This window comes from Ascidiella aspersa, chromosome 2 (assembly GCF_963924565.1).
Source record: "Ascidiella aspersa chromosome 2, kaAscAspe10.2, whole genome shotgun sequence".
In the NCBI taxonomy this organism is placed as follows: domain Eukaryota; kingdom Metazoa; phylum Chordata; class Ascidiacea; order Phlebobranchia; family Ascidiidae; genus Ascidiella; species Ascidiella aspersa.
The window spans coordinates 26,306,800-26,425,374 of NC_139448.1; the positions used below are offsets into that span (position 1 = coordinate 26,306,800).

Below are 118,575 nucleotides of genomic sequence, written 5' to 3' on the forward strand. Positions count from 1 at the left end.
CAATAACTTATGAGGTGGGTTCGGCTTCAATACAGCTTTCTGTCTAACTTCGAAACAAGTAAGGTAGATTTGTCTTGTTAAAATCTTAACGAAATTGCAGTACAGGCTTTTCTGGATTTCATGGCTGACCTTTGCTACACTACACGAAAGTTTTTCTTAAAATATCAAATACCGCCGCAGCCGAAATACAGCTATTTCTTGTTATTCCGTCTCAGCTGTGCTGCTAACCTACCATACGTTACAACCTGTGACATATAATATGACGGGCGGAAAGAGTTTTCAAAATGACGCATCGAATAATATTTCCCGATGCTAGCAATGATAACACTCGAGGCAATGTAAGTTAAAACCGTCTTGTATGTGTTCTGATTGTAGTAATAAGCTGTATTTGTGCCAAAAGAAAGCGATACACGATTGGGCCCCGTTGTGGCTTTTGTAGCAATAAACACAACTTAAATCACCCTTCACATTTAATCGTGATCTATCGCCAACTTAGCTTTACTTTACGGTACTGTTTTTTGGGGTAATTACAAGATTGCGATCAGAATACATCCTGTGCTAAACTAAGATTTAGTTTAATAAGCAATAAAACCTGAGAGAGGCTCTTTGCAAAAATGTTTTACAGGTTTTCTTATTCAAACAACATATTGCATGAAAAACTCAGGTTTGGAAAACTATTGCTAGTTTCAGTATAGGAAAGGTGCTCTAAACAAGCGACCTGCAGTCTTTTGACTTATCAAAAAACGGCAACAACAGCAACATCGGGATCAAGACTTTTACGAAAAAAGCGTTGTTTTGCCCCAAGGGCAGACTTAGTTAGGAAATCACCCATGGGTGAGCAACGAGGGTGACCCGAGCAGAATTTTCCACGAACAAAACGTAAAAAAAACGTCTCAAATCGTCTGGCTTTGATGCGCATCGCCGGCCATGCGTCACTGTGGCTTGTTTGCCACTTTTTTTCTATCCAGTGTAAAAAACAAATATTGTATTTCTACCGAAATAACAGACACAGGAATCCTTCGCCATAAAGTATAATCCGACCAATACATTTGTGTTTATACCAGTTGCGCTGCGCTAGCACATGTGTAGTATTTTTCTTTATTACTATTTACAATTTAAAGGTACAGTTATGAGTTTTTCACAACGTAATATTCATCTGTTTTATTTGCTTGTTGTTTTATTTTCTACATGCTTTAAATTTTGCTAAATTCTTTGTATGAGCATGATGTGTGTTACATTTCTAAGGTTCAATGTACCATCTAAAATTACTATCCAATTGGTACAAATTTAGCGTATGTTACTAATAATAATTAGTTCCTCTGGTAATTGTTAACATACGGTGTCATGTTCGGTGTCACTCGACCTGAAGAAGGCGATTTGAATAGGTTGCCGAAACGTTGGTTAACAATTACAATTACCAGATGAGCTGTTTTTAATTATAATTATTATAATTGTTATTCCTCGTAGCAACAGTTTTTATATTGCATTTGAATAAGGTTGTCACTCTTAATTTAGACCGAATAAACAAATGAAATAAACTTCGCGGTTGCTAGAATATTTATGGAAGGCATAACGCTGTTTCCTATCAGGAAATATTTGACTTTTCGCTAAAAAAATCGTTTTCAATTAAATAGCGCTTTTCGAAATGCCCAATTTTAGGGTTTTATACCTAATTTACCCTCGACAAAAACTGGTAACCTCTTTGCCAACGTCTCGATTTATTCCAGGCAAGTTTACTTCCGCTTACTGTCAGCCTCGCTCAATATCGATGTTATTACGTTTGACCTTACGTTCACATATCTGTTCGAAGATTGCAATCTATAAAATTCACACCAAGCGCAATAGAAATCAATAGGCTGCCCTTCTATTCGCTTTATAACAAGTTAAACAGGTGCCGTCCGCAAAAATGCTCGGACACTAAGACCTGACGAATTCCTTGCACCCTAGAAACGGCTCGCAATTTCATGTCTTTTGAAGTGCGGCCGAGCAGAGCCCTTAACACCAGCAGTCAAGCGCCGCAACAAACAAGGAAAAGCGCTCTACATGGAATTGCCAGTTTTTTGACATTTATATACGTGGGCTGCTATAATGTGGTGCTGTAAGGCTGAAAGCGGCTTCCATTTTCCTCGGTGGAGCTAGAAACGCTTTATCTCCTACAAAATTTAATAATTTTAGTAAAACTATTTCTGAATCGTTTTCTTGGTATTTGCTTAGCTTTTCCAGAAACCGCAAAATATACAGCACTTTTATATAAAAACGTGTTCCGTTTGACATAAATGTTATACAAAATTACAAACAAAATTACAAAATAAGCTTTTTACAAACCAATGATCAAAGCCATGACAACAATAAAACAAGCCAAATATTACAATGGCCGTTATAATATTTTAGTATTGGGTGCCGAAAAGCGGGATAAAAAAATCCGGAAAATCGTGTTAAGCGACGCTTCGCTGATTTGGGTTAAAGCTGTTGCATAACAAACACACCGGATGTTTTACCTAACAATGGTGCTCATAGTTAACTTCGCTAGCAAACAATTTTGCCACAGGCTATAAACTGGAAAGTGAAGTTTGTGTGTAGTTGATCAGTATACGTAAAGCAACCTTAAACACTTACGCAAAGGGCAAACCTGGTTGCTACAAGGACTTAAGGATAATATCAATATAAATATCCTATTAATCTTTAAAAGAGAAAAAACGTGCCATATCCAGAAGTAAAGCAATCAGCTTCGAAATTAGTTTTCTGAAACAAGGATATTTCTGGCGCATAAAGTAAACAGAGTTTTCCTCTTCGGCATTATAATTATGTGGCCCGAAAAAAAAAATTTTTTTTTGGACACATGTTGTTTTTGTCCGAATTATTATGTGGCCCGAAAAAAAAAATTTTTTTTTGGACACATGTTGTTTTTGTCCGAATTATTATGTGGCCCGAAAAAAAAAATTTTTTTTTGGACACATGTTGTTTTTGTCCGAATTATTATGTGGCCCGAAAAAAAAATTTTTTTTTGGACACATGTTGTTTTTGTCCGAATTATTATGTGGCCCGAAAAAAAAAATTTTTTTTTGGACACATGTTGTTTTTGTCCGAATTATTATGTGGCCCGAAAAAAAAAATTTTTTTTTGGACACATGTTGTTTTTGTCCGAATTATTATTTTTTTTTTTTTTTTTTTTTTTTTTTTTTTCAGTCAATTTTTATGGCTCACTTTTGACAAGGAAAAAAACACAGTTGGAACATGAAATTTTCACAACTGTCAAATACCCTCCCAAAGTTGTTTCTAATATAAAAAAAAAATTGCCTAGGTTCTAAGGGGTGGTTTTTAGGGGGGTAAAACTGTCATTTTTTGTTAATTTTGGTTTTCGGCACTATGGCTCACTTTTGACAAGGAAAAAAACATAGTTGGAACATGAAATTTTCACAACTGTTAAATACCCTCCCAAAGTTGTTTCTAATATAAAAAAAAATTGCCTAGGTTCTAAGGGGTGGTTTTTAGGGGGGCAAAACTGTCATTTTTTGTTAATTTTGGTTTTCGGCACTTTTCAGAGATAAAAAAATGTAAAAAAAATCTGATATATTTATGGATGATGGATACATGACATATACAATGCTAAGTAACAAAATTTTAAACATTAGCCCTGAACTGTTTATCCGGGGGGGTCAAAATGCACAACACTTTAGGAAATTTCAATGATATATTTACACTAGAAGGAAATGACATAAAAATCTTAAAATTTCACAAATGTTAGAGAACCATTTAAAGCTGATGTTAAAATAAACATTTTACCTCTTGAAAATAGGGGAGTATTTTAGGGGGGCAAAATTAAAATTCGGCCATTTTTGTGTTTAGAGGTGTCTAAAAAACTAAAGAAAACATTGTTAAATAGTTTTCAATTATAAAGACAAATTATAGGTTGCTTCACAGCAAAATTTTGACCTTCAACTCAAAATAATTAACCCATGGGGGAAAATAATTAACCAAAAATATAGAAATTAAAGTGATTTTTTGATGGAAAAAAAATTGCAAACAAAGTGGTGTACACTGCCTGGCAGATTTTTTATTTAAACTTGCGGCGGTAAAATATGTTGTTTTGTAAGAGCAATAAGTTAACTAGACGGGGGTGCGGTTGTTGTATATTTTGTCAGGGGATATATTTTCAGGGCTTAGTGTTTATTTTCAATTTTTACTTTATTTTAATTTTTTTTTTTTTAATTTTTTTTTTAATATTTTGTATTGTGTACTTTATATTATATATTTTGTTTTTCATTTTCCTTAACTTGTTTCTGCAAGCAAAAACACATATGGGCCGAAAACTTCCCCACTTAAAATATGCCTTTGATGCGAAAGGGGTTCAAATATGGCGTAGAATTTGGGGAATGATCGAAACATATATTTGATAAATAGAATTTACTTAGATAATGCATATGGCTATTTTATTAAATTTTGACCAGCTTACGTGTTTGAAAATCAAATATTATCATTCTCTTAAAGACTAAAAGTGGTTTAACGCCTATGGTTTGCTATACTTTTGCAAACTTTCACTAGGTAATTTTTTACCATAGTTTGGTCCGAGCAATCACTGTTAAAACAGGCTTTAAATCTGTCGTTTCAAACAATATGAAAAACACTATTACGTGCCTAATACGCAAACTATTAAATCGAAAGTTTTGCTAGATAAGTTTAGGCCTGATGTTGGTATGCTGGTTGGAGCAAGATGCACAACAAGTGCTAACAGAGAGGCGTAGACTGCCTTAAGGTTTCGCATTTAAACTTGCGGCGGTAAATACACCCTATTGACACTTAATTATTAGGCGAAGCTTATCGCGAAGTAATTGGTCGCCCCAAAAAATGCTGACGCCGCATTTAAAGCAAGCATTATAAATGTGTCGCCGATATTCTGCCTTGAACATCCCTACTCGAAATGCTTCCCTCCGTTAATTGTACGGTGGTTGAAACTTTATTCACGGCCTTACCTCTTTGTGTATTACCGCGACAATACGATGAAATACGATTTGGAGAATATTGGAAACATCGTATTTGGAGAATATTTGCTATTTGCACCTGTTCTGTATGTTACTCCAATTCAACATATCTACACACAATTATAAGTTGTGTATAATAATATAATAACTTATGGCTTTGAAGCGAAGGGGGTTCAAATATGGCGTAGATTTTGGCAAATGATCGAAACATACATTTGATCAATAAAAATTTACGTAGATAATGCTTACGGCCATGTTATTACATTGTGGTCAGCTAGCATGTTTAAAAAGTCAATATTTTCATTCTCTCTAAATGATTTAACGTCTATGGTTTGCTATACTTTTTCCAACTTTTACTGTGTAAATTTTTACCATGCCTTGGTCTGAGCAATCACTGTTGAAACAGAGTTTAAATCTGTAGTTTTGAGCAATATGCAAACACGTTTATGTGCCTAATAAGCCACGTTTTATATTGAAAGTTTTGCCAATTTAAATCCAATAAACGCAAGATTTATTTATTTATGACGCCATGTTATGACGTAGCTTTGTAACGTCGTCGTTAAGAATGCGTTAAACTTAAGCTTTTTGTTGTTGCGGCCCTTGTATAATTATATTTGCTTAGACCTGGTGTTGATATGTTTGAATGGTGCAACAATTACAACATGTGCTAACAGAGATGTGTACACTGCCTGTAGGATTCGCATTTAAATTTGCGGTGGTAAAATATTTTGTGTTGTAAGAGCAATAGGTTTTTTTACTTAGAGAGGCCTCTTTATGAAAGGCAAGTCGCGTGTGCATAGTTTTACTAGGCAAGCCACTTCCAACACAAATGTTGCACGCGCGGGACAATAGGGCGCAGCAGGGATGCCAGCAGCCGCCTCGTCGCGACGCGAGCTGGACAAAGCAAGCGAATATGAACGAATTCTGTATGAAAGTTTTTCTGCTGCTAGATGGCTGTCGTTAGCTAAAAAGTGCTAAAACGCAATATTTCAGGTTTTTACCCCCCAAGCAAAGGCCCCTGGGAGTGCAGCCTCATAAACTTTTACAAAGCACCTACATACCACTCTACGCCATGTCTGAAAATTTGAAGGTTCTACGATGTCTACTTTTTCTATAAAGCTTCGGACAAAACTCGGTCTGAAACAAACCATAGGAAACCATAGGAAACCATAGGAAACCAAAAAAGAACTAGACGGGGGTGCGGTTGTTGTATATTTTGTCAGGGGGTGTATTGTCAGGGCTTAGTGTTTATTTTTATTTAGTTTTAATTTTTTTTTGAAATTGATTTTATTTATTTATTTATTTTTTTTCAATTTTATTTTTCATATTCATTTTTTAATTTTTATTTTTTATTTTTTTTGTGTGTTTTTTATTTTTATTTTTTTATTTTTTTTTTTTATTTAATATTTTTTTTATTTTACACTTTATTTTTTAATATTTTGTATTTTGTATTGTGTATTTTATATTATATATATCATATTTTGTTTTTCATTTTCCTTAACTTGTTTCTGCAAGCAAAAACAGATATGGGCCGAAAACTTCCCCACTTTGATGCGAAAGGGGTTCAAATATGGCGTAGTATTTGGGGAATGATCGAAACATATATTTGATAAATAGAATTTGCGTAGATAATGTACATGGCCATTTTATTACATTTTGGCCAGAGCTTACGTGTTTGAAAACCAAATATTATCATTCTCCTCAAGACTTAAAATGGTTTAACGCCTATGGTTTGCAATACTTTTGCAAACTTTTACTCGGTAAATTTTTACCATGGCTTGGTCCGAGCAATCACTGTGAAAACAGACTTTAAATCTGTAGTTTTAAACAATATGAAACACACTATTATGTGCCTAATACGCAAACTATTAAATCGAAAGTTTTGCTAGTTGTTTAGGCCTGATATTGGTATGTTGGTTGGAGCAACATGCACAACAGGTGCTAACAGAGAGGCGTACACTGCCTTAAGATTTCGCATTTAAATTTGCGGCGGTAAATACACCCTATTGACACTTGATTATTAGGCGAAGCTTATCGCAAAGTAATTGGTCGCCCCAAAAAATGCTGACGCCGCATTTAAAGCAAGCATTATAAATGAGTCGCCGATATTCTGCTTTGAACATCTCTACTCGCAATGCTACCCTCCGTTAATTGTACGGTGGGTGAAACTTTATTCACGGCCTTACCTCTTTGTTTATTACCGCAACAATACGATAAAATACGATTTGGAGAATATTGGAAAAATCGTATTTGGAGAATATTTGCTATTTGCACCTGTTCTGTATGTTACTCCAATCCAACATATCTACACACAATTATAAGTTGTGTATAATAATATAATAACTTATGGCTTTGAAGCGAAGGGGGTTCAAATATGGCGTAGATTTTGGCAAATGATCGAAACATACATTTGATCAATAAAAATTTACGTAGATAATGCTTACGGCCATGTTATTACATTTTGGTCAGCTAGCATGTTTAAAAAGTCAATATTTTCATTCTCTCTAAATGATTTAACGTCTATGGTTTGCTATACTTTTTCCAACTTTTACTGTGTAAATTTTTACCATGCCTTGGTCTGAGCAATCACTGTTGAAACAGAGTTTAAATCTGTAGTTTTGAGCAATATGCAAACACGTTTATGTGCCTAATAAGCCACGTTTTATATTGAAAGTTTTGCCAATTTAAATCCAATAAACGCAAGATTTATTTATTTATGACGCCATGTTATGACGTAGCTTTGTAACGTCGTCGTTAAGAATGCGTTAAACTTAAGCTTTTTGTTGTTGCGGCCCTTGTATAATTATATTTGCTTAGACCTGGTGTTGATATGTTTGAATGGTGCAACAATTACAACATGTGCTAACAGAGATGTGTACACTGCCTGTAGGATTCGCATTTAAATTTGCGGTGGTAAAATATTTTGTGTTGTAAGAGCAATAGGTTTTTTTACTTAGAGAGGCCTCTTTATGAAAGGCAAGTCGCATGTGCATAGTTTTACTAGGCAAGCCACTTCCAACACAAATGTTGCACGCGCGGGACAATAGGGCGCAGCAGGGATGCCAGCAGCCGCCTCGTCGCGACGCGAGCTGGACAAAGCAAGCGAATATGAACGAATTCTGTATGAAAGTTTTTCTGCTGCTAGATGGCTGTCGTTAGCTACAAAGTGCTAAAACGCAATATTTCAGGTTTTTACCCCCCAAGCAAAGGCCCCTGGGAGTGCAGCCTCATAAACTTTTACAAAGCACCTACATACCACTCTACGCCATGTCTGAAAATTTGAAGGTTCTACGATGTCGACTTTTTCTATAAAGCTTCGGACAAAAGTCGGTCTGAAACAAACCATAGGAAACCATAGGAAACCATAGGAAACCATAGGAAACCATAGGAAACCAAAAAAGAACTAGACGGGGGTGCGGTTGTTGTATATTTTGTCAGGGGGTATATTGTCAGGGCTTAGTGTTTATTTTTATTTAATTTTAATTTTTTTTTTTTAAATTGATTTTATTTATTTATTGGTTTTTTTTCAATTTTATTTTTCATATTCATTTTTTAATTTTTATTTTTTATTTTTTTTGTGTTTTTTATTTTTATTTTTTTATTTTTTTTTTTATATAATATTTTTTTTATTTTACACTTTTTATTTTTTAATATTTTGTATTTTGTATTGTGTATTTTATATTATATATTTCATATTTTGTTTTTCATTTTCCTTAACTTGTTTCTGCAAGCAAAAACAGATATGGGCCGAAAACTTCCCCACTATGATGCGAAAGGGGTTCAAATATGGCGTAGTATTTGGGGAATGATCGAAACATATATTTGATAAATAGAATTTGCGTAGATAATGTACATGGCCATTTTATTACATTTTGGCCAGAGCTTACGTGTTTGAAAACCAAATATTATCATTCTCCTCAAGACTTAAAATGGTTTAACGCCTATGGTTTGCAATACTTTTGCAAACTTTTACTCGGTAAATTTTTACCATGGCTTGGTCCGAGCAATCACTGTTAAAACAGACTTTAAATCTGTAGTTTTAAACAATATGAAACACACTATTATGTGCCTAATACGCAAACTATTAAATCGAAAGTTTTGCTAGTTGTTTAGGCCTGATATTGGTATGTTGGTTGGAGCAACATGCACAACAGGTGCTAACAGAGAGGCGTACACTGCCTTAAGATTTCGCATTTAAATTTGCGGCGGTAAATACACCCTATTGACACTTAATTATTAGGCGAAGCTTATCGCGAAGTAATTGGTCGCCCCAAAAAATGCTGACGCCGCATTTAAAGCAAGCATTATAAATGTGTCGCCGATATTCTGCCTTGAACATCCCTACTCGCAATGCTTCCCTCCGTTAATTGTACGGTGGGTGAAACTTTATTCACGGCCTTACCTCTTTGTGTATTACCGCGACAATACGATGAAATACGATTTGGAGAATATTGGAAACATCGTATTTGGAGAATATTTGCTATTTGCACCTGTTCTGTATGTTACTCCAATCCAACATATCTACACACAATTATAAGTTGTGTATAATAATATAATAACTTATGGCTTTGAAGCGAAGGGGGTTCAAATATGACGTAGAGTTTGGCAAATGATCGAAACATACATTTGATCAATAAAAATTTACGTAGATAATGCTTACGGCCATGTTATCACATTTTGGTCAGCTAGCATGTTTAAAAAGTCAATATTTTCATTCTCTCTAAATGATTTAACGTCTATGGTTTGCTATACTTTTTCCAACTTTTACTGTGTAAATTTTTACCATGCCTTGGTCTGAGCAATCACTGTTGAAACAGAGTTTAAATCTGTAGTTTTGAGCAATGCAAACACGTTTATGTGCCTAATAAGCCACGTTTTATATTGAAAGTTTGCCAATTTAAATCCAATAAACGCAAGATTTATTTATTTATGACGCCATGTTATGACGTAGCTTTGTAACGTCGTCGTTAAGAATGCGTTAAACTTAAGCTTTTTGTTGTTGCGGCCCTTGTATAATTATATTTGCTTAGACCTGGTGTTGATATGTTTGAATGGTGCAACAATTACAACATGTGCTAACAGAGATGTGTACACTGCCTGTAGGATTCGCATTTAAATTTGTGGTGGTAAAATATTTTGTGTTGTAAGAGCAATAGGTTTTTTTACTTAGAGAGGCCTCTTTATGAAAGGCAAGTCGCATGTGCATAGTTTTACTAGGCAAGCCACTTCCAACACAAATGTTGCACGCGCGGGACAATAGGGCGCAGCAGGGATGCCAGCAGCCGCCTCGTCGCGACGCGAGCTGGACAAAGCAAGCGAATATGAACGAATTCTGTATGAAAGTTTTTCTGCTGCTAGATGGCTGTCGTTAGCTACAAAGGGCTAAAACGCAATATTTCAGGTTTTTACCCCCCAAGCAAAGGCCCCTGGGAGTGCAGCCTCATTAACTTTTACAAAGCACCTACATACCACTCTACGCCATGTCTGAAAATTTGAAGGTTCTACGATGTCTACTTTTTCTATAAAGCTTCGGACAAAAGTCGGTCTGAAACAAACCATAGGAAACCATAGGAAACCATAGGAAACCATAGGAAACCATAGGAAACCAAAAAAGAATAACGGCAAAAACAAGATATGTCCCGAAAATAAATTTTCGGCCCATATAATTAAAAAGTCAATATTTTCATTCTCTCTAAATGATTTAACGTCTATGGTTTGCTATACTTTTTCCAACTTTTACTGTGTAAATTTTTACCATGTCTTGGTCTGAGCAATCACTGTTGAAACAGAGTTTAAATCTGTAGTTTTAGCAATATGCAAACACGTTTATGTGCCTAATAAGCCACGTTTTATATTGAAAGTTTTGCCAATTTAAATCCAATAAACGCAAGATTTATTTATTTATGACGCCATGTTATGACGTAGCTTTGTAACGTCGTCGTTAAGAATGCGTTAAACTTTAGCTTTTTGTTGTTGCGGCCCTTGTATAATTATATTTGCTTAGACCTGGTGTTGATATGTTTGAATGGTGCAACAATTACAACATGTGCTAACAGAGATGTGTACACTGCCTGTAGGATTCGCATTTAAATTTGCGGTGGTAAAATATTTTGTGTTGTAAGAGCAATAGGTTTTTTTACTTAGAGAGGCCTCTTTATGAAAGGCAAGTCGCATGTGCATAGTTTTACTAGGCAAGCCACTTCCAACACAAATGTTGCACGCGCGGGACAATAGGGCGCAGCAGGGATGCCAGCAGCCGCCTCGTCGCGACGCGAGCTGGACAAAGCAAGCGAATATGAACGAATTCTGTATGAAAGTTTTTCTGCTGCTAGATGGCTGTCGTTAGCTACAAAGTGCTAAAATGCAATATTTCGGGTTTTTACCCCCCAAGCAAAGGCCCCTGGGAGTGCAGCCACATAAACTTTTACAAAGCACCTACATACCACTCTACGCCATGTCTGAAAATTTGAAGGTTCTACGATGTCTACTTTTTCTATAAAGCTTCGGACAAAACTCGGTCTGAAACAAACCATAGGAAACCATAGGAAACCATAGGAAACCAAAAAAGAACTAGACGGGGGTGCGGTTGTTGTATATTTTGTCAGGGGATATATTTTCAGGGCTTAGTGTTTATTTTCAATTTTTACTTTATTTTAATTTTTTTTTTTTTTTAATTTTTTTTTTAATATTATTTTTATTTTTTAATATTTTTATTTTTATTTTTTATTTTTTTTATTTAGTTTTTTTTTTTATTTTTGTTTTGATTTTTAATTTTTTTAGTTTTAATTTTTCATTTTTTATGTTTTATTTTTATTTTTATTTTCATTTTTTTTTTTTTTATTTAATACTTTTTATTTTTTAATATTTTGTTATGTGTATTTTATATTATATATTTTGTTTTTCGTTTTCCTTTACTTGTTTCTGCAAGCAAAAACAGATATGGGCCGAAAAATTCCCCACTTAACTTATGCCTTTGATGCGAAAGGGATTCAAATATGGCGTAGATTTTGGGAAATGATCGAAACATATATTTGATAAATAGAATTTACTTAGATAATGCATATGGCTATTTTATTGAATTTTGACCAGCTTACGTGTTTAAAAATCAAATATTATCATTCTCTTAAAGACTAAAAATGGTTTAACGCCTATGGTTTGCTATACTTTTGCAAACTTTCACTAGGTAATTTTTTACCATAGCTTGGTCCGAGCAATCACTGTTAAAACAGGCTTTAAATCTGTCGTTTCAAACAATATGAAAAACACTATTACGTGCCTAATACGCAAACTATTAAATCGAAAGTTTTGCTAGATAAGTTTAGGCCTGATGTTGGTATGCTGGTTGGAGCAAGATGCACAACATGTGCTAACAGAGAGGCGTAGACTGCCTTAAGATTTCGCATTTAAACTTGCAGCGGTAAATACACCCTATTGACACTTAATTATTAGGCGAAGCTTATCGCGAAGTAATTGGTCGCCCCAAAAAATGCTGACGCCGCATTTAAAGCAAGCATTATAAATGTGTCGCCGATATTCTGCCTTGAACATCCCTACTCGAAATGCTTCCCTCCGTTAATTGTACGGTGGGTGAAACTTTATTCACGGCCTTACCTCTTTGTGTATTACCGCGACAATACGATGAAATACGATTTGGAGAATATTGGAAACATCGTATTTGGAGAATATTTGCTATTTGCACCTGTTCTGTATGTTACTCCAATCCAACATATCTACACACAATTATAAGTTGTGTATAATAATATAATAACTTATGGCTTTGAAGCGAAGGGGGTTCAAATATGGCGTAGATTTTGGCAAATGATCGAAACATACATTTGATCAATAAAAATTTACGTAGATAATGCTTACGGCCATGTTATTACATTTTGGTCAGCTAGCATGTTTAAAAAGTCAATATTTTCATTCTTTCTAAATGATTTAACGTCTATGGTTTGCTATACTTTTTCCAACTTTTACTGTGTACATTTTTACCATGCCTTGGTCTGAGCAATCACTGTTGAAACAGAGTTTAAATCTGTAGTTTTGAGCAATATGCAAACACGTTTATGTGCCTAATAAGCCACGTTTTATATTGAAAGTTTTGCCAATTTAAATCCAATAAACGCAAGATTTATTTATTTATGACGCCATGTTATGACGTAGCTTTGTAACGTCGTCGTTAAGAATGCGTTAAACTTAAGCTTTTTGTTGTTGCGGCCCTTGTATAATTATATTTGCTTAGACCTGGTGTTGATATGTTTGAATGGTGCAACAATTACAACATGTGCTAACAGAGATGTGTACACTGCCTGTAGGATTCGCATTTAAATTTGCGGTGGTAAAATATTTTGTGTTGTAAGAGCAATAGGTTTTTTTACTTAGAGAGGCCTCTTTATGAAAGGCAAGTCGCATGTGCGTAGTTTTACTAGGCAAGCCACTTCCAACACAAATGTTGCACGCGCGGGACAATAGGGCGCAGCAGGGATGCCAGCAGCCGCCTCGTCGCGACGCGAGCTGGACAAAGCAAGCGAATATGAACGAATTCTGTATGAAAGTTTTTCTGCTGCTAGATGGCTGTCGTTAGCTACAAAGTGCTAAAACGCAATATTTCAGGTTTTTACCCCCCAAGCAAAGGCCCCTGGGAGTGCAGCCTCATAAACTTTTACAAAGCACCTACATACCACTCTACGCCATTTCTGAAAATTTGAAGGTTCTACGATGTCTACTTTTTCTATAAAGCTTCGGACAAAACTCGGTCTGAAACAAACCATAGGAAACCATAGGAAACCATAGGAAACCATAGGAAACCATAGGAAACCAAAAAAGAACTAGACGGGGGTGCGGTTGTTGTATATTTTGTCAGGGGATATATTTTCAGGGCTTAGTGTTTATTTTCAATTTTTACTTTATTTTAATTTTTTTTTTTATTAATTTTTTTTTTAATATTTTGTATTGTGTACTTTATATTATATATTTTGTTTTTCATTTTCCTTAACTTGTTTCTGCAAGCAAAAACAGATATGGGCCGAAAACTTCCCCACTTAAAATATGCCTTTGATGCGAAAGTGGTTCAAATATGGCGTAGAATTTGGGGAATGATCGAAACATATATTTGATAAATAGAATTTACTTAGATAATGCATATGGCTATTTTATTAAATTTTGACCAGCTTACGTGTTTGAAAATCAAATATTATCATTCTCTTAAAGACTAAAAATGGTTTAACGCCTATGGTTTGCCATACTTTTGCCAACTTTCACTAGGTAATTTTTTACCATAGCTTGGTCCGAGCAATCACTGTTAAAACAGGCTTTAAATCTGTCGTTTCAAACAATATGAAAAACACTATTATGTGCCTAATACGCAAACTATTAAATCGAAAGTTTTGCTAGATAAGTTTAGGCCTGATGTTGGTATGCTGGTTGGAGCAAGATGCACAACAGGTGCTAACAGAGAGGCGTAGACTGCCTTAAGATTTCGCATTTAAACTTGCGGCGGTAAATACACCCTATTGACACTTAATTATTAGGCGAAGCTTATCGCGAAGTAATTGGTCGCCCCAAAAAATGCTGACGCCGCATTTAAAGCAAGCATTATAAATGTGTCGCCGATATTCTGCCTTGAACATCCCTACTCGAAATGCTTCCCTCTGTTAATTGTACGGTGGGTGAAACTTTATTCACGGCCTTACCTCTTTGTGTATTACCGCGACAATACGATGAAATACGATTTGGAGAATATTGGAAACATCGTATTTGGAGAATATTTGCTATTTGCACCTTGTTCTGTATGTTACTCCAATCCAACATATCTACACACAATTATAAGTTGTGTATAATAATATAATAACTTATGGCTTTGAAGCGAAGGGGGTTCAAATATGGCGTAGATTTTGGCAAATGATCGAAACATACATTTGATCAATAAAAATTTACGTAGATAATGCTTACGGCCATGTTATCACATTTTGGTCAGCTAGCATGTTTAAAAAGTCAATATTTTCATTCTCTCTAAATGATTTAACGTCTATGGTTTGCTATACTTTTTCCAACTTTTACTGTGTAAATTTTTACCATGCCTTGGTCTGAGCAATCACTGTTGAAACAGAGTTTAAATCTGTAGTTTTGAGCAATATGCAAACACGTTTATGTGCCTAATAAGCCACGTTTTATATTGAAAGTTTTGCCAATTTAAATCCAATAAACGCAAGATTTATTTATTTATGACGCCATGTTATGACGTAGCTTTGTAACGTCGTCGTTAAGAATGCGTTAAACTTAAGCTTTTTGTTGTTGCGGCCCTTGTATAATTATATTTGCTTAGACCTGGTGTTGATATGTTTGAATGGTGCAACAATTACAACATGTGCTAACAGAGATGTGTACACTGCCTGTAGGATTCGCATTTAAATTTGCGGTGGTAAAATATTTTGTGTTGTAAGAGCAATAGGTTTTTTTGCTTAGAGAGGCCTCTTTATGAAAGGCAAGTCGCATGTGCATAGTTTTACTAGGCAAGCCACTTCCAACACAAATGTTGCACGCGCGGGACAATAGGGCGCAGCAGGGATGCCAGCAGCCGCCTCGTCGCGACGCGAGCTGGACAAAGCAAGCGAATATGAACGAATTCTGTATGAAAGTTTTTCTGCTGCTAGATGGCTGTCGTTAGCTACAAAGTGCTAAAACGCACTATTTCAGGTTTTTACCCCCCAAGCAAAGGCCCCTGGGAGTGCAGCCTCATAAACTTTTACAAAGCACCTACATACCACTCTACGCCATGTCTGAAAATTTGAAGGTTCTACGATGTCTACTTTTCCTATAAAGCTTCGGACAAAAGTCGGTCTGAAACAAACCATAGGAAACCATAGGAAACCATAGGAAACCAAAAAAGAACTAGACGGGGGTGCGGTTGTTGTATATTTTGTCAGGGGATATATTTTCAGGGCTTAGTGTTTATTTTTAATTTTTACTTTATTTTAATTTTTTTTTTTTTTAATTTTTTTTTTAATATTTTGTATTGTGTACTTTATATTATATATTTTGTTTTTCATTTTCCTTAACTTGTTTCTGCAAGCAAAAACAGATATGGGCCGAAAACTTCCCCACTTAAAATATGCCTTTGATGCGAAAGTGGTTCAAATATGGCGTAGAATTTGGGGAATGATCGAAACATATATTTGATAAATAGAATTTACTTAGATAATGCATATGGCTATTTTATTAAATTTTGACCAGCTTACGTGTTTGAAAATCAAATATTATCATTCTCTTAAAGACTAAAAATGGTTTAACGCCTATGGTTTGCTATACTTTTGCAAACTTTTACTAGGTAATTTTTTACCATAGCTTGGTCCGAGCAATCACTGTTAAAACAGGCTTTAAATCTGTCGTTTCAAACAATATGAAAAACACTATTACGTCCCTAATACGCAAACTATTAAATCGAAAGTTTTGCTAGATAAGTTTAGGCCTGATGTTGGTATGCTGGTTGGAGCAAGATGCACAACAGGTGCTAACAGAGAGGTGTAGACTGCCTTAAGATTTCGCATTTAAACTTGCGGCGGTAAATACACCCTATTGACACTTAATTATTAGGCGAAGCTTATCGCGAAGTAATTGGTCGCCCCAAAAAATGCTGACGCCGCATTTAAAGCAAGCATTATAAATGTGTCGCCGATATTCTGCCTTGAACATCCCTACTCGAAATGCTTCCCTCCGTTAATTGTACGGTGGGTGAAACTTTATTCACGGCCTTACCTCTTTGTGTATTACCGCGACAATACGATGAAATACGATTTGGAGAATATTGGAAACATCGTATTTGGAGAATATTTGCTATTTGCACCTGTTCTGTATGTTACTCCAATCCAACATATCTACACACAATTATAAGTTGTGTATAATAATATAATAACTTATGGCTTTGAAGCGAAGGGGGTTCAAATATGGCGTAGATTTTGGCAAATGATCGAAACATACATTTGATCAATAAAAATTTACGTAGATAATGCTTACGGCCATGTTATTACATTTTGGTCAGCTAGCATGTTTAAAAAGTCAATATTTCATTCTCTCTAAATGATTTAACGTCTATGGTTTGCTATACTTTTTCCAACTTTTACTGTGTAAATTTTTACCATGCCTTGGTCTGAGCAATCACTGTTGAAACAGAGTTTAAATCTGTAGTTTTGAGCAATATGCAAACACGTTTATGTGCCTAATAAGCCACGTTTTATATTGAAAGTTTTGCCAATTTAAATCCAACAAACGCAAGATTTATTTATTTATGACGCCATGTTATGACGTAGCTTTGTAACGTCGTCGTTAAGAATGCGTTAAACTTAAGCTTTTTGTTGTTGCGGCCCTTGTATAATTATATTTGCTTAGACCTGGTGTTGATATGTTTGAATGGTGCAACAATTACAACATGTGCTAACAGAGATGTGTACACTGCCTGTAGGATTCGCATTTAAATTTGCGGTGGTAAAATATTTTGTGTTGTAAGAGCAATAGGTTTTTTTACTTAGAGAGGCCTCTTTATGAAAGGCAAGTCGCATGTGCATAGTTTTACTAGGCAAGCCACTTCCAACACAAATGTTGCACGCGCGGGACAATAGGGCGCAGCAGGGATGCCAGCAGCCGCCTCGTCGCGACGCGAGCTGGACAAAGCAAGCGAATATGAACGAATTCTGTATGAAAGTTTTTCTGCTGCTAGATGGCTGTCGTTAGCTACAAAGTGCTAAAACGCAATATTCCAGGTTTTTACCCCCCAAGCAAAGGCCCCTGGGAGTGCAGCCTCATAAACTTTTACAAAGCACCTACATACCACTCTACGCCATGTCTGAAAATTTGAAGGTTCTACGATGTCTACTTTTTCTATAAAGCTTCGGACAAAACTCGGTCTGAAACAAACCATAGGAAACCATAGGAAACCATAGGAAACCATAGGAAACCATAGGAAACCAAAAAAGAATAACGGCAAAAACAAGATATGTCCCGAAAATAAATTTTCGGCCCATATAATAACGGCAAAAACAAGATATGTCCCGAAAATAAATTTTCGGCCCATATAATAACGGCAAAAACAAGATATGTCCCGAAAATAAATTTTCGGCCCATATAATAACGGCAAAAACAAGATATGTCCCGAAAATAAATTTTCGGCCCATATAATTACTAAGACGAGACACTTTGCACAATGGATGTTGCACGCGCTGGACAAAAAAAGCACAGCAGGGAGCCAGCCGCTTCGCGGCCAGAATAAGGCAAGCGATATGAACAAATTCTGTATTGAAGGTTTTATGCCGCTAGATTAGAGTAGATAGCTGTAAAGAACTAAACCGAACACATCACACTATTGATTTTTGTCCCCAATTAGAGGCGTATAGGGGTGCAAGAAAAAATTGTCAAATATTTTTCAATTATAAAGACAAGTTATAGGTTTGCTTCGCAGCCAAATTTATATTAAGACCACTGGCAATCAATCTTGTAAAAGTGCACCATGTCCAACCTATAACACGCAACTTCGGGCCACATCCGCTTTTGCCTGCTAAAGCACCGAAACTGGAAGCACAACATTGGGAGTATATGGACACTGACAAATAAGATCCGTTGAAAGAATATAGAATAACCAAGGAATAACACCCTGGTAAAGTATAGTGGAACTGCGCTATACCCTCCCTGGTATAATATAGTAGAACCGCGCTATAACCCCCTAGCAAAATATACAAAAACCGCACACCCTGTCTAGTTTTTTTTTTTTTTTTTTTTTTTTTTCAGTCAATTTTTATGGCTCACTTTTGACAAGGAAAAAAACATAGTTGGAACATGAAATTTTCACAACTGTTAAATACCCTCCCAAAGTTGTTTCTAATATAAAAAAAAAATTGCCTAGGTTCTAAGGGGTGGTTTTTAGGGGGGCAAAACTGTCATTTTTTGTTAATTTTGGTTTTAAGCACTTTTCAGAGATAAAAAAATGTAAAAAAAATCTGATATATTTATGGATGATGGATACATGACATATACAATGCTAAGTAACAAAATTTTAAACCTTACCCCTGAACTTTTCATCCGGGGGGTCAAAATGCACAACACTTTAGGAAATTTTAATGATATATTTACACTAGAAGGAAATGACATAAACATCTGAAAATTTTACAAATGTTAGAGAAACATTTAAAGCTGATGTTAAAATAAACAATTTACCTCTTGAAAAAAAGGGGAGTAATTTAGGGGGGTAAAATTAAAATTCGGCCGTTTTTGTGTTTAGAGGTGTCTAAAAAACTAAAGAAAACATTGTTAAATAGTTTTCAATTATAAAGACAAATTATAGATTGCTCCTCAGGCCAATTTTGAACTTCAATTTAAAATAATTAACCTATGGGGGAAAACAACTAAACAAAAATATAGAAATTAAAGTGATTTCATTCATAGAATAAAAACTGGAAACAGAGTGGTGTACACTGCCTCCACAATTTTTCATTTCAATCTGCGGCGGTAAAATATGTTGTTTTGTAAAAGCAATAAGTTAATTTACCAAGAGAAGCCTCTTTTTAAAAGGCAAGTCGCACGCGCTTAGTTTCCCTGAGACAAGCCACTTCGCACAATGAATGTTGCACGCGCTGGACAAAAAAAGCACAGTAGGCAGCCAGACGCTTCGCGGCCAGAATAAAGCAAGCGATATGAACAAATTCAGCATTAAAGGTTTTCTGCCGCTAGGTTAGAGTATATAGCTGTAAAGAACTAAATCGATTACGTCACACTATTGACTTTTGTCCCCAATGAGAGGCGTACAGGGGTGCAAGAAAAAATTGTCAAATATTTTTTAATTATAAAGACAAGTTATAGGTTTGCTTCGCAGCCAAATTTATATTAAGACCACTGACAATCATTCTTGTAAAAGTGCACCATATCCAACCTATACCACGCAACTTCGGGCCACATCCGCTTTTGCCTGCTAAAGCACCGAAACTGGAAGCACAACATTGGGAGTATATGGACACTGACAAATAAGACCCGTTGAAAGAATATAGAATAACTAAGGAATGACACCCTGGTAAAGTGTAGTAGAACTGCGCTGTACCCCCCTGGTATAATATAGTAGAACCGCACCATACCCCCTGATATAATATAGTAGAACCGCGCTATGCCCCCTGGAAAAATATACAAAAACCGCACACCCTGTCTAGTTTTTTTTTTTTTTTTTTTTTTCAGTCAATTTTTATGGCTCACTTTTAACAAGGAAAAAAACATAGTTGGAACATGAAAATTTCACAACTGTTAAATACCCTCCCAAAGTTGTTTCTAATATAAAAAAAATTGCCTAGGTTCTAAGGGGTGGTTTTTAGGGGGGTAAAACTGTCATTTTTTGTTAATTTTGGTTTTCGGCACTTTTCAGAGATGAAAAAATGTAAAAAAAATCGGATATATTTATGGATGATGGATACATGACATATACAATGCTAAGTAACAAAATTTTAAACATTAGCCCTGAACTGTTTATCCGAGGGGTCAAAATGCACAACACTTTAGGAAATTTCAATGATAAATTTACACTAGAAGGAAATGACATAAAAATCTGAAAATTTCACAAATGTTAGAGAACCATTTAAAGCTGATGTTAAAACAAACATTTTACCTCTTGAAAATAGGGGAGTATTTTAAGGGGGCAAAATTAAAATTCGGCCATTTTTGTGTTTAGAGGTGTCTAAAAAACTAAAGAAAACATTGTTAAATAGTTTTCAATTATAAAGACAAATTATAGGTTGCTTCACAGCAAAATTTTGACCTTCAACTCAAAATAATTAACCCATGGGGGAAAATAATTAACCAAAAATATAGAAATTAAAGTGATTTTTTGATGGAAAAAAAATTGCAAACAAAGTGGTGTACACTGCCTGGCAGATTTTTTATTTAAACTTGCGGGGGTAAAATATGTTGTTTTGTAAGAGCAATAAGTTAATTTACTAAGAGAAGCCTCTTTCTAAAAGGCAAGTCGCACGCGCTTAGTTTCACTAAGACGAGACACTTTGCACAATGGATGTTGCACGCGCTGGACAAAAAAAGCACAGCAGGGAGCCAGCCGCTTCGCGGCCAGAATAAGGCAAGCGATATGAACAAATTCTGTATTGAAGGTTTTCTGCCGCTAGATTAGAGTAGAGAGCTGTAAAGAACTAAATCGAACACATCACACTATTGATTTTTGTCCCCAATTAGAGGCGTATAGGGGTGCAAGAAAAAATTGTCAAATATTTTTCAATTGTAAAGACAAGTTATAGGTTTGCTTCGCAGCCAAATTTATATTAAGACCACTGGCAATCAATCTTGAAAAAGTGCACCATGTCCAACCTATAACACGCAACTTCGGGCCACATCCGCTTTTGCCTGCTAAAGCACCGACACTGGAAGCACAACATTGGGAGTATATGGACACTGACAAATAAGACCCGTTGAAAGAATATAGAATAACCAAGGAATAACACCCTGGTAAAGTATAGTGGAACTGCGCTCGCTATACCCCCCTGGTATAATATAGTAGAACCGCGCTATACACCCTTAGCAAAATATACAAAAACCGCACACCCTGTCTAGTTTTTTTTTTTTTTTTTTTTTTTTTTTTTTTTTTTTTTCAGTCAAATTTTTATGGCTCACTTTTGACAAGGAAAAAAACATAGTTGGAACATGAAATTTTCACAACTGTTAAATACCCTCCCAAGGTTGTTTCTAATATAAAAAAAAATTGCCTAGGTTTTAAGGGGGGTAAAAGTGTCATTTTTTGTTAATTTTGGTTTTCGGCACTTTTCAGAGAAGAAAAAATGTAAAAAAAAATCTGATATATTTATGGATGATGGATACATGACATATACAATGCTAAGTAACAAAATTTTAAACATTAGCCCTGAACTGTTTATCCGGGGGGTCAAAGTGCACAACACTTTAGGAAATTTCAATGATATATTTACACTAGAAGGAAATGACATAAAAATCTGAAAATTTCACAAATGTTAGAGAACCATTTAAAGCTGATGTTAAAACAAACATTTTACCTCTTGAAAATAGGGGAGTATTTTAGGGGGGCAAAATTAAAATTCGGCCATTTTTGTGTTTATAGGTGTCTAGAAAACTAAAGAAAACATTGTTAAATAATTTTCAATTATAAAGACAAATTATAGGTTGCTTCACAGCAAAATTTTGACCTTCAACTCAAAATAATTAACCCATGGGGGAAAATAATTAACCAAAAATATAGAAATTAAAGTGATTTTTTGATGGAAAAAAAATTGCAAACAAAGTGGTGTACACTGCCTGGCAGATTTTTTATTTAGACTTGCGGCGGTAAAATATGTTGTTTTGTAAGAGCAATAAGTTAATTCACTAAGACGAGACACTTTGCACAATGGATGTTGCACGCGCTGGACAAAAAAAGCACAGCAGGGAGCCAGCCGCTTCGCGGCCAGAATAAGGCAAGCGATATGAACAAATTCTGTATTGAAGGTTTTCTGCCGCTAGATTAGAGTAGATAGCTGTAAAGAACTAAATCGAACACATCACACTATTGATTTTTGTCCCCAATTAGAGGCGTATAGGGGTGCAAGAAAAAATTGTCAAATATTTTTCAATTATAAAGACAAGGTATAGGTTTGCTTCGCAGCCAAATTTATATTAAGACCACTGGCAATCAATCTTGTAAAAGGGCACCGTCCAACCTATAACACGCAACTTCGGGCCACATCCGCTTTTGCCTGCTAAAGCACCGAAACTGGAAGCACAACATTGGGAGTATATGGACACTGACAAATAAGACCCGTTGAAAGAATATAGAATAACCAAGGAATAACACCCTGGTAAAGTATAGTGGAACTGCGCTATACCGCCCCTGGTATAATATAGTAGAACCGCGCTATAACCCCCTAGCAAAATATACAAAAACCGCACACCCTGTCTAGTTTATTATTATTTTTTATTGTTCATGGTTGTTCTTATTTTTGTTCATGGTTTAAAGAATAATAAAGAAAAATGAAAGCATCTGCTGAGAACCACCTGCATATGGCATAGACCGCAGTGGTTCTTAACCTTTTTTCAGCCGCGCCCCTTTGGTAATTTTCCTATGCTTTGCACCCACCCTACGAAAGGCAATTCGGAATTTTCAATTAAATGTTGTCGGTCGCGCGAAGCGCGGGAAAAATTGAGTTTAATTGGGTGAATTGGCGCTAAACTGTAAATTCAGGAGGCTTTTCGTATTGCGCACACAACAAATTGCTCGTGCTCGACACGAGCTGATTTTGACAAACGTGTCGTGAGGGCATTTACTCCACAATTGTGATGTCGAGCGCAAATAAAAATGTCAAGCGCAAAAATTAAATATTGCGTTATCATGTTTCAAAAGATGTGACGACAATGCAACGGCAATATGCTAAATCATTATAGATTCTCGCAAAAAAGTTTGAGTCCCCTTGTTGCTAACCTGTTATCATATATAAAATATGGATAAAATATATAGTTCGAGCGGTGGATAACTTTTATCGTTTATCTATAAGTTAGCAAAATTGGAATTAAATAAGTCCGTTATACCTTCGATGATATGAAAACATACAATGGCACTCAAAGAGACTTTGAGCTAAAGAAGTAAAAAACACAAGACTCGCGTGGGGCGCGAAATTTTTTGCAGTTTAAATGTTAAAATTGGCAAAAACAGAGTTTGCACAGCGCTGTAGAAATGGTGTACAACCTAAACGAAACCATTAGAATCATTGCAAAAAAAAATTTCTCGGCGTCCTCCCGGTTAAGAACCGCTGTTATAGACTAACTAGACAAGCTTCTGTTAGATATAAGAACATAGCCTACCATACAGTAACACCGGTAGTAGGCTAGGCTTACAAAACTCATACTTTCGATTTTTTAATGGGCCTTTTTAGATATGAGGTTCTGTTGCCTTTTTTCTGGAATAGCAATAAAGAAGATAAGGGTAGTAAGGCAATTTTTTGGAAAACCTGTTTTAAACCAGCATTCAGCATGTTTCATGGCTACAGTATTTTTTTGGAAATAAATACAACGTCTCGCCTAAAGGCCTTGTTAAAAGTATGAGAAACTAACTCGAAATGCGAAAAAAGAGGACATTTGGACATTTTTGAGCGTCCTCGGAGGACCATTCAGTTTTCTTGAGAAAAGAGGACAAATCCTCTTAAAAGAGGACATACGGTCGACCTAGTATATCGACTTTCTGTTATTCGGGTATCATCGCATTTATTTATTTTTTATGCTTTTCTGAACGCAACGTATTGTTTAATAGAACCATTAAATAGTAGTTACCCTGAAAATTTTTTTTAATTGTTTGTCGATTTTTGTTAACCCATAAACGCTCCTGTCGATTTCTATGTTTTAACGCGCTAAAGACATTTTGTATCTTTACTACCACCATGCGGAATGTAAAAAAAAATCTTTTCTGCGTTTTCGACGAAGAAAATATAACTCGCCGAAATCTCTGAACAACCAATTGGCTATTCCAAAAATGAATAGACAAACATCGATGAAAACTATACACAGTATCTTTTTTAATATATGAACCATTTCTTCCCGATAGACGTTTCGATGGATTTTCTTGCGACACATCTATAAACATAATGTTTTACACGTTTTGGGCAGTTACATGTAAATTCTCTAGCGTGTTAGGATGCGAAACGAACGTGATGTTAAACAAATGAACGACAACTAATTATTGTAATTTACCAAGAGCCTGTCACTGTTTCAAGTCTTTCCGATTGCCTGGAAAAAAAATTAGTGGTTATACAAAAAAACAACAGATTGGGTTCAAAAATTCAAATGACAAATGCAAACAGTGGACATATCATTTTAAAGAAATTCAATCAAAAAAGGATTTTTAGTATTTCTTTTATACCTGAAACTGAAATAAAAAATACCAAAAATTTCGAAACCGATTCTGGATGCTGTCTGGTAGGCTAATACTAGAACTAAACTGGGGCATTTTCTAATAAAGAAATAAATTGGTTTACTTCTAACTTCTAAACGGGCAATTTTCACGGGTTGAGTCAAAAAAGGAATTTGATAAATTGAGAACCGGAAGTCTGGAGTGTATGTTGAATGCGAAAAGCCGTCATGCATCGGCGCACACAAGTTTCGCGCTTATGAGACCACGTGCTTGCTTCCAAAAAAAAAATTTGCGCGGCAAAAGTTAAAAGTTCGACTTGCGCCTTCTTTGGTCGGTAAAAGAACCCGAAAAGGCTAATGGCACACCGGTGTGTTTGCGCATCACAAACTTTTACGAGTGCGGGTGGAATGTTCCGTGTTTGATATGGGCGGAGTCATTTTGCGTCGCGAACGAGTTCTGGGATCGTAAACCGGCAAACCAAAAACGCTCGTTACATTAAATTGCTAAATATTAAGGTTTGTCAGGGTTCCGTTTCGTACCGTAAGGTAAGCCTTTTTTGCAAAGTCACCAGACAATAAGATTGCTGCTTTCTTGTGGCGAGGCCTAACGTTTGCATGGAACACAATTTATTAGCAGGTTTTATTTTTTTTAAATTTGGAAATAAATTAAACAAAAAGTGAAAGACACAGTATTGCACCAAGGTAACAGTACAACGGCAAGTTGAAACAGACAAGCCAAAAATTGACACAAGTTATACAATATTGACAGATCAACTCTTACTAGAATAGTTGAGTAAAACGACTGTGTGGCGCAACAAAGAGTTCAATAACTGTTCAAAATCTAAATTTAAAATTTAAATCGTACAGTTATTTTTGACGCGATTATATCAATATTGCTTGCAATCATCTAATTCTAATCTAATGTATAAATAAAAAGTGAAAGGCGATTTGGTTGTAACTGAACAAAACCGGACAACGGGGGTTGATAAACGCAGTCAACATTCACAACGTCGCTTTGCCAATCAGTTCAAACATCCTAAACGGAACGACCTTTGTTCCAAAAGTGTCATCGACCTCGTCGTGACGTCACGGCACGTCACGCTGGTCGCAACCTTTCACCTAGTTGTGGATTTTTAATCTTCAATCGTTCTAATCGCTGTCGCTCCAATCGTCGTTCCACAAGGCGGCTATCGCGTCGCTGGGTGCGCCATTCGTGGTTGCCCTGACGTCATCAGTGACTTGACTAACGGCGTCCGGGTCGTTGCTCTTTGGCGCCCACACCAGGACGTCGGAGTTTTGCGCCGCGCTGTACAGTTCCTGTCCGATACAAATAAAACGAGGTTTTTTAAGCTTTTTTTTTTTATGCAACAAGTGTGGGTAATATATAACGTTATATATCGATAAATTCAAAATAGCTGCTGTTTTTATAACAAAAATTCGGATTCTTCTGAAAGGGCAAAAAATTAAATAAATTATATATCAGTGCCGCTATATGGCCATATTCCTAAACTCGTGATTCAGTAGAAATGTTCAATTCGCAAATGGCATTTTCTTAACAAGGGACTCATAACTTGTTTTTATCAAATCGCGGTAAAACCAGTTTTAATAAGAAACATATCGCCCCTAAATATATATTTTGATGAAGCATATTGTGTAAAAATCGCGAGGCTACTTCTGCGCTACCATTTTAAACGATTTGGACCAACACTTTGGCTACACCAAACCATATTATTGGCAGTGTATTTTTAAACGAGCAACAAACCGGACAGAATTGGACGAAAAACAAGGCGGCTAAAATCCGCAAGCAATGAATAAAATTAGGAAGCGAGGCTTTGCGAAAACGAAATAAGTTAAAAACTTCGCATCCGAAGCAGCTATACCTGTGTGTGCGGGTTGAGCTGACAGCAACGCACCGGGGTCAGGTGCTCGGTCAGACGCCGAATGAAATGGCCGCTGTAAAGGTCAAAGAGCACGATCTGGCGTCCGGCCGGCACGAAGGCCACCGACGAAAGCGGGCCGCCGTCGTAAAGTGCCATGTGCACTGGAAGCTGCTGCAGGTCGTTGTCGATGCGGCCGTAGTTGACCAACGTGTTCTCACCTAGCGGACGCAAGCGCGGCCAAGTTACGCTAACTAAACAAACTACAGCTCAAATTTTTGACGGTGTATAAAGGTTCAGCTTTGTGACGTCACAATTGTGGGGTTTGAACGTCGCACAATCCGCTTTTTTTGCGAAAGTTGTGCGACAGAGTTGTCAGTTGTCGGAATCGAGGAGAACACATTCAGATTGTTGGATATGGAATCTCTGCGGAGAAGCCGCGTAAAAAAAAAGAGAGATATACAATAAGACCTGGTGAATAACGCAGCACAGCAGTCGTGTTAACAATGTAGCAGTGGGTAAAAAAGCGCACTTTCGTGTCATTCAAGAGAGGTTGATATACCTAATCAGAGATTCAACTCTACTCATGGTTGGCGAAGCACGAAAGATCATGAAAAGATCTCTAGAAATACTTGTATGGTAGCGAAGATTTTATGTGTTGCCATTATATCTTTCAAGTGCCGTTTTTATTGGGTTGATGACCGTTAACTAATGTATTGCCCGTTTGTTTAGTGTCAGCTAATTAGGGTTTAAAGTTGAACTATTTTATTTGGTACTTAATGGGAAGAAGGTTGAGAACCCCTGCTTTACGCGGTACCAGTTGAGTAAAATGAGGTAGTGTCTGTGAAGCGATGGCGGCGCGTGAATTCAAGGAATAGTGCGGTTTGTTCTGTTACGTGATAAAAGTGTACAATCAGGCGGTTTAAATCAATGTTTATACGACATAGAACTCATGGCGGGGCAGCTTACATGAAGTTCTGCCGACGCACTTTCTATTTCGACGAAACGCCAAGTGGATTTGCGTACCAAGAAAAAGTTTGTGGATTTATTCATTTTTTTTAAAGAAATGCTGTTATTAACCAAAAATAACCAAAATTAACCAAAAAAGGGTATTAACCAAAAGAATGTGTTCGATTTCGTTTTTTTCAAACGTATGTCGAGCAATTTTTACTTTTTACCATCCCTTATAAAGGAATCAGGCATTTTTGGAACAGTTAACTGTAACATTCGACGGGTTTCCTGATTATTTGACACCCATCCTGATTTTAAACCATTTTTTGTAACCGGAGAGATAGATTGACCGTATAGTTCGGAATCGCATTGATCCGTAAAACGGGAGCAAATCGCTAATTCGAGTGGTTAAGCTAAACGCTAAACAACTGTAAAACTATACTAGAAATAACAGGACAAGCATTTTATGATACAATACACTATGCCCTATTGTCGGTTAAACTGAAACGGTTTGGTTTTATTAAAAATATGTGTACAGTGGTTAGTTGTTTTACGGTGGTCACAACCTTGAAAATTAATTATCTTTATGTTAGTTTTGCTGTGCAATATAGAAGTAGCGCATCTTAGATAGCGCTTTATGTTAAGTTAAAGGTTACCTGTATCGCAATTCCACAGCCTCATTCGATCGTCGGTCGCATAAGAGAGAAGATACCTTCCGTCGCACGTGAATCTGACACAGTTGACGCTTCCGCTGTGCGCCGTGCCTTCTGTAGGTGCAAAGATATATATTTGTCAGTTTACATGGCAGCTCGTTGCAAAAGCGACAGACTTGCGTTAAGCGTTAAAAAAGCACATGAGTTTTCTTTTCAAATACCCAAATTATTAGGTAGTCGGAATGACAAGCACGGGGTTAAAACCAGTAAAAACATGAGGGTAAATGGGCGTCGACATCTGTTACTTGTGCAAAAAGGTAAAATAACAAATGAGGATGTCTATAGAATAATATGTTACTAACTTCGATACCTAAAATTTATCCTCAAAAGACCTATAATAAACTCGCAAACTATAGTTTAGGAGGAAAGGGAATAACATCGAGCAACCCTTGGAAGGAAAATGACTTAAAGGAGAGCAATTTATATAGTAGTAATTGTTCCCTGTGCGCCCATATAACGCAAAAACAAACTAAAACGGTTCAAAGCGCAATTATGGTGTCATTAGGCGTGTATGTACTAGTTCAGACATCAAAATTTGCATAACAGTTCGCCGGTTTGACAGCTGAAAGGTGACCATATAACAAGCAACCAGGTATTATACAATCCACATTATAATCTGTAGTTTAGTGCTTAACGTGGGGAAATTGCGCATTCAACTGGTGTGTATACTTTATAGCCTTATTAGGAAAAAAATGCATGTGCCCACTTGCATACCGGGTCCAATAAATAACATGCACGAAATGTTTCAAAATTAGTGTTAAACAGGGCTGAGAAAATGCGTATAAAGAAAGCCGTCTGAAAGGGTGTTTTTTGAATATCCAGGGAGATTTATTTTTCTAAACGGTGCACTTATCTCCTGGTGATCTCGAAATACATAGGAAACGTGAAAAAAAAAGACTTTGCAGCTCCAGCGCTATATAGGTGAAAGCACTGGACTTCGCACACTTACGCTTGGTGATAGAGAAAGATTAATGGATCGCAGTCGGCTGCGCCAACGCGGAAGTGTGCAAGCGGGAATGAATGCGACCAACAGCTACAACACTTTCCTTCTACAGGGCGTTGCGCACTTGGCTCAAACAGGCTTATAATGCTGGAAATATAGGCGAAATAACGTGCGTACAACTGAACTGGTGAAAGATGCGTTTCTATGTATATATTCGAAGTTCCCTTTTTTAACGTTTGGCCGCAACAACACAGGGAGTGCGTTCTCGTATTTAAAACAGCACATGAATAGGCCAAGAAAATGATCATATTAACATTGGAATAAATAGGTTAGTCCGAGAGGTTATAGGATGGAAAAAATTGACAACAATTATAATTAGTCTAACAAGTTGAACATGGATTTTAACACAACATAAATATGGAAAAAAATACGCTATTTTTCGCTCCAGTGAGAATGCAGTAATAATTAATTTAATAAAACATTATAAATCAAGAAACAAACGCTTTAAAAACTGTTACATTAATTGAGAACATGAGCTGATAATTGCAGCAATCCTCGCTTTTATATATTTCGCGATAAATTTAAATACTTCCTCAACAGCGCGACTGTTAACTGAACTGCTTTTCACCAATGCCAACAGGGCGCCAGCAAAATCCACCAACAGCTATCGCGTGTTAACATTATGGCGATGCGGTGGAATCAAAATGTGCACACATCACAAAACAAGACTTACTACATGACTTGGTTAACGCTAAACGGGACAAGTTTAAACCGAACGTTTGCTCCGGGTTGTTCTCTCAATAGTTTTTTTTTGACGATGACTGTTTGACCTTGGGTCGAGAATTATAAAACGAAAAAAATGAAGGATGGCTTAATTTCGGACGTTCGAACATGCAGGCGAAATATGCAAATTAGTAGTTCGGATGCAAATTTAAATTTACCTGTAGCGGGTTTGACTCCGGTCTCGGTGTTGTGCTGATCGAGAGTACGCAGCACCGACTTGGCTTGGCGCACATCCCACAGAAGAACTTTGTTGTCCACGCTGAAAAAAAAATTCCAAAATGGATAGCCAAAGCTGCAAACGGTAATTATGGATATATCAACTCGGAAAAAAAATCTACGTTTTCCCGTTTGGCGCTCTGTCGGCCGCAAAGTCTACAGACGTAAGTGTGGCGCGGTGGTTGCCTGATTCCAGTCAACCTTTAGGCAAAGCTTACAGCTTGTGGCGGCTACGGCTTGCCACCGGGTGGCGTACGGCGACAAGCTGAAAGATTTACCTGTGGGATGAAAAGAGAAGGGTTTGTGCGAAAGTTTAGGCGTGCGAGTAATCGCCAATAGCTTGCAACTGGTAAAAAGCTAAGGCATCATTACAATAAGGGGAAGATGTTAATTGGCCGTGCGCAAGCATCGGCATTTCGGAACGCAACGTTGTCAAGACATCCTATGCTTTTGTACGTCGTGATTGATATCCATCGGGCTTTTTCCCTGTGGATTTAGCCCGCGTGGTGTTTTTGCGGGCAACGCACCACGATCCTATTGCTTGTTCCAATCGCCCTGTTGGAGATGACGCGTCGCGGTTATTGGGTAAATGATTAAGCTGCAGTCCGTCGTCCCGTGACTCCCGATGACTGGCCACGCTGGCCTTATCACCTTTTGAACACACAGCGCTGACCCACATGGACGAATCTCGATTTAAAACGTTTTGTGAGCCTACTATTGGCCGACTGCTTGAACGTTCGTTATACAATCGACCAAAAATAACGACATATATATAGAAATAAATGTAACGATCGCGAACCAATTGACACTAAAGCCACCCTGTCAGCCTTCATTAGACAGATTTTATTAGACGCCATTCTAAAGATTTTAAGGCGCTTGCATTGCTTCTTGATTAGTGTAGGGTGCGACGAACACCGTTTATAGGCAAAAAATCCCGGCTGTTTAGCATTTGAACAACAGCCTGAAATTTGATTTACCTAGAATCGGCACGCCGAACAAGTCTATATCTCAATAAAAAAAGGATGTTATTAAGATCTTCTCTCTTGTAAAAATTGCAAACTGACTAAGATTGGAATAAGAATGAAACCAGCCGCAAGTCGACAAAAGTCTGCACGAAATCAAACTACAACAGCGAGGTTAGTGGGTAAGCTGCACTCGTAAACCGCACACTCGGCTACTGGATACTGCGCAAGTGCTACATTCCGCATATCTCTCACCAACGGGAGAAAAGGGCAAGTTGCCGACGCTTGTTTTAGCGCGCGGTCGACGTTCAACACGACACGCAGCAGCACAAAGAATGAAACAGCAGCCTACAGTCAGCAACAGCGTCACTGCGTTAAACAAACCTAAACGCTGACAAGACCACGCAGCTATCAGCAAAAATAGATCTGCTGTTTCTACCCGCGCAGCCCTAACCACCACTACTACTACACTAGAACACCGCGCAGTCGCCTCTGCAGTTTCAGCATGACACGGCCATCCAACACATGCACCTATACAGGACAGCGTCGAGTGCGCTAGCGAACAGGAAGTAAAGCAGCTATGCCACCTCTACGGACTCTCACTGGCTGCTGCTGTCGCTGCGGCGGCGCACTGGCAACAGTTCCCTTCTACAGCGGGTGGTATTCAGCTCACCGACAGGGAAGTAATTCGAATAAGGGACTCGCTCTCTCAGGCCGTTGCCTCCCGCTCTACTCGACTGGTCTCCATTTGTTTTGCGCTTCTTGCCCAACCCACACTGCTCGTTCGAACATAGCGACACAGTTACGTTGGCTATTCATCATCGACAAAGCGTTTTGACGCATACCTTTGCACAGAGCCCTGTAATATCTGCACGGCGTAGTTGCGGTATACGAGGCGCCCCATTCACGACGCGGTCTTGGGCGGTTACAGGGAAGACCGCGTTCGTTCGACACCGTTGGCAAACAGGGTCCAGCGCCAGAGTTCCAAGCGCATATATCGGCTCGGCCGGGGTTAAACATTAAGCCAATTTACCACAAAGGTATGAGAGCGTCGCACTGCAGAACAAAGCGCGGGCCAGCGACGGACCGACTGTCATAGTTACACGCCCTGCTCTGTACACAAACAAGCTAAGACAACGCGCGACTCTTTCTCGTACCGATAACGATAAGAAACTGTCCCGGCGAAAAGTGCGCCCAAGATGATGAGATGTGCAGCGAGAATGTGTGGGCTAACTGGTAACTGAAAAAAAAAAACAGCCCGGAAGTTAGCTTTACCGGTTTCTTTTTCGGGGCGATAGATATAAACGATATTACATTCATTTTAGCTCCAAACTCAACCATGTGCACCTCAAATAACCATCTTGTTTGTCAATAAAACAAAAAACGAAAATTAAGACAAGAAACTTGTCGAAGCGGCGCGATTTTCACCCGACCTTTCAATCTACCCGAACAGCAATAGAAGCAGCAAACGAAAGCGCGTACGCCGGCGACAGGCCAATCCAACTGACTGGGCCAATCGAATACCTCGAAGGCTGCGTGTGGCTCTGCTGTGAAATGTAAATGCGTGCTGCTGGTTACGCTAGAGCCAAACAGGGAGGAAGGTGAGTACTAGCACGTCTGTGGCCGGCTTGCCGTCCCATCAATGGCGTGCGCGGCTGACTGATCGAGCGCTGCCATTGAGTGGGTTGCCGTCATCCAGCGGACACAATAGGGCTGCTCATGCCACGACCCGCGATGCAAATTGTTGTGTGTGCGTTTTTTTGCTTTCGTTGCGTCACGAGATTGTCCCTTGCCGCTATTTAAAGTTATATCGCTTCGCTAGCTTGGTTGGCTGGCTGGGCGCACACAGGGCGGGGAAAAAACAAAGCCGCAAATAGTTTCACAACCGGCGGTTTAGCGAACCATTATAAACTACGTCCTCTCGTCCGCTACTGAGACATGTTTTTATTTTGCCGAGTGCAACTCCGAAAGAAATCATACAACCAACGCTTCAAGTTGCTGCGTTTGCCATAAAATAGCTTTAGCGCTTTTCAACGTGGACCAAAAATGCCACAACATACCTCCAGCAAAGGGGTTCTTAATATGTATATCCAATTGTACCAATTCGAACATATTTGTACTTTTTCTTTGTACTTTTTAATCATTTGTGTATTCCCTATTTGACAAAAACAGCCAAAACAAGTTATAAGTGGCTGAGAAATGCGGCGTAATTCGGCAAATAAGGTTAGGCCATCACGCAACAGCAACGAGTAGCAATACAGAGAAAGAGAAAGGGAGAGAAACTGAGAAGGGGTCACATGTTGGCGGGAAAATCCTTATAGGCGGCGGTGGTGGTCGAAAGGGCAGGCAATCTTTCTCTCTCCTTATCTCGGGAAAGTATGCGCAATAAGAAGCGATGCAAAGTTGCTTCCGTTCTTTAAGCGAACAATGGCCAAACTAAGGCGTTATTGAAACAGTTTCACAATAGGGATCGGTTTATGTGAGCAAGGCGAAAGCGAACAGGAACCGTTTTGTACAGTTTCAATTTTGCGAACCAGCTCGGCTAGTTTGCAATGTTACACGACAGGCCAATTTACCCAGCCTGCCCCAACCCCCTGCTACAGGAGCAGTGAAGCTTTTGCAGTACAAGCGGCCGAGATGCTGACCGACGGCTGACAGCTTATGAAGAAGCTGCAATAGCGTGGGTTACAGTCGCATTTTTTTTATATTACACACTCACAAGAAGTTTGTTTATTTTAGACCGCATTTAGATAACCCGGCGTCGGACGTTAAAAAAAAGGACAGTCGCTCTGGCAAAAGTTCAAACAATGACTAGCTGTTTGTGATAGTTGAATAATGTCGTTAGGTTTATCAAATGTATGTTTTCGGATAAGCACATTAAGTGACACAGTTTGATCGTTTTGCCGTAATAGTGCAATGCACCGTTTATTTTTTTGAAGTAACGTTATCTCCGACAAACAGCTCAGTAGTAACATGTTTTATGAAACTTTTATGGCGTCAAACCGTCCACAAGCAGCCAGCGTCGCTCTGTCAAAGTTTAGTTTCGCAATCGTAAGAGTACACATTATTTTACTTTGCTGGTATTCTGAAAGAACCTAAGCGATTTATAGCGACCAGCCCATCATTCGTAGTACGTACACATCAACTTCTTCCGTAATAAGTTAATATATGTTAACAATGTCAACTTTTATGGTTCCTTTTTAGGCAGCAATGGAATTCATACCTATAATTTAATTTTAAATGATACTCTGAAAAATATTAAATACATTTACCTTCCGCTCGCCAAAACGAACTCGTTCCTGGGCGACCATCGTACGCACAAGACATTTCCCACGTGACCTGTAGGGTTACAATTCATCATTTAGGTTTACGTAGTCGTTTTTTAGCTCTACGTTCAACCTGTTGAAGTGGGTATGCGAAAGCCAATATCTCTTCAACGACTTTAACAGTTTGTAAATGATAATATAATAGAATCTATTTTTTTTCTGTTTTAAGGTTCTATATTCTAATTAACATATTAGTTTTTCAGGGAAATGTATGTCGTTGTACAACAAATAGAAATGTTTTAAAGTGAGAACAGGTTGGACAGCCTAAATTAACAGTAAAATTGCTTTTCATAATCGAATTAATGTACTTTTTCCTAATGCAATTCCAAGGATTTTTACAGTGAAGCCAAATAGCTTAACAATCTGCCGCACTTTACAGGTTCAAAAAAGTCCCCAGGAAAACGGTTTAATCAAAATGCTTTGCCAAGGAGATAACAGTTTTTTTGAAATAACGGATTCCATTAAAACCAACGAACAATGCGGCAGTCGAAAACGAAGAAGCTCTGTTGTTTGTCGGCGAAGTTTTTCTTCTTTTGCGAGAACGATGACGCGGTGCAAACAGACAGAAAAGCAACCGCACCCATGTGTGCACGGCAAGCATCAAATATCACTGTACATTTTGAGGGGGGCAATAAACCGGCCGTTTGGGGACGAGGGTTTGGTAAATTGGTCCGCATTTTTTAGGGCGAAAAAAACGGCAGCCTCGATACGTGGTTGACTGTTTTACACGTGTTCAGCACAGGTAAATTAATTTCGAAGGTCGACAGGCCATTAGTTTGATTCCCTTGGGCATTTGGAGGTATAGGTAAGGAAACTAGGGCAAGATGGATAGATAGAGAGAGTGAGAGAGGGTGTGTGTAAGCCGGGTAAACAATGCGACGCTGGGTGATTTGCGACACGACCGAGGCATTTCTAGCTTTCTTTTTCGACTCGCGACGCCCATAAAGCGGCCGATAGCAGAGGCAAAGCTAAACACCAACGTGTGCTTCCCCGCGCCGTCGAGCGCTTGGCTTGGCTTGGCTGAGGGCCACATGTGCAGCAGGCGGGGTATTAATGTTTGACAGAGCGCGGGATGCGCAAACATGGGACGAGCGGGCGCGCCTTCCCAAGTCCCGAACCCGGGGCCTGTTAATCATTTGCGAGCGGGCGGCAAAATATCAGGGGGTTGGTTGGGGAGGGGAGCAGCGGACGAGCCGCGCGCAAACAGAGCCGGGTTGTCGGACGACCGGCAACTTTGTAACGATTCCTGGTCAGCAAGATAATTTACGAGGCAAACGGGTGACGCGGCCTGTTCAGGCACGCTAAAAGCTCGCTCCAGGTAACGTTCGAAAGTTGCCAGCACCAACGCTTTTTTTCTGTCGCGGCATTTTGATTGCGGCTATTTAGGCATTTGGAATTTATTGTTTTATTTAAATTTGAGGCTAAGGCTGTTTGTTTCAATGAGAACGTTATTTTTTACGGCGCTTTAACTCAAGATGAGTGAAAAAAAAAGTTCGATTTTGAACACTGCGAATGTCAACAATTAGAAATGGCTCTTTACTGCCAGACGTGGATGACATATTCGTCTTAACGTGTGTAGAAACGAAGGCAAGAAATTCTAAAAACGGCCACAGTTTACACAAACGCAAAAATGCGATTGTTCACCTGTCATTGTGTGAGAAATTGAACCAGAGCGGATGTCAGCTAGTCGAATCACTGAGGTAGTTGCCGCTAAAGAAGATTAAAAACATTTGTTAATCTCAAAAATTAAAATATTGCCTCTATTACTAATACTGTAGGTATGTTGCGTAAAATTTAACACAAAATGGCAAACTTTGAACCAATCCTTTTTCGCACTAAAATTAATTTAGCTATATTTAGCAGAGAAAAAAATACTTTTGTGGCTTTATGAAAGACAAATTATGAAAATATTTATTAAGGAAATAGAGATTAAAATAAGTGTACAGCAGCCAGCAATAAATTACTATGAACAATAATTAATCAGAACTTCTTGAAAAAGTTATTGTAATAGTTGGTTTTTATTGTTATACTACATAAACCTAAATATAGTGTTTGGAATAAAAGTGATATACCGTTATGCCAAAACATAATACAATAATGAAACACTTAAAATCTGATGAGATGTGCTGCATTCAAGCATTAAGACTTTATTGACCCTATAAATCATTTACCTGCTATTAAAAGGTGTGAGGTGGCAAGAGTGGATATATGGTGGTTGTAGATAGGATGATTGATATACATCGTTTCTGCTGGCTGCATATGACAATTAAAAAGGGCTTTAAAAGTTAATTTATAAAGGGAACAAAAAAGAAGTGTGCTGCACAATTGTTGCAATGAAGTATTGTGTTTTTGTGTTACCTAAATAAATCACATTTATTAAATCATTGTTTTTTTACATCACCAAGTTCTGTTTCTAAATCATAAACCTTTTTTATTCTTCAAAATGGCTAAAAGGAATAAAACCAACAGGCATGTCACTCAAATCACCTGGTATAAACTGTGAGAACAGTTGAGTTCCATATGATAATTCTTCTAACAGCTAATATTGACTACATGTTTATCCTTAAATTAAATCTCTGATTTTACCTTTAGTTTGTTTGTGTCCCAAATCTTGATGGTTCCATCCAATGAGCTTGTAACAAACATTCCAGTATCATGGGGATACCATTGGATGAAGTTTACTGTACTTGTGTGCATATATTTCTTGTGCTTTTCTTTACTAAAAATATAACTTTAAAGCCTTACAGGACTAAATATTTCTAGAAATTTAGCAAACCTGCCATCAAAATGCAGACAAATCAGATAATTAAATTTATCGAGATAAATCTTTAAATGAGTATACACACTTATGAAACTTGGTACAAATAAATAATTTCAACATTGGTACCATTATCAATATGATTGCTAAATTAAAAACAAACCTGCCTACACAAGCAACTTGAGTAAAGTGACTTCTCTTAGTTTCATTTGGTAAATTCCAAGTATCGTATATCACAATTTTTCTGTTTGACCCAGTGGTTAGGTAACTGAAAATGCAAAACACACCATCAATAAGTATTTCTTTTCAAATTAGCACAAGGTAAACAGAGTAATAACATACTAACGAAATTCATTGGTTTCAAGTTCCATTGAAGTAACTGTGTGATTGTCTCCCGTTTTGATAACATTCCTTGTAACAGCAAGTCTTAAAAATGTAAAAAGGTTGTTTTATAAGGTGTACATATTGCCTGTCACAAAAAAGGTAATATGTAATGAAAGAAACCAAGAAAAATTACAATTTTTAAGATTTAAGTTTGTAAGTCTTGAGAAATTTTAGCATTTTCTATTGAAAAATCTTCATAATATAAATGTTATTCTTTTTAACACATGCACTATTTAAATATGTTGACTTCTTAATTGTGAAACAAATTAATAAATAATAGTATTTTTTTTTTATTTCAATCTATTTGAACAAACAATTTTATTCCGAAAAAAATGTGTAAATATCAAAACTAGTGGCTTTAATAAAGAACAGGACTTTATATAGACCAGCAAGTCAGTCTTTAATTGTAGTTTATAATGAGATGTCAAGCCATCTAGCATTATGTGGCAGGTGCAGGATTCCAAAAACTCAGTTGTGCAAAAAACATTATTGCACACTTGTAAACCCAAAATTGTGCGCTGTATACACTTAATCCCTGCACAAAACTCTCATGGAAATTAGACTTGTTGCAAAGTATGTATGAGCCTAAATTTCAGAATATATTCCACGATGGAAAGTATGGCACCTGCGAGTATTTTTCAAACACACAACCGGAGCCCAAAGAAATTAGATATGCATCCTGATTTCTTGTATGTTACACAAGCGGGTGCACCTTTGACATTTGGTGCACCACTGCACCACGTCACCCCTCTTTTTAGCCAGTACACCTGCGACTAGCAAGATCTGCCATACATTCCAGACGGAGTCATTTGCACACCAGTCGTTTGGAATCCTACCACAAGGCAACCTTTTTTTAAAAAAACAGATGTGCAAACTGTTTTTATTGCTTTTGTTACATGCGTAAACACATATATAAACTTATGGAGCTGGTCTAGAATTGAATCTAAACCAGGAGACAGCTGACTCGATGAACCTTACGGTCTTTCGCTGTCTCCTGGGAATGTCAAATATTGCTAAACGTTTTGATTTCGACCATTTTTTTGTTTTTTGATGTTCCAAATAAAATCATATCTATCTATAATCTTACCACATTTTTGACTGGGGGTATACTTCTAACATGTTTTGGTTTAGGGTGCAAGTTTAGTTTTGGGTTGTACTATTATTTTATTAATTCTTCCATATTTATTTATTTATTGCAATTTTAATTTTGACATTTTGCTTAGTAATTACAAAAGAAAATGTGGTAAGATTCTAGACCAGCGCAAAACCTTTAATAAACTATATATATTGACCTAATAAAATATCGATTTGTATTATGGATATCAATATATTGACCAAGCACCTGGATATTTTGTTGTAAATTACAATCCTGCGAAACAGGGCAGGATTGCAGTTTCCGATTTCTTGTCCATACAGCAAGGCTTGGTGTTTGGCACACATACCGTTGCCTGCGAAACGATTTGGAAAATAATTTGTGGAACTTCTAAGATCTTATCATAACCTCATGTTGTGCCTCGTTAGTAGTTCTTGTTTATTAATATGAAGATTTCGCGCGAAACCAAAGTTGCTTACATTAGTATTCTATGTTACGACCTATATTTATAGTTAATTAGTTATTTTTTTTCTCGTTTAAAATCTAACTTATTTTTTTTTACTTTTTTTCTTACTCTTTAAAGAGTAATTATCTCCCCGATTCCTAATAACTAAGGAGCAATAGTTACTAAGGCGTTGTTGTAAAATTGCGCACCGGTATAACCAAAACCCTTTAAAAACAAGCTGTTTTGTTTTTTTAGGTAATGTTCACAATAATATAGGCCTAGTAGTTTTTTCCACATTGATGCAGGTGTTTCTGTTTTTTTACAAAGCGTAGCTTCCTTTAGCACAGTGCTCCGCAACCGGTGTGCCGCGGCAAACTGGTGAACCGCGACGTTCCCGGAGGTGTGTTACTTGCGTTTTTAAGGGTAGGCCTACTTATTAATAATCAGTTGAATTACCGCAAAAACTGGATATCACATCGTGGCAATTATTTTGATCTTATGCCATAATGCAGGTCTAATATTATGGATTTTTCATCCTGAATTTTCAACTTAAGTGCCCCCCTTGTCATCCCCCCCCCTGCGGGCGCCCATGACCAGGACTACAGACTTACGACAAATATTTTCAAAGTTTACGCGAAAGTGAAAAGGGAGATTAACCATACACTCGAAACCTATGAAACATCATTGTAAATACATTATTGGCATTATGTGACTGTATAATTATGTGGCCCGAAAAAAAAAATTTTTTTTTGGACACATGTTTTTTAATTAGTTTTGGCAGCTGTTTCGAAAAACAAATTAAGCAAAAAATACAAATCACCAAGGTCAGGTTTCATTTTTCGAATGATATTATGTGTGTTGCAAGGGGGTACAATTTTCAGAACTTTGACCGGCTTTGGAATTTTTTGTCTTCAAAAACAAGTCTTCAAAAATCGAAATCAAAGGAATATAATACATAAAATTTTCGGAGCGTTCGGCGCGTTTCCAGATAAAGTCGTGCTTTGCCATTTGTCGATCGACATACATTTCCAAATTGTTTTAGATCTGTTGGTGTGCCACAAGTGGAAAAAGGTTGCGAAGCACTGCTGTAGCGCACGTTACTCGTTTTACAAGTTGTTTGTTTGGCAACTAAACGCCCTTTAAGGAAATCCTTGTATCTGGCATTACACGTTAGTTGCTCGCCAAACAACATTTGACGAATATATAATGATAAGGCGAAGGTTAGCGCCCAGTAACGATGGCAGCTCATAAAAACGCTAATGCCTCATATGGTTACATTTGAAGCAGCACAGTAATTGTTTCACCATAGCGAAAACAAGGCGGCATTTCCGCGATAAAACGAATAAATTATATTGGTTCCAATCACCCGACGTAAACCTAGCTAGAGATTTATGCCCGTGGCCCCAATCACTGCTCCGTGGCCCCCTAGGGGGACCGAGGGTCACGGTTGAGAAACCCTGCTCTAGATTCTAAGTAAGAGCGGATTCTTAGTTTTTGGTTTCAGCACTTTCCGGCATTTCTCTGAATGCAGGATTTGCTTTTTAGTCTTTTTTCGACAATTTGAACAACAAGTGGATTCAGAGTAGGTGACTTTTATTGCGGCTGTCTTCATGCAAATAGGCTACTGGCAGACAGTAATCACCACCTTTTTGCAGGGAAGTTATTTCGCCTTATGGATGTCTAATCGGTACTGGTGTGTTAATTGCACTAACAAGTATCATTTGCTGCATCGACAAACGGCACGAAAGCAAACACATTGGAAGAGTATTTAGTTCAGTTTTGCCGCAAAGCACGGAATTCGGCATGGCAAAATTGTTTATCTATATTTTACATATCTGTGTAATACGCGGATTGAATACTTTCCACAGGACAGAACATTGATGATTAATGCAGAAAACAAGCCTGTTTATTGTTTCTAATGTGTATTTTAGCAGGTAGTTTTAAGCTTTTTGTGGCTTTTTTACAGAATAACTGGAACAGTATACCTATGTTATATAGAAAATCGTCGTTTTGAAGCTTATAGGCCGAATGCTTTCAACTTTTGAGAACCGTTGTTAATATTACTGTTAGCTACCGTAATACTTCGATGTAAAAGGATTTTGTTTATCTATGTCAGCTCCATACACTGTCGTTGTAATGTGAACGAACCATAGGGATGGTGGACAAAAAAATATATCTAATTGGCCATAAAAAAAGTGTTTATTTTTAATTTTACTAACTCTACTCTATTTACTGTATTATGTTTATTGTCTAATTAAAATAAAACAAGGTTTAGGTATTTGGCAAAGTCGAATTGTTAAGAGATAGGCAACAAAAGTAAATGGAATATTTTTGCCTTGTAAAACATCATGCGCTTGGCATCGACATGCACTAAATTAGGTGTCTAATGGAAACATATTTAAACTTGATTTGTTCTATTCAAGTTAAATATCATACATATTTTTTTCAACTTGACAGGTGTGAATAATTCAACCAGTCTTGTCTGATTAGGAAATTTTCCTTAGTGCCTAACCCTAGAACATTCTGAAATTTGTTAAGCAACAAAATATAAGTTTTGAGGATCTTTTTTATAGCTTAATTTACAGATGCGACAAAAATAAATATTGTTTATATATTAAGGGTTTTCAATTATTTGAATACGTAAAATTGTAAAAATATGAAAAAAGAAAAATATTATCACGAGCAAGTTTAATTAATAAATTCAAGAAATGGTTTATAATGTGACCAACTAATTTAAATTTAAATTGAATTTTTCTTTGCAAATATTCCCATAAAGTATCGTAGAATACCAGCACATAAAGATGCATTAACAACTGTTGGCCGACCCTAGCTCGGCGAAGTCAAAAAAGCATCGATCCGATGACCAGCGCGTCACACGACATAACATCGCCTTGTATCAGAGTTTGATTGTTATTTCTTAACTTTTTTCGCCGCGGTGCTTTCTTGATTTATCGTCGAAGCACCAGACTTGGCATCCGAGGGGTTGGATGCCGACTTTCCGTCCGAAACGGGATTTTTGCGCGGCGTGAGGGGCTGCTTCGCTTTGCTGTCAGTTTGTGAATCGGCGGCGGTTGTCTTTTCGTTAGTTCCAGCCGCCGATGTGGAAACGTTGGAGCGGGGGGTGCCGGCTTCCGATTTTGAACCACTCGAGGCCGAAGGTTTAGTTTTAACGGCCGATTTTTTGTTCGTGTCTAATTGCGTGTCCTTGCTTTGTTTTTGGTTGCTCTCAGCATTGCTTGCTGCCCCGGTAGTGGCTTGCGCGTTAGACTTCCTCGGGGTACCGGGTCCCTTTTCGGCAGACTCGGATTGCTTGTTTCTCCCGCCATTTTGAGGCGTTGGCTTCGACGAGGTCGTTCTCGGAGTCCTCGAACCGGGCGACTTTAGCGCCCCGTTGTGACCACTTTCGCTGCTGTTTTCCGCACACGTGGCGGCGCTCACGCCAACCGGCACCGACTTGATCATGACGTGCCGACCGCTCGCGCATCGCTGCACTTTTACCTCCTTTTTCTCCTGTGGTGGACGCTTGTTGCCCTTTGTCCTGTGATAAATGCATGCATTGGTAAGCAGTGTACGACTGTACGCCGCAGATGCAAATGATCATGGGCGTTTAAGCGGTTATAGGTTTTGTATATATATACATATATATATAAGCTATATAGACCCACCAGCGGACCAGTTGCCTTGTTGTCCAGAGTTATACGTATGAGATGAGTTCTAATTCGCGCTTAATTGTAAATAAATGTTGATATCGAAATATACCACAATCTAAAATAACCACTGACCAGTATGAAAGCCACTGATTTTCTGTAACGAAAGCTAATCCAGCCAGTTGTCTCAAAAGGTTCTTGTTTATGTTCTACTTCTGACCAAAACCTAAGTTAGTTTGTGAATCGTTACACGCGGAAATTGGGTCACAATAAAAGTAGCGATCAACGTGTTACCTGGAATACAACTTACTTCATTTCCATCATGGTTTTGTAGTATTCCATTTGCTCCGAAACCTTGCGTAGTTTCGTTTCCATGGCATCACGCTCGCGCGACACCAGGCGGATGTTCTCCTCGTCCTTCTTGCCTTTGCGTTCACGCTTGTTAATTTCTCGACCTTTTAGGTTTACTTGCTTTTTTAGGTCGTCAATCTAGTATCAAAATGCCTTATTTAAAAAACTCGCGCCAAAATAATTTGGGAATAACGTTACATAGGTCTTGCTTTAGTTTAAATGTTCGAAACGCGTTTCATTGCCGTTTACCTCTTGAAGTGCATTTTTTAGCTTTCCCTGCACCGATGATAACTCCGCCTGGTTTACGCTCAGGGATTCCTCCGCCATTCTAAGTGCGTCGTGAACGTTCTGTATCAAAATAAGACATTAAATAATAATTATATCTAAAAAGGTGTGCATCAAGACCAACTAAAACAGTTTCTACGAAAGTATTAAGTTTTTAAAGTAAAATGTTCTTACAACGTGTAGCAAGGTAAGTTAAGGTCACTGTCTTAGCACACTATTTTGGCCCTTGATAGTTTAAAACAAATAAATTGTTCAAATATAAGTTTAAAATGACAGTAAAACTGGGAAAAAAATATTGTTTTATATAGACAAGTAAAGCATAAACTATTTACATTGTATCGGTTTTAACGTGCATAACTTTATGTCTTCCAAACAATATAAACTTTGAATTCATTTGATATTTTAGTGAATTAAAGCAGTACTTTAGATGCTACTAGTATCGTAAAATAACCTTGTCTAGCTGATCGTCTGTCTGTGTTCCTCTTCTTACGGTAACCTTGTCCATCGATTTGATTTTCGATTCCAGCTTTGCGATTTTCTTTTTCATGTCTTGGTGCAGTTTGCTTGCTTTCTTCGTATTTTGTTGAATCTGATAGAAAAATAAGTTGTCACCTTTTGGCGCAACTTATAGTCATTAATCAAGGTTTGTATGTATATCTGCACCTGGTGATTTCCCTGTTTAAGAGCCTCATGGTCTTCCCGCAAAGCTCTGTGTTTCTGGGTAAGATCCTGCAGCTTTTGCTGGAGTTCAAACTCTTTAAAAACATACCTAAATAGAAAATAAATGTTTGTAAAGCACTAAAAGAGAAGACCCCAAATCCCGGGAGTCACAGTCACGTGATGTAAAACGAGTCTATTTAAACACGGCTGCAATTCGTTTTAAAAGCTAAATCGCATTTTGTTTATATGTAACAAACACTAAAGCTTAAAAGGTGCAAAAGGTATTGTTCTTCCTCATAAATATTTTAACACAAAAAAACGAGACCTGTCTTTTTCTTTTTGGATGATGTCCTTTTCGTCATGAACACTCTTCAGGTCCTCTTTCAGTTGCTTGGCGACCTTGGCCTGATTCTGCATTCCAACATAAACTTCCTCCCTCTCTTTCCGCAACATCCTCCATTCATCCACAATGTCTGCCAGCAGTAGGCCTCGAACCTCGTTAAGGTCTATCTCCGTGTCTAATAGCTAACAACAAAATATTTTTAATAGATAAATATGTGGTTCATACAACGAAATCATTTTTTTTCGGGCATTTTTATTAGCGATACGAGTTTATGGTATCATAACCAGTTCCTTAATTGCTGTGTATGATTTTGCTAAAGTAAATAAATTCCAACCCAAGTCTTGATTGGAATAACGACAAAATGTTGAAATCGCATAGCAATTAAACTTGTACAACAACGATCTTGGAAACAAAAAACTTTTATTTAAATTATATTTAACAAAACCACTAAATTTCAAATATTTTTAACTCAAGACATTTTTTAATGTGACCGAAGTCTTGTTTTTAAAACTAATAAGGCGGGTAAAATTATTTCCCATAAAGAGTCGATCCAAATAAATTAAAACCAATTTCAAGCATACTTATATAGGACGAAATTTATGCTAGTTCAAGAGATGTCAAGCTGTATAGCTTAAATAGACCAATGGCTTGATGTACGAAGGCTATTTATGAAAAACACCTAAACATAACATAGAGGTTGCGCCAAGCAAATAGGCTTTAGTAGGTTTAACGTTAGCAAAGATATAAAATGAACTTACTGGACCGAGTGTGCTCATTAATTTGTTCTGCGGCGAAAACTTGGAGTTGGCCTGCAACAAACAAGAATAACATAACGTTAAAAAAAGATATGTTTTATCCGAATTCTTTAATGACCTTTGCAGGGCGAAAGATGTTCCAACACCTATTTACTTTAAAATCAATTCAAGTGTAGCCTAGTATTTGAAAATGGCAACTGAAATAAAAAAAAATCACAAACCTCATCTTGCGATTCCCCTTTGGTCTGGGTTTTCGGTTTCGATTTGCCATCATTAGCATTCGCAGCGTCCGCCTTTGTCTCCGTCGTGTCGCCGTCGTCTTTTCCTTTCCCGATGTCCGACAGGTTTTCTCCCTCTGGTGGAAGCCTCTCGATCTCGGGCTCATCCGACTCCTCCTCATCCGGTTCGGCGTCCTCCTGTTCATCCAACGTCTTGGCCCAGTGTCCGTCCTCCTTCTCCGACGCTTCTCCCTGGTCCGAGTCGCTCTTGTGACGCTTAAAGTCGTTGAGCGCCTTCGGAGTTTCAACCGGGTCGTTTTTGAAATTGACGTGCTTCTCTGCAACCTTTGCGCCCGAGCTTGTCACGTTATCGCTCAGTTTTCGCGTTCGCTTCGGCGCCGTCGCTTCTTTTTCTTCGTGCTGCTTTGCTTGACCGTCTGTGAGAACATGCGCGTACGTTAAGCCGGTTGTAATTACGAAGAGGCCCCGTAAAGGGTGTCAGGTGAAAGCCTGAAGTTTATTCGGCTCGCAGTCATGGTGACGCTTAGCAGTTTATCTGATAGGAAATGTTGTTTGTCGAAGATAACACACTTTACTTTAAAAAAATTACTTCTAACAATTTTTAGAAAACACATAACACGAGTCGGTTTATAATGTTTAAAATAAAAAAGTCGCGAATAAATAAAAGCTAAAACACGTTTGTAATCACATTATTTTCTGCACTATAACTTCAAGTCTTCTTCATTGTACCTAACTTTTTTATGATTTTTTGTATTTTTTCACCTTTTCTTTAACACACTTGATTACTAAATAATTTTCACACAAATTGCACCTTTTCTCACCACAGGTCGTGATGGCGCATTTCCGTGAGAAGAGTCACTCAGGTTTGATTAAGGCAGGGATCACTGTCAAACTATAACGCTTACCTAAGCTTTTAGTCGAAGGTGCTGTTGTTGTTTTCAACCGTTTACTGCTTTGTCTATATTCGCCTAACAAAATTTCTAAGAAGCTGTGCAGCACAAAGGTAACCGACAGCCTGTTCAGCAGGACACAATATTTTGGCGTAACATGCGTTTTGCAAGTGATGTAAGTATTGCAATCCAATCAAATGCTAATCATAGTGTGATGATTATGAGATTTACTTAGGTCTCTCTTTATATTTAGAAGGTGGAACGTTTTACAATGGGGTAATTGGAAGAACTAGCCTACCCAGGAGAACAATGTTGCCGTAACCGACACTATGGTTTGCTTTGTATCACACCAACCATAACGATAGTAAAATCATGTTTTAGGAAAATCGCAGAAAAAACATTATCGCAACAGCAATAAAAACAACAAAAACTTATCGAACAAATGTTTCTAATATTTGCAATTTAGCATATAACAGATTTTCACCTGTCTTTGTTGCTTTAATTGGTTTTGTTGTCGCTTCCGCTGCGCCATCAGCATTTTCTGCCATGGCCACAGGTGTCGGGGTGCGTCTCGGACTATTGCCAGATCATGTAGGAAAGAAACTTATGTTAAAATATGGTCAATGTCACGCAAAAACAAACTTACATTTTATTGATATAAGATTAAACAAAATTCCCATTAAAACAATTTTACGTGAAATGGCGGCAACTCGATACAAATAAACTTAGACAATGCTGATGTTTTGCAATAAATGCAAAACACTGTTAGGAAGTTATATGCGTACCTTCTGCCTGAGTTTGATGCTGGTTTCTCAAGGCCCTCACTTGCGGCGAGTTGATTCCTGTACGCATCTATCCGCTTTTTTTCCTTCTCGAGTCTCACCGCTTCCTCCAGGGTGCGAGCTGCCTCCTGAAGAAGAGGATCATCTTTATCTTCCGGCTTTTTCTTGCTCTTCGTACTTTTTCTGAAAAAGCGTGCAACAGTATAAGTACCAGAAAAGTCTTGACTTACCTATGAGCCAAATAAACCAGTGGAGTGTTAAGGAATGGTTTATATAGTAATCGTAGTACAAAATATCTCTTTAATATAATCAAGTATCGAATTAATCAATAAGTGTTTAGTGGCGTTTTAAAAACCATAGTTTACGAGGACTTTAATTTGGTACGTTTAAATATGAATAGACGGAAACTGAAGCCGAACACAAATTTAGAACTACTTTCCTTTCAAACAAAATCGTAATAAAATCGTAAGTAATAATTCGAGTTAAAAGCTGAGCACCCGCTGCTGTTGCTGGTCTGGGACTCCTGAGGAGGATTAGCGCTCGCGTTTGAGGTTCGTTTCTTGAGTAGTTGCGCCCTGAGCTTGTTCTTCATACTCGCGCCTGCGTTGGTTCGGTCGGTCGACGACTTACTGCCGTGGGATTGCGAGCCGTGGCCACCGGCGGCAGGACGCTTTACTTCTACTGGGGGAGGCTGCTGGGCCAGTTGCTCCTGCGTGTGAAATTGGCAAGGGCCGTTTAAGAACACATTGTGAATTAATTGGAATGTGATTTCCAATTTTGACCGGCCATTGGGGTATACATAATCCTGTACTTAATGGCAATTAAGGTATGCATAGTACACAGTCATGTAAAATAAAACAATGCAAAACTGTTTGTTCTTCACGCGTAAAAATGATTTATAACCACCAGATTAAATATCATTATATATATTTCTGGAGTATCAAGCGTTTATGCTTACATGTAATCGATTGAATTTAGGTACATTAATTGCTCTTTCGAAGGCCCCTAAAAGCCGAGTATGGCGTTACATCAAAAGCAAACAGGTTCTCACACGACTCTCACACGAAAAAAATCACAAAAGTTGTATTTACCTGTCTCAACTTCTCCTGTTCTTCTTGCAGCTTGACTTGCTCCTGATGGACCTTTGCTAACTCGAAAAGCGCCCCGAACGCTCGTTTACCTTCCGGCGACACCAGGAACCCCAGCAGGGCAACTCTCTTCTCGTAGTCCGTCTCCCATTCCTGTAGTTCAAAACGCATGTTTTAATTGAACGTGAGATTAAAGAAGAAATCTAAAAGCCTTCTATAATGCTTAACTAAAAGCGTCGAAACTCGATCAATGGTTCAGCACTTGTCTTAAAGTTCATAAAACGCCCCCTTGGTATTATTGGATTAAGTGCGATTTAGCATTACATTTGATGTTTTAACTGTTTAGGAAAAACAGTTTTCTTTAAAACACATTTGGTTTCATTTTTTCTTTAATATAAAGGCGACATGTTTTATGAAATATATAGCTTGTGCGACTTGCAAATTGTCAGTTTTGAAAGTGACTTTACTATTTTCTTAAGCGTTCGCTTTACCTTCATGTCATCCAGAACTTCCTTGCTCATCATTTTCGTTTGTCGCAGTCTTCCCAAGACCCGATCAATCCCGAGCTGCTCAACTAAACTCATTATCGCCTCCAGCTTTTCCTGCTTCTGCTTGGACATGCGGACCATCTTGATTCCTTGGGTCGATAATCCGCTGACAAAACTCGTTTAGTTTTCGACAAATCGTTAAAACGCTAGGTGAAATTGCCTAAAACTCGATAAAATGAGGTCCGTGATACTTGTTGACGGCTTTTTAGTGTACAAATAGTTTCCTCGCCTTCGCCGCGCTCGGTCGTCCGAAACAATGTAACAAAAATTAAACCCGAGGCAAAATATTTACGCCTCGCCGTATTCCTTCAGTTCGATTGTAACGCGACACACCGAGTCTGGATGGCTTTCCAACCAGCGCGCATGTTCCGTCACTGGGCCTTTAAAGAAAACGCGCAGCCCGTTAGTTTCGCTTACCTCATCGCGCCCTTTGTCGCGGTGCGCGCGCGGCACGAGAACAACGTAGCCAAGTCTCGGGTTTCGGTTTTTAATACGCGGCATCGGAAGGTGTCGCAATGCGGACTGACTGGCTTGGTGTTTGCGTTTTTTGTGTCGGTCCGACTGAATACTGCCATATTTTTTTGTTTAGTTTTTTTTATGATGCGTTAATTAGACAATTTGGGTTTTTGTCTTACAAATGATTAGAGTATGATTGGCAATTGGCAAATCAATCCATTTTAGGTAATAAATGTTTATAAATACAGACAAGACCCTCTTAAATGGACTGTTTCTCCTGGGGCGGAATAGATAAGATGCATGGCTAATTCGAAACTGAAAAACGCACATTTCCTTCTAATTTGTTAACGATACGTATGTAAAATTGCTTAGGAACCGTATCTATCAAGCAATATTTTTCACTCGTGCTGGATTACATCGGTAAAACTGTTAGATATAAATACAAACACACTTAGTGCAATTATACACAAAAGTATTACGTAACATTAAACAACAAAGCTACATCACATCAAAACCGGTACTATATTTTGCGTTTTAATTCGACAGGTTTGAAATCCAGCATTTACGATCTTTGAAAGTAAAGATAACATAAATGAGGGTGTCCGTGGGTCCTTCCGATGTAGTCGGTGTAAACACGAGTGTGAAAGTTCTCCTCGTGGTCGTCGCACTTCTTATTTGACGCAATGCACTGCCTTGTTTACATCGCGCTCTGGGCCACGTGAAATATGTCGAATATGACGGACCACCTATATTCGGCCAATATAAACAGGCATCACAGACATCGCTTTAAATATTTCAAATTTTTGCGCAATTAGACGAGTGATTGTACGACACCAATTTTGTAATGTACACGGCTTTGACAGGCAAGGCATATGACGCGGCGTAATGTTACGCCGTTATCAAGCTCAGCTTCCTCAATACATTTTTAACATACATTTAATATCTAATTGCTTTGTAGTGCCTAGAAAATATAAAAAAAATGATGTACAGTTTTAGAGTGATAGTATGCTATATGAAGACAGTTTTGACATGCTATACTAAAAATGCACAAAGCCTAATAACGTTTGAATCCTTTGTCCAATTAAAGCGGTTGTGTGGCTTTAACACAGAGACTGTGCAAAAATAATTATCACTACGTTTTTCTAATTAGTAAAAAGCTTGGGCCTGATATTGGCTGACCCGGGCAATCTCACTGCTGAAAAGGGAATGTAATAGGCGTTTTACCTTGCAAAAATGTTCTATTTTAAAGCAGTTGGAGCTTTGGCTTACAACTTATTACTGTGTGCAATATATACAACCACTGCACAGTAATAGGTATAAGTGCATTTTCTAGTTACAGTATTTTAATTTTGTAGGAAAGTACCCGTGTACAGGGAATAAATGGTAAAAAGTATAAAGTCTCCTATTACATGTTTGGTTGTTTTTTAGAAATTGAAACTATTATAAATATGTATAGGTACAAACAATTTAATCTGATATAAGAATCACTGTTCAACTAAAGTTGGTTTTCAAAACAAACATAGGTCCAAGAGCAAAAAATAAAGTGATTTTTATTTTTCTAAAATGTTCTTCCTAACCCACTCAGCATCAGGACCATTAAAGCAATTGTGGCTTCAAAGGGGACGATTTCGTTTGTCAAGCGCTTAGTGAAGCAAACTGGCCTTTTCTAAACTGACCATCATAGTTCGTTGCACACCGCAAAGTGAGCAAACACTATTTATAAAAAAACATTTCGATGTTGTGCAGTAATAGAATGAGCTTAGGTCGCCTACTGACAAGAGACAGGGACAACTGATTTATTTTGAAATGTGGAAATGAGGTTAGGAAGGTACAAAATGAATAACGGAAAACCTGTTGTAGATTGTTGCGTTTTTTCATACGTGGACCTGATTAGCCGAACTCTAGTTGTATTTATAGCATTTGACAGGTTTTGCCACTGCGAAACGTTGCGCGTTCTATGTGTGAAATACATGTGGTTTTGTGTTTTACTGAAACGAACTCATACTTGTCTCTGTAAACAGCTTTGATAAAAAAGACATTGTGCATTCGCGCATTGACGACTCGTGTGTCGCTGGTTTTTATTTCGATCACAATAAATGGACGTTTGGCTGCTGCTTGAAATATATAAAACCTAAACGTGTGTGACGTCCATCTGTTTATCTTATGGGTGACAGGTTGATATGAAAAAATCGTTTGTGCATATGAAATTAATCACGCTTAACATTCGGTCGGTAATTCGATTTTGTTAGCCTAAACGTCACTGTAGTTTCCGTAATGCAATAATATGCTAGGTTGTAAAGTTTCTTGAGCTAATAATGTTCCGAGTGAAAACGGTTATTTCGAAGTGTTGTTATAACTAAAACTTTAATGTGCACCTTTGTCACATCAAGTACAAATATATCCACTTTGGTAAACTATCCGCGATTGACGATGAGTCACATGTCTGCGGAAATTGCGCAAAGCATTTATTTACGCTGCCATATTTTCATTTTTGCTTTGTTTTGTTTTTCAGTTCTGCTAAGTTTTGTATGGACATTAGACGAAAATAATGATACTGTTCTGGTATTTGACTTCGATTTGCCTTGCTGTTTATTGCGAGACAGATGCGCAGTGTCACCACGATCATTTTGAATGCGAATACTTTGATTGCATCGAAGAGTCAAAGGTGTGTGATGCGACAGCAGATTGCTGGTATATGGAAGACGAATTGAACTGTACAGAATGTCAACCCGAAGCGAAGAAGTGCGAAAGCTCGCAGCAGTGTGTCAACGCAAGTCAGTGGTGCGACGGTTGGCCCAATTGCTACGACCTAAGTGACGAAACTGATTGTTCTGACTGTACGTTGGGAAAGAGGTGCAACAACACGTTGCAGTGTGTCCGATATAGGGATTTGTGCGACGGGAAACGCGATTGCCCTGATGGAAGCGATGAGCAGGATTGCGGCAGGTGCCCAGACGGGCGTGTTCATTGCAGCACAGGATACCAATGTGTGCCCGAATGTGCGATCTGCGATGGGTTGCGTGATTGCTTGGACGGCAGCGACGAAATGTTTTGCAGAGCTTGTCGCCAACAATGGGACAACGGCACAATTCAGTGCGTCGGACGTAAAGAGCCCTGCAACGATTACACGACAGGCGTTACGGTTGGCGGGGAGTACTTTAACTCTACTGCAACGCATTGCAAAAGCAAAGAAACCAAGTCCGAGTTTTGGGGTATTTACAATGATAAGACTTGTGAGGCACTTTTGGGTCCCTGTGACAAACAGATTGACAAGGCCTGTAAAACTGGCGATTGGCTCTGCGAGGATCCGCAGATGGAAACAGATGAAGGTTTGTTACAATGTGGAAATGGCAATTTCATTCCATCGGATGCGTTTTGTAACGGCAACGTGGACTGCAATGATGACGAAGTTACGGACGAACCGGGTTTTAAATGCTGGGGACCTAAGTGCAAGACCGTCGACGGCAAACGGGTTAAGTGCTGCGTCCTTCCGCAGATTAACATTTATGACAACGAACCGCAATGCAAGGACAAATCAGACGTTTGTTTCCTTAATGGTCTTTTCACCTGTTTCTTGTGTGACGACAACATGCTGGTGGTTTCGCAACAGCAGGTGTGCGATGGGATAGAGGACTGCTACGGCGGGTCCGATGAACGTTGGTGTGGCGGCATTAAGCACATTGAGAAGGTTTTTAAGCCTACAGCGAACACAGTGAGGTGTTCTGTGAAAAAAACTGCCAGCGGTTGCAACCAGAGCACTGTCGACGTGATTGCGGTGAAATGCAACGGAGTGCCAGAATGTGGCAATATGATAGACGAATGCGCAAACTGCGAATACCGGCCCCGCTTTTGTGATGTCCCGTGCATAAGGAACCTGTCTCGCTTCGGCCTGGCTTGTGTTGGGTTAGATGACCCGACCTGCAGCGAAAGGGGTTTATGTCCAGAACGCTTCGATTGTGCGAACGGAAAATTGACCAGCGTCGAGTCCTGGAAAAAATGCGACGGTATAATCGACTGCGATGACCAGTCTGACGAAGATAAGGGGCTTTGCAACGAAACAAGGTTCTACTGCCTTAATAAAATCCCGCTGTCTGTGGACATACGACTTGTTGAAGATGGAATTCGCCAATGTTCAGATGGAAGTGACGAGTGCTTGCCCAAGACAAACAACGCTAGGTTCGCCGACGCGCGGGAAATGATTGCCAACACCGCGTTTAGAGCTTGTTTCTGGATTATTGGATTTGCTGCTTCCATCGGCAATATCGTTGTGTTTTTCACCAGTTTAAAGGACCTCATCAGAAACAAGGAAGTCGATAACATCACAAAGAGTACTTATATTGTCTTACTTAGTCTGTCACCGGCTGATTTTTTGATGGGAGTGTATCTTATTGCAATAAGCATAACTAGCGTTACGTTCTCCGGGAAATACTGCATGTTTGATTTAGTTTGGCGTAGCAGCACGGGCTGCTCAATTCTTGGCATGATTAGCATTTTGGCAACTATGGCCTCTTCAGGTACCATGGCTGTAATGACAGCTTTCAGACTGCTAACCATTTTAAAACCATTTATAATACTTAAGCTGAAATACGTTTACATATCATGTATTTGTGCCTGGCTATTGGCGATTTTCTTAGCGGTTGTTCCTTTATTTAACTATGCATCAGGATACTTTGTTTATGAGGCATGGTTCGAAAGTAGGTTTTTTAGTTCTAGCGAGGTTACAAAACAGCAATTGATTAATTTAGCAACTCAATTGCGGCCTTTTAACAGCAGTTCACACTCTTGGCATGAGACAATCAGAATTATAAATGCTTCGTTTCCGAATCAACTGAAAGGCGTATTCGGCTACTATGGAGAAACGAGTGTGTGCATGCCAAGGTTGTATGCGTCGATGGACGACGCCGCATGGCAGTATTCCGTGTTTCTTTTAACATTGAACTTTGTGTTCTTCATTTTCATGCTGGTGGCCTACGCCATTATTTACGCCGAAAGTAACAAAATGGCTGGTGGCAGAAACGAGCAGCCAAGCAACAAGATGCAAAGACGCATTTTTCGCTTACTGCTCAGTGATTTTTGTTGCTGGATTCCAATTTGTGTGCTTGGCTATTTGGCAGTGGCTGGTGTAGATCTTCCGAGTGATGTGTATATTGTAAGTGCCGGTTTCCTACTTCCCATTAACAGTGCACTAAATCCCATGCTTTACTCGTCAGCCTTAGAAAGATTTTGTGGCCGATTTAAGAAGTATCTTTGCTCGCTGTGCAATTAAAAGAACTGAACGTACAACCCACTGATAATAACGCAAGTTTTTTTTAGATTTTTTTTTCTTTGTTTTTGTACATATCAGCATGAATACTTATCCAATTTAGTTTATTCCAATGATAAATCCGTTTTATTTTCTTTCTGTTTATCAATCAGTATATTTATATGTGACAAAAACACATTTCTTGTAAAAAAGTAAATAAAATAATATCAATAAATAAAGTTGGTCTTAGGCAAAGCCTGCCTTCCCTGAGTTTGTATTACAACTGACTATTGTTTTAAAACCACCTAAAATTATTTTGTTTAAACCATTTAATATGGATTAGAAATAAGCCAAGGTAATTAAGAAAACATATGCGACGAAATAAAAGGCCCAGAAATGCTTGTGAGGAAAAAGCGATAAACATATTATTGTAATTAGACTAGGCCACAGTATATGACAATAATCACTTAAATCTGTTTAACGTTTATAAGTTTACCTTGAAATAAGACCAAAAGTCAAGTTGTATACGGTTATGCCGTTTAAAAAAATTATGTTATTTCATTCAAGCAATGGTCTATCTAACGAGTTATTTGCGATTCAAACACTAGGTTTTGCCTTAATCCAGGGATTCCCAGCCTGTGGACCATGGCCCCCTAGGGGGGCACGAGCCTATTTCAAGGGGGGCCATGAGTCTTTTTCAAGGCGGTATTGAAAAAAATTGAAAAAAATTATATTTTTTGGTTCATTCTCTACTCCACTATAACCAAATTAAATAAATTAAAATTTCATGAACTCTTAAAGCTACAAGAAGAGACGGCAACCCGATAGAACTTTAAGAAAAATGGAGTTTGACCACAATTTGGGCAGCAATTCATACCGTAAGCTTAATGAAAAGGTTTACCATCAACACATTGTTGTGAATGCGGGTTTTCAACAATGTTACTTGTGAAGGCAAAGCAGCGCAGTGCCTTGGATATTCAAAATGACATGTGGCTGCCTCTTTTCACCACCATACCAGCAATTAAGACTCCGTCAGAGTAAAAAGAAGTTTAACCATAACATTAGGGGGGCATTGATTTCGGCATTGATTTCTCAAAATTTTTAAAGGGGGCCACGGTGTACAAAGGGACATTTGAGTAAGCAATGTTACAAAGTATTACAATGGAATAAACAAAGTAAAAATAAGTGCCGCCTTCCAACTGCCAAATATTTGGAGTATTATAAGTACCATCGCGACTTGCTATTACTACAAAAGAGGCCAGGACGAATCAAGGCAAAAGATTGGGAGCGAAGAAGGCGATTACAGCCATATTAAACACAAAACCTATACTTTAATCTGGCATGAAGTTTTGTGTTAGTACTTGAAAACAAGGGGCCCGTTGGTAAACCTAATTCCATATTCTGAAATTGTTGTGTTTGGGGCAAAAATGATGAAGATACACATCATCTTTTGAGGCCTACTATACGAGCCACATTTCTTACGATTAATTAAAAAGAACTACACCTTATACATGGGCAGAAATGAATATCACCCATATTATTCCTCACTTGCACACGTACCTTTGCTCAGCTAGATTAATTATTGGTAACTAACAATATTGCGTAGGCTACTTAGCAAATTTTTATTCACACTGCAAAACTTTAATAAATAAAAAAGGATCACGATGAACCGTGACGCCATAAAATTATTTAAAAAGAGTGAAATTTCTGTCGGAACGGCGTTCCACTTCCAGAAATTTGGCAATATGCCGTACCGGTAATTAGTTGATCCACGATGTCATATCGCCAACCCCTTGTCTATATTTACGTATGACATTAAACGATAACCTCAGGTTTACTCAGTTACTTGTTTTTCCGTAAGGACGTACCGTAACGTTGTAAAGTAATCTCTAAAAATTATCTGCGTTTTTCAGGTTAATATTATTGTACCTTTACCTTGATTAAAAGCTAATGGCTTGTGGATTCGACAATACGGTGTTTAATGCACCGATGACAGATATTCTTATGTTTTTTGTCTAATCAAGAAAAAGCTAAATTGTTGAAGTACACTTTATTAAACAAATGAGAACATTATTGCTTCTAACCGTGAAGAAGAGTGCCGGGGTAATGGTCCATTGCTTTTGGGCCAATAACATATAATTTCAAAGAAGGAGTTAATCCATAAAATGTTGGATTGTTGTGGCGCCTAACAATGGAAATCGTCATAGCAACGGAAAGAACCGGACGCCGCACGCATCTAAACAAGGACAACAAATAAAAATCGTTCAAAGGGTTTTAGTTCGTAGGCGTGTTTCGACTGGACAAAGGCATGTTTAAACCTAAATTTTTCACATGTTAGTCACGGCAGGGAAAATGGTTGTCTGACTAAATCGTTAGAATATTATATGATGTTTTTTCATGGACCCCAATTTTGGTATAGTCGAGGGTTTTTGAAAAAGCTATAAATATAACTGAAAAGTTAGCTAATTAACACGTTTAGATTCTATGATTTTTGGTACCATATATAGCCTATGGCGTTGAGGTAGGCCACTACTGATAGTTAAAATGAAAGTTTATTGTTTGTTTAGGAAAAATATTTAATAAATGAGAAGGTATCAATTCACAAGATCAAATATATTACATTTAAATTACCTATGGACGGATATGTTTCTAATGTTATTGATAAGATTAAAATATTCTCTAGTCCAGGGTTTCCCAAACTTTTTTGGACCACGGACCACTATTTGTGAATCTGTTTTTTCGCGGACCGCAATACAAAGCAAAAAATAAATAAAACCAAATTCTCTATATTTACAAAACTGACAACATCTGTTAAATTATTAATTTATCATAAATTCAAAGCGCAACAAGTAAGATTTACGATACTGGATAGTAAAAGATTTCGAAATTAATAAGTTGTGAATAACTGCGGCAATTTAATTATTGTTGAAAGAGTAGCCTACACATACTGTACAACAGGGGTCGGCAAACTTTTTCTAGTCACGGGCTAATACAAAACTCAGAAAGGTCTCTGCGGGCCGCACAAAATGTTAACTACGAAGTATGTTATTAAAATGTTAGAACAACTGTTAATCAGGCGGGCTTCGGATATGTTTTTGCACTTAAAATCGTGTTTAGTTACTTTTAAGGAGGCAGTAAAGTGTTGGCGCAAAGCGGGACAAAAAGCGTTTGTTAGGTTCAAAATTCGAGTCCACACGTCGTTATTCATATTGAAAAGTGTAATAAAACCACTTAACGCGATAACCTTAATGGTTAATCTAGTGCAGTGTTTGTTAACGTACTGTATTTAAGTCCGGGCGCACCTGGCGAGCGAAGCGAGCGCTAATTTTTTGGGGGTACCGGTATACCGACATTTCTTTCAAATTTCTTGCAAGTTTTTTATTACATTTCAAAATAAAAATTAAAAATGTATGTTCGTATTTTTGAACACGTTTTCCGTTTGTACGCGACGCACTTTCGCACTTGTCAGTCTTCCACAGCGCAAGAAGCGCTAATCTAGTTCAAATGACAGCATCATAAGGTAAACAACTTGATGTATAAAGATCGTTAACGCAAAGCGTGAAAATTTTTCGCACTGACATAGTTAAAATAGTCAAAAAGTATGAGAAATGGACTCGTGTCTAGTTTGTCAAAAGATAAATTACATTCCCGGGCCGGATCCGGCCCGCGGGCCATATGTTGTCGAACCCTGCTATACAAAATATATGTGTAACTTTTTAATTTCTTGTCATATCGCCACGGACTACCTGTGCAGTCGACGCGGACCACAGTTTGGGAAACCCTGCTCTAGTCCATGGGCGGGCAACATACGGCCCGCGGACAGTTTCCGGTCTTACATGATATGTGGCCCGCGGCAACAGTCGGCCGCGATCCCCCACTACTTGCTTACTACATCAAATAATAGTGATTGTTAGTTATTATTTAATTATTTGTTTCTGGTAAAAAAATCGAGGACGCCAGCCGTATAGGTCAAAATACGAACAACATCAACGTCACACAGTTCGGAATAAAATCAAAACAGAACTGATACTTAATAGTCGTAGCCTAATACCGTCTAAATCGGAATAAGTTACAAACCAGTCGTAATAAGACCTAAAGGACCAGAATTAAGCCTATAATACATTTTATCTAACCCTAAACCCCATCCCTAAGTAGATCACTAACTTCCAATAACCCCAAACAGGTACAGAAAATCAGAGACCAATACAGTGGCGCCATTGTGGCGCTTTTAAACTATAGGGCGCCCAAATTTTGACACCAAAGCGGCCGATGCCCTACCCATGACCCCAATCGCCCCATACCATCTTGGCTATGGCAGTACAATAATATATCGATTCAGAATTCGGCCCGCCAAATACTTCATTTCCCCACAGGCCCGCCGACTTGAGAAGTTGCTCGCCCCTGCTAGTCTATACCATTTTCCATTTAAGTAACGGTTTAAATGGATAAAAAGTGCGTTTTCTATTTCTAAAGTTAATACCTCATCAAAAGGTTTTCACAAAAAATATATATATATATATAAATGTTCTGCAGACTAGACATTTTAGTGGTCATTAGAAATTGAAAGCAGTTTGTTTCATACCATTTTTTATTTTTATTTTGACCAATCGAAGAAAATGTTAACTTTTTATTAATGAAGGATGCACAGTAATTCAAAAAAAAACTGTTAAGATCTATTTTTCATTATTCTGATAACGGTGAGATATGTTTTTCTATTAGCCAATAAAACTGTTTTTTAGATTAACTTCATCTTAAAAAGGATATAAATTAAAGAGACAATCGCATTTGGATATAAATAAAAGACACAATCGCATTGGGATTTTCATCATGGCCTATCAAGGTACCAGTAAATTATAGATCTATGCCTAAACTTACGCCAAACTTTATTAGTTGATATCATGTTAAACTGTGTTTGCAGAGTTGGCGGACGAGGTGGAAAATAAAATGAAACGGGCAAACCAGGAAATAAAGCAGGAGCCGAATTGGATCGGATCAAATGGACAGAGTTTTATCAGGCTTTTATGGGATCACATCCCAAACACAGACGTACGTCGTACTGTATTTAGTATAAATTTGTGAGAGCGTTAAGTTGCTATACATGTAAGCTTAAAAGACGAATCAGGTCAGAGGGGCATTAAGTTAAATTTAAATTTCCTAATTTGTTGTTGTGCTATTCCGCAACAAAGTTTAGTACTAAACAAACGTGATTGGAGCCATATACCAGTTTTGCAGTTAATATTATCATTTTTTCTCATTATAGTTGTCTAGACATTTTCAAACGTTTTAATTAACAACATATACACATAAAACCAATTAAGTTGTTTCGTTTCAGGAGAGGATTTATTTGGCAAAGTTTATGTCTAAGAAACTAAATCTTATCAAAACCTATTTTGATTTCTTTACTGAAAAGATAAACAAAGAGACACTTGCGTATAACAGGTATAGTTGTTTTTATTTATTCAACCTATCTTTATTAAATTTAAGTCTAATAATAATTGGTAATGTTAAAACCGTTTGCTATCATCAGTAGGCTAGAGCAGGGTTTCCCAAACTGTGGTCCGCGGACCATCGGTGGTTCGCGACGACTGCACAGGTGGTCTGTGGCGATATGACAAGAAATTGAAAAGTCACACATATAATCAGGGTTGCCATACCTTCCTTATTTCTAAGATTTATCTTTATTTTCAAAGGCCAGGTCTTATAAAACTTAAATGTCCTTATTTCTAAGAAATGTCCTTATATTGACTTGCGTCCTTAATTTGTTTTATTTTCAACAACTATAGAACTTTAATCGTTTTCCTCTGGTAACCGGTGTTGAATAATATTCTAAAATTGTGCTTTAGCGCCGAGATTTTACGACATCATAAATGTAAAGGTACTCCCGTGGCGTACAAGTTTGAGGATTTTACTTCTAACTCACCCGATCCGTTAGAAATCAGTGCATTTCTAAGCAAAAAGGTCTACGACAATCAGGGCATCCAATGGCAGAAAAGTCTAGACTTTTAGACCTTGACGTCCTGGCAAGTCGGACATTTTGATCCTTTGAATGCACTGATTGTCGTAGACCTTTTTGCTTAGAACTGCACTGACTTCTGACGGATGGGGTGTCTAACTGGTAAAATGGTGGTTGGTAATGGGGAAATGGGTGCAGTGAAGTCGCGATCGACCGTTTGATCGCCACATTTTACTTGGACGATCGCGTTATGTTTTGGATTTTCAAAATAGCGTTCTTCAAGCAACATTAACAGGAGTCCACAGAAACACAAACCATTAACCTTGGCAACCCTGCATATAATTGTACAGTACGTTACGTACCCTTTCAAAGATAACTAATTGCCGCAGTTATTTCACAACTTAATGATTTCGAAAGCTTTTGCTATCCAGTATCGTGAATCTTACTTATTGCGCCTTCGTTATAGTCAAAAAGTTATTTACGAAAAATTCTCGTATTCCTCGTCTATGACGTAATAATATATTCTTATAGCCATCCGGAATTTACAGTTTTGTCGATATCTTCCAACCTTTTGCCTACGCAAAAGTTAGTGAAACGAAGATTAGTGAGTAAAAATTTGTTGTGAGGGAGAGATGAGAAACGAACTGTCCCATTGATGTTGCCAGTTTTGTAAATAAATAAAATTCTGTTTTTTATGTTTTTGCTTTGTATTGTGAAGAAGCAGATTCACAAATAGTGGTCCGTGATCCAGAAAATGTTGGGAAACCCTGGGCTAGAGCATGTTTTACTGTGCATATAGTGACAAAAAAAAAACAATTTTTAATGCTAGGCCGACTTGATACATGACACAGTTGTACAAAATGTCACAATGAAATACTCGTTTTTTATCTTTCTATTCAGAAGCGAAGCTGAACTATTTTCGGACTTAACTAAAGTTGTTCAAGGATTCAGCGATGCCAGCACATTGTTCGCGGAGGGGCTGGGGACAAGTGGAATTTTAGACAACATGTTTGGTTACCTAAAAAAATTTACGAACATTTCTCGACAAAGAAATGAGGTTATAGCTGGCATGGTTTCTTTCCCAATGTTTAGTGATGCCATTGGCACTTAATACTAAAGCTAAATTTGTATTTGGTGTTTGTTTTGTTCTATTTAATATTTAAAGAATTGTAAAGCTTTTATGAGGTTAAGTGTACGTCATAATTATATTCATAAAATTATCATAAAACCTTTAGTAGAATTATCTACAGGTTAGAGAACCACTGACTTGTAGTGTGCAAATTTTATTGGTAACTTAGATGTGTTTGCGTTGACGAATTCTACAGTTGTAGGTCCAACAACAAGTTTACCTTTTTTACCAAGTTTGAAACTTCTGTTGTCATGGAAAGCAGTGGTGTCGTCTTGAACTGCTCCATTGCAAGCAAGAACACTCGCCTTTTTACCGACGATAAAATAGACCTTGTAAGAAGATTATCAAAAGAAGCAAAGAAAGGCGATGTAAGATTTTTTACAACGGCTATAAAAGATGAATGCAAAAAAGGACCAATTTTTTAACTCTTTGGAAAAATGCGAATTTTATGTGCAGGGAAGCGTATTTATTCACATAAAACCAGGGAGTCGAACCGGAACCGAACCGGAACTTTATGAACCGGTTTTGGTCCAACTTTTCCCGAACCGTAACCGAACCTGAACCGTTTTATGTAAAATTGTAAGGAGCCGAACCGGAACTGAACCGAATATTTTGAAAGAACCTTAACCTTAACCGAACCTGAACCTTTCAACAAAAACGATTCACACCAGGATGACGTCACAACCAATATTTAACAGAGTCAAGTTATGCCATGTTTTGAATTTTTATTTTAACAAATTAATACGGATTAAATTAAACGTTAATTTTCATTTTTCAGATATTTTAATAACGAGCTGCTTGTTTACTTCACGTAACTTTACATTTATTGACCCAGATTTTCTTCTCATATTGCATCCGAACCGGAACTTTATGAACCGGTTTTGAAAATAAATTTAGGAACTGGAGCTGAACCGGAACTTTTAAAATGCTCGTAACCGAAACCTTTTTGGTATTTTATCATGTATTTGGTTCAATAGATAGTTCCAACAGTTTTAACCGTTTTCAAAAAACTTACTCGGGATAATTATATAATCGAGGTGTAACAAAACACAATACTGTATGAATGAACCAGAATGTTACAAAAAATTATTTTTACCTTTGCAGTACAAAATTTTAAACAACGTTTATTAACCAAGTGAGTATAGTCTACATGAAATGATAAAAATAAAATATTTTTGGGTGAGAAACTTGAACAGATAAAGCAGTATAACCATTATATATGTCTTGTTTTAACAAAATTGAATAATCTGTACTATTGCAGTCTTATATTTGAAGCAAATTTCACGATCACAGATGTGTGAGTGTGTGCATAGGCGTAGCCAGGCCTGAGGGGCCATGCCCCCCCCCCAAAAAAAAATTTATAAATATTTTACTCTTAATAATTTGTTTGGTAGCATTTATGAGCAGTACCACAAAAGTCGATCACAGGCATGCCACACCTTCAATTGTCATGCATTGTTACGTCACAAAGGATGTAGTTAATATAACGTTTGCTATACAATAATGTAGTTTTACTACTTCATTCAGTTTTTGCTCTTTGAGTGGTTTTTGAGTATTGCGTTAACATTCAGTCAGTTGCTGCTCGAAACGGTCTGCTAGTATTGTTATTTGTGTTCGTTACGACAATTAATACAATGACAAAAGCTAAACAAAATATTCCAAATTTTTGGCCCCCCAAAAAAATTTCGGCTGGCTACGCCACTGAGTGTGTGAGGTGTGAATGTAAGAGTACACGAACTGTTGGACAACCAGACTGCTTCGTTTTAAAAAACAGCAATTTGGAAATTATCAACCATTTGGTGTGGTCGTTAGCGTATTGTTCTCTAACTTGTTTGTCGACACGCCTTGCCCTATACCGGTGACCATTGGACTTGGATTTATTTGTTCCTCTCAGTAGCGCGGTAGTTAACATGCTGTTTATGTTTAGTTACGTGACTCTCCGGTCTACCCAAGCTGCATGATAATTTTGGCTCACGTGTCTGGTTCAAGCACGACGGACATTCATGGGCAGCATGACCTTATTGAGTACCTTGTCGACGTAAGTATATTCCTTCTATTTTGTATTTTTTTAGATCAAAAATATGCAAAGCTGAAGGGAGCTTAAAGGGCTTTGCAACACAGCTATACACTGCTATACACCGCTATACACCGATCAAGAACTTAATAATTTTGTAAATGTAATTTTTAACAGGGAAATGGTAGCTAAATTATTTTGTAAGGTGGTGGACCTATTGTCAAAATCCGTTTTGTTTTTGAAATGCATCGCCTTCCCGTTGTTCAGCAAGTTACAGTAATATTGCTTCTTTAACCGGAAGAAAAACGATTGTTGGAAAAGTCTTGTCAATAATAAAATACACTTTGTCAACAGTGCACCTGATTTTTAATTTTTATTTACTTCGGATGTTCTCAACCTGTTTTCACCGCGTAGTCCACATAGTTGATTATTACTGTCTCTCTCACCACCTGGTTTCTGGGCATTTTCCAAAAAAATGCAACTGATGATGCTTTAAATAGCGAAATATATTTATCATACTAAACATCCAGACAAACTGATTTTCGGTTTACTAAGTTCTGTACTTAATCTTTATCATTGATGTGCAACCAGAATCGTTTGTTTTCACCATTCGGATTCAGGCTGATTCTGTTATTCGAAAGAAAATTCTGATCATTTTCCAAACTGTTAATAAGACCTAAAAAGGCTTTGCGCGCCATTGGCTGAAAACATAAAACAAACACAATACAACTACCACAAAAAAATGTTTCAAAACAGTTGCTTTCGGAAGCAATGAGGTCCGCAGAGCGTCGAACGGATTCTGGCTTCTCGGCTATGGAGCTCGCCCTCGGCTTGAGTAAGCTTGCGCGGGACAACGCCAACAGCGTGGATATAGTCCGGAACGGGGCACTCTCGAAACTAACCAAGCTTATGCAAACAGGTGTGTAAGTCACAAACACAAAATTTATGAAAACGTGCCTATATTAGAAATGCCATCTTATTAGACGCGTTAGAGGTTTTGCCTATTGTATATCATAATTAAAATCATGAGAATTTAGACAATTTTTCGGGTCGCCGTATCGTGACAAATGGGAACAGTTAACAAACTCAAATATACAACTATACAAACAAAAAGCATATTAGGCTACTGTGTTAAGATAAGATTGACGACCTAAAGTTTGTTACCTGCAGGTTGTTTGAATATGGGTTGCATCAAATCTATGCCTAAGGGTGTAAATATTTCGTACATAACGCGAAACAGTTAGTGAGCGAAAAACGGCAAGTATGTTAGGCCTACAAGTTGATTTTTTTATTAACACAAAGGCATAAGATAAAAACATTGTCAGCTTTGTGAATCACAATGGTGTGCTGACGCTCAGAAATCGGATTCTTTTAAAATTGTGTTATACAGGAAAAATTGACGAAAAAACGGCGGCCGTGAAATGTGTTTGGGCGCTCGCCTTTGACGAAGAAAACAAGTCTGTCATACGGACCGATTCCAGCATGGTTAAGCTTCTGAAATCACTTGCGAACAACAAGGACAAGTAAGAACTGCAAAAAGTACTATTTTCTGCATAGTGGGTAAGTTTGCGTAGTCAATTGGAATCAATCTGAGTCCGACACCGAAGAAATATTAAAGTCGAGCGCAACCCTCACTTAATTTTCCGATTCCGTCGAGAGCATAACTTATTCACCACCAAAACATTGTTAGAAAATATTTAAGCATATGCCATTCAACCTTGTATAATTTACAGTTTGCAACTTTATTGATTTCCAATTTAGCACTGCGCTTACGCTTCGCCGGGTGACGTAGACCAGTGTTTCTTAAACGTTTTTAGCGCTCGTACCCTTTGGGCTTTCATGAAATTTTCTCGTACCCTCTGACTACAATGGTCGACAGAAGACAATATTTACAACACACACACAATCAGTCAATATTACTAATGGCTTTTTTGTTGTTGCTTTTCGTAAATTACGCATTCTTCACAAATATGCCTAAATAGCTAACTATTTCGCACTGAATGTCGTACCCCCTGCTTTGGTGCTTCGTATACCACCAAGGGGTACACGTACCCCTGGTTAAGAACCCCTGATTTAGATCTGTAGACTTATTAGTCCTGAAACTGACTCAAGTGAAATAAACCGACTCCGTGAGCCCGAGTCTGTACCAGACTCCACAGCCCTGATTGGAGGACCCGAATGTAAATATGCGTATTTTTCCATTTTTAAGGAGACCTGATCTTTGGTCAATTTTTCAAAAAAGGTAACATGTCCATTACATGAAATTTCATTGTATGGTATCCTAGCCATATTGAGAAATATATTTTAAATTCTACAAACAAAAAAACAAACAGCCGAGCTAGTTTTACAAACAAAAAACACCTTCAATAATCACCATTTTTGCCCTAACAAAATTTAGCGGCCTGATAGAGTAGCCCAGTCTGTTACTCACCAAATTCAGGGGAACTTTTTGCTTCAAACTTTTATTATTTTTAAGATTCATGTTGCAGCTAAACTTCAATGCAAACTCGAATTATTGCAATAGGTGTAGAATGTGTTTGTATAACCCGCTGATGGGACGCTTAAGTCAGAAAGCGTAACACGTTTTTATTAATTAGAGAATTAAAGAAATCGGCATCGGGGGCATTGTTCGTTCTCGGAGTTGAAACGCCAAAAACTTCGGCGGAGGTTAAGAAACCAGCTGCGAAAAAGACGTCTGCAGCTAAAACACCTGGAAAGAAAACCACAAGCACCAAAACAACAACCCAGCAGGTAAAACAATGGACAAGCGATGGTGGACACTTCTCATAAATAACGTTTGTATTTTAAATACCTACCGATAAACAACTTCATAATCTTGACACTAAATATAAACCTTAAACTATTACAATTTTCGTACTATAAAAAAACCCGTGTACCCCAATAAAGTGTAATAAAATATGTTTTACCGCAGCTCCTATACCAACTATTAAGAAGTCGTTTAATGTTTTTTTATTGTGTACAACTCATGATAAAATGTTAAGCAAACGACAAACATTCCAGCTCAACGTATAGTCGTCGCTGGTCGTCCTTCATTCGCCATAATTAGGTATCCGGTATTCTAATAAATATTAACAAATTGCAGTTATATAAGCGAAATTTTTTTGCGGTCAATGCATTTCGGAAAAATAGTAGGATGACCAAGATGAATTACCACAACATTATTAAGGCAGACTAACCTCTAAATCAAATTTTAGGCCCTATACCCACCCAACAAAGCAATGATGATAATAAATCAACTGTATTTTTCAGTAAAGGACCGTTTGTTTTGCAATTAGTATTTGCGGCTGGTGTTTTAAAAACCTCTTTTAGGACAACTTGACCATATACTGACTAATCGACACTACTAGTTTGAACTAATTTCCTTGTCTTCTAGAATGTAAACTTCGCACATTTCGAATGTTTTACATGTATACAAATTGTGTTTTTTTCTGACTTGTGATGCGGAACAATCATTAACTAAGGTGTCATTCAAAAAATGCGTGCATAAGGAAACGACAAGAAATTATTGTCAAAGTTTTAATAAAGGAAAAGGGGTCGCAAACTCAAGTAAGCCTTAATTCATGTAAAATATCTATTTTAAGAGCTCAAAAAGTGTTTCGGGCAAGGGTACACATCCACATGTGATGATCAGCTACAACTGGGACCACCAACCTCTCCTAATAAAGGCAAGTAGAAAATGACAAAGAATGCGTTATGTAAATTATATAGTAATACCCACTTGAACATTAACAACACATTACGTTTCTGCACTTCATTAACGAAAAAACGTTTTGGATACGTAATCACACAGGTCAAGGTAACTAACTGTATGGTGTTATTTTATGCAGAATAACATTGGGGTACCGGTAACTCAACAAAAACGACGTGTTTTAATAGTTTGACAGACATCGGATTTTTCTAAAGAAATTCAAGCTGAGAAAAATATTTAGCGGCCTGCTCCTCTCATTTGATGCAAATTTTTATCAGGTGAAAGACCACCTCGAGTCACAGGGCTACAAGGTGTGGATGGACGTCGAAAACATGAGAGGCAGCATCTTAGATTCGATGGCATCCGCAGTCCAGGGAGCTGCTGTCGTACTTGTTTGTTTGTCTCAGCAGTATGAGGACAGTCAGAACTGCAGGTACCTACCTGGCTTTTTACGGACAAACTATACACAGCTTACACTAGTGCGTTAATCTCATTAGTTACTCGTTAACTACACTATTATATATAGTAGATACAGACCACGTTAAGTATACCAAAGTTTTTTTTAGAAATATTTCACGAAAAATATCTCTTTTGATAATAAATATTAGATTTATTTTTTAGGGATGAATAATAGAGTCAAAGCTGACTATATATTTCCTTATGACAGACTTGTCAACTTTATTATATGATTTTTAAGGTAACACCTAAACGAATTTTTATTTACAAATCGTATTGTCGATATAAAAATAAATCAATAGATTTTATTAACTTTTGCAGGACCGAAGGAGTTTACGCGTACGATAGAAAAAAAGATATCGTTCCGCTGAAGTTACAGTCTGATTACAAACCAAGCAATTGGCTAGGTGTGTTAGTTATTTTTTCCTTGATTTTCACTAAATATGTTTAGCCTTAGAATACATCAGTATTGCAAGTCAAAACACTGCCTTAAAAAAGGGCTTTCCAAGACTTTTTAGTCTGCGACCGCTTTTAGTTTATTTAAACGTTCCGTGACGCTTTGGATTTGAAACACTGTCTGCTTCGGCACGCATGCAGTTATGTGTATGCAATGAATTGTAAGGGCTTTAAATTGCATTAGTTTTGCCATTTGCATTTAGATCGGGCCGTATACAGTTATTAAATATAAAACAGTTTTTGTAAAATTTAGGTATTTTTACTGTCAATCCAACAGTTTGGGAGGCCTTGTTGAGAAAAACACATCGAAAACGTTAATAAAGAGAAATAATATAAAGGGTTAGGGATGTGCCTCCCAATACCTAACTATAATACTCGGACAAACCGACAAGACTATCTATAAAACATTCCTCCATCTTAAGGAAATCTGCAAACACAGATTCTAACAAACCAGAATAATACCTAGATCAGTGTTTCCTAACCTTTTTAGCGCTCGTACCCTTTGAGCTTCCACGAAATTTTCTCGTACTCGCTCCCTGTCTACAATGGTCGACGGAAGTAAACAAAATTGTCATAATAGGAATTCAAATCAGTGTATTTATAACTTATGTGTTGAATGCATGCTTACGTGTTGAATGCATTAAAAACAGTCTTGTAAGTTCAACAATATTTACAACATACAAACAATTAGTCAATTTACGAAAGGCTTTATTGAGGTAGCTTTTCGTAAATTACGCATTCTTTACAAATATGCCTAAATAGCGCATAATTTCACACTGCATGCCGTATCCCCTGTTTGGTGCTTCGCACCACCAAGGGGTACACGTACCCCTGGTTAAGAACTCCTGCCCTAGATACTAAACTTCATGTTTGATCACCAGGTATCCTCGTGGCCTCCAAGCTGTACTTCGACTTTTCCAAGGGCGAAGCGTTCGAGAACACAATGGAGCAGCTAATAAGCGAGCTGGGTGAAAGAGGGAAATCGGGTTGGAAACCTCCGCCTCCGCAAGTAACCCAGCCCAAGGCCAATACAGCCACCGATGGCGGCCAGAAATCAGTTTCCTCAAAATTTTGTCAAATATTGTAGAATGGTGAACTGACGATAAACATTGACTTGCAGAATCATCTTAGATTTCGAGTCACTGAAACTTACAGATTTATTGCACAAGAATACCATATTACCAGTATAGTTTTAGTATTATTTTATAAGTGTGAAGCGTGATCTACTTTCTAAATAGGATATTCCGGAAACTATTATCTACTCAGTGGTTAAGAATGAAGCATTAATCAGAAGTTGATCAAAAACTTAAACTTATTTTGAATAATTAAAATACGTGTCATAGTACGAGTTCTCATAAACAATATCATTAGCCCTAACGTAGCTTTAGCGAAAATTTACACGTTTTATCGAGCTGATCAATATGATATATATAGAGAGAGAAGACGAATATCCACCTAGTTGTAAATTTTACTTCGTTTTTACTTGGGGATAAATAAAAAGTGTATTTTATAATTAATTCTGTCGTTTCGTTATTTTCTGTTTTACAGTTTGTAATTCATTTGTTTATTATTTTGGCAGAAGTTGTGAATTGGTTAATTTGTTTACACGGTACAATGTAATAGTTTATATATATGGTGCAAAATAAAAGTTGAATAAATTTTACAACAAGTATAGTTGAAAACATACTTTGCTTACTCCTCTTAAATAGAGTTGGTTAGCATTTATCGAATACGAAGACGATTGATAACCAGAATAACTTACTTGTTTACTCCTTTAGCTTAAATTTTAACCTAAAAAAAAATTTTTTTAACTTTATTTTTATCAAATTTTAACTTTATTTTAACTTAACGAAATTGCTTGTTTGTAGAGGCCACAGTTCTTCCTTGAATTGATGCCAGTTACCCAAACATAATATTCTGTCGATTTCAAAGACCCAAACGTAGTATCAGACCCAAACGTAGTATTTTGTCGCAAAGTCAAGTTCTTTAATGGATTATAAAAAGTGCATCGGTTTTTTTGGCGATAGATTTAGCTTGCTTAGGCATTTTTGTATTACAGAATGTCAGTAGGCTATTTCTAAAATTCAAATTGTTGATCTTCAAAAAGACCACATTTATGAACATAAAGTATTTTATAAGAATTATTGAAATACGTAACAATAAATAAAAAAATGGACAATTTGCGATAAAAGTTACCGCTGATCAAGTGGGCATTGTGGCATTTTGTCTGCTTTTATGGGTTAATATGGTTTAATTGAGTCGCAGTTCCTGATTTACAATGCTTCCACGACGATTTTTACAAAAATTACTTTTAAGAAACACAAAAACTTTGCAAAAAGCCATAATTTGACAAATTTTGACTTTATTAAAAATTTTTAATTTTATTGTAAATTTTAACTTTATTTTAACCTATAAACTTCTTAGAAACAGTCCCCTAGGTGCTGAAAACAACTTTATTCTTTGATTTGTGGACAGACGAGGTCCTTAAAAAATTTTAACTTTATTGACTTTTGCGGGCCCTATAGTTATAAACTAACACTAGGACAACAGGAGGACTCGAGAGTGGGCGTAGTCGGAGTCAAACATTTGGTTTGAAGGCGAAATCGGTACTCGGTACTTGAGTAAGTTTATCTCGTTCACCACGTGCGGAAGTATTCAACCCTATACTAATACACATGTACGATTTATAATATGCAATCTGATACTGCGCAAGTGGACGTCGAACATAGTCTTAAAAATTAGTAAAACGAATGACATTTAGTAACTTTACCAATACTGTTGTAATATACGCGATATGCAATGTTTGGTTTAATCCAGTAGTTCAAAACTTTCTTAATTTAAATCACCCGAGAAATTACAGATAAATTGTGGCAACTCCATTTTTGTCGACTTTTTTGTTTTTCCCTTTTTGTCAACTACTAAAATCGGTAACTTAATTATGTAGCTATACTACTCACTCACGCTGCACACTTTTATTTATTTATTTAGGTGAAGTAATGTTCTTTCTATATCCTACGCTATGATGGCGGCCTTCTGTTAATAAATACAATTTTAATAGTTAAAATAGTAATACAGAAAATACAAGCAATCCAACGACTGGGGATTTACCCAGGGGGACTTGTACAACATTATGTGATAACTTTGTCCGCTAAAATGAAAACATATTGAATTATTATATATAATTGTATCGCAAACCAATAGTTTAACAAAATAAACAAACCAATAGTTCAACAAAATGAGAAATATAACATAGGTATGGATATAAATGTTTTAAATTTACTAATAATTAACATCGCTGCGTCCTTTTATTTTCAAAAAATGAATACAGCGATGCAATTTTAAAAATCGGCCATTCTTTGCCCGTGGATACGCTTTTTTTTGTTCTCCGTTGCCTTTACTAGAGCGTCCTTGATAACCTATAATAACATGTTAATGCGTGATTTATAGGTGGAGTAACTTAGAACCGTGATTGTATGTCAAAAGCAAACGGTCAGTATAAATAAGATAAATATCCTAACCCGGTCACGGCAACACTTTTTTACTCAAAAATGTTTAGGTTAAGAAAACATAAAAGATAATCAAGTTTTAGTTATAAGTTTAACAGTGTTACTGTTAACTTACTTGAAGGTTGCTTGACACGTTGAAGTACATCAGCTCTTTAAGTCTGTCTTGCTGTAGCTCACTAAAACCGCTTACAAGAGCCTTATAAGGCGTTCCGGGTCCAAACATGGCAAAATCGTTAAACTGGCCTTCGGACGAATCTGCACAATGTGTAATGTGAGTAGCCTAACATAATTAAAAAAGTCCAAGTTGAGCTTTAAAAACTATAAGTACACGATTGACTTTACAGATATACTGTAAAAACGATTGACATATCGTAAAACAGCAAGTGACTTTATCAGTCAGCACATTTATAATCCAAACACGTGTTTGTGTACATTAATTATTAAGACCCTTCCAGGGTCTATACATCAGTACACCACTCTTGATCGATTTAAAAGATGCCACTTTTTTACCGTATGTAACTTTTGAGCGCGGTTTGTAGTCTTTGAGGTTTTTGAATTTCGTGTTTGAAAGTTGAAACCAAACGACGATAGGACACAATTCGTCGTTTTCGTCCATGAACACCATACATTCGGTGGGAGGAGATCTGGCGATCTTTCTAAAGTCAATCGATGGAAATTTCAAACCGTTTTGCCAGCAATGGGCTGCCGTCGCAAAGAGTTCCTGAAAGCAATACAGTTAATAACACACACCTCCAACCATTTATTTTTCTTAGGTTATCGAGTTTAGCATTAACTTAAAGGAATTTCGAGACTTGAAAAATCCGTTAACGTTGGTAATAGCTTGTTTAAGTTGATATTATATTATTCGAATTTTTTTTAAGGAGTTGTGTTTCTGCGGGTAAAGCATCAACATACCTGAAGAATGGTAAAAATCTTTTAAAATGAACAACCAAAAATTAGTATATATATTATCATCATAATCTTTATTTGTCTAGTTTCTAAATTTACTTGTTAAACTATCTGGATTCCACTATTGTAAACCTCGTATTTTTTATTTTATTGTTTAGTTCACTGAATAAAGTGATTACAAACATATATGTTTAACTCGACCACAAATAAGACCTAAAGAAGAATATTAAGATAAAAAGAAATATGTTTAAATAAATTATTGTTAAGCAAATTATCATCTTAAAAATAGAGTTAGCTCATTTATCATCTGTTTAACTTTTTTAGGGTTGGAAAAGAGTTACCAGGTTTGAAAAATCCTCGTCTGACGGTTGAATCGTAAAATCGGCAACAATCATTAGATCGACAGTACGCTGTGGTCGGAGGAGAACAACAGCAGGTACATTGTTGTAAAGTCCTTAAAGCGATTTAAAGGTAAAGTGAATCTCCAACAAGTTTTGGGGTTAAGTCTATCCGAACACATTTTTACGGGTTAGGCGTATCCTACGACAAAGTATGTTTAGAGACAAAAATCACAGCCCAAAAGACCTGCATCGATCATTGATATCAAATCTTTCTTGGTCGATATCTTTTGTTCCTCGTCTTTTTGGTACAACTTCTCGAGTTCCTCTTTGGCCGCTGCAACAAGAATTAACCTCAGCCAAATAAATCGTCGCTGTTGTCGATTTGGTAACATTTATTAAATAACACAAATTATAAGTCATAGGCTAAACCCAACACCTAACATCAATAATATCATGGGAAAGGTAACATACATTCTGTAATGTATTTTCTAACCTAGCGCGCACCGCGGACTAGTTTTCTTGGACTCCAGTGGTAAGACCGAAATTGGAGCAACATCAACAATGGAAAAAACTCAATTCGGATTTACACTAAGGTTAAGCCAACAAATAAGTCAAGGCCAGCCCCAAATGGACTCATCATATGTCCCTGCTGTTTGAGATGTTTTGTTCTTATACTCCTGCTACGAATATTTATTATGTCATTGGTCTAAACCAGTGGTACCCATTTTTTTGTAGTGACCGGTTATTTGTAAAGACTGACGATCATAGATCAAATCACGTATTGCATTAAGGATCACAGACCGGGCATAAAAGTTTTATGTAACGCATCTGGCCCAAAGGCTGTAGCTTAGTAACCGCTGGTATAAACTCTGAATGCCCATCAGAACCCATACTCTAAAATACAGTATTTAGAAGAACTTCGAAAGACCAAACACTTGTATATAAAAAAACGAGTAAAGTTATTTGATTTTGTAATGGATTAACTATCTATTAGCAAAATATTCAAAAACGACGTTAATCAGAAACTATAGCATATTTGTTTACACGTTCGCTGATGATAAACAATTCAGTTGAAACGTACGAAAAGAGGCGTATCGCCTATTAAAAAAATAACATTTTGCGGTGAACTTTAAATCGCATTCTTACGTCCGACAAACTTAGTTCCACCGAAAGGATTGAGTTTACGAAATGGCAGTGGGTCGAGATTTTTGCAGAAGTTGAATACCGTACTTGTTCGCCAAACCACACTGACACGAGATGACAAGAAAATATCTCTACGAAAAAAATGTTTTTAAAAAAGGAGGTAGCATATAACACTACCAAGTCTAGGCCGCCCTGGGGGCCACCGACCAAACATCTTTAACTTTTGTACCAAATTTATTTTGTATAAAATTCGGACTTGAGCAGTAAGACCGAAGTTAATACAAAATCAATGTCGAAATATACACAGTTAAGAATAAGACCAAAATATGACTAATACCTTAAAGTCGCAATAACGTCCATATCGAAATCAAATCATAAGTCGAGTCAATGATTTTAAGTCATTACAACACTGAGAACATAGATTATTGTGCTATATTTGATGTTGCTTTTGTAGGTTTTATTGTGTGTACCCAATTATTCGTCTGTAAGTTATATACAATTTGTAATTGTGATATAACACTCATCTTTAATTAGATGTGGATAGCCTATACGTAATTACATTGCCAAACTAACAATTAGCTGAAAATCACAGATCAAATCACTTTTAAATAATTTACCAGCTATACATTTATGCGCCTCTTTGCACTATCTGTTAAATGTTTCTATTAATCCCAAAACACTGCCTGTGTAATGCAGATTATTCTACAAACTACAATGAAGGTATCAGTGAAAGTATAAGGGCTATTTGGCTACGAAACATTACTCGGTGAGGCGGGTTTCTAAACATTGTGTAAGTGGAGAGCGGCCAAAAAAGTTTAAAAACCATGTAACCAGTGGTGGGATTCAATTTTGTTTTGTAAACTGGTTGTATGACAAAAGTCATATTTCTTAGGCGGTTCTGTTACAAAACGTCATATTTTTCGGCAAATAAACTGATTTTGCACTTAAATGGACCAGATTATTGCTACAGTTGCCGAAAAGATGTTAACGAACTATGTAAACCGTTCTATACAGCTGGTCCTTTAAAATTTAAAATTACAAGTTTACATAAACTCCGATTCAAGTTTTCCAAGCATTTTGCAATGCTTTTAAAAAAATTGTTTTTACTTCAAGACAAATAGTAGCAAACTAACTTGAGCATCTGGTACCACGATTTAGTGCTATCTTCGGCTCCCCCACTCAACGGACCTGCGTTTACAAATATTTAGTTCATTAGAATTTAGGCACACTAGCGGTGTAGCTTTTTTTTTAAATAACGGTATGTATAGCAAGTATAGGTTAGCGTAGTATAACACCTGAAACTAAAATTACCTAAAGTTTCTACATCATTGTGCTTCTCCCCATCCATGTCGAAAGCTGTCTAAAATGAACAATTTTATACGATTATTAAGTTATTCTGCTGGATCATTAGTTCATTACAAAAACAAAGAAATATAGATTTTTTTAGTATTAAATGGAGATTAGGCTACATGTCGAAATTTAGAATCACATGTTTGACAAATATAGAAAGGTCAAGCGAAGTGATTCTTGATTGTTATAGCTAATGTCCATTTTACAGATAACCCAATCACTTTCCCATCAATACCTAAACACTTTTTTCATCAATATTCAAATTGTAACGATAATAGTCTATGCGTAAAAAATTGCTTGAGGAATCGTTGGTATCTATTTTCATCACTTGAATAAAATTAATTTTTTTTAATTTCTTTGAATTCATTTTATGTACCACAGCTTAAAACATAAAAGTACGCTACAGAGTATAACTTAATTTTGACCCCAGTTGGCAAACATGGTCAAATAAAAAAGCAGTTCACAAATGTAAATTATTTGCTCACCGTTTCAAGTAAATCATTTCGTTTCAGCAGTTTTTCATGGCCATTGTCATCGTTTATTTGCCTCTCTTAAAAGAGTAATTTAAAGTATAAATGTTTAGATTCAGAAATTTTAGTAAATTTGTTAGTAATAAAATAACTTGATGCATTGTCAGCTAATGCGATAAAAAACTCTAACCTGTTTCTATCTAAAAATATTGGTTCATGGGTTATGATCTGTTCGTTTGGTTTATGGCTGATATGATCAGTTAAACAACACTGCCATTCTGGCCGAGTGGGCTAGTTCGAATCACATCGCAGGCTATTGTCTTAGCTTTCAACACAAAAATATTTAATAGGGTGTCAGTGTCACTCATCTATCTTACCCTCTATAGTTTAAAATTCGGTATGTCACAAATTTGCAACTCATTTTTTAGTTTGCGCACTTGTACGTTGCTGTTTTGAACTAAGTAAATAAGTCCCATTGTAAAGTGACTTTTGTCGACCGACACGAGATTTTGTCGACCAACACGAGAAATATTCTAGAGCAGTGGTTCTCAACCGCCGGTCCGCTTCAACTTTCCTGGCGGTCCGCGAAATATATTACAATTTTAAATCTCAACTGCAAAATGCAAGATGTTGAAGGCTTGTCCATCAAATTTAGAACTTCGCCAGCTTCGTAATTTGCAGCATTGTAACGTAACATTAATGATCTACTGGGACTTTATGGTAGGCTACGTAATGCTACAAAGGTTGTGCACAACTGGTTAAAAGTAGGCTACAACTCGTTTAAGTTCTAAACTTGAAGACCATGTTGTATGTAAAAAAACTTTAATATAACCACATAACACATGATATCAAAAATACAGCAGTAAATGGCTTATAAAGTTCAAGTTTTCATTCTTTGCTTTTAAGTTGCATACTTTTGTCGTATTTACATTTTGGGTTGATTACGATATTTGAAGGTCCACCGGTCCACAAAATTTGTTTTGAAATTTTACCGGTCCGCAAGCTAAAAAGGTTGAGAACCACTGTTCTAGAATGTAGGCTAATATCGCTTACCGACCAAATTTAAAAATTCCTTGTCCTTCTCTCCCGTGCTTAATGGCGTTGTGTTTAAAATTCCTAAGAATGAACTGGTTATTCCTATATGGAAGTAGCATGGCAGTTCCGGGCATTTTCGGGCCAAGATTCCAGAATTCCATACTGAGCCAAAGTATTTCGGAGATATTCCAATCCCATAGTTGGGATACGAAACTTCATAAGGAGAGCATTCCATATATGCTATACGCAACAAAAACAAGCAAGAATTACTAATTTTTGCATTGTCATATTTATATATACAAAATGCTTTCAGAAATAATTTATTCCTGTATTTAGGCTAGCGGGCTACAAATCGCATTGGTTCTATTGCAGCGTCTGTTGTTGCCCGCGAACTCGCCAACATTATTGGTTATATAGTGAAACATTAAAGCTGTAGTCCGTTACACACATTGTTTTATCCTGTTTTAACGTTCGTTTTTTTCTCTTGTTTTACTTTATGTTTATCGTGCCTTTTCTGGATGAAGGCGACCAGGATAGCTCGCTGGAACGCTTAAAAAACACAGTAGCCAGAAGAGTCGTTTTTTTTAAATACATTTTATAAAGGGCAATTCCCTAAAAGGCATTAAAAGACGAACAAAAGCTGGATGTTTTGCATTTAAAATTGTGGTTAATCATGTTAAGTTTTTTCAAGGTACACTAACGGTATTTTACTAAAGTCATTACATCAGTAATCTTACCATGGAATTCTGAGGCGAGCTGAGTGTTTTTAACAACCAGAGAGACCACTAAAGGAAAAGGAACTCGACCTCCCCCAATATAATCTTGCAAGTCCGACTGACAAGTGGTCATGCGCTTAAAAACATACAACAAAAACAATGTGTTTACAACATGTAATCCCATTTATAATCAATAAACCAATATGGTTTTACGTACGTCTTTTCCTAAGTAGGTATTTCCCGTAGTAAGACTGAAGAAGTCACAGATTGAAACTGGTTGGTCAAACTTTTGCTTCGTCCTTACATCCGAACTATTTCAATTAACACTTCTTAAACGATTTATTTTTATTTTAATATAAGAAAAAATAGATCACAACAATTAAAAGTATTTTTTCTGAAAATTTATATTGTCGTATAGGCTAAGTGACGTGCATGAATGTCTTTATTGGTTATTGTTTCAGATTGTAAGATTAATAAGCGGTCGTTTAATAAAGGTGTTCAGCCGGATAGCTGTTTTCTTTAGGTGCGGGTATATTGCTTCTGGGACTCCAGAAATCAACTGTACTCAGAGATTTATGGGCCATTTTTAAAGCGAGATCTTCCTGCAGTTCCAACAGTTCCATTTCCACAACTGATGCTTCACTTACAAATGGTTCAGGAATCGGACATCCATCGGTTATCACATCAATCACAAACGGGTTTACAAAAAAGGAAAAACAAGGTTTCAGCATTTGCAAATCTTGAAACCTAGATTGAAATTCCCCAAACAGTTCTTGAAGTTTGCCTTTGTATTTTTTCACTTTCTCCTCTTATTTCCACATTTATTTTTCTCAGATTAGGGAAATGATCGAATGTTTTAAAACTAAATCCCTTTGAAAAGTCTGAGTTTATTTTGAAAACTAAAATTTTTTTGAGAAAGGTCTGAAACAAGGTGATATTTGCCTTGGAGTGCCAAGTTTAAGCTTTGTAAATGATGCATTACGTCAGTAAGAAACATTAGATCGTGCATCCACTCATCATCTTCCAGTTGTGGATAAGGTCAGTTTATTTCTTAAAGAAAAAAACTAATGGGCTCTAATAACTCAACAAATCTACTCAAAACATTGCTGGTCGACAGTCACCTTACATTGCAGTAAAATGAGACATCGTTAGGCTTATCTTCAAGATTCAAATCTTCAATGAAGTTTCTAAATTGTTGGTGGGTCTTGGGCATGTTTGCGTATAAAATTGACAATTTCAAGAACAGTTTTCATAACGTCTTCATATTTGAAATATTTTGCTGCTAGGTTTTCACGGTGAATTATGCAATGAACAGAAATAAAATCAGGGAAGTTATTATCATTTTTCATTAGTCCAATTAAACCTGCATTTCTTCCTACTATTGTTGGTGCTCCGTCTGTTGCAACACTGACAAGTGTATTTAGCGAAACTTCAGCATTTACTGAGATGCTGTCAATCGCATTTTAATATCTACTTCTACACCACGAATTGTTTCTTTTATTAAGTCCAACAACTCTTCTTTTACATCAACTTCATTGGAAACGTAACGAACAAACACAGCAAGTTGCGGATTGTCTTGCACATCTGTCGACTCGTCTAAAGCTAAACTGAATGCAGTGGAATTTTTTAAATCTTTTTGCAGTTTGTCTTCGACATCAAAATTGATCCGAAATACCCGTCTTTCAACTGTGTGTCATGAAAATGGAGTTTGCTATATTAGTCGCTGAAGTTTTGTGTTTTTAGGACACTGCAATCACCTCAGATATATTCTTCTTAATGAAGTCACCTTCTGAATATGGCATTTGAACCGGGCAATATTCCATGATACAATGAAACTAGCTCGAGTGGTTGTGTCAGCTTCCTTGCTGAATGTTTTCAACAGGTCCTGCTGGGTATTGAGGGAAGAATTTAGCTCATTAAGCTTATTCCTCCGTAATTCCGACTTAGGTGGGTAGTTGGTGTGAAAGTTTTTGTGTTTAGCTTCGTAATGGCGTTTCAAGTTACTGGTTTTGTAATGGTTGAGCGAAGCATGACAGATAAGACACACGGGTTTACCTCCATTATCAGAGAATCCTAACTCTACCTCCGATTCTTTTTTAAAAGTTTTATTCTCCTCTTCATACTTTCTTTTTTTGCAATTAATCCTTAACGCCATTTCTTCGCTAAACTCTTTTTGCAATTATTAGTATAACCGTAACCAAGACTTGAAACTAGGTCAGCCCTGACATACAGCTTCAATTTGACCGTTTACTTAACCACAGTGTACAATAATGTACTTTTCGGAGCGTGATTATTACTAACAATCAATCGATTGTTACGTGTGATAGAACGCATTGTTTCATTATCTCTGATCAACAACTCGTCAAGGCCGGAAAAATGCATGTCTAATTCATCAATGCTAATTCATTAAAGAACCGCAATCGAAGGCTTAGAGAGCCACAGTTTGGCCACCCCTGTTCCTGGGCATTGTTCGACAAACTCTTTTTTGTTAAAAAAGCCACAGCGTACAACCAAACAATTAATATGGACAGCTTAATCGTATTAGGCTAAAAATCTCACACACCCTGTAATTGTTAGAGACGCACCAGAAGGATTTTACGCTCGCAAGAGTACCCAAGCACAAAGCCACCTGAGCAACAATTTTACAATTAACATATAGAGGTAATGCCTTATTAAAATCATGTACTATGGCCACTTGGACGTATGCTCTCTCAAAACGGATTTTAGGTAAATTAATGAATATGGTTAATTCTATTTTTGCGCTTTGCGGTTGTGTAATGTTGGTATTGTTCACACTTATTCGACTACTGTAATTCACACTTCTTCGACTGCTGTTTACCAGCATTGGCGCAAATCTATTTGATGCTTGTAGGTCAGACATAGAGCTTTCGAGTAAATAGCGCCAAATTGTTCGCTAATATCATATTGACATGTGGTCAATACGTTACGCCTCCTCTAAATAAAATTTGGGATTTTAAACCAAAAAAACACAAACATTTACGCGTTTTACTCGTTTATATTTTAACCTTTCTTCGACCGAAAACAGTAAGTTTCTTAGGTTGCTTGTTATGAAGTCTAACTGTTACGTAGCTTGGAACTTTATCTCCAACATATGTTGTTGTTTGGCGGTGCAAGCGATACAAGAACATAACTTTGAAAAAGATTCTTTTGACATTAACCGCTTCAGTTACAATGTATTTAATTTATAAGATTTGTAGGTCAATAAAAATATTTCTTCATAATAATCTAAATATAATCGTAATTATTAATGAATTTGAACAGAATTCAATGCAAAACTGGAAACGGTTTTTAGAAAAGCTCAACATAAAACCGTTATTTACAGCGTTTAAGAATGTTACGGGAACAAAGTAGTTGATTCAACTTACGCGAAAGAAGCCAAGTTAACAGGATCAAAACCTTTGGTGAGCAAGTTTGTCTGCGCTGCTTTCTTTAAAAACTTGTGAAATACTTTTTGGGACGAACTTGTCAGTCCCTTATGCACGCATGCTGATTCCAAATACCTAAAGTCGAACAGAATACGCGGATGTTGTATCATGTTAAACAACAAGATAACGACTCTATATTATATTGTAGTGATTTAAAACCGCGAAACAATAATGCTACGTGGAAGATTGTCAAGTATCCGCAAAAAAATTATTAATTAAATAACCACTGATTTAACAACATAATTGACGGCAGAAACGTTTTATAAAAGTCATCACCAGTTTTAATGTTTCCTCATAATTTGCTTTATTAATTGTTATGTGACAAAACTCGTGAAGTGACACTTAAGAATACAATTGGGTGAGCCGGTTGCTGCTTAAATACGAGTCCGAATATTACTTTCATTCTCATTCAAACAGGCTTAGCTATCGCACTCTGGAAAAAAAAAACTGAAAAGCAAATAAATCGTTGTTGTGTTGTTTCTTTTAATCCATTCTTATAAATCCTGGGTAGTGTTTCGCAAAAATATTTTAGTGTTGGCTCCATATGCAGTCCAGTTGAAAAACACTGCTATGTAGTGTATCTTGACAAACTATTTCAAGCTGTGACAACAAACGAAAGCAAATGTATATCACTGTTCAATTGTTCCAAAAATGGTTCACATTTCTATTTTTTCAACGTTTCCCAAGTAACTATTTGCAAAAGAGTTGTAACAACGTTTCTAATTAATTTATTTTATTTTACCCAGCAGAACCGGAGAGTGCAGCGATGTACGAAAATACATCCATTAGACCTGCATCCTGAAAAGCTTCCATAAGTCCTGCCATAGCAACAATTGCTCGGAAGCCTCCTCCTGATGCACATAGGGAAATAACGGGAGTCTGTAAACGGCAACATCAGTTCACTATCACGGAAATTCGTAAAGAAATACAAAATTGTCCAAAAACGTTGTCTCCATGACCCAATGATGTAAGATTTTTATCAGTCCGTGTTTCTGACAATATTCTCAATTTTTGAGTAAATCGGCGATTGAAACATTTAGAATCAAGTAAAGCTTATTCAGTCTTAATTACTGTCAAGCATCAAATGTTTTCTACGTATAGAAGTGCCCTTGTTTTGATAAATCGCGAGCAACATCAAGTTTCACACTGTTTTGGAAAACGGAAATTTACGAAGCCACGGCAAATCTTTTTTAGGGGTAACTTTAAATATTCAAGTGACCTCGTCCAATCCAAGTGGTGCTTCGTGGCCGAGCACATCTTGAAGGCATTTGTGGACGATCGGCAACCTCTTCATCCTAAACTCACACTCTTCGTCGCAAAGTCCGAAACCAAAACGAAAATCAGGCTGCAACCTATAATTTATAAAAAAAGACTTCAATGTGACGTCGGGTTGACCAAATAGATTTAACGTTATGTGTAGGTTAGGAGATTAACTATCTCACTTTGAGTCACCAAAATATCACGAATGTTCTGCTAAATTGTGCACTATGCAGTTAATGAAACATAAAACTATTCGACCAGCATATAAGTATCGTTATTTGGCAAAAATGCGATTGCTCGCTCACCTTTAAATAAAGGATAATTATATTAACCCTAAGAAATTGTCATCAATTTTGTTTTATTAGCCTAAAGCAGTGGTTCTCGACCGGGGGTCCACGGACCCCTGGGGGTCCGCAAAACGTTTTCAGGGGGTCCGCAAAAACTTCTAAATATACCTATATAAATTAAATTACCGCTGGCATATATACCTAATCACAATTTAACATGTTGAAAATCGCAGTGAGTGTGACGTTGCACTTTCATTGTGATGTAACACAAATAGATTGTAAAATGGAAGGCAGCTTTACAACAATTCATATGTACTGGATTTTGGTTAATGCTATCATTTGCAAAGAATATGGCATTGTGTAAAACACAACCACTTGCTTCGTAGATGCAGCAGCAGAAATCACATTACAATAAACGTGTCATAAAGTAATTTGTTGTTGTCTGTTACTTTACTCAACACAAGGTTGACTACGTAGATATAACGAATTATTAAAAAGAACTAAACGCAGATATTACACTAGAAAAATGTAAGGGGTCCACGACTATCAAAAAGCATCAAAAAGGGGCCACGGGTACAAAAAGGTTGAGAACCACTGGCCTAAAGTGTTTTACGAATGACTATAACGAAGGATGTTGTTTTACTTTAAAAAGTCTATTGGCAAACAATAAATATGTTACGTGACGCGTCATCACTGATAACACTTTTTTTTCTTTCTCCTAATGTTGATCATTTTGTTATCATAGGGAGGTTTTATTGGTTAAGATTTTTACCTTTTTTGAACTTTTACTTCAATGTCGACTTCACCATGCTATAAAAACAATAAAAAAGGTTGATTTAGTAATCAAAATCTAAATTAAAGTTTAGTAATCCTCGAGTAAACCTAAAATGGGCATACCGATCCAAAAACAAGTGTTTTGGTTTCAATAACATCTGGAGTCCAGTTGTAAACGTTAAACTCCTTCGTTCCCAGGCCGTCGGCAAACAAAATGTCGCTGTCGTAGAGTTGTACCTTGACCAAACATGGCGTCGATTTTGGTTCAAAATCAGGTGGAACGACGAAGTTAAAAGTCTCGTTAATTTCTGTGGTTGGTGAGTTATCGTGTCCTGATGTCTTGAATTTGTTTGGAGTTGGCAATGATGGTACAGATACGACAATGAGTGGGTCAGGCATATCGACTGAGTGAAAAAATAAATTTTTGTTAGATATGTTTATCAACGACATGTATTGTAGTTTTCAAACACATAATCATGAACTATGTATGATGAAGTATGTACTTACTTGCATCTCCCAGAAAGCTGACGGAAATTTCGCGGCATCTAAGCACAGTGATGCATACAACCAGTTTGGGCTGAAATTCAACCTGAAAAGAAATTTTCAGTCACGAGGTTATTTAAGCAAAACAGTAGAAGATAGGCGGATACTTAATCACTATAAGGAAATAACTTAAACCAGTGTTTCTTAAACTGGTGAATGGTTCACCCCAGGGTGAATGAAATTTTTGCAGGGGTGAACCAACTAAAAGGGGTGAATAAGGGTGAACGAACGTTCAGGAGCATCCTATAGTCACTATAATAAACAAATTTCTGAAGTAAATCGACTACAACTGTTGTTTTTTGGGTTGTTTTTTCGCTTATTGTAATAGTTAAGTTGGTTTGCACTGAGTGTATAAGTTAGGCCTACCATATGTCCTCTTTTCTCACGAAAACTGAATGGTCCCTCGAGGTCGCTCAAAAATGTTCAAATGTCATCTTTTTCGCATTTCAAGTTAGTTGCTTATACTACTTTTAACAATACGTTTAAGCTATGGGGGGCTCCAAGCAATTCGTAGTGGGAGGGGGCGAGCTCTAAGTTAATATTTAATTATTTTGCAATGATTTTAATAGTTTCGTTTTGGTTGTACACCACTCCTACAGCGCTGTACAAACTCTGTTTTTGCCAACTACATTACAACAGCCCAAAAAAAAATTGCGAATCTTCTGTTATCTAATTTTGTTTTCTTTGTTGAGCACAAAGTCTCTTTGAGTGCCATTGCATGTTTTCATTTTATCGACCGCCCTATTTAATTATAATTTTTCTAACTTATAGATAAACGATAAAAGTCACCCACCGTTTGAACTATTTTTAACCATATTTTATATAATTGGATAACAGGATAGCATCAGGGGGACGAAATGTTTTACGAAAAGCCTTCTGATTTAACAGTTTAGCGCCAATTCAACCAATTAAATCCAATTTTTGTGTCTCAGTGATATTTCATTGAAAATGCCGAATTACTTTTCGTAGGGGGTGTGCAAGGCATAGGAAAATTACCGAAGGGGGCCGCTGCTGAAAAAAGGTCTGGATATGGCACGTATTTCTTAAACGTTTCAATTCTATTTTCGTTTTACTTGCAGACAAAAAATGTCCTCTTTTTTAGATGCTAAAAATATGGTAGCCTTAGTATAAGTACAAAAATTCATTGACTTTGTTTGGTGCTTTTGTTGCTTAATATTTCTGGACTCGAAAAATCGTAGATTTGTAATGGTAAAACTCAGCTTGACTTGATCCTAACAAAAATCGAAACAATCTAAGTCATTTTATGCTGTTATATATAGACGAGATAGTTTTATCATATTATGAGACAAGGGCGAATGAAATCTGGAGATAGATGCTAGGGGTGAACAAAAATAAAAACGTTTAAGAAGCACTGACTTAAACTACTCTTTATTGCAAACGTTATACGCTTTTTAACAAAGATTGTGAAGTTTAGTTATCAATTTAGTGATGCTTTACTTATTTCAAACAATAGATACCCGGGGTTACCCAGACAACATGTTTTTTACGATATTCAGTTTAAATAAAAAAAATAATCGTATTTTTTGTGGGATTAAATTCAACAAGAACTTAAATTGGGTAATGCTATATAACCCCACTTAAGAAACAATCCTGATTCGCTAGGGAGCGTTTACCGTTGAAAGAAACATCCTCGTACAAAACCTATATGAATTTAGTTAATATAGCAAACGTAAAAGAACCTGTCCTGTCCAATTCAACTCTTAAAACAAATATAAAATAACTCTTAACTAGGTAAATGTGCAACTCAAATCTTAAGTAAATATGCAACTCAAAGTATTATTAATTTTGAAGTTTGTTGGACTGTAAGTGATTGGCGTAGAAGACTCAAAAAAGTTAACCTAACTTTCTCCAAGTTTTGAAAACATGAATTAAGAATAATATAAAATGTAAACCATGTAAAATATTCGCACAAAACACGATAAAATTAGAATTCGTTGCTCTTGTCAATCCAAGTAAATAATTTTAGAGATCCTATCTCTACAATAATACGCACCTTAATATCATTATATATTTTATGAAATTTGTTTTCCTTTTCTTTTAGATCAGATAACGACATTATTTGTGAACAAGTTGGTGCTCTTCACAAATCTAAAAGTCTCTAGAAATTATACCTTGAATTTTCATATATTCTTAACCAAACTGGTCTAAACTAACCGCCCAACTGTATCCCGAGATTTAAAGTAAACCGGATACAATGTTTATCCCTTCTCAAATGACACTACATCAAGCGACGCCATCTGAAACTAAATACATAACTCAAGACAACTCACGAAGTTTGAACAATGACTTTACTGTACTTAAATCAGCAATAACTTTACGTATTTCACAAAACATATTCATTATAGCATCCCGATATTTAGGTAAACTCGACGGACTGCCTTAATATTTTTAAGCATTCTTGTATCTTTCTATTTTTTTATTTCGCTTTAGGGGTATTCTGTATAGGTTCCAAAGAGCATAGGTTCCAAGAGTTTTAAAAACGTGCATTATATTCGGCCCTCTCAACTATTGTATATTACCAATATCTGCTTGTCAGCTCGCGCTCGCATGGGCATCAGACAGTATCCATTACGGCGTTCAACGTATTTTGTAAGGATGTCATCGGTTCAACTGAAGTAGACACATACAATATCAAATAACCCTCACATCTTTTCAAAAAGTAAGCGATACCCCGGTGGTTGATGTTATTTTGAAGTTACACAACTATGGTCAAAACGTTCGTTTTCTGCGTGATTAATCGTCTGTCCAAAGTTCGCATATCGATTACGTCTGTCTGTTTTTTTGGTCATATTAGTGCCAACTTCCCGGTTTACGTCACGACGATTAAAGTTGTCTTTTCTGTTTTGATGATTGTGGTGAAACACCACCGTCGCTGAGTTGCAATGTCTAGAAAATGATTATCGTTTATTTCAGGCCCAGTCATGATTTTAAGCATGTTTTAAAAGTGAACAAAATCATGGTTGCCAGTTAAGATTTTTTTAAAGCCAAATTTGAAAATTTAGGCTTTTTTTGAACCAAATTTCATTTGGATTTTTTTTTGAAAAAATAAAATCCAAATGAAATTTGGCTTTTTTTGGCTTTTTTCGTTTTTTTTCAAAAATGTCATGAGTGTTATGTTAAAAAGATATCAAACTAACGCAAAAAGAGAAAAAATTTCCAAAAAATTTCAAAAGAAAAATTGTCAAAAAAAATTTACAAAAAGAGAAAAAAATTGTCAAGAAAAATTTACAAAAAAATTAAGAAAACTGCCACAAAAAGAGAAATTCAATGTACCAGCATGACCATTTAATGCATTTTTTATTTATTTAGGGAAAAACATAGACTTGTTAGAGTTTGTAGTAGATTTGGCTTTTCTTGGCCTTTTTTTAGAGTAATTTTGGCTTTTTTTATTTTTTCTATCTGGCAACCCTGAACAAAATCAGGTTCCTTGATTGAATATTCGGTCTGTGTCTTTGTGTGTTGTTCGATAGTTGTTCTTTGTACGTTGGGCTATATACTGGTAGATAGTGGTAGATCCTCGATAAAATATTTAGTTTTTTTTTTCGTTTTCGGTGTGAAGTTGCAGCTATTCAGGGGATTTGGGTTAGTGGTTTCTGTTAGGAGGACTGAAATGTGAATCATCTGTCTGGGATTCCTAGGATTTCGCCACTTTTAGGTTATCATACATTCATTCAGCCGACTTTGTAAACTCATTAGGCAGTTCAAATTGCATGTGATTGAACATATGATATTTCTACAAATGTAAATTCTCCTTTATACCTTCTTAGGTTTTCCACTTTGAGTAGGATGTTTGCAAAAATGTAGTTTTTTTAATGCTAAATGACGTCAGGGTGATGTTAAGTTAATATCATTACACTCGAATGCACGTCGATAAACAACCAGAGCATCCGTTTCCTTATTGAATTATAAGATGTCAACTACGGTACCAAGAATTTAAACCATTTACATCAAATCCTATAAAACAAGTCATTAAAACAGTTCCTTAAGCACTTACTTAGTTCATTGCAAGAGTGATATTGAGGCCACTGAGTTAGGGTTCTGGTGTATATAAAAGTTTTTGGGTTTGGATCCGGCCATACAGGTCATAAGTTTATTGCAATGTGATTTATTTAAACAGAAAAATTTACCTCGTTATTTGTGTGAACTAAAGACATTTGCTGATTGTCAAAAACTCCTAAAAGGCGCAAAATTGACAAATTTAACTCGGTCATGGTGTAAGATATATTTAACAGCTACAAAAAAAGATGGACTAGTTTCACAGAATTCCCCAACAAAACCATTTTCGCACTGACAACGGTGACCGGCTTTTCTGTTGTGACATTCCCCGTCATTTTGGCAGACGCTCCTATTATAGGTTGATGGATCTAAATAGCAGATTCATCGTTTATTTGAAGAGTTATTAAAAAAAAACATTGTCATTCAGTTTTACTCAATACTCACACTTTTAGTAATTCGTGAATACCGAAAAACATGTATTATTTCCCAAACTACTTACTGAACGCTGCTTGCCACTCCAGGTTGATTTTTGACTGTCCCCAACCGGAGACATAATCAGTTCGAATAACAACTGCTCTAAATCCCCACAAAAGTATAGAGGAAAGTTCAACGGAAAATGTGTCGGGCCAAGTCGGATCTCCAGTTGCAGTTGCCCTGATTGCACTTGCAGCTGTTGCATAGCATCGATCGTACACCACATTCACTGTGATTCTGTCTATGCAGTAAGCAGGGTTGGCAGCGACCGGGTAAGATCCCATCTCGATTTCTGGAACGTGATTAGCTTGCTTGAAAAAACTTTAGAATTATGGACCATGAAACACGATGTTGTAACTAACTATGTAGAATGTGTCAGCATGAAGTAAACTATTAAAATACGTATAATATGGTCAGCCTGGAGTATTTATGCGGTTTACACGAAGACAGTATAACCACAACATGTTTGATCTTCACAGGCCTATAACAGCACCTTGTCCTGTTTGGTCAGCAAAAGGATCAATAGTATTTTCCTCACAGAGCGACCCTTGATATCCACTGGCACAGCTCCATTGAACACCGGTGACGGGAACATGTTTGCAAGTTCCTCCATTCTTGCATGGGTTTTTCAGACAGCTTTCTAGTTCTGAGAACATGCCACAAAATAAACATTTAGCATGACAAACGCAGAAAGTTAAAAAGCATTTGACGCCTGTTACCTGTCTGGCAATACTCGTTGTCAAATGGCCTATTACAAATGCACTTATGGTGATGACGCGTGTTGATGCACGTCAAGTTGTTTTCACAAACGTTTTCGAAACTTTCCAAATTATCTGGAAATGTGAATAAAATATACCAAATGATATTTAGACATTTTTTTCGTTTATATAGTTTATAAATCATGATTCAAGGAAAGCCCTTAAGTTTTTCCATCTTTAGTAGTTAATATAATATAATATATGAAAAAAGACCGGCTTTCCACTGTATTTCTAGTTTTACACCTTGTATTTCATTGTTATATCACGGCCGCCTTCACAGTTATAGCTTACAATAAAAAATAGTTAGCTATCGAAAAAAGGTAATAAGCATCGTTGTAGCAAAAAAATTGGCGGAAGAAGACTAACCGAACAAAGCTATCCAGTCAAGCGTCAAAACCATTCTCGCGGGACTGTATCTTATCTTGCGTCTTCTTATGGCGTGATAGTAGTGTTTGTTAAAGTTGTGAAATTCGACTGTAAAGTCGTTTGGGTGATTTCCGAGACTACGAATCGTTCCAAACATCTCATCCGGGTAGTCATAAAAACATCTTTCGAAAACCCGGTTGACATGGCGTCGTCTAAAGTGATCTTTTGCGCTTCGGTTTTGGTGAAATACCACTGTCGGTGAGCCAGTAGCGGTATCTGTCATTTTATAAAATTTAGATTAATTACGGTATTTTTTATACAATTCTAATAGGAAATCTACAAGATATATAGACACCATATATACCAGGGGAGGGCAAATGTATTCAATGGAAGAGCCTTTTGTAGAAAATACAAGCACCAAAGAGCCTCAAAATTATTTCAATACAAAAACAGTAAATAATGCGAGGCCAGTCGCAACAATAACAGAATTGTAATATAACAAAACAAAACGGTAATAATCAACACAATAATAATAATAACGGTTATAGCAAAATAACACGTACAATATTTATTAATATCAGTCTTTTGTTAACTAACTCTTTGGACTATGTCTAGTGTTACATCATAAACGAAATGCTGGCCTAAATAAAGAAAAGAAAAAGAGAGAAACGTTTATAAACGCTTCTCGTGGTAACCTTTACAATTTTTTGGAAATTTAACGATTCAACTGGAAGAGCCGCAAAAAACATGCCGGAGAGCCGCATGTGGCTCGCGAGCCGCAGTTTTCACACCCACCCCTGATATATACAGTTTGACCAATAATTCTTACTCCTGTACATTTTTGAAGTGTTGTAGGCCAGTGTTTTTCAAACAGGTGCATGGTTCACCCCAGGGTGAATAAAATTTTTGCAGGGGTTAACCAACCCAAAGGGGTGAATAACGGTAAACCGTCAGAAATGGATGATAGCTCTGCAGTAAATTAACTACTGAACTGTTGTTTTTTTGTGTTTTTTTTTGGTTATTGTAATAGTGAAGTTGGCTTGCACTGAGTGCATAACTACCAAAATTTGGTAACTGTGTGTTTCTATAGTTTTGTAGTAACCTACATAAAATAAAGCATTCAGTACAAAATCAGTGTGAAAGTGTATGTAACGTAAATGAAGTACCGCTTAAAGTTTGTTTAAAGAATTTGCTACAATTACACAACGTTAAGTTTCCAAGCCTCGAAATGACTAACATTAGGTTCCAGAAAATCATTTTGAAGTTAATAAACTTCGATTTCAGTACAGCGGTACCAATCACAAAGATCGTGTACACACATCAACGTAGTCGTGGTATTTACCAAATTCGCAGATTTTTCCTGGTCGACCTTCAGCACAGTGGCATCCGTGTGCAAGTTCTTGGCATGTTCCCCCGGCCGAGCATGGGTTTTCAAAGCAATGCTTTATTACTAAATAAAAAACATGTTAAAACTTCTGATCTTAAGACTGTTTATTTATTAAAACAGAAAAAACATAAAATCATTTCTTAAAATCTTTCAGAAATATATATTACGCCTATAAGGCATCGTCAGTTTCTGTACAAAACTAACATATAAAAATGCCAATATTGGAAGTTAAAAAGTAAAAATATAAAATTAAAAATTGTAGGATAGCGTCAGATGTCAGATGCAAAAGCAACAACTAGCGAATGGCATCAAGCGACAATGTGAATAAAACGGAAAGAACGAGAAAAAACACGCAACTGATAAGCATGTTATCAAACGTTGTCGCAGAGCAATCATTAATTGAAAGAAATGAAACAGGACAAAAACAAGCCTTGAGCAAAAAAAATTTACCTCACGCGTGGTAGTATCAATTTTTTGATATTTATTTCGGCTTTAATTTTATTAAGCCATTTATCTTCAAAAATATCCAAAAGACTGACTGGCGGCATTTGTACAAATACAACAACAAAACATTGGTGTAAGTGCGGCTTTCTTTGCGGTGTGATAGTATGTTGATCTGCATAGTGCCGTAAGAGCGCATCTCGGTCGTTGTTGGCCGAATAATCAAATGTCTTCCAAGTTGCTCGATGAGCAATCCAACGAGTGGAAAACTTGGTTTTAGTTTTACCGACAAACTGCTTGTCACACTTCTTGCAGGTGGCCACACAAATGCCGTAATGGCTACACGTCAAATTTTGACGTAGCTGCGCACTACCTGTTGGTGCACTTAAAACAGTAGTGTGTGGCACCATGGTTTGGTGTTTGCCAAAATTGCCACAAAGAGCACATTTACCAGATGGACTCGAAGAACCAATTTTATTGCCAGTCTGCATCCTCGGCATTCCTTTAAAATTTGTGAGGAAATGTGCCAATGTGGGACCCGGGCGGTCTTTTGTATGCGATGCAGGCAAAAGGCTCCATCGCTTTATCCTTTTGGGTTAACGAAATGCGAAGGAAAAGCGGTAGCCCAAACAATGCGATGGTGAGGCTTAGTTTTAACTTTCGGCCCAAAACGTTCTTCCCAAAACTCTGCGATGTGAAGTACGTCCTCAGTCATTCCCCGATGAAAACCAGAAACGATACATTTTTGCTTTAACCTGTTAAGGCTGTTTTTGTAGTCCACATCCAATTCGTTTAAGCGTCGCATGCGAATCGCTTCGCCAAAAACAATAGATTTAAAAACTGATGGTGGGTGATGTGACGAACCAACCCGCTTGCCGTTGGTTTAGTATAATCTCTTGTAATAAAACCTTTTGGTGAGCTTTTTGTCATAATATGATTAACATCGAGAAATTCCAAAGCCTTTCCTTCTTCTGCAGTTGATACCTTTCTATACAAACATAACTTCGTACTATACAGGTTGCTAGCCTATATGTTTTTTTACAAAGAAAAAAACACGGGGCCGTATGGGATCTCTAAAACTCTAATATTTGCACAGTACTAAAAAAAGTATTATTAAATTGACATATCTTTATTAAATTTAAAACATTGTGTTAAGCATTACGTTTTAAAGTTAAAAAAGCTAGAAAATACTGATTTCTTCAAAATCGAGCTTTTTAAAATGAACTAGAATTACTTTTAATTATTGGTATTTACAATCAACCTAATTTAATCGTAATTTATTCTTTTAAGAATATGAATGGTTAATTTTTGTGTGCTAATCTTTGTATGATTTAGCATGACCAATGCCTTCAGATTGTAAACATCACCTACACGTCGTTTCGAAATGCCGCTGGACAAAGTAGCAAGTTTAGTAAAATCCGAATTAGATAAGAATTAAAATTAGATCACACAAGCAATTTACGAACAAAACTAGAACTATCTAGTTGTCCGAGTCTGTAACTTGGCGCTAATAGCGATTTAATTTCAATTGTACATCGGGCGTGAGCTTTGGGAACAGCAAATTTTTTCTCAAAACTACAGGATTACTACGTTACTAGGTAGTTACATAAACAGGGACAGTATAGCCCTTATCCCTCCAAAAAAAACTCTGATTTCGCCAAGATTTTATATACCGGTAATATTTAGTGCTTTTAACTTACGTTTTTCACACCTCTTTCCCCAGTGTATGTGATAGCACGAGCATTTTTGTTTTTCAAATCCGTTCACACACCTCCAAGTGTTCGGGCAAGGAGTATCCAGGTCACTTTTTGAAGCTGATAAAGTGATATCAGACCAACAATAATTAAGATCCCAATTTATTTACGTTATATTATATAAGGAGTTAGATCATAAAATAGCGACCCTTCTAATTGAAATGTTTTATAGGAAAGCTAAGATTTCTACTAAAAATTCGGCCACTATTACTTTGATTCAGAAGAAATAGTAACAATCAATGTTTTATACGAAGAAAAGTCTCTCACCGAACATCGCTCGCCAATAAAACACAAGGTTAAAACCCGTGATTGATTTGGATTTATATTTTTCTGACGGAATAAATTCTTGCCGTGAAGCCCCATTTACGAATTTTGGTCACTTCCACTTTCAGCCTTTTGTCCCAGAAGCCAAGATGGCGCTTGAGAGGTGCCTTCACTTTGATGGGAGAAGCGCTGTGACATTTGCCGAACAAGATCATTTGTGTCTTTCCCTTTTTCGTGTAATACTTACGATTAGATTGGAACTCGTGCATTCCCCTTTCCCAAACTGAAAATCTGAACAATCAGAACATTTTGAATGCATATCTTAAACTAGGTGACGCGGCAAATTAAATTTGGGAAAAGTGTTTTTGAGTATTTTAATTCGTAAACAATTATTTTACATAAATAACATCAGTTCAAAATAAAGGCTTTCTTTACAAACATGTGTAAGTTAATACTGGAGAGGGGTACCAGCTTTATAAACTGGAAGTCAAATCGATATTTTACATAATTTTTTACGTGAACTGACTTCTCTAGATTTTGGTAAAATGCAATCCTAATTAGCCTATATTTGTTTATTTATAAATCTGCTTGAAATCACAACCATTTTGCTAAACAGTAGAAAGGTTTTTGTGGCGACCATACGAATATATGTGTCACATGTAGACATGAATGTTAATAATCAGCGTTGTCAATCGTGATGTACGATAATTTCAGATCGGAGCCGATACCCGCTGCCAAAAGGTAGTATTGGTACTCGTCCGACACTAGGGTGGTATATCGCTCCCAATCAAATACCAAATTAATATAAGAATTTCAGCCATGATTCGCGATTCAACGCAGCATCTTTATTTTAAAAAGAAAATTTATCAAAAACTAGTAAATTAACAACTGGAGGTAGATAAACTTCTATTTTTCGGATATCGGTATCGGGATGAATTAATTAGTGTCAAGTATATGACATCCCTAGTTTTCAGCAAAGCTATAGTGTGGCAGCAGGGTGTTGCTGGTGATTGTTTATGTGACATAATGGCAAACGAACTAATTATTTAACTTACATTTTTCAACTTTTCCCTGATGTGTTCCATGTATCATCGATAGTAAGACAACACTAATCCATAACCACTTCATTTGGTATTTTATAACGTTAAAAACAACATTTAATAAGCAAACCTATAGTAGGATAAAACCCGGTAACATAAAACAATACCCTGTGCCCCAAGTTACTCGCATAACTTGCAGTGCAAAGTCCATATTGCCATCAGAGTTGACTGTACGAGTTAAAAGCAATTAATTATTTCCGGTGACTGAAAATTCTCTCGGAGAATTTACCCAATTTGATGTTTTCCTGAATTTTTGGTCGCCTTGAAAAGTTTCGGAACCACTTGTCCAGAGGGCAACAATTTGAAATATTTACAATGTGTATTGAATTTGCCCTAAAGAGTTGAGAAAAGATTAATCATTGAACAAAGTTTCTTTGGGTTATAAACATACTTTGAATGAAAAACTTAGACACCCAGCCAACTGATATTTCTATGCGACATTTATAGTGATTGTTAGTCTCTGCAAACTTGCAACCGAACAAATGTTTTTGATTTATTGCCAACGCACCACAAGAGTTTAGCAATGCAAACATAAAAAAATATTAGCAATTATAGTTATGTTAAAGACTACAACATAATAGTCTAAATGCTATAATTCCTTATTTCTTGCTTTTTAAAACTAAAGCATCAAAATAAATAAACAATTAAAACATATACATGACAAAAAAGGTGTATTCAGGAGCCTGTTCTTTATTACATATTTGGTAGATGTATTAAAAAGACAAAATGCACAAAACCGTTTAACATATACTAAAGCAGGGGTTCTTAAACTGGGGTCCATGGACCCCTTGGGGTGAGCCAGGTTTTAGGGGGTCCATGAAGGCCTAATTGAACTATTAGTGTATATCAAGCAATCTATTTTTCAAAGAAAAGATTTGGCTATAGTTAAAAATAAAACGTTTTTGCACTGAATATATACATGGACTTTATTTCATTTTTCATTTCACATTTTTTTGACCGAAAACAGCAAATTTCTGAAGTTTGTTTGTATTATGACGTCATCACTAAAAAAATTTCTTGCCTTTGCTGGTCCGTGCGAAGCAAAAAAGTTTTTTAGGGGTCCGCGGTAAAAAAAGTTTAAGAACCCCTGTACTAAAGGCATACATGATGCAATTTACAATTATTTTGGGTTTTGATCTCCAACTCATACAACATAGCCGACCTACTGTACACACGGCACGAAACATATATAATATTATGAATGAATTGAATAAAGATGCCAAAGCTGTAAATATGAGTTCTTTTTAGGCTGTGTATATTTTTTTGAAATCATCAATCTTGGAACGATTCGATTTTTATTCAATAAAATTTTCACACCTTTTTCCCCAGTACTGCTCATAGCACGAACATTCTTGTCCTTGAAAGCCATTCAGGCATCTCCAAGCGTTTGGGCAAGGGGTTTCGAGATCTCTCCTTGAAGCTAATGAAAAAAAATCAACCTTAAAGAAGCAAGCTTTGTTTGTATACCTATGGCGTTAGTAAATGTTTTAATAAACACCTCACCAAACAATGCCCGCCAGTATAATTCAAGAAAACTGCCCTCAGTCGTTTTGGTATTTATCTTCTTTCCAACGTAGTAGATTCTGGCCGAGAAGCCCCATTTGCGAATGCTTATCACTTCCACTTTAAGCCGTTTGTCCCAACTGTCAAGATGGCGCTTGAGGGGCGTCTTTACTTTGATTGCAGTCGCATTGTGGCAGTTGTCATACAAGATCCTTTCTATCTTTCCCTTCCTGGTGTAATACTCGCTATCGGCTTTGAACTCGTATATTCCCCTTTCCCAAACTAAAAGACAAGACATTTATTTGCATTAGGCCTACGTTTATATGTGACAAACAGCAATTAATTGACAGAGAGTGTAGGCTGTGTCATGCGACGAATCAAGAGTATTATAGAATGATATACTTGTAGCAACATTCGATAAAGGCGTTCTCTGCAAGCAAGCAGCCTGCCAACTGTGGAGAATTGCAACTATATAGATTTCGGGACAAAACGGATTTGCCTTTTAATCTTTTTATTTCAATGGTCAACCGTATCATCAAAGATGAAGAAAAATAGTTAAAAACGATTTTTTGGTATATAGCTATGGGATGATGGAACTGTAGCCTACTTAATTCAATTCGGAGTATATGCAAGTGTTAAAAACTGTATATTTTTAGTTTAGGCGACAAATAACAACAAAAGTAACTTACACTCTTCCTTTTCTTGGTGTGTGCCACAAATAAACGCTAATATGACGGCCACAGTCGTTAACCACTTCATTTGCATTCTTAATCATTTATTGTAATAACGACTGCAAAATACAAATAAAGAAACAGTTTTTTCTCGTAGGGTAAGCTCTTCTAGACTGCTGCAACCTATTAGACACTAACCCTAAACTGCTTTAATAAGAGGATCCTTCTACCATGTTTTTGTTGGCAATTCATGCAATAAGCAAATTTAACCAGAGAAAATAAACTTAAAAGTAAGAGCAACAAAAAAACAACGTGAAACTCCCAAGGAGTCACAAATAACATTGTACAAATTTTTGATTGACGGTACGCGTAAGATTGTTTCCGGAGTCTGAATGTTTCAAAGCATAAGTACTACATTGACTTTAAAAAAACGGGCCTGCTGCTACAGCCCAGTTTTGCATCCAAAAGTTGTTTGGCAACCCGCATAAAGGTTCACTGCTTACAGTTGTAAAGTCGATATCATACCGTAACATTTTGGTATAGTGCTGCAAATTTTCAAAATATATTTTACGTGACTGGTAAAGACTACCATACTAAAATAAATAAATGCCATTTAAACAAGCATGAAAGTGACACAATTCCAGATACAAGTTAAGGCCATTAAAGCAGTCATTTTAAACAACCTTCCCCGTTTTTATATAGCGGCCCATTTTAAAAAATCTTAATTATCCAACAGACCACTTATATGTGGAATTTATTGGCCCGCAAAAAGATGTGTTAGAAAAAACAACAAACGCTTAGAACAGATGCACGCAGCTTATCTATTAACTATAATGGATCCGGCGATAGACAAATGAGCGAAAAACTGACACATAACAAATCATACAAAAAAAATGCATGATTGAATCGGATATACGTTCGAATTGGCGCAAGCAAAGTTTAAAACAGCTTAGTAAAACGCCCCAAGGAGTTTCGGTTTGCTGTGCATAACTTAACTCGTAGTTAGCAAACGTTGTCTGGTATGGTTTATTGCGATGGCAACACGACTGTTTAGTGTTTAGTGATGAAAGACAGTAAACATTATCAAGAAAGCTGGGATGTATTAGCCTACATTGAAAACTTTACGAGAAAAATCGACTGTAAAGAAACTATTTTCTTACCAACACCTTTGTACAAGCAATACTTAAAAAGCAAGTGATTTAAATGGTAATTTTGCAGAATTTTACAAGGTGACACATTGCACAAGAATCAACGGTCACAGGTTCAAACATGGTACAGTACACAGTTTACACGAACATAGGCGAGTGCGATGACCGTAGATTTGTAATCTAAACGAAAAACATAAACTCGACCAAAACGAAAACATAAACTCGACCAAAAGCTTGCATTGGTTACATGAAGTTTACCGCCAACCGGCACGTTCGTAAAAACGCAGTTTGCTTGACGATACAACGTCACATCTGCTGGGTGGAGTTTCCGTTCCAGGTCGCCGGGTCGTCGTCATCCCGTTTGATGTCGCTCAAACGGTGCATCTTGCCATCTTGGTCGACCTTCTTCTGATCGCCGAGCTTGCGCTGACGTAGCGACGTCGCACTTTTCAAAGAGCAAAAAAAAAACACACGTATGCGTTGGGCCATGTTATTGAATTTTGGCCAGGTGACATGTTTAAAAAGTAGATATAGTGATTCTCTTATAAGTTAAACGCCTATGGTTTGCAAAAAAACACAGTCATCTTACTTTACGTCATTGTTAGGTGCCAACCTTAAAAATTTGCGATACCAGGGTCAAAATAAAAGAATATGTAGCGCCCGGTGTTAACACCATTTTTACAGCGTGACTCTTTCAAATGGTTGTTACCACTCAAATATGTAAAATATAGGTTTTCTTGGTTGTTTAATTTTGTTGGACGCCGTCCATTTATTAAAAAGCAAACACAAAAAAAAATCGATTAGTCTTGTTCTTGTTTAAACTACCAAGACACCTGTGAACGTCGCACATATTATTCAGTTGGGCACGACTAGTATGTCGGACTTTGCAAAGAGCAGAAAAACACCGTAATGTGCATTTACGTCATTGTTAGGTGCCAACCTTGGAAATTTACGATACCAGGGTCAAAGTAATCGCAAGATAATAAAGCAAAAAATGGAAAGTTCGATTAGTCTTTTTTTAAGTTCGCAATCGCACCCTAGTCACTTGGGAAGATTGCACATCCGCACATATAACTTAATTGAACAAGACTAGTTACTAGTGCATATTTCATGTATAAGCTTTTGCACATCAACTAACTACACTGAATGTTATTGTTTGTTGGAAATCGCTTTGCAATTACACACAGACACCAATACAGTGCTATATCTCACTAACAAAAACATAACAAAAAGCCGGTATAGGTACCTTTGTGATGACGACGCGGTGTGACCGGACGAGGGGCTTGGGGTAGTAGTGGGACTTCCCCGGGTTGGGGGTTGGGGGTCACGTCGACCGGCGTCGGGCGACCCGGCAATCATCTTCCACAGGGCCGACAAAATGTTGACGGGAATGAACAAGAAGGCAACGAGGAGATCCAAAACTGACTGGAAGGCACCCTTGTTCTGGAAAACAGGTGTGTTACTTCAATTTACAAAAATGAGAAAAACAGATTTATCAAAAATATTGGTAGTGGACTCGCAGGTTCGTTACCATAACAAACGAATTTATTTAAGATAGAGAAAGTTCAACAGAGTAAATAAACAAACAACGCACTGTTTGTCAAATTAGGTTTTACGAAGTTTTACCAACAACTTAATCGATATCACGGTTTTGCCTCAGTCAGTGTTAGCATTTTAATACATAAAACTAAGTACGAGGACAAATCGTAAAACAAACGGAGGAAAACAAGCTTTCTTTTGAATAAAAAAGATTAGTCAGTTCATGTACATAACGGTAAACAAAGTTGCAAACCAAAAGAGACGGGATAAACATATTGGAATACCTATTACCTATGGTAATCGTCAATCTATAAACAACACAGGTTGATTGTACAATAAAAGTGTGATGAATCAACCGTGACCGTCACAAGACGTTGTAATAATCTGACTCGGAACACTTTGCTGCAAAATTACCTCAACAGAACAATTTTAATATATTAGTCATTGGACCAAAACGCCACACGGAAAGCAACATTTGTATAAATTCTATTTAACTGGCTTACATAACTTCCATACAAGATGCAAAGGTTGGTCAGAGAAAAAAAGAAAAGCATGATGACTTCTAATCGATCGAAAGTAAAACGATTTATTGTCAAAGACGCATCAAATTATTTAGGGCAAGCTGATTCGGAGAACGACATTTACCGAACCTGCTCAAAAACTGCTATATATCGTTTTACATTCAAATAGTTTAAATTTTGTTGTATCCTTTGAACCGACAATCAAACAACTTATAATTCGTTTCTTATTTAAATTTGTTAATTTTTTGTTGTTACAACCGCATACGAACCTGCATTGGGGCGGCGGCCATCGGCTGAACGAAAAGCGACGCGTTTGGGGTGAGACCCAGCTCGGCCAGGGTACCGTCGTAGTCCTGGGGCCCAAAGACGCGCCGGGGCATGTTGACCGAGAGGCGGAAGTCGCTGGGAAGGGTGGTAGGCTGGGAACGCAGGTCGGCGATCATGTCCCGCATCGTCGTTTCGCGCGGGTAATGCCTGGTCAGCGTACCGCCACTGGGAAGGCGGAACTGCGCGAAGGAAAATGGAGGGTTGTCACTGGCTGAAAATTGCGCTGTACTTTGGTGCTGCTTAAACACAGCAGCTTGATTGGAGTAAATTGGTCTCTAGAGTTAAGCGCGTATTTACGTGAGCATAGAGCACCGCAGTAATTCTCAACCGAGCTGCCGCGGCGCCCTGGTGTACCATATATAATACTCAAGGGTGCCGATAGTTATTCCAGAATTTTTAGGAATCTGACATTTGCTCAATTGATAAGCATCTTAAACAACTATTTGTGTACGATTATAGACCATTATATCAAATGACAATTTCCTACATGTGTTAAGTTGATTGTGTTGTTCCAGTTCCATTTATACTTTATAGTGATATTTCAGTAAAGACTCAAATAATTTTCAGTTGAGGTGCCGCCAATTTCTTTATGATTTTAAAAGGGTGTCGTAAGGTAAGCCATAAAAGGTTGAGAATCACTAAGTTAATGGATAGAGTAAAACTAAAACAAGAATTTTTATCTGTACGTTTTTATAATAAGATAAACCAACTTTTCGCGCCGTTTTAGCTCAAATTTTGCGTTGTGTGCTCAGGGCTCGCCAAGAACATAAACAACCTGTAGCTTGAACTTAACAACACGGACCCTTATAAACAAATGTGATAATCCCTTTAGATTTCTGCAGATCTTCCACGTTTATCAGCACGTAAAACGTCCCCAAAGAATTAAAATTACGAGCTTAAGCAAACGGACTGTTTAGTGCAAATAGTAAACACGGTATAAGGATAAATGAAATTCCAGGTTTTGATAGGCCAAAACCAAATTTATTTTCTAGATATTATTAAACCCACACTGGCCTCAAAATACTATATGTAAATTCTAAAAACAAACCAAAAATTTTTGGGTCTACGTTTGCATGTTTTCAATACGCATTTACGAGGTTTAAAACAGTTAAATTTGTCTTCAAAAAATAATAATAATTTATCTCGCCTTCAGGTCGCTTGATACACACCAAGTAGTTCAGGGTTTTTAAACGGTATCCCTCACGTAGCAATCTTCGGGGGGCAACATGCATATACTTTTATTCCTTTTCAGTTGAGCTCGAATTTGTGATTTTCCTCGTGATTTTAAGACGACTTTTCTTGTTCGTGTCATGACGAACTTTCCCAAAACGTCAACAAGGGGAGTGTGTAGGGGATCACAAAGTGTAGAGAGCCCGTCGAAGGAACAAACACTCACCAAACATTGAAAAGCACTAAACTAGGTTCAGAACAACACATCTGTTTATTCGAGCAGAAAACCGCGGTGATCACCTGGATGCGGGCAATCTTTTCTCGCTCTTTGCGTTTCTCCTCTGACTGCTCGGTGAGTAGTTTCTCCTTCTCGGCGTCGGCTTTCTCGCGTTCGGCATCTCGCTCCTTTTTCTCCTGCTTGAACTTGGAGTTCCTCGCCAGACGATCCTGCTCGATTTGGGCCTTCACCTTCTTCAAAGCTTCCCTGTTTTTAAACGAGCGGGTGGTGTGTTAATTAGGTTAAAGACTTTTATAAGAATGGCGTGGTTTCAATCGGGGTTATCGATTCGGTATTTCACTCTTTTTGTCAGGCTTGCCATAATACCAAAAAATGAGCACGCTATCCCCCCCCCCCCCCCCCCCCCACAAAAAAGAACAATGTAAGCCCTCATGCAAGCTAAAAGTTTACTGTTTTTCTTATCGCAAACTACTATACCCTTCTAAAGGCTACAATGTTGTTTTTTAGAGAAAAAAAAAACAATTACAATCGATTGCTATTACGTAATATAATGCATTGTTGGTAAAGTCTGGTCAAAGTGGCAATATGAATGAATGACATACTCCTCCGAAGAATTGATAAAGAACATTTTTTGAAACCAAAATAAGACAAACTAAGCACAAACCTTAGAACTAAGCACGTTTTTTAGAAATAAGCACATTAGTGTTTTCTAAGACACTGCACCCAAAAATAAGCAAGTCTTAGAAATAAGCACGTTATGATAACCCTTCCTATTGCCATAACCGATATTCTGAGCAGTTTCATCTGCTAGGTATTTATGGTTTTATGCAGAAATTGGCTGTTTGGTTTTAAAAATATTTAAGCAACGATTTGATCTTGTCCGTTTACTGCCGATAGAATAATAATTATTGCAATTGTATCAATAATTTTTATTGGAAAATTAATTTGGATTGAAATGAGTACTTATAGAATACGCCGATTTGACCGGCCGACAAAATTTATAAAAAATATTTGCAAACAGATAGACAACCGTCTGCAGTGATACAACAGATATGTTTAAAATATCTGTAAATAGAAACCAACATTCAACAAACGCAAACCCACTTCTCTAGGATTTTTTCCTTCTTTCGTTCCTCCAGCTCCTTTTGCATCTTGATTTGTTGCTGCTGTTCCTTCATCTTCACAACGTTTTTCCCCACATTTCGCCGCTCGATCTCACGCTGGCGTTCACGCTACCAAGAAGCAACATTTAACATTATATAAACGTTATCTTGATGACCTTATTGGAGTTTAGCGGCAACAGCCATAAACTTTTATACTAAAAATTTTTCGGTTATCTTTTCGGAAATTTTATGTCATTCAAGTTATATTTTTATGACATCTGCATGTCATGATATACGGGTATCACGATGTAAACTTGGGTGGCTATGCAAAAAAGCGCACATTAAACTCAAAGTATGATTTTACACCTTTATAAACAAGTCTAATCAGTGGATAAGATTTTCAGTACAGCAAGGCCAGGCAAGAAAACTAGCCTGCGATGAGGTTCGAACTTAAGACCTCGGCCACAGCGGGACCGCCGCTCTATTCTATACAAACTAAGCAACACCGACACAAATAGAGCAAGTTGAGAAACAACAATGAAACCGTTCCTTGCCGTTGATTAACAAAAACCTCTTCAGAAAACTAGATGACAGTTGTTGTTGTTGTTGTTGTTGTTCAAGTATGGATATAGCTTTAATTAAAAATTCATTTAAGTGTAAATATCTTTATTTTACGTTTTCCGTATTACAATTTATTTGTTTTTATGAAAATGGTTAATTTGTAAAGTAATCAAATGTAGAAAGTCATAAATGTTGTAATGACTTAGACGATTTATATACGTGGAATAATATTTCAATATACGTTGAATATAAAAACGGAATCCAGCCATAAGTCCGAAATAAGAATAACATCAACGTCGGAATAAAACACAGTTCGAAATGAGACCAAAATAGGACTACTATTTAATAGTCGTAGTATCTAATAGTCGTAGTCTAAATCACAATAAGTCCTAAACCCGTCGGAATAAGAACTGAATGGTCAGAATTAGGCCCAAACAACACTTTATCTAGCCTCAAACCCCATCCCTATGTACATCACTAACTTCCCTAATAATTTAAGCCCTAACCCGTATTTTACCGCACCTATTACCCACCAATAACCCCAAACAGGGCAAAAAATGGCGGGAAACAAGCGGCACCGATCAAACTAAGGGGTTCAAACGTTGACACTAAATGGCCGATGCCAGACCGACGGCCCTTTTTTACTGCATATTTAGCAGCATTACGTTATTGGTCTTAATACTATGGCGTTATAGATGTTTCTGCTTTGGGTATCAGTGCTTTTTAGGTCTTATTGTGTGTACCCATAAAAAGGTCTAAATCTAATTTGCAGCAGAAATGAAAACTTCCAGATAACAAAAATGGGCAAAGCAGGAGAGACGTAAGTTGTAAAAAAGATTGAAAAAAACAAATGTCCTAAAGAACTACTTGCAATCCTTCAAAAACTATTATGTAAGGAGTGAATAAATCAGTAAATGCATCTACTGTTCCTCGAACAACATAGCTAAACTGGAAAGCATTATCAATAAAACATAATCCATTAGGATATTATACAGCAAAGTAAATCATTCAATTACTTTTTTAATGCATAAAAGTATTAAATGCCATATTTTAGCAAATTCTGCGATATATTTTTAAACTAACCCAGTCAATGTAGGTAGTCGTCCTATATAATATACCCCAAAAAATACATGTATACCCAATTTATTTTTACATTGAAATAGGAATCTTAAAGGGTCAAACCTCTTCTTCGTCTTTTTGACGTTGGACCCTTTTCAGGTTGATTTTTTCTTGTAGCTTTTTTGCAGCTTCTTCCTTGTCTGAACTCTGGCCCTGGTCTTGAGTTGTACTTAATGTAGTAAAGATACCAAAAAATTAAATAATAATAAAAATCATCTTGCCCAAAAGTGACATATTTGTTTTGCATTTTAACTGGTAATAAGAACATAGTCAAACTTAACTTGAAATGAGGCAAATGAAAATAGTTTAAAGCAGTGGTACATCCTCTTCAAGATATAAATTGGTTAGGCTTGTATATTGTTCAAGTGAGGAATCAGGGCAGCAGATCTACTACTGTCGGATTCAAAATTAACATTTTATGATCTAGATTTATGTAAAGTTTGGTCATGCAGATTACCTTGTAGAAGACGATGCTGTGGGCTCAGCGAATGTAGTTTCATCATCAGAAAATCCTAAGAAAAACATTATAGCTAAATAATTTTATCATTGGAGATTCTACACTAGTATATAAGGAAACCTAGCAACAATTTCAGACTGTTTAATAAAAGCAAGTTAAGGTATATTTTTAAGAAATTTTGCCTTAACAAAGCTTCAATTTTTTCTTTATACTCCATGTGGGTGTTTTTGTAGAAATTAAAAATGCTTTAAATGATTTTTGCTTTTGAGCACTATTTTAAGATTTAAAAAAAAAAGAAAAAAAAAAGAATATTTTTAAATTACTGTATATTAAAGACTTTTAAAATGGCAATTTTTAAGAAGTTAAAAAACTTTATGTTAAAATTTACCAGCTGAGGAGGTTTTATTCGTTTCTTGAGAGGAACCAGGTAAGCTTGTTGAAGAATTTTTCTTTTCATAGTTCTTTAAAACCAAATAAAAACGACAGTGTAAAAATTGCACAATTGGGTATAACATATTTCTAATAAAGTGATGATCAAATTTAAACAAAGAAAAGTGCACTTTATTTCCCATATTAGTAGGCTGGGAGCAGGTTTAAACTACAAGTTTATATAAAACAAAAAATAAAGTAGTTTTTTTTAAATAAATAAAATACATCATTATCATATTTGTAATTAGATTTTCAGGAATTGAAAAATGGACAGGAATGTAAAAACGTCAACAAATCAGGATTTAAATGAAAAACCATACACACCATTTTAGCATCATATAACATAGAGTAACTCTAAAAACATATAGTTACAGTCCACAACTTTTAAGATTCCTGAATAACAGAACTGATTGACAGAATAAATACCTAGTTGCTGAATAAAGTTTACCTTAAAAACATTATTAATTTTTTCACTTAATTCTTTTGCACTGATTGTTCCACCAATTATTTCTAATGGAATCCCATCCTTTCCAATAACAAATGTAACCGGAACAATCATAACAGGGTCTGGAATGAGTCAATTGTTAAGTAATAAATTATTTCTATAGTTTTATTAAATTATTTTTGCAGTTTTGAAACTCATATACATTTTTACACATTTTTATTTAATTTATATAAAGCATAAAAGGATACAAATTTCTGCAAATTGCTTCTGTGGATCACTGCAAAGTAAAATAAAAGGTATTTATAAAAGCAAGGTCTATAAATGTCGCAGAATCGTAATACTTATACTCTAAAAATCATAAATATGTAGCATATGCATATTTAGGAAAAAATCACTTTTGTAATCAATAAGTCATTTAGCTTCAACATGTTTGGAGACAAAAAATTAACCTTCCATTTTCCAACTTGATACAAATGCAAGTTCGACTCAATATGCTTTTTACTTCCTCATTTTCCCAACACTGGTTCATCATTGTCTTAGAATCGTCATCATCACCTGTTTTTAATAACAAGAATATACATTTTTGAATAAAGAATATACATTTTTTGAATAACAAAATTAAAAATCTATAACCAATAATATAGAATCGAATCATCACTTTTTTGGTCAACTATGTTACTTACAAGCAAAATCTAATTGAAAAAGTTTACATTCTAGTTTATGATAAAGAATTTGCCATATATTGGAACAAAATAGAAAAAAAATTGTAAAAAAGGGAACCAATCTACTTGAAACTTTGGATATTGTGCGGGAGAAGTCTAGGCAGCTTAAAGTTGCACAGTTGCAATAAAGTCACTGCTTATGTTTTGCTAGCTGTAAAAAAGTTACATCTAAAGTTTGTACAGCTGTAAAAAAAAAATTGTTTAACTTTTTGCCACTGAATACATTTACTTCAATTTTTTGACAAAAGGTGGCTGTAGCTATGTCTATTACAAAAGATAGCAACTGAGTTGGGATTTAGCTCAAGCCTAACTTTTGAGTCTGAATGAGGAGATTCTTATTTACTACACAATGTTGGAACCAGACTGAGTTTTATTTCACTTTTATCATCTCGTTTGTACAACACATGATTTTCAGGTAAAAACTATTAGTAAACATCAACACGGATTTAGGAAATATCACTCAACCTCACTTGCCACAACAGAATTATATGAAAACCTATTAAATAACCAAGAAAACCACAGATATAGTTGTGTAGTTTTCCTTGATTTAGCCAAGGCCTTTGATACCATAGACAACCAAATATTACTTAAAAAACTAAATCATTATGGTATTAGAGGCCCACCCTTGAAACTAATAGAAAATATTTTAAGGCAAAGAAAGCATAGTACAAAAGTAGGAAAAACTCTTTCTAATCCGTCGATGCCTGTATGCGGTGTCCCACAAGGTTGTATATTAGCACCTCTCCTGTTTCAAATTTACATTAATGACTTACCAATAATATAAATTGTAGTTTATACGCAGATGATACTGTCATTTACTCTTCTAACAAAGACATAAAACAGCTTCAAAAAATAATTCAAATAGTTATAGAAAAAATTGACCACTGGTTTCGGGCTAATAAATTATCAGTTAATCATTCTAAAACACATTACTTGGTAACCAATTCAAATTGGGAAATAGAAAATCAATTCAGTATTAAAATAAGGGATAATAAACTGAAACAGGTAAATTCAGCAAAATATTTAGGCCTCATTATAGATGATAAATTGTCATGGATACCTCATATTAAAATGATTGAACAAAAGATTTCTAGGGGAATTGGACTCTTATTAAAAATGAAATACTATTTAGACACTCATTCACTTCGCCTTTTATATTATAGCTTAATCAATACTCATCTTCGATATTGTATTGTAACCTGGGGTAGAGCTTATCCAACTAAATTAAAACATCTTGAAGTACTACAGAATAGGGCAATCCAAATTTTAAGCGGCACCCCTCCTAAAACAAGATTACTTCCATTATATCATAACCATTCAATTTTAAAATTGCACGACCTAACCAAATTGGAAATATTGCAAATAACTCATAACTTTAAAAACAACAAATTACCAGAAACATTGGCAAATTTGATGGCCCCCCTAGAAAACTTACATTCCCATAATACAAGGCTGCGGGATAAACAAAACTATTTTCAAGTAGGCGCCTCTACCAACTCAGGAAGAAAAACCATAGGATTTTTAGGGCCAAAATATTGGAAGAATTTAGATATAAATATTAAACTATTACCATACAAGTCATTTGTTAAGGCAATTAAACTAATGTTGTTGAACTCTTACCTACGTAAAACACAAAATCAAAACAAACCCTAGGCAATTAAAAAGGTAAAATTGGCTAATCTGCGAAACAGGGGTAATAATGAAGTATTTTAGATAAGAAAAAAAACACGAGTTGAAATTTTAGATAAAAAATACTGCGTGCAATCAGTTCTGCATCAATGATTATTATAAATCATAGCATTTATTTACAATGGGGGAGCCGGCTTAGAAGTAAACTGTTTATTAAGTTTCCAAATGTAACTCTAATTAGGTCTAATATAATGTATTTTGTTTTATATTTTCTGTTAATCATGTACTTACGAACAGTTCTTTTTGTAATATATCTTGTTTCGTTTACTTTTCTTTTTCCTTGTAAATATGCTTAGCCGTTCCCTGGGGTCTACGGACACTTTTTTTTTGGTGTTTGCATATAGGCCTATATACCGTTGTTCGGAAAGAATTATAAATTTATTTATCTATCTATTTGCCGTGGGCTCGGCGGCGTACCAGTAAAGTGTTTAAATAGGTTTTCAAATGTAACGCTAATTGTGTTTAATATAATGTATTTTGTTTTGTCATTTCTGTTCTGGATGTACTTAAACGGACGTTTTTTTAGTTTTTGCATATAGGCCTATATACTGTTGTGCCGAAACAGCTTCAAATCTATTTAACTATCCCCCACAGTAGGCTCGCTGTGACCAGTAAAATGTTTAATAAGTTTTCAAATGTAACGCTAATTGTGTTTAATATAATGTATTTGGTTTTGTATTTACGAACAGTCTTTTTGTAATGTAGCCTATCTTGATTCGTATTTCTTTCTTTTATATGAAAAAATAATGAACTTGAATTGAATCACAGCCAGGGGGCAGCTGATTAGATGACTTAACAGTCTTTCGCCGCCCCCTGGGAACTACGGACGCTTCTTTATTATTTCAAATTTTGCATGCATGTACCGGTACCGTTGTTTCGAAATAAATTTAAATCTATCTATCTATCTGTGAAATACATTGCCTAATTTGTGAACGCCAAAGATTTACGCCAGCATTTTTTAAGAAATTGTGCGCCAAAAGTGAAGATATCTACACCACAAACGGTTTTATCAATTATAAATTCGTTAGGCTGTCAACATTTCATGCCGAATGATGCTATTGGTGTAGTTTAGGGCTTCAAGCATTCCACGCCAAACCCAAGGGTCAAGTATTATTGTATTTATTTTCCTAGTTGGCAATTTTAAGTCTGTCTACTGCTTGCGCTACCGTGTTTATAAAACACAAACGTGGTAGGATTTTAAACCAGTGCCAAACAAAACACCATACCATTGATGTACACCAAAAACATTTTGTCATTGCTTCGTGCTGTTGCTATAGCTTCCGTAATTCCACCTTGAAACCACGTCATGCTAGTATTTTAGAAAAGAACAAAGCAAAGCGACCAAAAAGTTTTCAGATTTCTACCGGGAGATTTTATTTACAATAGCTCCTGCAACGTGATATCACACATGACAAACATTGAGTCATCATTGAAGAAATTAAACACGGAAAATTGTTTTGACTTTTTTTAATTTTATTAGTAACCGAATACCACAAATTTCAATTTACAGTTGGCTAACCGAAATTGGCATTTGTACAAACGAAATAAGCAGAATCGTTTGTATAGTACCGCTTTCTAGTCATCGACAGTCATGCAGTGAAGTATAAAAAGGCAGATCTAGATTTTATTAATGAGAAAGAAACATTTACTTTTTTCACACAAAATCTTAGTACACTAAATAAAGAGTATTTTGTCTTCATTTCTCTGTAATTTTGAAACTATTGCTCTTTGACAGTACAAAAACTTTTATATAAACAACATAAATGTCGATTTGTATGCAATCCGTTCTCTCGTTCGACTGCCTGAAGAGTGTATATTATATATCAAACTTACAAAAAAATATTTATATATGTGGTATTCCGTATATAATGTTTTTTTGAAATTAAATGATAAGAAACATCTTCCTGGTAACCTAAGATTTCTATAGAATTAGGCCTAGACAATGACTTTCATAAAATTGAAGATCTCAACCCAATAGACAAAACAAATAACAAAATCTAATACTCGATATTGGTTTACAACAAATAGTTTGTTTGAAATATTGTTTTCTTAAAACTTAACTTAAATGTAGAACAAATCATGACAACGGCGATTTAGTAGTAGTAGTCCAACCAACCCAAATCCGACTCTATCGAATTAAATTGGACTATTTAGGAAGAAATAAAATGTTAATTTAAGGTTTTCAGTACCGCGAACAAATATACACCTTCTCAGTGTTTCAGTTAAACTATAGAAAATCCATTATTACTAGGATTTTCTTGGCTACAATAATTAGCATGCACTAGCCGGGATTTTGTTTGATGTGTAGGCTTAACTTTTTATTATCCGCATAACGTCGAGACTATAATTCAGTGTTTCTTAACCTTTTTTACGTGGGGGCGCAACTAGAGACGTATGAAAACGTGGCGGCGCACTTTATTTGTCTTAAATTGCCTGCATTTTTTTATTATATGGGTTTTATAGTTGCATATCTTTAAAGGGGTTCCAGCCTTTGAGACTAAAAGCGTTATTTTGTCCATAAAAGTCTTATTCCGATTAATTTTGGACTTATTTCGACATGTTTTTTCTTTTTCTCGCGGCGCACCTGGCAGCCTTCCATGGCGCACCAGTGCGCCGCGGCGCACCGGTTGAGAAACGGTGCTATAAGAGGTAAATTTCTTCGTCTTGTCTGTATGGATAGTTGGATAATATTATTCTGTCAGTTTACGAGCCGAGTTCCAGCTTACCTAGCCGATAACGAATATTCCAAAGAAAGCAAGAAATTACAGGACTATCACAGATAAACAAAACTAACCCTAAAGTGTTAACGAGAACAATTTCCATTGTTTACGAACAAATTAGCTTAACAATCACTCAAGGTAACCAGTTGCAAAATCAGAAAATTATTTTATTATTACACCTGACAAAATGGCATTTTTAAGCTCAAAGTTTTTAACGAATGTAATATTAGTGGTTTCGGCCTTAAGTTACGCCAAGTGTAAGTTTCTGATTTACCACAAAATGAGCAGTGCTGGATTTTGTTTGGCTGTTTTTCCGGAAAAAAATACATTTGTTGCTCAACTCAAAGCCAGTTGTCAGGTAGACAACGAAGCTTGGAAATGGGAAAGAATGAAAGCCGGCTTGTTGAGAAACGTAAAATACCAACGGTGTTTGAGCGCCACAGAAACGGGAGAGACCATTTCAAGCCGCGTTGAACTGCTTTCCTGTGACGTTCATAACGAGCTGCAGAAGTGGAAATGCACCACGGACCTTGCGCTAACGCTTCGAGGACAGAACGGTGAAGTTGTTTTTCTCGAAAGCCGCGTAGAAGTGACAGATTGGAGGGCAGATGAAGGGGTGGCCGAGGTTAGACCTCGCACCACCGGTTCCAAGTGGCTTCTATACAGCAGAGACGCGACGAACGTCGCTAGTTCAATCTGCGACGTTGCCCTCGTGGATTTTAAGCGAGAGACCGAAATAATAACGGGCGCCGAGGGAAACGTTGTTGGACAGAAGTGCGTCTTTCCGTTCAGACGTAACGGAGAGGAATCGTGGGGCTGCTTCGAGGACTCGCAGAACAGAAATATCTGTCCGACTACTGGGAACTTTGACGAGCACCCTGACAAGTGGGGTATTTGCCCAAACAACAAACGCGGCGTGTTTTCGACTTGGATGCCACCTTCCGTGTGCACGAGACCTTGCGGCGGGGGTCGCGTCAGGCAGCAGCGATTCTGTTTGTTCGAGCCATGCGTTGGCCCAAGGGAGGGAGGACCGCAAAGCACCGCGTGCAACACTCGGCCCTGCACAGGAGATCAAATTCTAACAGTGGGTGGCGATTCACAACGCTTCCCGGCTGGTCTTATGCCGGTCAGCGGCGACACAGTGATAGGGCAATGTCGCTTTCCGTTTGTCGCGGACGGCGAAAAGCGGCAAACGTGTATAACAGACCACCGCCGAAGCAGGCCGTGGTGCTCACTGACCGACAACTTCGACTCGCACCAGAAGTGGGGCTACTGCGTCGATGCGCTGAGGGGCGTATGGGGCAGTTGGGTGGAAGCGGGCGGGTGCACGCGCTCCTGCGGTGGTGGAAACATTATGATGTCACGCAGGTGCAGGGTGCCACCTTGCGACGGAGCGGAGACGAGAGTCGGGGGACACTGCAACATGAAGTCGTGCTTCGAGTGTTTCACAGACCGGGGTATAGCTTACAGAGGGACTGTTAATATTGCAAACGACGGGACGCCATGTCAGAGGTGGGTTATCCATTCGCCCCACCAACACCCCAAAGAAACACAAGGGTTATATCCAGAGCTGGAGCAAAACTACTGCCGCAACCCCGGTGGTATTTATGGGCAACCTTACTGCTACAGAAACAGCATGCGAGGTCCAGCCCGTATGTACTGTGACATACCGCGGTGCGGCGTAGATTTAGAACCAAGTCCAATACCTTACGCCATCCCTATACAAGTCAGTGCAAACCCATCAGCCGACAAGCCCTGTACATTCAATTATCAATATCAGGGCCAATGGTTGAGCGCCTGTAAGCTGGTAGAGGATTCAAACCCGGGTATGGAGAAATGCGGTACAGCAACGGGAGAGCTTGCCTTCTGCCCCTCGTCATTCAGAGGTACCTGGTCGAAAACCTACGCAAGCTACGGAGAGTGCGACAGGAAATGTGGCGGAGGCACGACTGTTAAGTTTAGAAAGTGCCTGTTTCCGCCGTGCTGGGGCTCAGCCCTTGATGTGGACAGCGGAGAGCCATGTAACACACAGCCCTGCATTGCAGAGTACCCGGGGTCGGGGGATTGTTTCACGGGGCGCGGAGCTATGTACAATGGAATGGTGTCACAAACAGTCACGGGCAAAAAATGTCTGCCGTGGAATCACGCCACCTCGTTCTACAAAGACCTTTTAAACCCACAAGGTTTACCTCGATTGACCGGTAACCAATGCCGCAACCCAAGTCCGGACATATACGTGGGGCCGTGGTGCTACTTGCCCGGCGGCGCGTGGGAATACTGTGACGTCGCTAAGTGCGCATCCAGCGAGGGCGAAATATGGGGCGTCCCCGTAACCCAAGCGGCGGGGGTGAAGTACAGTCGATGCAAACTGCCCCGTCCGGACGACGTCCAAAAGACCGAGGCCGGTTGCACAAAGTTGAGTGGCTATTCGTTTAGCTACTGCGTCGCAGAAGACGGTAAAAGAAGAAAGCGCAACGCCGCACAAGATGCAGATCGCGCTATCAGAGAAGGAGAGTACCTCGCTTGTCCGCAAGTCACCAGAGGAACCTGGTCTGCCTGGTCGCGAAGCAGCGGTTGTTCTGTGGCCTGTGGCGGCGGCAAAACAATGCGCTCTAGGATTTGCCTTCATCCGCCCTGTCAGCATGTCGAGGACAAAATCGGTAAGGCGTGCAACACTCAGAAGTGCTCCACCTGTCTAATTGGGACCGGTGACACCTACAGGGGCGCCGCATCGAAAACTTACCTCGGCACGCCATGCATCGCGTGGAGCGACATGGAAGACCATAAAACTACGTACAAACCATCGTTGAAATCGGAGTTGCAGGCCAACCTGTGCAGGAACCCGGGGGGTCACCAAAAGCTGCCCTGGTGCTTCACAGGCATGAACGGGGAGATGTCGTACTGCGAAGTTGCGCATTGCAAGGACAGCCACTTACACACCATTCCCTACACAATACCTGAGGACAACCACCCCCAATCGGCGCAACCTTGTCACTTTCCCTACAAATACATGGGTCAATACTACTTCGGGTGTTTTCTCCCCAGCAAAACAAGCGTCCGCTACTGCTCCTTGAACGGCTCCCTGTACAGCGAGCCCTCATCGTGGGCGAGATGCCCAATGTTGTACAAGGGCAAGTGGACCGCTTGGAACAAGACCTCCACGTGCAGTGTTGTGTGCGGCGGTGGCACAACCATGTGGATCAGGGAGTGTCTCTACGCTCCGTGCGCGGGGGACAGAATCAAGCACGAAGGAGCCTGCAACACCAGACCCTGTTCTTGGGAGAAAACGATGCGGGAAAATGTGGAGTGTTTTATCGACGAAGGACATGCGTACACGGGCGACGTTGCTGTCACTTTGACTGGCCTTGTTTGCGAGGACTGGTCCGCAACCACGCATCCTCACCACTACGAGTCCGAAGAAGGCGGTGGGGTGAGTCTGGCCGGGCGCAAGTGTCGCAACCCAAGCCCATACGGGTACAGACTCGCGCCTTGGTGTTTCGTGAAAAGCGACAGTCGCACCTGGGAATACTGCGATATCGTGCGATGCCCGACGCACAAAGGCGGAATCAACACTGTAGGCGGACCGGGAAACAATCGTCCGTGCGCTTTTCCTTTTGTGTCGAACAGCAGCTATCACCGCAGCTGTATTCGCGGCACGGTCCCGGTTCACCAAGATCCGCTTCCGCCCTACAACGCCGATTTGTTTTTCTGCGCCACAGTTCCACACGCCGACCAAGTGCCGACTAGGAGAGGCGACTTAAACTGGGGAGTCTGCCCGAACGCAAACGCTGGTGTGATGGGGGCGATGCAAGTTTGGGAAGCTGCATCCGAGAGCGAGCTGTGCACGAAGCTCTGCGGTGGAGGTAAAGTCAAACTCGAGTCTGTGTGTCGCATGCCCCCCTGCGCCCATGCGTCGCACCACGAAACAGGGGAGGCGTGTAATACTCAGCCGTGTAAGGAATGTTTTGAAGGCGACGGGACGACATTTCGCGGAACGCATACACCGTTGTTTCCCGACAAGTCGGTTTGTCTTGAATGGAGTAGCGTGTTGGTAGATGGAAGCAGAGAGAAGGAAGACTACGATCGCCTGGACGTTTTGGGCGATTTGAGACACAATTTTTGTCGCAACCCTTACCCAAAAGTGCACAAGCAACCCTTCTGCCATACGGCAATCGAGGGGCAGGCGCAAAAAGTACAGCTATGCAACGTACCGCGGTGCGACCCTAAGGGCAAGGTGTACGGCGTAACTGGCGACATCGAAAACCCGTCGATCGAGTGCGTTTTCCCGTTTATGTACAACTTTTTCATGACGCAAAGTTGCGTGCAGTCTCGCGTGGACGACTCGATGATTTGTGGATCGCAGACTGGAATGTGGGATATTCTGTACGAGAACCTCCAAGTGATTTGCGACCCCAACTCGGCGGGGACGTGGGGTCCGTGGGGAAGCACCGGGAAGTGTACTTCCGTGTGCGGAGGAGGCAAAGTCGTCCATAAACGGGAATGCAGGTTAGCATTTGTTTTTTTCTCGCCATTTTTCGATACAAATATGATTGTGTACTTTTACAGCGGTAGATGGTTTAGTTTAAAATAAGAAAATAAAAAATATAAATTTTTGGGCATGATATTTTAATATGTTTTAAAATGCATTTTTACAAATAAATGCCATCGTACTTCCGACTATAAAACTTGCGTTTCCACCTTGTGAACATTGAAATAGTCATTTTAAGTGATGATGATATACAAGCAGGGCTGCGGAATTGGTTAAAAATAACCCGATCCCGAGTCCCGAGTCCGACTCCGGTCAAATGTGCGATTTTTGTCGAGTCCCGAGTCCGGCCCGGACTCTACAGCCTGTATTTCACCATTTTACGGAAGTAAAATAACGTTGATATTCAGCAATCCACTTATAGGGGTGTCGTATAATTTATTCACTCACAAAACATGGTTGGAAAATATTGCACCATATGATATTCCACCTTTACAATTTCCATTTGGCGGCCATATCAGTTTTGAAATTCGGTACTGCGCATGCGCATGTCGGACTAGGGGCGGTAGTTTAACGGTCTTACTCGAGTCCCGAGTCCGACTTCAGCAAAACAAACCGACTCCTCGAGTCCCGAATCCGACTCCGACTCTGCAGCCCTGTATACAAGTACGTAAACGTCCTCCTAAAGATAAAATGGATTTTACTGAATTTTTCCAATTTAGCTGTGCCATTTAAAGGTGATTTGGGTTTTGACTTTCTTCTCTTCGTACTTTCCCACCTGGTGACTGTTTTTTTTATTTGAACACGACAAAAATTGTACCGTTTCCGTAGATACAAGCCTTGCGAGGGCAAGTCGGTCGAGAACTTCGGAACCTGCAACACTTTCCCGTGCGATCCGACCAAGACCTGCCTGGACGTGTCGAACAGAGGCGAGCACTACAACGGCAACGTGCCAAGCTATAGCGAAGGACGCGACTGCGTGCCATGGACCAACCACCTTAACTACCGACAGTTGGTCAGCGAAGCGTCAGACCTAGATCTCTCGGGATCGGAGTGCCGTAACCCGAACGGTGCAAAGGCGAGGCCTTATTGCCTGACCAGCGCTGCACAGGAGTTCGCATTTTGCTCAATCCCGCATTGTCCCGGCTCTGCGCAGGGGCCCATACTCGTGCCTGGTGCCGATTACAAGCAGCGTCCGCGCTACAACCCGTGCGTATTCCCGTTCGAGTACATGGGCGTCGTGTTCCACGAGTGCACCGACGCGTCGCGCATCGGCAAGGAAGAAGCACGCTGGTGCGGCACCGCGACCCCACTTGGCCCGTTTGACAACGAGTGGGGACATTGTCCGGAAAGCGCGCGCGGCACCTGGTCGTCGTGGCTCGCCGCCAAGCAGTGTACAGCCAGCTGCGTCAAGATGGCGACCAGAAGCTGTCTTTATCCACCGTGCGTTGGTCCGAACGCGCGCGTGAGCGTAGAGTCGTGCGCGTCTTGCCGCCTGCCAGCGTGGGGAGAGTTTGGGATTTGGAGCAGGTGTGATCCATGCGTGGGCTTCAAGATACGCATTCGCACCTGTCAATTTGGGCGTGAGAAACTGGCGAGCCGCTATTGTGCTGGTAGCGCGAGCGAGTCCTCGTCGTGCGACTCGAACGACCACAAGCGCTGCAGTCTGCTGCACGTGGCTGGGCGTTTGACGCAAGCTGAAGTGGACGCGCTTACGAGAAGCTACGTCGCGTATAAGGGCGGCGGAGTCGAGAGTGTTTTCCGTCCGCGTGCGACGTTCTCTGCAATTGGCGTTTCGACCCTCTTTTTATTTGCCGTAATATGACGGGGAACTTTTTTTCGCGTTTTACTGCAGGTGACGTGTTTGTTTGAAATTCGATAATGTCGTTCATTTTTAGCGTTGGTATTTTTTCACTTACAGTACGGGTAAATAGACGAACAGTCGAACACCTCTTATCATTGGTTTATAAGCGAGTTGTACCTGGTTTAAAGCACTGATTTGTTTTTTAATAAAAGCTTTACGTGCAATGATTTGCTCAATATAATTATTCCTTCACATAGTTATTGTAGTTAGTGTATTACAATTTTAATATTTTACTTACTTATAACGGAGTGTTGCTCTTCCAGCAGAATATATAATAGATCGACGTTTTGACGTGCTATACAGAACGTCTTCATCAGAATACTGACGTTACATGTAAAACAGATTCCTTATAAATCAAAAAGTAACAATTCGTGCGATTAAAAACTCGCACCAACGCTCATTGGTGTAAGAGCGCGCGATAGCTAATCGGCATTAGAACGTCAGTTTTTACGTTCATGGTGCTGGCGCGTAAATGTATGTTCCACGACTCAAGAAAACCGCGCTTGTGGTAATCGGTTTCCTTCGTCAACACCTGAGCAGCAGAAAAGTTAATGCTGTGCTTGTGGGTAGTTGCATGGCTTGCCAACGCTGATTTCTTGGCATCCTTCTTGCCCACATCCCTTTCGTGCTCCTTCCGGCGCGTATTTAAACTTCTACCCGTCTCACCAATGTAAATTTCGTCACACTCACCGTACGGTATAACATACACCACACCCCTTGTCACAGTTGCATCAACCGGGTCTTTTGGGTGCGACAGCATCTGACATAGGGTGTTAATTGGTTTTACCCCAACCGATACACCGAAATCGGTCAACATACGACGCAAGAAGTCAGCGTTGGCAAGCCATGCAACTACCCACAAGCACAGCATTAATTTTTCTGCTGCTCAGGTGTTGACGAAGGAAACCGATTACCACAAGCGCAGTTTTCTTGAGTCGTGGAACATACATTTACGCGCCAGCACCATGAACGTAAAAACTGACGTTCTAATGCCGATTAGCTATCGCGCGCTCTTACACCAATGAGCATTGGTGCGAGTTTTTAATCGCACGAATTGTTACTTTTTGATTTATAAGGAATCTGTTTTACATGTAACGTCAGTATCCTGATGAAGACGTTCTGTATAGCACGTCGAAACGTCGATCTATTATATATTCTGCTGGAAGAGCAACACTCCGTTATATATTATGCCTGGCAACAATACCTTA

The 118,575-nt window shown here is 37.6% G+C and overlaps 7 protein-coding genes across 8 annotated transcripts; 2 read left to right on the forward strand and 5 right to left on the reverse strand.

The window, feature by feature from the left end:
• Window positions 1-25,563: 25,563 nt before the first annotated feature.
• On the reverse strand, window positions 25,564-39,268 carry LOC146164549 (DNA excision repair protein ERCC-8-like). Its single transcript, XM_083382175.1, has 11 exons — window positions 39,116-39,268; window positions 37,732-37,815; window positions 37,553-37,657; window positions 37,218-37,350; window positions 36,803-36,884; window positions 36,276-36,341; window positions 34,578-34,644; window positions 30,286-30,386; window positions 28,345-28,455; window positions 26,741-26,958; window positions 25,564-26,177 (listed from the first exon to the last, which is right to left on the reverse strand). Exons 1-11 carry the CDS (start codon window positions 39,211-39,213, stop codon window positions 26,010-26,012), a joined length of 1,233 nt encoding a protein of 410 aa, XP_083238301.1. The 5' UTR covers window positions 39,214-39,268; the 3' UTR covers window positions 25,564-26,009.
• A 2,621-nt stretch (window positions 39,269-41,889) lies between these two features.
• Window positions 41,890-49,236, reverse strand: LOC146164550 (uncharacterized). Its single transcript, XM_083382154.1, has 13 exons — window positions 48,843-49,236; window positions 48,355-48,504; window positions 47,761-47,972; window positions 47,267-47,446; window positions 46,966-47,057; window positions 45,574-46,007; window positions 45,356-45,406; window positions 44,580-44,779; window positions 44,258-44,363; window positions 44,046-44,183; window positions 43,559-43,657; window positions 43,269-43,447; window positions 41,890-42,849 (listed from the first exon to the last, which is right to left on the reverse strand). Exons 1-13 carry the CDS (start codon window positions 48,978-48,980, stop codon window positions 42,222-42,224), a joined length of 2,607 nt encoding a protein of 868 aa, XP_083238280.1. The 5' UTR covers window positions 48,981-49,236; the 3' UTR covers window positions 41,890-42,221.
• Window positions 49,237-59,424: 10,188 nt separating this feature from the next.
• Window positions 59,425-69,401, forward strand: LOC146164551 (uncharacterized). Its single transcript, XM_083380755.1, has 10 exons — window positions 59,425-59,437; window positions 59,516-59,643; window positions 63,607-63,717; window positions 64,450-64,612; window positions 65,084-65,216; window positions 66,291-66,444; window positions 67,296-67,379; window positions 67,681-67,835; window positions 68,180-68,265; window positions 69,196-69,401. Exons 1-10 carry the CDS (start codon window positions 59,425-59,427, stop codon window positions 69,399-69,401), a joined length of 1,233 nt encoding a protein of 410 aa, XP_083236881.1.
• Window positions 69,402-71,331: 1,930 nt separating this feature from the next.
• Window positions 71,332-86,304, reverse strand: LOC146164552 (cytosolic phospholipase A2-like). The gene is made up of 19 exons (XM_083382151.1): window positions 86,109-86,304; window positions 84,059-84,140; window positions 83,675-83,955; window positions 83,550-83,587; window positions 82,450-82,582; window positions 81,973-82,109; window positions 81,171-81,305; window positions 78,002-78,095; window positions 77,806-77,920; window positions 77,087-77,308; window positions 76,049-76,113; window positions 75,525-75,573; window positions 75,347-75,401; window positions 74,217-74,344; window positions 73,315-73,404; window positions 73,071-73,183; window positions 72,331-72,541; window positions 71,936-72,075; window positions 71,332-71,730 (listed from the first exon to the last, which is right to left on the reverse strand). Exons 1-19 carry the CDS (start codon window positions 86,169-86,171, stop codon window positions 71,653-71,655), a joined length of 2,229 nt encoding a protein of 742 aa, XP_083238277.1. The 5' UTR covers window positions 86,172-86,304; the 3' UTR covers window positions 71,332-71,652.
• An 8,830-nt stretch (window positions 86,305-95,134) lies between these two features.
• LOC146164553 (uncharacterized) lies at window positions 95,135-96,947 on the reverse strand. The gene is made up of 3 exons (XM_083382193.1): window positions 96,848-96,947; window positions 96,159-96,440; window positions 95,135-96,075 (listed from the first exon to the last, which is right to left on the reverse strand). Exons 1-3 carry the CDS (start codon window positions 96,921-96,923, stop codon window positions 95,951-95,953), a joined length of 483 nt encoding a protein of 160 aa, XP_083238319.1. The 5' UTR covers window positions 96,924-96,947; the 3' UTR covers window positions 95,135-95,950.
• A 3-nt stretch (window positions 96,948-96,950) lies between these two features.
• LOC146164554 (UBX domain-containing protein 4-like) lies at window positions 96,951-109,697 on the reverse strand. 2 transcript variants are annotated; one of them, XM_083382192.1, is made up of 12 exons: window positions 109,524-109,697; window positions 106,336-106,441; window positions 106,135-106,163; window positions 105,890-106,008; window positions 105,401-105,473; window positions 105,013-105,067; window positions 104,619-104,724; window positions 102,877-103,004; window positions 101,835-102,018; window positions 100,296-100,543; window positions 99,224-99,439; window positions 96,951-98,422 (listed from the first exon to the last, which is right to left on the reverse strand). In XM_083382192.1, exons 1-12 carry the CDS (start codon window positions 109,603-109,605, stop codon window positions 98,284-98,286), a joined length of 1,485 nt encoding a protein of 494 aa, XP_083238318.1. In that variant the 5' UTR covers window positions 109,606-109,697; the 3' UTR covers window positions 96,951-98,283. The 2 variants fall into 2 exon arrangements, with proteins under 2 accessions (XP_083238318.1, XP_083238317.1); XM_083382191.1 differs by lacking the exon at window positions 109,524-109,697 and having other exon boundaries at window positions 99,224-99,420; window positions 100,307-100,543; window positions 106,336-109,486.
• A 1,600-nt stretch (window positions 109,698-111,297) lies between these two features.
• On the forward strand, window positions 111,298-117,328 carry LOC146164555 (apolipoprotein(a)-like). The gene is made up of 2 exons (XM_083380756.1): window positions 111,298-115,523; window positions 116,335-117,328. The coding sequence occupies exons 1-2, from the start codon at window positions 111,298-111,300 to the stop codon at window positions 117,326-117,328; spliced, it is 5,220 nt and encodes a 1,739-aa protein (XP_083236882.1).
• Window positions 117,329-118,575: the final 1,247 nt, after the last annotated feature.

Coding starts and splice junctions, on each gene's coding strand:
- LOC146164549 (XM_083382175.1), bottom strand. CDS start 39,213: ATGTGTGCCAAACACCAAGCCTTGCTGTATGGACAAGAAATCGGAAAC. Junction 36,342..36,802: donor CTCACACCTTTTAATAGCAG/GTAAATGATTTA, acceptor AATCTTCTTTAG/CGGCAACTACCTCAGTGATT. Junction 26,959..28,344: donor GCTGTGGAATTGCGATACAG/GTAACCTTTAAC, acceptor TGCGTCCGCTAG/GTGAGAACACGTTGGTCAAC.
- LOC146164550 (XM_083382154.1), bottom strand. CDS start 48,980: ATGGTCCGCATGTCCAAGCAGAAGCAGGAAAAGCTGGAGGCGATAATG. Junction 47,447..47,760: donor CAGACCAGCAACAGCAGCGG/GTGCTCAGCTTT, acceptor ACGCTTTTTCAG/AAAAAGTACGAAGAGCAAGA. Junction 45,407..45,573: donor AAGGGGAATCGCAAGATGAG/GTTTGTGATTTT, acceptor TGTTTGTTGCAG/GCCAACTCCAAGTTTTCGCC.
- LOC146164551 (XM_083380755.1), top strand. Junction 59,644..63,606: donor ATCACATCCCAAACACAGAC/GTACGTCGTACT, acceptor GTTTATGTTTAG/TTACGTGACTCTCCGGTCTA. Junction 63,718..64,449: donor TTATTGAGTACCTTGTCGAC/GTAAGTATATTC, acceptor GTTTCAAAACAG/TTGCTTTCGGAAGCAATGAG.
- LOC146164552 (XM_083382151.1), bottom strand. CDS start 86,171: ATGTCGTTATCTGATCTAAAAGAAAAGGAAAACAAATTTCATAAAATA. Junction 82,110..82,449: donor CACCACTTGGATTGGACGAG/GTCACTTGAATA, acceptor TGCCGTTTACAG/ACTCCCGTTATTTCCCTATG. Junction 74,345..75,346: donor TCGTGGTACCAGATGCTCAA/GTTAGTTTGCTA, acceptor TTTTTTTCGTAG/AGATATTTTCTTGTCATCTC.
- LOC146164553 (XM_083382193.1), bottom strand. CDS start 96,923: ATGCAAATGAAGTGGTTAACGACTGTGGCCGTCATATTAGCGTTTATT. Junction 96,441..96,847: donor ACACCAAGAAAAGGAAGAGT/GTAAGTTACTTT, acceptor CTTGTCTTTTAG/TTTGGGAAAGGGGAATATAC. Junction 96,076..96,158: donor ATACTGGCGGGCATTGTTTG/GTGAGGTGTTTA, acceptor TTTTTTCATTAG/CTTCAAGGAGAGATCTCGAA.
- LOC146164554 (XM_083382192.1), bottom strand. CDS start 109,605: ATGACGTGGTTTCAAGGTGGAATTACGGAAGCTATAGCAACAGCACGA. Junction 102,019..102,876: donor AAGGAAAAAATCCTAGAGAA/GTGGGTTTGCGT, acceptor GTTTAAAAACAG/GGAAGCTTTGAAGAAGGTGA. Junction 100,544..101,834: donor AAAAGATTGCCCGCATCCAG/GTGATCACCGCG, acceptor TCCTTCGCGCAG/TTCCGCCTTCCCAGTGGCGG.
- LOC146164555 (XM_083380756.1), top strand. CDS start 111,298: ATGAGCAGTGCTGGATTTTGTTTGGCTGTTTTTCCGGAAAAAAATACA. Junction 115,524..116,334: donor GTCCATAAACGGGAATGCAG/GTTAGCATTTGT, acceptor CCGTTTCCGTAG/ATACAAGCCTTGCGAGGGCA.